The sequence below is a fragment of the Muntiacus reevesi genome, chromosome 9 (assembly GCF_963930625.1).
Source record: "Muntiacus reevesi chromosome 9, mMunRee1.1, whole genome shotgun sequence".
Lineage (NCBI taxonomy): Eukaryota > Metazoa > Chordata > Mammalia > Artiodactyla > Cervidae > Muntiacus > Muntiacus reevesi.
In genome coordinates, this window is record NC_089257.1 from 5,297,020 (window position 1) to 5,441,198 (window position 144,179).

Here is a 144,179-nt window from a genome sequence, read left to right on the forward strand (position 1 = left end):
AGAGAGTCGGACATGACTGAGCGACTGAACTGAACTGAAATATAAAAAAAAAAAAAGAAAAAAACTAAGCCAATGGCATCCAGCCCCATTACTGCAAGGTGAATAGAAGGGGAAAATGTGGAAGCAGTGACAGATTTCCTCTTCTTGGGCTCCGAATCACTGTGGATGGTGACTGCAGCCACGATAGCAGAAGACAACTGCATCCTGGCAGGAAAGCATTGACAGACCTGGACAGTGTGTTGGAAAGCAGAGACATTACTCTGCCAACAAAGTCCATAGAGTCAAGGATATGATCTTCCCAGTGGTCACATATGGTTGTGGGAGCTGGACTGTAAAGAAGGCAGAGTGACAAAGAATTGAAACCCTGGAACTGTGGCGCTGGAGAAGGCTCCTGAAGGTCCCTTGGACAGCAAGGATACCAAACCTGTCAATCTTAAGTGAGATCAACTCCGAATATTCACTATAGAAGGACTGATGCTGAAGCTGAAGCTCCAATATTTTGGCCATCTGATGCGAACAGATGACTCACTGGAAAAGTCCCTGATGTTGGAGAAAATTGAGAGCAGAAAGAAAAGAGGGCATCAGAGGATGAGATGGCTGGATGGCATCACGGATGCCATGAATGTGAACTTGTGCAAACTCTGGGAGATGGTGAGGGACAGGGAGGCCTAGTGTGCTATACACCATGGTCTGCAAAGAGTTGGACACGACTGAGCGACTGAACAACAATAATGACAGCACGATGATGCACGATACTAATGTCCTTTCCTTTGGTCTTTATAACGATACTAATGTCCTGTCCATTGATCCTTATAGCCTTCTTTCCTTCCTTTTATCGAAGCTTTATTCAGTTAAAATTGACAAATAGTACATATAAGGTATTGAAAATGAAGCTCTGATTTATTGTGAAATGGTCACCACGGTATGGTTAATAAATGATTCATTAATTTATACAGTTAACATTTTGAGTGTGTGTATAATGAGGACCATTAAGATCTACTCTCCTGGCAAATTTCAAGTTTATAACACAGAATTAGTACCTAGAGTTGTCATATACATTGGATCTCCAGAACTTATTCACTGAATAATAGTAAGTTTGGTCATTATTACTGATTTTGCCCACCTTTGAGACCCTGGAAAAAGCGATCAATCTACTCTCTAATTCTATGAGTTTGAACTTTTAAGATTCAACATATATGTGAAACTCTACAGTATTTACCTTTATCTGTCTGCCTATTTTAGTCAGCATAATGCATTTATGGTTCTTCCATATGTGGTAAACAAAGCTTCTTGAATTCTAAAAGACACAGTCTTGTCCCTCTCAAGACCCATCTAACTGTCAGATCCTCTGCCCACTATCATTTTATCTCTCAAATAGAATAATTATTAGATCTAAGACTGAATATATTGATCAAAAGATATACTAGTTTTAGATTTCATCTTGAATTTAAAATCCTCATTTTTTTCTTTCATAATGATTTTGAGATTTCTTCTAAGTTATATAGCTATTTAATCAATTAATGATTTTTATTAGCATTAGCTTATAATCATTAGTATAGAAAGTACAGTGTATGCCATAGAACATAAAGAGACTCGAAGATTTCTGAGGAAATACAATAATTCTTAAAGGAGCTGAAATATTATTCAAACAAAAACATAACTCAGAAAAATTTGAAAAAAGTAGAAAATTCTGGAAAGTTTTCATCAAAGGGAAAGAGCCATATGCAAATTCTTGATACATGAAGTATGCAGTATTTCAGAACTAAAATATTTCTAAAACTTAGACTTAATAACAACAAATTCTCATCTGAATTATTTAAGACAACTTTGTTTCTCTTGCATCACGCAGTATAAGTTTATAAAAACAAAAACCACAATATGTGTGTACTTGTGACTATAAGAGTGTGTGAAATATAAACCTTTAAAATCATATTTAAAGTTTCAGTTTTTCCAGGGCCTGTTTCACATCCTTGTTCCTTAGGCTGTAAATCAGAGGGTTTAACGTGGGAATCACGAGGGTGTAAAACAACGAGGACATTTTGTCTTCATCTAGAGAGTAGGATGAACTCGGCCTGAAATACATGAAAAATACAGTTCCCTGGAAAATTGCCACAGCAGTTAGGTGGGAGGCGCAGGTGGAGAAAGCTTTGAACCTCCCTTCAGCAGAGTGGATCTTCAAGACTGATAGGATGATATAACAATAAGAGACAAGGACTCCTGAAATGGAGGTCAGTTCAACACAGCCAAAAAAAATGAATAATGCCAATTCATTGACCCGTGTATCAGAGCAGGAAAGGGAGAGAAGTGGAGGTAAGTCACAAAAAAAGTGGTTAATCACATTTGACCCACAGAAACATAAGCGGAATGCTAATGTCGTGTGTATCAAAGTGTCTGTCATTCCCAGCAGGTAAACCCCCGCCATGAGCAGGGAGCACAGCCTGCTGGACATGCTGACCGCGTAGAGCAAGGGGCTGCTGACGGCCTCGTACCGGTCATAGGCCATCACCGCCAGCAGGAGACACTCAGAGTCTATAAAGCTAGAGAAGACCAAAAATTGCAGAGCACAGCCATGGAAGGAGATTGATCTCTTTTTGGCTAAAAGGTCCACCAGCATCTTGGGGCCGATGGCTGTGGAGTAGCAGAGGTCACAGAAGGAGAGGTGGCTGAGGAAGAAGTACATGGGTGTGTGAAGCTGGGGATCCATCCTAATTAAAATAATCATTCCGAGATTTGCCAAAAGGTTAATGAGATAGATAATAAAAAGCATGATAAATAAGATCATCTTAACTTCAGGCTTATCCGTAATTCCCCACAATATGAACTCAGTTAAGGATGAGCAATTTCCTCTTTTCATTCTTCTGTCTTCTTGTCTAAACTTTTGAGGAAATGAACAAGAAAATGATACACGTAAGGGAACCACTTCAGGGCATTCACAAAATATCTGCAGGGAAGAACACAATTTATTTGTGCAATGGTCTTTTCAAAATATGTTCAGCCTGGTGTTTCTAACATCAGTGTTTTTTGCACACTATTTTGAAGATGTGATGAGATATCAGTTCATCCAAATATCCTTCTTGATACAAGGAAGGTAGCGCTCAGAGAACCTGAAGAGCTCATGACAGCAACCAGTCAATCCTAGAGGAAATCGGCCCTGCTTATTCATTGGAAGGACCGACTGATGCTGAAGCTGAAGCTCCAATACTTTGGCCACCTGTTGCAAAGAACCAACTCATTAGAAAAGATCCTATTGCTGGGAAAGACTGAAGGCAAAAGAAGAGGCAGCAGAAGATGCGATGGTTCGATAGCATCACCAACTCAGCTGACGTAGATTTGAACAAACTCTAAGAGGCAGTGAAGGACAAGGAAGCCTAGAGTGCGGCAGTCCACGGGGTCACAAAGAGTCAGAATGACTTAGTGACGGCACAACGACAACATGGACAGTAACATACCTCAGAAATTACGTCTGGATTTACACAGAAGTTTCTCAACTGCCTAGCTCGGATATTTTTATTATTATCAGATTGGTAGCAATACCTCTTTAAAGGATGCCCGTTGATCAAGTCATTTTCTGAGTGTGTGCCCGCATGCGTTCCCTGACGCTAAACTCTGTTTGACTCGTTGCGTCCTCATGGACTGCAGCCCTCCAGGCTCCCCGTCCACGGGATTTTCCAGGCAAGATTCTTATCCCATGGAGAAGAAGCCTGGTGAGCTGCAGTTCGTGAGACTGTAACGAGTGAGACAGGACTTAGCGACAGAGCATACACTCAGAAGATGGCTAAGTCAGTGGGCATTCTTTAAGGAGGTATTGCTATCTACTTGATAATAATAAAAAATATCCGAGATAGATAGCTGAAAAACTTCTATTTCTAGATGTTGTTCCTAACTTAACTACTGCCATAAGCTCTTTAATTTCTCTGAGCACTGTATCTTTGTATTGAGAAGGATATTTAGATGAATTGACATCTCGTTACATTGCCAAGGCGGTGTGGAAAAAACACTGATGCTAGAGACAGCAGGCTGAAAGCATATGGATCACCACTTACTATGCTGGAAAAGTTCCTTGGATACAAACATTTATTTTCATCATCATATGGCACATAAAACATAATTTAAAATATTAATTGTTAGTTTTACAATCTCTTAGTACACCATACACTGATAACAATGAAAATAATTGTTATTGATCCTAGTCTTTAGTGTTTACTGAGACATGAAATAAGTAACATTGAAACCTTTCCCTAAAAATCCATCACTGCTTTGCCACACGACTTATTATCTATTTATAGAGTTTCTGCTGCCAAAAGAGGAGTCCCTTGAACAAAGAAAAATGCTAAAATGCAGTGTAAACCACAGAACCTAACACCTACTATTGCATCTCTTTGGATTTTAATGGACTTTTGTATTATAAGAGTGGAAATAGGTTTAGGGACAATAAATTCCTCTGTGATACAAAGGTTTCTCTGTCTAGTATGTATGCATTATACATTTGCATGCAGATTATATGTCTCCGATGTATATGAGAACAGTGCGTGCATAAGGAATCCTTTCTTTTGACCTTAGTAGCTATGGGGCTTCACATGAAGATGAATGTGCACATTTTAATTTTTAAATTCACTCGTACATTATATTTTAAATAAAAGAGAACAAACCCACCAAGCGCCCTTTAAATTCACCTATATGCTACTCTGATTATAAAAGGAGTAATATCTTTCCTATAAACCACAATCAAAATAAATTAATTTAATAGTTATATTATGGATTTTAACAAGCACAGAATCTGCCAGCTCTGAGAAGAAAATATTGTTCCTGAACATTAAATTACAGAATGTATTCAACTGAGTAAACAGATATAAAATGTTTTATTTATAAATTGATTTTCCTCCAAATGGGAATGTTTCTGTCCTATGTTCTTTTAATCAGGACCTCAAAACTTACCTGAGATGAGCTGGCTTTAGGTAGCTGAGCAGTAAGCAGATAGCATTTTATTTTACCAGGTACTTTGGGACTTAAATCCCTGGGCCACTGCCTCTGGGTATTGTCACTGTACAACCGTCATTAATTATGTTTCTGCTTCTGCATGTTGCCTCATGAATTCAGGGACAAATTTAACACAGGATGACCTTGTATACATCAATATTGTTACTAAATTAATCTAGCAAAAGGGGGGCTTCCTTCATAGCTCAGTTTGGTAAAGAATCTGCCAGGAGACCCGGGTTTGATTCCTGGGCTGGGAAGATCCCTGGAGAAGGAAATGGCAACCCACTCCAGTACTCTTGTCTGGAAAATCCCATGGACAGAGGAGCCTGGCAAAATACAGTCCATGGGGTCCCAAGGGTTGTAAACGACTTAGTGACTAAACCACCACCACCAAGGATGAAGCAGTGTGAGCTAATATAAAGAGAAATGTTTCCATAATATATGAAGAAAATATTTAAAATATTTAGAAACCTTGTACATATGACAAAGAACTTGTATCCAAATATATGAACTTTAATCAATAGTAAGAAATAAAAAACAAACAAAAAAAGTGAGCAAAAAAAAAAATTGAACAAATACTCAACAAGATAACAAATAAGCAAGAGGTTAATGCTTAAGAATTTCATTCTTATGTGAATCAGTGGGTATTAAGGCAATGGCAGTGAAGCCACAATAAGATAAGATGACCTAAATGTTAATGGGCTGAAATTAAATACTGATCATAACTAATTTTCTGTTTCACCTGAATTCTCATTTGCGAAATACACAGGATTTCTTATCAGTTTGGGTGTTTTCTCAGTTCTTTTCAATTTTTTTGTTTGTTTGTTTTTCTACTTTTTTCCTTATAAATCTGAGAAATTATTTATCCTAAAATTCATAAATGTAGTACCTGTATAATTTTGTAAAAGTGATTCTTAATGTCAATTTTTAAAAATGCCTTTGTATATGTTATTGTCATTCTTGCCTATGAGGAGATCAACTTTAAAATGCCACCTGCAACCTGTGGAGGTATCATTGAGGCAAATCTCAAACCACAATATAATTGCTAATAATTTTCCACTAAAATTAAGAAGGGTTCCCAGGTGGCTCAGTGGTAAAGAATCCAACTACCAATGCAGGAGACTCAGGAGACATATGTTTGATCCCTGGGTCAGGAAAACCCCCAGAGGAGGAGATGGCACCCCACTCCAGTATTCTTGCCTGGAAAATTCCATGGACAGAGGAGCCTGGCAGGCTAAAATCTAGGGGTTGCAAAGAGTTGGACATGACTGAACATGCACACACACACACATACACACAGACAGAATCAAGAACTGATTATGTTTCAAAAGCATTTTTCTATCTTTATTTACTTTTCTGTTACAGATATGGTATATGTGCAATTGTCCTCAATTCCCTAATTCTACTCCTATCCAAATTAATTTTTCCCTCAGGTACATCCCAATCTTCAGGGAAGCAAAAATCCCTTGGGTTACATTTTGTTAGCCAGAAGCAAGTGTTAATTTTTTAACAGGTCTGCTTCTCAAAAACACGTGGACTAACATCCTTTCTATCTTCCCCCATATAACAGTTTAAACCCAAGTTTGGGTAGCTACATTATTAATTGCAAGGTGGGTAACCTAAAATATCTCCCAATGGGATTGGTGTTTCATTAAAAATGGAGATTTTAAGTAATAAAAGAACATCTTAAGGAGAAAATGTATGCTTCAGATACAAATGAGGGGGGGAAAGGTCATTATTTGGGTTTTTCCTGGTGCCTCTGCTGACATGAAAACAATTTTATGTCAGCAAACACTACCCAAAGATGACCTTTTTCAGAATATAATGGTCAGTTTCCCCAACCTTGAGTAGAATGACAGAGAGCTCACTGCATGGTCCAGGTCAAAGTCCAGGAGCACCCCCCGCTGCTGAGAGGGTGACCGGGAGGGCCAGGGGGTGGACGGATGCAGTACTGTCCTACAAGCAAGGCAGCGCTTTCAGTGATACGGAGACCGAGGATGTCCTGTATTTCACCGTTGTAGCCGCGCGTTCCGGGAAATAAACTCACTCAGAAGGACAATGCAGATCGTGGAGTGCAGTTTATTACACCAGCGGGCCAAGGCAGAGTCTGCTCTTAGCCAAGGGCCCCGACCAGCATTTGTGAAAATCTTTTCTGCCCCATGTGTATGTGTCCGAACCCACCAGCCCAAATTCCTTGAGACTTACATAAACTAAGGAAGGGTAAATAAAATCCCAATAACCCCATGTGCCATGTGCTCAGACAGGTAAACAATTAGCCAATAATCAATAAGTCCGAGGTTACACTCTGATAGGTACAGAAAAATGTATGGCCTGTCTGGAGGAAGGGGTGATTAGTGTATGTGTTCTCTTAGGCGAGGAGTAACCTGGATACGATCTTCAAGATTCCCCTGTCTGGGGCGGGGGTGTGGGGGTCTTATCCTTCTGTTGTCATTTCCATAGACATTAAACTCAGAGTTCAGAGTCCATTGGAGAGGTGGCCGAGCCTGATCAGCATGGACAGGCCTACGATGGAGTCCAGGCCCTAAGAATTCCTTCTTCATCATAAATCTATATGAACAATCATTTTATATAAGAACATTTTAGACTTAAAAATAAATATTATTATTTTTTATAATCTCATAGAGAAAAAAAATAAAGAGGGTGATTTTAAAGTATAATATAAATACAGAAAAAAATTTCTATCTAAAAATGCAGGCTGCAAAAAATCTTTCAAAAATAGAAAGATTCCTGCACTCAGAACCAAAAAAAAAAAAAAAATTACTAGATTCTCAGAAACTGTCCCTACATCCATCAGAAATTGATTTTCCATATGATATGTGAGTTTGTTTATTTTTAAGGTACATAGTTTAGATCATACAGATTTTGCACTTTTATGTCTGACATTTTTCACTGAAGATTATGTTTGTGAAGTTTTCCCCTGCTCTTGTATGAAGCTATTCTTTCTCATTGCTGTGTACTTTTCCAGCATACAAACTTATCATAAACTCATTTGTCTAATCTAAAGCAGGAGTCAGTAAACTTGACCTGTTAAGTTTTATTGGAGCTGTGACACACCATTTATTCATGTGTTATGGATGGCTACTATTGTGATAGAGGACAAAACAGTTTAGATATACCAAGATTTTATGGTCTACAAACTCTAAAATATACACTATTAAATACTTTCAGAAAAGTATGTCAAGTCTTGATCTAATGTGTTAAAAGAAATGAGTTGCTTTTGGTGTTACACTACTGTAAATAATACAATGGTGAACATGTCTATACATGCCTTTTGGGTGCATATTCACTCTGTACTCTTGGACACACTTCTAGGAATAACGTTTTTGGTCCTAGGACATTTATGTGTCCAGCTATAGGAGACTCAGACATAGAATTTTACCAAGTGCAGTGTCAAATCTCAATCTACTGTCAAGGCATAAAAACCGGTTGTTTAACATCCTCAACAGTAGTAGATACTTGTTTACTATTTGGTATGTAAACAAGTACTTTTTGCCGTTTGGTAAATGTCAACACAACTGTTAACATTTTATTTCACTTCCGTTTACTTCAGCACTAATAAAGTTGGATATCTATCCACTTCTATAAGTGAAAGTTTGCAGTCTCGAGCCATGAGCTACTCCAGGATTCGTGACCTCCAGAGGAGAGGATTTTGATCTGGAGTCAGAGAGGAGGCTTGATCACTTGAAGTTTTTGTGTCATAAAGTTTTATTAATGTATAAGGGATGGAGGAAGCTCTGACATAGTCTTCAGAAGGGGGCAGAAAGAGTGCCCCACTTGCTAGCTTTTAGCAAGCAGTTATATATCTGTTGAAGAATCACCTCAAAACTGAGAGAGTTGCATCAGCCCTCTCTCCCACAACATGCATTTTGAGACAGCACAGAATGCAAGGTGACTCATCCCCAGCCATAAAACAATTGACATGAACCCTAAAGAAAGGCAGATTTCCAAACAAATACATAGCTTCATTAACATAGCTTAAGAGAACATTTCCATGAGTAAGACATACGGATTTGTTGAGTCATTATCAGTTCAAGGTTTGAGAAAAGTTAAACCCAGGCTGAACCAGGGGTCTTCCTGACAACACAGAATTTAAAACAAACCTTCTTTTAATTTTGTATAGAGAAGGAACAAACAAAACAAACAAACAAAAAGCATCTGCCACTTGCAGTTTATTTCCTCTGCTTGGGGATCCCTAGCCTTCCTGCCTGTTACCCTCTCATTAGGAGTCCTTGAGATATTGAACTTGGATAACAGGGCATGTAAAACAGCTGTTTTTAAAAGATTTTGGCCTACTAAAACTCACAGTGTCTTCATGGCTTCATGTAACTGACAATGCAGGTTGAGCGAGTGAGTGAAACTCACCCAGTCGTGTCCAACCCTTTGCGACCCCATGTACCGTACAGTCCATGGGATTCTCCGGGCAGAATACTGGAGTGGGTAGCCATTCCCTTCTGCAGGGGATCTTCTCAACCCAGGGATCAAACCCGCTTCTCACGCATTGCAGGCGGGTTCTTTACCAGCTGAGACACAAGGGAAGCCCTAGAATACTGGAGTGGGTAGCCTATCTCTTCTCCAGGGGATCTTCCCGACCCGGGAATTGAACTGGGGCCTCCTGAACTGCAAGCAGATTCTTTACCAATTGAGATACTCGGCCTATATGCTCAGATCAATTCTTTGACTGAATGTGAAGTGACTCTTTTTTCTTTTTTCCATATTCTTTCCACTGATATAGATGGATTTACGCTACAGTAAAGCCATAGCTTATAGAGGCAGATCATATCGCCTGAAAAGAGCCTTAGAGGTAATATAGCTTAAATCCCTCTTCTACACAGGGTGATCTGAGGGATAGAAAGCAAGAATGAGGTATTTAGAGTGGTGTTCCTGCCTGGTCCATAGCATGGTTCTAACAAAAGAGAAAGACATCCAGGGTGGTTAAAGATTTTTGCCTCTAGCTTTAACCCAGATCCTCCTGCTTACCGGTGTGTTGAATGTTACTGCTTTTCTACCTGTAACGAGTATACCTGTGCAGCCAGTAACAAGTATGAGTCTGTCTGTCCTCTGCATTAGACCTTTACCAAACCTAACATTTCTTTGCCATGTTTCCGTTCAGTTCAGTCTCTCAGTCGTGTCTGACTCTTTGCGACCCAATGGACTGCAGCACGCCGACTTCCCTGTCCATCCTCAACTCCCAGAATTTGCTCAAACTCATGCCATTGTGTTGGTGATTTCCATGTTTATGCTAAAGAATTTCAGTGGCAAGGATGAAGAAAGAGGTCAAGATACAGGAATTTGACTGTAATATTAAAACATTACATATGTCATTGATAAATTGCATTTGCACAATGATATTTTCCATAAGTCACTGGTGCATGTATAAGGATAATGTGATGTGAAGATATTAAAATGGTAAAGAATGAAGAATACTGAAATTGACAGGCTAGAATAAAGTTTTTGATAAACTGTTCCCATTTTTTCACAGATTACTGGCAAGGAAGAAGAAACATTTTGCCCAAATTCCTATCTGAGTTAGAAATTATCTAAAAAAAGAAAATTTCCATAATTTCTCATTAATTTCTTCAATATGAGGAGAGGAAGCCTACAACTAACTGAATCAATCAGTTCTATTTTTGGAATTCCATTTAATGGGCCTAAAATTTTCTTCTATTTACATATTCCTCACTAGATACAATGAAATGGGCTAGTATTCATGTTGAGTTAGTCTTTAGATGCTGACATAAAACTGATCATATATATGAAGATGGATTAATTAGATCCATGTTTATTAATCTCTGAATTAATGATAGTCCACTGACACCCTATTTTAACTATATTTCTGCCTATATTTGCTGCCATTTTGCTGCTCATAAGCAACAAGTCAAAAGAAGTCTGAGTGAATTGATAAAGTATGCCAGAAGCACACATATTTAAGTCTTTTATGTTATGCAAGAATTATCCTAATTTTTTCACTATGATAATTTTTCTTAACATGGCATAGTGCTTTACAAATACCACCCTGAACAACAGAGGAATTATGTAGGCTTTATTTTTCCATTCTGAAGTATTGTCACATAAGAACATTTTACAATGGCAGCAAGAAAATTGAAGACCATCAGAGGCTTTTAATTTTGTAATTGCAATGGATAATATGTCTCTTTCAGTACATTATGGTATATTAAATACATGGCCACATCCTAGCTTTCTTAGCAAACTAATTTAGTGCTTTAGCCTTCAGGAAACCAGATCAAAAGCAGATGAAATAGTCAACTAGCAAGAACTTAGAGCTTATTCTTTCTAGTGAAATTAATAGGCATGTCTTATCACTCATGGGAAATAGATGGGGAAACAGTGAAACTGTGTCAGATTTTATTTGCGGGGGCTCCAAAATCACTGCAGATGGTGATTGCATCCATGAAATTAAAAGATGTTTACTCCTTGGAAGGAAAATTATGACCAACCTAGATAGCTTATTAAAAAGCAGAGACATTTCTTTGCCAGCAAAGGTCCATCTAGTCAAGGCTATGGTTTTTCCAGTGGTCATGTATGGATGTGAGAGTTGGACTATGAAGAAAGCTGAGCACTGAAAAATTGATGCTTTTGAACTGTGGCATTGGAGAAGACTCTTGAGAGTCTCTTGGACTGCAAGGAATTCCAACCAGTCCATCCTAAAGGAAATCAGTCCTGAATATTCTTTGGAAGGACTGATGTTGAAGCTGAAACTCCAATACTTTGGCCAACTCATGTGAAGAGTTAACTCATTGGAAAAGAACCTGATGCTGGGAGGGATTGGGGGCAGAAAAAAAGGGGCGACAGAGGATGAGATGGCTGGATTGCATCACCAACTCAATGGACGTGAGTTTGAGTAAACTTGGGTAGTTGGTGATGGACAGGGAGGCGTGGCATGCTGATTCATGGGTTTGCAAAGAGTTGGACACGACTGAGCGACTGAACTGAACTGAATTTATAGTCTATTATCTTAATGTCCAAAGCCATTTTATGGACCTTGCAAACAAACATGTGTATATGTGTTCAATATGTTAACTATATTCTGATATACATTTGTAAGCTACTTATCAAACCCTTGTTTAATTTTGCACTACTGACATACAATTAGCAGTGAAAAAAGTTGTCTTCTGTTTTTAGTTTATTATATATTTGTTTATTTGATCTTCCAGACAACACGTAATGCTTTGTTTATATAATGCAATGCTCAAAAGCAAAGAACTCTGATAAACACGGTGATATAAAGTAATCTTTTAAATAGGTGGTTTTTTGTGAACAACAAAGAGACAAAGAGGTGTATTTAACCAGAGCTAAGAGTAAGGAAAATGGGAAGGAAATTGGTGTGCAGAGAGTCACAGAAGAATCTACAGCTGATAATGAAGCACAATTATGTACTTTACTATGATTCTGTCCACTGTCCCTTAACTTCTTTTACTCCTTTTTTTAAACTGCATTCAGATAAAATTGACAACATGCTTGTGATATAGGGCATGAAGATTTAATATATGTGTACATTGTGAAATAATTACTACAATAAAGCTAGTTAGCACATTCATCAATTTACATAGCTATCATTTTGAGTGTGCATACCATGAAAAGCTTTAAGAACTACTCTCTCAGCAAATGTCAGTCTTACAATACACAATTTTAACTAGAGTCACAGTGCACATTAGACCCCAGAACTTATTCATTGAGCAACAGAAAGTTTGTAAACTTTGATCAGCATCACCCATTGCTCCCACCGTTCAGCCCGCAGCAATATCCAATCTAGTCTCTGGCTCTGTGTGGTTGACCAGTTGGATTCTACGTGTTTGTGAGACCCGTACAGTGCTTGTCTCCCTCTGTATGAATTATTTCACCTAGCATATGCTCCTCATGGTTCTTCCATGTCGTAGCCAGTATGACTTCTAACAGGCATGGACTCGTACACTTCAAGATCCGAGTAACTGTCAGATCCTCTGCCTGCTATTTTTTCATCTCCCAAATTGAATCTTTTTCTGATTTGACTGAACATCCAAAGATGCCTCTTCTTTAGACTGGTTTTAGATATTTTTGCTTTTGAATAATAGATCACTATGCATTATCTCATGATGAATTTCAGGCTTATTATGAATTACTTGACTATTTAGTTAATACATTATTAATACTAGCTTATATTTAATTGTATTTAAACTACAAGATGCATTGTAGTACATGAAGAACTGAAAAGCTCAAAGACCAATGAACAAAATGCACTCTATATCTTAGTGTAATTTAAATAGTGCTTGACTAAAAACCGAACAAAATTAATGTATTGAAAAAGTCAGAAAACCCTTTCCCAGAAACTGATGCCGTATACAAATTCGGAAAATATAAAGAAGCATGTCAGGTGGGGGAAATAGCAATATACTTCAAATAGAAATTATGTTTCTCATGTAACCTACCATTTAATTTTAATAAATCAACAATCACCATATATGTATGGATGTGTATGTGTGCACATACTCAAAATATAAAATTTTAAAACCACTTATTATTCAATTTTTTCAGGGTTTGTTTCACATCCTTATTTCTTAGGCTGTAAATCAGAGGGTTTAACATGGGAATCACAAGGGTGTAAAACAAAGAGGTCATTTTGTCTTCATCTAGAGAGTAGGAAGAACTTGACCTGAAATACATGAAGAGCATTGTTCCCTGGAAAATTGCCACAGAGGTTAGGTGAGAGATGCAGGTAGAGAAAGCTTTGATCCCCCCTTTGGCAGAGTGGATCTGCAAGACTGATAGGATAATATAACAATAAGAGACAAGGACTCCTGAAATTGTACTCAGTTCAATGAAGCCAAAAGCAGTAAATATCACTAACTCATTGACCTGCGTATCTGAGCAAGATAGCAATAGAAGAGGAGCAACATCACAGAAAAAGTGATTAATCTCATTTGACCCACAGAAACATAAGCGGAAGGCTAATGTCAAGTGTATCAACGTCTCTGCGATACTCACCAGGTAAACCCCCGCCATGAGCAGGGAGCACCGCCTGCTGGACATGCTGACCGCGTAGAGCAAGGGGCTGCTGACGGCCTTGTACCGGTCATAGGCCATCACTGCCAGCAGGAGACACTCACAATCTATAAAGGTATAGAGCACCAGTAATTGCAGGGCGCAGCCATAGAAGGGAATTGATCTGTTCTTAGCAAATATGTCCACCAGCATCTTGGGGCCAACTGCTGTGGAAATGCTGAGGTCACAGAAGGAGAGGTGGCTGAGGAAGAAGTACATGGGTGTGTGCAGCTGGGGATCCATCCGAATCAGGGTTATCATTCCGAGATTTGCCAGAAGAGTAATGAGATAAACAAGGAGAAATATTGTAAATAGGATCACTTTGTTCTCAGTGTTATCCGTAATTCCCAAGAAAATGAATTCAGTTAAGGAGGAACAATTCTCTCTTTCCATTCTTCTTTGTTCTTGTGTAAACTTTTGGAGAAAATGATCAAGAAAATGATACTTGCCTGTGTAACACTTTTCGGCATCTACAAAATGTCAAAAGATAGAATATCTTCTCTGTAAGTGTCTTTTTATACTTAGAAAATTATTCACTCATGCACCCACTCTTTAAAGAGGCATGACTCTCTATTTTGCAATAATAAAAAAGTACCTGAGAAAGACCTTTGAGAAATTGGATGTAAATCTAGATGTCATTCATGAGGTTTTTTACTTTCTGTAAGCTCTTCTGTGAGTGTTAGTTTCTTCATCCAGGGAGTAGATTTAGAGAAATTTAACTCGTTACCTCTTGAGAAAAACCTAGAAGAGACACCAGTGTTAGAGAGACCAAACTGTAAGACATAGGACTGAGCATCTATGATGGCTGAAAATAGTCACTTAGATACAAAAACAATAACAATTTTTATGTTTCTCAAAAAAGAATAATTGGTTTCGGAGAATTTGAATTAGTTTGAGAAACAGTGAGTATATCAATGACTAGTAATAAAAATAATTATATTCCTGATTTTAGTTTATGTTATGTTCAGTATTTGCTTAGATATGAATTAAGTATTATTGAGCTGATTTTATAGAAATGTATTCTTGCTTCCCTACAATGTTAATTACCTCTTTGAGAGTGGCAGTTGTCAAAAGATGAATCTCTTAACAAGTGGAAAAAAGAGCTAAAAGGAAGTGAAAACAACAGAATTTATTGTATGATTTGCCTCATTTTAGATTTTTAATGGCCTGTTAGTTACTAAAGTGGAAATAAGATGAGGGACAATAATGTTTCTAAAATGCATATACTTTCCTCTTTGCTATATGTGTGTATGTGTATACATTTTAATGTTTATAAGCATAGAATGGAAGCAATGAAACTTTTTTCCCTTCAGACCTAAGTAAACATGGCATGTGGTTCACATAGAGATGGATTTGTACATTTTTTATTTTTATTGTGATGCCTACTCTATTTTAATAAAGCAAAAGATACTTTAAATTCATGCATACATTTTTCCAATGATAAAAAGAGTAAATATTTCCTATGACGAAATAAAATAAATAAACAGTTTATTATGTTATTATGGATATTAAACAAACAGTTTATTTTGGATAAACAGTTATTATGGATATTAACCAGTTCAGGTTCTTGTGATTCTGAGATCGAAATATGTCTGGCCATTGATTTCAGATTTTAATGAAGAGGCAGACACAATACGGTTCATTTACAATTTTTTTTTCCTCAAAATGTTAAGTATTTTCTTCTATATTCTTTAAGTTAGCTGGAAACCCACCTGAGATGACCAGGTCTTAGCTAGCTGAACAAAAGGCAGATGGCCTCTTATATTACCAGGTGCATCGGGACTTAAATCTCTATGCCACTTCCCCCTGCTTTGATCTGATGCAAACATTTCATTAATTATGTTTCTGCTTCTGTATTTGCTCCTGAGAATTCAGAAGCCACTTAGCACAGGCTGAATTTTCATGCTTCACTAATGTCATCAAATTGATCTTTGGTAAAAAGAAAACTGCAATTTTTTTTTTTGTTTTGTATGATGTGCTTCACAGTTACCCTGAAATGGTTTCATCCTTCTTTAGGTAAACAGTAAACCTACTGAAACTCAAAAAGACCCTCCCTCCAATATTTCCATTTTGTTAGATTTGATCATAGTGTTTTAGAGTCTCTTCACATTTCATTCAAGGATATTACCACACTTGGTTCATGTTTTCTTTTTTACTGAAATGCAATGTGTACATCACAGAATTCAGCCTTCTAATGTATACAGTTCTTTGTTTTTGCTATATTTTTAAGGTTCTTAGGTTATCACCAGTCTTTACTGCCACATTCTCATCATTACAATAAGAAATCCATATTTATTAGCTGCCACTTTCCCTTCCTTGCTCCCTGAGCTCTGGCAACTACTAATTCACTTTCTGATTCTTTGCTCTCAGTTCTTGGCCTCCTTTTAAACAGAATTATGCAGCATGCTACTTTGTTTGTTTGTTTACTTGCTTGTTTTAATTTTCTTTTTCTTTTTTTGTTATTCTTTTCATTAGCCTTCTTGTCTTCATTGAAATATTTTCAAGGTTCATCTATATTGCACATTTATATTTCTTTGAATTTTTGCCATACTTTGTCTGTTTTGACAAACAACATTACCAGAAATATTGTAAGTCACTCTGGGTCTTGTCTTGAAGAAGACAATATGTGCAAGCCATGAATTACTATTACAACTAGCCATCTGATTAAACAGTGTGGCACATTCTGAGATTACATGAACTGAAAGGGGAGAATTTGGTTTCATCTTTCTAGACATTCTCATCAAGTGTCAATAATTAAAGAACTTGAAACCTAGCCAATCTTTCCACTGAATATTTCATGCAACCTCAGTAAACACTAGAAAGAACAAAATAAGGAGTCAGTGGTCATTCTCTTAAGCGATTTAGTTTTGAAATACAGTTTAGGTAGGAAGAGATAACTAGAACAGTGTGCAAAAATAAATCAGAGAAACAAGCTTTTGAAGATATATAAATGCATGTATATTCAAGGGTTTCCCAGGTGGCTCAGTAGAAAAGAATCTGACTGCCTAACAGAAGATGTGAGTTTGATCCCTGGGTCTGGAAGAGCCCCTGGAGTAGAAAATGGCAACCCATTCCAGTATTCTTGCCTGGGAAATTTGGGCAGAGGAGCCTGGCAGGCTGCCATCCATGGGGTCACAAAGAGTCCGACATGACTGAGTACACATGGTCAGTGGTCATTCTCAAGTTATCTAGTTTTGAAATGCAGTTTATGTAGCAAGAGACAAGTGGAACAGTGTGCAAAAATAAATCAGAGAAGCAAGCTTTTGAGTATATATATAAATACATGCATATTCAAAGACTGAGGAAAAATGTTTGAAAACTATACATATATCTGACAAAGAACATGTAGCCAAAGTATATGAAGAGTCCACACAGACAGTAAGAAAATAAACAATCTAATAAAAATTGAACAAAGAATTTCAACAAATTAAGTCTCATCAAGAAGATATACACAAAGAAACCCACTTCAGACCTAGAGAAACATATAGACTGAAAATGAGGGGATGTAAGAAGATATTCCATGCAAATGAAAATCAAAGGAAAGCTGGAAAAGCAATACTCATATTAGACAAGATAGACTTTAAAATAAAGAATGTTAAGAGACAAGGAAAGACACTATACAATGACCACGGGGTCAATCCATGAAGAAGACATAACAATTATAACTATATATGCACCCAACACAGGAACACTTCAATATATAAGGCAAATACTAATATCTATAAAAGGGGAAATTAGCAGCAACACAATAATAGTTGGGAACTTTAGCACTCAAATTACACCAGTGGACGGGTCACCCAGGCAGAAAATTAATAAGTAAACCTATTCTTAAATGACACAATAGACCAGATAGATTTGATATTTGTAGGACATTCCATCTGAAAGAAGCAGAATACACATTCATCTCAAGTAAACATGGAACATTTTCCACAATAGATCATATCATGGATCACAAACCAAGACTTGGTAAATTTTTAAAAATTGAAATAATAACCAGCATCTGTTTCCAATGACAATATGAGAAATCCATTACAAGATAAAGCTGTAAAAAACACAAACATATGGAAGCTAAACTATATGTGACTAAACAACCAACATCACTGAAGAAAACAAAGAGGAAATAAAAAAATACCTAGAGACAAATGACAACAAAAACACGGCAATCCAAAACCTAAGGTGCTCAGTAAAAGCAGTTCTAAGAAGGAAGCTTATGACAGTACAGTCTTACCCCAGGAAACAGGAAAAATCACAAATCAACAACCTTACATTACACCTAAAGCAACTAGAGAAAGAATAAACAAAACCCAAAGTTAATAGAAGGAAACACAACATAAAGATCAGAGCATAAATAAATGAAAAATATAAAAAAATAATAGCAAAGGTCAGTGAAACTAAAAGCCGGCTCTTTGAGAATATGAAGTTGATGAACATTCAGCCAGACTCACCAAGAACAGCAAAGAGAAGACTCAAGTCAATAAAATTAGAAATGAAAGATGAGAAGTAACAACTGACATTACAGATATTTTCCATCAGTCATCAGTGATGTGTAAGAGGGATGTGCTATGGAAAGAAGGAAAGTTAGTGATGAAATTAAAAGACACTTGCTCCTTGGAAGAAAAGTTATGACCAACCTAGACAGCATATTAAAAAGCAGATACACTACTTTGCTGACAAAGCTCTGTCGAGTCAAAGCTATGGTTTTTCCAGTGGTCATGTATGGATATCAGAATTTGACCATAAAGAAAGCTGAGTGCTGAAGAATTGATGTTTTTGAACTGTGGTGTTGGAGAAGACTTGAGAGTCCTTTGGACTGCAAGGAGATTGAACCAGTCCATTCTGAAGGAGATCAGTCCTGAATATTCACTGGAAGGACTGATGTTGAAGCTGAAACTCCAATACTTTGGTCACCTGATGCAAAGTACTGACTCATTGGAGAGGACCCTGATGCTGGGAAAGATTGAAGACAGGAGGAGAAGGGCACAATAGAAGATGAGATGGTTGGATGGCATCACAGACTCGATGGACATGAGTTTGGGTAAACTCTGGGAGTAGGTGATGGACAGGGAGGCCTGGCATGCTGCAGGCCAATGGACTAAATGTTAACACCATTATTATATATTAAGTTCTTGCAAAGTACTAATGAGATGTGTCTGTAGTCACAGCTGATTATATTCACATGGGGTCTCAAAGAGTCAGACATGACTGAGCGACTTAACTGAACTGAAGTGAATCATAAGCTGTGGAAATAGTTTTCCCTACTCTGATTTTACTATTATTTCAAATAATGATGACATGGTCATATTCTTTGCAAGCCAAATTCCAAATAAAATCTGCAAATTCTGCATGTTCAACAATGCTTTTTAATGTGAAAATCATATAGAAGTAGCAACAAACTGGATGACAAAATAAAAGATGTTTTAAAATAGTAGATATTTGTGCAAAAAAATGCTCTTAATGATGAAATCCACACCTACAGAAGCATGCAATTCTTTTCTTTAAAATAAGACCTCTTTTAGTACTCTCCCTTTAACACCATTATTATATATTAAGTTCTTGCAAAGTACTAATGAGATGTGTCTGTAGTCACAGCTGATTATATTCACAGAGGTTCATACATCAGATGAAGGTGTGTTGAATACATACATAGCAGAGGAAAGCACTCTTTAAACATCGAAGTGCTCAATCATAACACACAAATTAAAATATTAAAACTTGTACTTCTGAACAACACTTCCTACCACAAAAGAGCTTCTGCACCAGCTGAAAAGTCACTGAAGAGGTACAATCTACCACCACCAAACACTGTGAAACATGAATGTGTATTTTCTCCTTTAGAATTGTATTCAAGCCTGTGCAGTAAAACACAGTTTTTTGGTTTTTTTTTTTAATTTCACACAGCGATACTTCTGGTGGGATGGTGTAGCTAGCCATGTGCTTTTATTTATTTATTTATTTATTTTTTGCCATGTGCTTTTAAATAAGCTTCATGTTCATTTTAATTTTGTTCTTTAAAAGAATGAAAGGAAAAAATAATAGCTAAATAACTTGCTTTACATCTGGTAGAGAAGATTGAAAACCAGTGATCGAACTTCTGGGACAGCAGTATTCCACGATTTTGTAAAACCTTCTTTAGTAAGTAATACATATATATGTAATCTAAAAAAAAATGATACTGATGAACCTTTGCAGGAAAGGAATGGAGACACATGTGTAGGGAATGGACTTACACAGTGGCGGCGGGAGAGAGTGAGATGAGTGGAACAGTAGCATCAACATATTTGCACAATCAGGAGTGAGATGGTGGGAAGTTTCAGTCTCAGGTGATGACCTGGGGGGATGGTGTGTGTGTGGGGGGATGTAGGAATAATCACGGCTGATCTGTGTGGTGCTGGAGAAGACTCTTGAGAGTCCCTTGGACTGCAAGGAAATCCAACCAGTCCTTCCTAAAGGAAATCAGTCCTGAATATTCATTGGAAGGACTGATGCTGAAGCTGAAACTCCAATACATTGGCCACCTGATGCGAAGAACTGACTCATCGGACAAGACCCTGATGCTAGGGGAGATTGAAGACAGGAGAAGGGGACGACAGAGGATGAGATGGTTGGATGGCACCACGGACTCAATGGACATGAGTTTGAGTAAACTCTGGGAGTTAGTGATGGACAGGGAGGCCTGGCGTGCTGCGGTCCATGGGGTCGCAAAGAGTTGGACACAACTGCGTGACTGAACTGAACTGAATTGAAAAATATAGTATAAAAAGAAATGGTTAACTTCTAAACTGGGAAATGTAGAGATTTTTAAAAAATTTTCTCTGATAACCCTGTGGCCAGTATTTAAAGCATTTTAAAATAAACTCATCACACTACTTTCTTCAGTAATAATTTTCTCAATGCTGCAACCACATCCTTGTTCCGAAGGCTGTATATCATGGGATTGAACATAGGAGTCACTATGGTGTAGAAGAGAGAGAGCAGTCTGTCTGTTCCTGCAGAGTGTCTGGATTTGGGCCTTAAGTAGGCAATGGTAGCAGATCCAAAGAATAAAAGCACAACCAACAGGTGAGACGAACAGGTGGAGAAGGCTTTGGCTCGCCCTCTGGCTGTTGGCAGCCTCAGAATGGTGCAGATGATTTTGATATAAGAGGCAAGGATCAACATAAAAGGTACGCCAACAAACAACAGAGCTACTGCATAGACTGCCAGCTCTTGCACAGAAGTGTCCCCGCAGGCCAGCTTCAGAATGGGGGGCACGTCACAGAAGAAGTGGTTAATCTGGATCGAGTGGCAGAAACGCAGAGTGAAGATCCAGCACGTTTGCCCTGTCTGCACTGGGATTCCACTGGCCCAGGAGCCCACAGCCAGCTGGAGGCACGTCTTTGGGGTCATGAGCAGGGGACAGTGCAGGGGGTCGCAGACGGCCACACAGCGGTCACAGGCCATCACCGCCAGGAGGAAGCACTCAGCAGCTGCCAGTACCAGGAAGAAGCCCATTTGGGCAGCACAGGCCAGCAGAGAAATGCTCCCGTCCTGGGTCCAGAGGTTCATCAGGACCCTAGGGAGAGTGACGGACACGTAACAGATTTCCAAGGAGGAAAAATTTGCCAGGAAAAAATACATGGGTTTCTGCAGAGCTGGGTCAAGCCAAGTTATTATTATTAAGAGGCCATTTCCAATTAAAATAATGATGTAAGTGATGGTGAACACCCCAAATAATAACCCTTGTAGGTCTGGAAGATCAGAAAACCCCAGTAGTGCAAACTGGATGACTGTGGAGATGTTGTCGTTTGCTTCCATCTCTTCATATTTCATCTGTGGGAATGATTCAATCAGAGGCACTGTCATTTCATTTTTATTGACTCTTCCTTTTTGTGTATAAACTAGACTATATGTGTTCTTATTTTTCATTTCCCTATAAAAACCAAACTTATAATGCCAGGTGCTCTAAAAGTACAGAGAAGTATACCTTTTTTTGTTTTTCATTTATTTTTATTAGTTGGAGGCTAATTACTTAACAATATTGTAGTGGTTTTTGCCATACATTGACATTAATCAGCCATGGATTTACATGTGTTCCCCATCCCGATCCCCCCTCACGCCTCCCTACATTTATTTATCATTAAATCTATCTGAAAGAAAAAACTTCAGTCTCTGTTTTCTCTACCATATATTATTTATTGCTTAGATTCTGAAGATGTGTGATTGCAATTTTGCTATTCATCTGAACATTTAGAAATTCAAATTGAAAATTATGTTCAGTTGTAACAATGATTTCATGTTTTCAACTGACATGCTATTTTCACCTCCCTATTCTGTTTTCCATTATCATCAACTCAAAATTAATATTATTGTTCCTGTAAATATTTTGTAAGCCACTTAAAATTGTTTTGGGGATAAAGGTAGTTAATTTTTAAAATGATGATCTTCCATTGGTATTTCAAAATCTTGTTTGTCTTTGACATTACACATATTTAGCTCTTTTAACATAAAACCAAATTAATGAGCTGACTGTTGAGTATTATGGGATATGATTTATCTTTTAAAAGAGTGTACTTCAATGTAACATCTATGAAAGCAACAGTCATAGATTTTTTTTTAGTATCTAATTTCTCTTTTTATTCATGTATTTATTTTAGTTTGGCCATATGGCATGTAGGATCCTAGTTCCCAGACTAGGGATCAGATCTGGACCCTTGCAGTGGAATCAGGGAGCCTTAACCACTGGACCACCAGGGAAGTTCCAGTAGTCATAATTTTTAATTCAGATTTTCCAACTTGAAGAAAGAATCATTAAGCTGATCTTTCTGTCCAGGAACACCCAAGAGAGAAGAAGTAGGTACATCTGGCACTTATGTTCCAGCTAGGGGTTCTAACTAGAATGCTCAACTCTCACACACTTACTGCATGAAAGAAACATCAGCCATAGTTCATCTCTGAGATCTTCCTAAATTATTCACATCCTTGATAATTGCTGTTGTTCTGCTGGCCCCATTTAATTCATTAATTCTTGTGGGTTTTTTTTTTTTTTTTTTTTTGTGTGTGTGTATATGTTTGTTTATGTGAATGTGAATATGTTGAGTTGAGATTGCCCATCTTTGTTAAGCACTTGTCCTTTGCTATAGCTAGATCTTAAGCTTCTTGTGATATTCATACATCTTTCTATGGAGTATATAGTATATTTTCTCAAAAGTAATTCCTTAATTTATTGAATAAATTAAAACGAATCAACTTGATTGTTTCTTTACAACAGTCCCAAGATGTAAGTGAGGATTTCTATGCAAAATTCAGAACAAGCTCCTGTACCCTCCTGTTTTATTTACTTTTTTAATTCAGTGTAGACTGTAGTACTTGTATACTGATTAAAATTGCTTGTTGAAAGAATCACCAATCTTTTTAGACCAGTACAGTTCAAGCGTACCTTTTATAGAGTGTGTGTGTATCTAGAAATTTTACTCTTTTCACCCACTCTTGTAGAAGTTACAAATTACATCATTGTTTTCAGTATATCATGCATAACTTTCATGGTATGTCTTAACTAATTTGAAAGTTCACAAAGACAAAGCCACTGCAAAGAAGAGACAAACCTATATCCGTATTCTAACAGTTTTAAGTGAGGACGAGGGTCAACATTTCAGCTACAGAAGTGTAGACACACATGTGGGGCAGAAGGAGCAGTCCATCCAGAACTTGAGCATCCCAAGGAATTCCTTCTCCCTTGGGACGGGGAGCCTGGTGGGCTGTGTCTTTGGGGTCGCACAGAGTCAGACATGACTGACACGACTTAGCAGCTGCAGCAGCAGCAGCAGGAGAAGAAAAGCTAAATAGGACTCTGTTTTATCATCTGCAATATTTCAGACTACTTATATGTATTTATATTTTACATATAATATATATTAAGGATCAAAAGCTACTTAAACTTAACTCATTATTATAGAATTTTCTCAATGAAAATGTGATTTTAAGAAACATGAAAATGCTTTAGCTGAGTCTTTAAAATGATCAGAAAAGGGGGTCTGACGGGTGACATTATTAAGATATGACTTTATGTGTATAAGACTGTGAAACAGTGCCTATTTTTTTCACTACCTTATCCTGACACCTTTATCCACGTTTATTCACCCGTTTAATTCAATGTAGAGTGTAATACCTGGATACTGATTAAAACTGCTTGTTGAATGAGCTCTCAGTCTTTTCAGTCCAGTATGCACCATGCCCTACATTGATGAGTTAACCTCTGCCTTCAGAAACTACTGTCAGTCATTTTTGTTTGTTTGTTTGTTAATTTTATTGTATCTTCTTTTGATAAAAGGTCTTCTCTCATTTTTTGGACTTCTATCTAAATTATTCCTTTCTGTTCAAGTAGGATAGTACATTCGAATATCCCTAGGTCAAGAAGATTTCCTGGAGAAGGGAATGGCTACCCACCCCAGTATTCATGCCTGGAGAATTCCATAAACAGAGTAGCCTGGTGGGTTACGGTCTATGGGGTCGCAAAGAATCGGACATAACTGAGTGACTAACACTTTCACTTTTTCACACAGGGTAGAACATTTGAAAATCATACTGAAACTCAGGTTCAAAAAACAGCCAAAGAAGTCAAAAAACAGAACTCGCAATCAAAAATACAGTGTTCTTAATTTACTGAAATCTTTTTTACTCTTAACTTTGCTTTTCTGTGTCAAATAGAGCAAGATTTTATGAATCTTAAGTGGAATTATCAATGTAAAATCATATTTAAATTAAGAAATATTAAAGTTATTCAAATCCTACCCAAGTTACACTTAGTTTTATAAACTCAATCTCATCAACATTTTTCTTCGCAAACCTCACAATGTTGGTTTCCAACTTCCAGGAACCTTTAGAGAGTACTACTGCCACACTCAGAAAGAAGAGTCGCTAAATTATTCAGCTTGTGTAGTTACTTTTGCTTTTATCCAAATAACTCATGTTTGCTTTTCTGGTCTTCCCACTGTGTGAGGATTATAATAAGCAAGTACATCATCTATCATTAAAATGTACGTGGTGCTATTGAAAGCAGGTTTGTAAAATCAAATTGAAGATAGGAAGTAAAAGTCTAAAATTGGTGACTCCAGAAGTCTAATTCCTTTCGTGCTGCAGTTCATGGGTTCACAAAGAGTCAGTCACAATGAGCAACTGAACTGAACTGAACTGAATTCCTTATTTGAAGTTTCTAAAGATTAAAATGAAAACATACCAAAATCTCTTTCGCATTGTCAGATTCAGTTACCATAAAAGTTATTTTTAACAAACAGTATTTTATGTTAATAGGATGCAAAATCCTTTTAATAAAGTTCATTTACTATCTTATTCCTTAGTTATATACAATTAATTTTAATGAGATATCCCCAGGTTTGATACATGCAAACTTCTTAAATACATACATAACACATAGCAATCACTTAATAATGGTTAGCATTTAAATGATTATGATAGTGATGCAGAGGTTGGTAAACTTTGGTATAGTGGCCCACTATATTATAAAGTACTTTTGTAATTTTTTATTTGATAATATAATAATGTGCATCAGAAAATTAAAAAGGCTATCTGAATCAGGGTTTTGAAATTAAACAAGAATAGCAACAAAAGTTTCCTTGCTAAATTTTCTGAAGTGAGGGTTTTTTGCCTGATGTTACATATAAATAGGTACATTTAAAACTAAATTCGACATTGGACAGAAATGAATCATGCTTACCTGTTTAGATTGAAGTTAAATACAATGCTTACCTTTATTAATTGAGCTATTGAGTTAAAAGCTGATAGAAACTGAATGTTTTGTGGTTTTCTTTTTTTTGGTAGTTAGGTAATTTTTGACATCATGTATTTGATACCAGGCTTAACCACCCTCTAAAATATCTGCTATCTTCATAACTAATAGTGCTCTTTAAATAGGAATTATTCTTACTCTTGGGATCAGTTTCTTCCCCAAGTTACTTTCTAATTGAACTAAACCTTTCTGCATGCCACTCAAGAAGTTTGGTACAACAACAAAACCATACCTGTCTATACCACGCATTCTCTAAATTCTCTGTCTCTCTTCCTGTATTTTACAATTACTAAGAAATATAAGCATTGTAAAGCAATGATTTATGATGATTGATATACTACTTTTATAAAATAAAGAAGGTCTAAAAAGATGTAAATATACACTGCCTTACAGGGAATTTTGCTTTTCTCTAAGTGTTCTGCAGTAAGAAATCCAGGACCGTCGGGGCAGTTGTGTCGTCTTCAATACGGACCTTCCATCTCTAGGTCCACATGAGTCAGGTAGTCCTCAGTGCCTCCCGGACGACAGGTGGATACAAAGGAATGCTCACTCACTCCTTTTTAGGTGTGCAAACTGGAAACAAAATCCTGAATTTCCAGGCATGATCCCTCATATCAGCATTAGTCACAATTTCACACTGAACTGGGAGAGAGGATGCAAATATTTCTAGCTGTGCTGCCATCTGTCCAGCCCAGACTCCCATTTCTATCAGCTGCCCTCACTTGTCACAAACTATAACTCCAAGAAGTTACTATATTGTCTCCCCAGCCAAGGATGCCCTCAAGTTAATTGTGGCAACTCTCAGTACAGAGACCATCAGGTAATAGAACAGTATTTTCTGTACTACGCCCTACAAACAAACTCACAGACACAAACTCACAAAATACAATGGAGAAAGATATTAGCTTTAACTATAGGAAGTGGGAATAGATTTATACTCTTATGAAGATTAATAAGACATAGTTTAGAAATTTGATGCTCATTCATTGAAAACTATTCAAGTGTTATATATGTACACACCAATTTTGAATTATATTATTTTGTAATTTGTTTTATTTTAATTCTAACAATTGAAATACATGCACAGCATAATCTCAGTTTTATTTTTATTTGCATTTTGATAATGACTAATGGCAGTGACTATCCTTTATGTGAGTATTGGGCTTCTGCTGTCCACTTTAGTAAAATATCTATTTAAGAGTTTTGTACATTTAGTGAACATTTAGATTACTTCCATGTCCTGGCTATTGTAAATAATGCTGCAATGAGCATTGGGGTGCATGTGTCTTTTTGAATTATGGTTTTCTCAGGGTATATGCCCAGTAGCGGGATTCTTGGGTCAATGGCAGTTCTATATTAGTTTCTTAAGGAACCTCCATACTGGTCTGCACAGTGGCTGTGTCAATTTAATTTCCCACCAACAGTGCAAGAGGGTTCCTTTTTCTTTATACCCTCTCTAGCATTTCTTGTTTGTAGATTGTTTGATGATGGCCAGAGAGCTAGTGGGAACCTGCTTTAAACCACAGGGAGCTCAACTCATTGCTCTGCGGTGACCTAGATGATGGGATGTCAGGGGTCAGAAGGAGGGGACATATGTATACATATAGCTAATCCACTTTATTATACTGTAGAAACTAGCACAATATTGAATACCAATGATATACCAATGAAGAAAAAAAACTCATACATCTGATGTTAGATTGCTTCTTTTCTTCCTGTTGGCTTTGAGAGTTATTTGCATAATCTTTCTATATATTTCCTATTTGATATATGCAACTTTCAAATGTTTTCCCTTTTAGCTTGTATTTTCTATTTGGGCTTCCCTAATAGTTCAGTTGGTAAAGATTCCGCCTGCAATGCAGGAGACCTCAGTTTCCTTCCTGGGTCAGGAAGACTCCTGGAGAAGGGATAGGCTACCCACTTCAATATTCTTTGACTACCTTTGTGGCTCAGCTGGTTAAGAATCTCCCTGGAGTGTGGGAGACCTGAGTTCAATCCCTGGGTTGGGAAGATTCCCTGGAGAAGGGAAACACTACCCACTCCAATATTCTGGCCTGGAGAATTCCATGGACTGTATAGTCCACGGGGTCACAAAGAGTAGGAAACAACGGAGGGACTTTGACCTTCACTTTATATTTTTGAAGGCAATTGGGACAACTTACTCTTCCTTTAGAGAGCTTTTATAAACATTTTGCTGACTTTATCTTGAAAAAAATTTAGATGTAGGAGCTTATTAGGACTGTATGAATATTCACAAAAAAAATACATTGAAAATAAGCACAGATCAGTACAGATACAGGTACTGTATCTCTTGAAATCATTTTTATCTTTGGGCTACTATTTCAAGTAATGATGAAGGAGTCATAGTTTTGTGAACCAAATTATAAGAAAATATGTAAAGTTTGCAGGTTTAACAATGCTTTTACATGTTAGAATTATACAACAACAACAAAATAGATTACAAAATGAAATACTACTTAAAATGTAAGATATTTGTCGAACAACTGCTTTCAGATCATCAAATATCTAGCTGTGGAATATCATAATTATGAAAGTCACACTTACAGACACATACAATACTTTTCTTTGAAATATCAGTAGGTCATTCCAGGGCCTTTCTTACTACTCTTCCCATTGACTTGTGAATATATTAAATTCTTGCAAGATGCTTATGAAATGTGTCTATATTCACATGTGTCTATATCCACAGAAGTTCAGACATGATATGAAGTTGGGTTAAATGCATTCACAGAAAAGAAAAGCACACTTCCCTTGGAACATCCAAAATGTCAATCATAACACACACATTAATGGTACTAAAACCTGATATTCAGTTCAGTTCAGCCACTCGGTTGTGTCTGACTCTTTGTGACTCTATGAACCGCAGCATGCCAGGCCTCCCTGTCCATCATCAACTCCTGGAGTCTACCCAAACTCGCGTCCATTGAGTTGGTGATGCCAATCAGTCATCTCATCCTCTGTTGTCCCTTCCCCTGCCTTCAATCTTTCCCAGCCTCAGGGTCTTTTCAAAAGAGTCAGCTCTTTGCATAACGTGGCCAAAGTATTGAAGATCAGCTTCAGCATCAGTCCTTCCAGTGAACAATCAGGACTGATCTTCTTTAGGATGGACTGGTTGGATTTCCTTGCAGTCCAAGGGACTCTCAAGAGTCTTCTCCAACACCACATTTCAAAAGCAAGAGTTCTTTGGTGCTCAGCTTTCTTTAGAGTCCAACTTTCACATGTATACATGACCACTGGAAAAACCGTAGCCTTGGATCTTTGTTGGCAAAGTATTGTCTCTGCTTTTTAATGTGCATTTTAATTTTTCATAACTTTTTCTACCAAGGAGTAAGTGTCTTTTAATTTCATGGCTACAATCACCATCTGCAGTGATTTTGGAGCCCCCCAAAATAATGTCAGCTACTGTTTCCACTGTTTCTCCATCTATTTACCATGAAGTGATGGGACTGGATGCCATGGTCTTAGTTTTCTGAATGTTGAGCTTTAAGCCAAATTTTTCACTCTCCTCTCTCACTTTCATCAAGAGGCTCTTTAGTTCTTCTTCACTTTCTACCATCAGGGTGGTGTCATCTGCATATCTGGAGTTATTGATATTTCTCCTGGCCATCTTGATTCCAGCTTGTGCTTCCTTCAGCCTAGCGTTTCTCATGATGTACTCTGCATATAAGTTAAATAAGCAGGGTGACAATATACAGCCTTGATGTACTGCTTTTCCTATTTGGAACCAGTCTGTTGTTCCATGGCCAGTTCTAACTGTGCTTCCTGACCTGTATACAGATTCTCAAGAGGCAGATCAGGTGGTCTGATATTCCCATCTCTTTCAGAATTTTCCCCAGTTTATTATTCAGCTGTTCAAAAGAGTAAAATGATTCCATTTGCAACAACATGGATGGTTCTAGAGACTATCATACTGAGTGTGGTCAGACATAGAAAGAGAAATATCATATTATATCATTTAATTGCATAATCTAAAAAAAAAAAAAAAGTGACATGTACACACTGCTGTATTTAAAATGGATGTCCACCAATGACCTGCCTATTGCATGGGGAGTGCTGCTCAATGTTATGTAACAATGTAAATGGGGAATTGTTTGAAGCAGAGAAGATACATAATGTGAACTTAGGGGACAGCACTATTTCTATGGTGTTGTGATTCTTGCTTTCCTAAATTTCAGAAACAAAACTAATATTGTTTTCTCCATCTAGATCGTCATCTTTGTCATCTTTATTATAATCATCATCCTAGATTACATTACAGACTATATATGAAAGTATATAAGCATATGAAACATTTAATTAGAAGGTATATATACATATAGATACTATGAATAAAATGCATAAGTAACTAAACCTGGTACACCATATTTACTCCCTAGATGGTAAAGCAAGCAAATGGACTGAGAAGAGAAACATAACTAGCTTCAAAACAGGAGCTAACATTGCCTTATACACATGTGCACAATTAAAACTAAAACAACAAAAGAGCATAATTGTCAAAAGAACTCCAGTGGACGTATTCTCCAAACGAGTTGCTGATTGTGCTTGTGTGTGTGTGTGTGTGTGTGCTCAGTCGTATCTGACTCTATGTCCGCCTAGACTGCAGCCCACCAGGCTCCTCTGTTCATGGAATTTTACAAGCAAGAAGACTGGAGTGAGTTGCTCTTTCCTATTGCAGGGGAACTTCCTAACCCAGGGATCTAACTCTTGTCTCTTGCATCTCCTGCATTGGCAGGCAGATTCTTTATCACCATGCCATCTGAATGTAATTGGGAGGATACCTGTTAATGATTCTATTGACAGATGCTCATTTTCCTGGTGAATATCAGTTCAAAGATTTAAATATTATTTCACTAAGAGAAGGTTAAAAATATAGAGGATTAGGCAAGGCACACCAATGTAAATGCAATTGTGGAAGCTTTGTGTAATTCTGAAAATAGCTTCTAACATTTTCTTCACATTTAAAGCATATATATTTTATTTTTAAAATATGAAATAGCATAGGGGTAGCTTGGAAGACAGTCATGAAAAGATGAAATAATTCAAAGCAGATTATTTTGGGGCCAAAGTTGCTACATAGAACACAGAAATATGTACAAAGTAAAGTGTTGAGACAAACGGGGAGATTCTTCTATAATGTGCAGTTAGGAAAAGTACTCAGTGTATGAAAAATTTTCTTTTGGTATGATGATTGAAATAATTCCTCATGAGGGTATAGTGGGCTAAATAAACATACTCCTAGTGACTATTGATTCTTTGAAGTCTCTAGATTTTGCCAGGCCTCTGACATAGGGCATGGTAACATGCAATCACTCATTCACTTGTTCAATTCCTCCTTCAAACAGTCATTATTTAACTGCTACTGGTCAGTTTCCATGCAATTGAATCAAAAGTGCCAAAAATGAAAGTGGAAAACTATAAGGAATCTTTCAGATTTTAAGGTATACTTAAGCCAAAAGTCTTAACAACTTGAATTCTCTTTTGTTTTCATAAAGTATGCAGCAAACATTACTCTTTATTCACAATAGAGGATTATTTAGGTATGAACTATTGAAGACCCCTTCACTAATTAACCTGCCAGGCTCCTCCATCTGTGGGGACTCTTCAGGCAAGAATACTGGAGTGGGTAGCCATTCCCTCCTCCCTGGATCTTCCCAACCCAGGGATCGAACCCAGGTCTCCTGCATTGCAGGCGAATGTTTTTACCGTCTGAGCCACCAGGGAAGCCAAAAAATATTTAAGCACAGTCAATGGTGGATTACTTTAAACTATCTAAAGTATCTTATTGTTATGCCCGATGTCCGAATCCCCGAGCGGGAAGAGAGAAGGCTTCCAAGACAATGCAACTCGCAAAAAGGGAAGTTTATTACTGACTCGAGCCAGGGCCCTCTGCCGCAACCAACCCAGTGGTGCGGGACAGAGAAGCCAGAGCCCAAGCTGTTATACAAATTTATAGGGTGAGCACACACCGTTGGTTGTTGGTTTAAGCGGATTGGTTACAAGTTTGCAAAGCAATTTCATTGGTCAAAACTTTTGCGCGGGTGGGACTTTTCTGGGGGTTTCTGCCCCGTTCCTAATTTCCTAATTGGCAAACAGCGGTCAGTATCAAGTGAAAGCTAATTGGTCCTAATTGGCAAACAGTGGTCAGTGTTAAGCGGAAGCTAATTGGTTGTATCCAGGTGGCCTGATAATCTTACCAGGTAGGAAGGCCTACTCCTAATCTAAGCTGCGTTACTTCTGCTCGCCTCACATTCCCCCCATCTGTTGTTCAAGTAGAGGAATCTTCCTCTTTTCCATCTTGGGCCACTGACACTATAAGTGGACCCAGGAGGGTGGAAATTAAGGTAGTCAGCCAGGGGGAGTGTTGAAACCAAGACTCAAACCATCTGCTGGGCTTCCCATTCTCTCTTTTGTTGCGCCAGTCCCTTTCTCACTTTTATCATAGATTCTCTTACCACTCTTGTATGGTCTACAAAGAAACCTCGCAGACCCTACCATGTTGGACAAAAATCAACTCTAACCCTCTCTCATTCTGCAAGACCACCTCAGACAAGGAAGTCAAAGACTTCTCTAAGTGACTGATTGCATCTACAGCGGCTCGTAGGGAGGAAAGCCCTTGGCCTTGCAGAGATAGTGAAGCTTGGTTAAATTGCCCCCGTATCTGAGGTACTTGGCCCTGGGGATTGCGCCACACTCGGGGCTACCAAATCTCTGTTTCCTATGTCCCATTCCCAGGGCCCATTACAAGAGGTTACACAGCTCCAGCTCATGCAATAATAGCTTTCCATGCCACCACAGATTTTCCAGTTATTTCTTACATTGCCCGGGTACGCGAAGAACCCCTCTTGGCTGAGTTTTCTCCCAGTCCCCACGGCTCCCCATGGCCCGAATTGTGGGTATTTCCCTCAGGGTCCTTCCCCGGGGAAGATTCCCCTTAGGTCAAAGTAAAGGTCTGGCCACCAGGTGTTCGAAGGGTGGATTCCTGAGGTCTCGTTGAGCAGCTCATGAGTCTACCCGTCGCTGATCAGCAGGAGAATTAGGAGACCTCCCAGCTGACGAGTTTCAGTTTCAAAGTATTTGACGGGTGAGGACTCGCCTTCCATTCCGCTCGCGCTTTTTCCTGTTCTTCCGGTGTGGCTTGCCGCACGTGATTGCAGTGAACCCAGGGTCCAATCCCGTTGACCTTGACAGCAGTAGGAGTGGTAAGAACAACATAAGGGCCTTTCCCTCTAGGTTCTAATACACACAGGAGGGGGTCTTCCATACAGAATCTCAAAAGGGGTAAGATTCAGCTTATAAGGGGTGTTACGTACCTGAAAGAGCGCGAAGGGAAGGAGGGTCACCCAGTCCGCGCCAGTCTCTATTGCCAACTTTGTCAAAGTTTCTTTTAGGGTCCGATTCATTCTCTCAACCTGTCCTGAGCTCTGGGGATTATATTCACAATGTCATTTCATCCCCAGAGCTTGGGCCAGCCCTTGTACAATCTGACTCACAAAGGCAGGTCCGTTATCAGAGCCCATAGTCACCGGCAGCCCATACCTAGGCACTATCTCCTCTAAGATCTTTTTAGCAACCACTGTTGCTGTCTCTCCCTTAACGGGGAAGGCTTTTACCCATCCCGAGAAGGTATCTACCAGAACCAACAGATAGCGATACCCGTACTTGCCAGGCCATCCGTCAGTGAAATCTATCTCCCAGTGTTGCCCTGGCTCTTCCCCTTGGTACCTCATTCCCGTGTGCTGCTTTTTCCCTGTCCTCATCAGCTGGCATGCTTTGCAAGCCTGGATTATCTCTTGTCCAGTTGCATTTTCCTCAAACACTGATCAACACGCAGATTCAGTCCATATTTGCTTTCATTTATCTACTGAGTGTACCCAAGCTGCTTCTTCAGAGACTCTGGCATCTCAGGGGGAGGAGGGCGAGGGAGCCTGAAGTAGACCTTCACAGAATCATAGATAAACCACTGCAGTGCAGTCAGAGTGCCAATCATGATGATGCGGGCAAAGAGTCCCTTCCATACACCTCTAAATCCAAGTCTCTTGAGGACCTGAGAGGCACTGACACCCTTCTCTTTATTCAACACAGACACCACGGAATCGGCAGGGTGGGAAACAATGGCACAGAAGACTCCAGCTATGTAACCTGCCACAAATATGACAACCAGCTGCTCTGGTTTTGAACATTCACTTCAGGCTTAGGAACCACAAACCTGTACAATGCTTCAACAGTACGTTCAAAGCAGGCAAACTTCATCATGGTGTATGGTATCTGTCTCATCCAAAGAGGAGCAACCCCCTTGTAGAACACCTTTAAGCCTTCTTCCTTATATATTTTGGGAGCTGCATCCCTCAGAGTGTTAGCATAACCTGGTTGGGTTTGAATTCGAACCTTAGCAGCTTCCATAGGAGCCAGAGCAATGTCAGCAAAGAATTTAGCACTGGCAGAGGCAGGCAAATACAGTGATGTGTGCCACAGATAGGCATTCTCCTCACCAAGCATGTTGCTGTACAAAACCTTGAAGACTTCATAAAAGCCAAACTTGCAGAGCCCCTGCAGGGAGTGGCCAATGAAGGTCGGGGCCCATCCTTTGGCCAAACCACGGAAACCACCCTTTTGAGTGTAACTGAAAATCCATTAAAATGCCCTTGAAATGCATATGGCATTTCACTAAATCCAGAGGAACAACAGCAGTGTGTGTCAGACCACAACTAAAGACCCCACCAAAGCCACACAGTGCATAAAACTTCACGGAGCCATATTCACAACTGTACTCTTCTACTGTGGCAGCTCCAGCTTTCCTTTGCCCATCTTTTACATAGCTGCTCCCATCAGTGAACCATACTAGCTCACTGTTGTCTAGGGGTACATCAGTTATGTCTTTTCATGCCTCCAGGGCCTCAGCCAGTATTAAGAGGTCCCCAGTGGCACGGCTGCATGCCTCCTTGGTGGTTCCAGCCAACATAAGGTCATCTACATATTGTAGCAGAATGACCTCTTGGTGGCAAGTCTGATATTCGTAGAGGTCCTCACTCAGAGCCTCATTAAACAAGGTAGGGGAGTTCTTGAACCCCTGTGGGAGGCAGGTCCAAGTTAATTGTATTACTGGCTGGCCTTCCCCCTCGGTCCACTCAAAGGCAAATATCTCCTGGCTCTGGGCCGCCAGGGGTAGGCTGAAAAAGGCATCTTTCAAGTCCAACACAGTGTACCAAGTGTACTCAGGCAGCAAACTGCTCAGGAGGGTATACGGGTTAGAGACAGTTGTGTGTATGTCATTCACCCATTTGTTGACTTCTCACAGGTAATCTGTCCCCCCTGGCTTCTTCACCAGCAGTAAGGGGGTGTTCCAAGGGGATTGACACCACTTGAGAATTCCGGCATCCATGAGACTTTGAATGTGGGGAGTGATCCTCTGCCGAGCTTCCTGGCTCATGGGGTACTGTCTCACCCTCACAGGAGTCGCCTAGGCCTTTAGCTTGATGATGACCAGATGTCTCTGTTTGGCAGGTCCCATCCTTGGCGTTTCAGCCCAGGCCAACGGGTATTTATTCATTCCTTAAGGCTAGGGATAAGACATGTATCGGCTGTCCAAGTCCATCCATGACTGTCATTCTCCCAGCTCTGTAGGCTTAACCGAAAAAAACCCAATGGCCTCTCCTTTCTTCCACAGAATCTTAGCATAATCAGTACTGCTATGACACAGGAATGGGATCTCATTTCTCTCCATTTCCTGCTTTAACCACTCTCTCCCCAAGAGTTCTCACCTGCCTCAGCCCCTCTCTAGAAGGGACAGATGTTTTCACAATATCATCAATAGCCCACCACTGATCAGCAAGGTAAAGTGCCACAGCTGTGAGTGAGTCCTCAGGTGCAAAAAGAGCAAGAACTTTCTGCGTCTGATCTCTACCATAGAGAGGTACAAAGCCTACATTTGACAGGCTAATAGGAAAACATTTCAGATTTTCATGGTCCCCACACCTCAGATCTAACATGTAATCTTCAGCAGAATTTTCCAGTTCCTCATGACTGCAATTATCCAACATATCCACAGGGAATGCCATCGGTCAAAATGAATCTGAGTATTAAATTTATTCAACAAGTCTCTTCCAAGTAGAGGGCCTGGGCATTCTGGTATCACCAAAAACGAATGGGACACCTGGTGGGTCCCCAGATCTACTTTTCGTTCTGTGGTCCAATAATATCTTTATGTTCCCGTGGCTCCTTGCACCAAGCTGGTTTTCTTAGACATTGGTCCCGGTTTTTTATTTAAAACAGAGTGTTGGGCACCAGTATCTACCATGAAGCCAACGGGTTTCCCCTCCACATGTATGGTTACCCAGGACTCGGGGAGGGGTGCCGAGTCTTGACTCCCCCAGTCATTGTCTTCCCCCGCATATAGAACTCGAGTTCTAGGGGAGATTCTCTATCTCTGGGTCGTTCCTCTCCTCGGATCCCTCTTAGGGCACTCGTTTTTCCAGTGCCCCTGTTCTTTGCAGTAGGCGCACTGATCTTTCTTTAGGGCCTGCCTTTCTGGTTTCTCTTTTTCTCTCGTCCAGGGGTCTCAATGTTCCCTCAACTCTGTTCTTGCCTTTATCCCACAAAAAAGAATCTGGGCTAGCTCCCTCTGGTTCTTCCAGTTTTCCCTTTCTCTGTGTTCTCTATCTTCCTTCCTTCCTGATCCTCTCAGCTAATTCCCTTTCCTCCCGTCAAATTTGTTCTTCCCTTCCTTCTGGGGTCTCCCTATTATTAAATACCTTTTCAGCTGCTTTCAGTAAATCTTGTATCATCTGTTCTCCCAATCCCTCTATCTTTTGTAATTTCCTCCTGATTTACAAACGCTAACAGGACTGCAGCGCGTGACTCCTCAGCCTGGGGGTCCATAGGTGTATGTTGCCTGAAAGCTTCCATCAGCCTCTCTTGGAAGGCTGCCGGGCTCTCAGTAGGCTCTTGCCTTACTAAATTTACCTTTGCCAAATTTGTCAGCTTTCTTGCTGCAGCCCGCAGGCCAGTCATCAGAGTCTAGCGGTACACTCGGAGATGCTCCCTACCGTCCACTCGCTCAAAATCCCAGTTAGGCCGCAACAGAGGAAACCCCTCGTCCATGAGATGAGGCTGGACGGTTGGCCTCCTGTCTGCCCCGGGACCCGTTTCCGCGCTTCAGCCAGAATTCACTCCTGTTCTTCTGTGGTGAAGAGCACCTGCAACAGCTGCTGACAATCGTAGTGAAAGGAGAGTTTCACCCGATCGGGCTCTAGTTACTGAGGCTCACTTATTGTACGGCCTTCAGAGTCCGCCAGAGTGTAGCCCTGGCCTGGACTCATCGATTGCCGACACAACCATTCACCTGTTCACTGAAACTCCTGAAAAGAGTAGGAACGAGACCAGAGACAATGCCGGCACACACACAAACACGGAGAGCCGAAGACAAACACACGGACAGACAAACGTCGGCCGACAACACAGCGCTGGGTTTTCAGGCCCCCTGAGTTTTCTCACCAGACTCAGGAGCAGGAGAGGAACTCTCCTTCCCACAGAGCCAGCTGCCTTCCAGCGCGCTCGCGGGCCTCGGTCTTACGCCGGCTGGAACATTTAATCCATTCCCCCCTTTATAGAAAGCTTTCTTCTGTGCCAGATACCTTCCTGCTTCACAGTAGGGCCTCAGATTTACACTGAACTTTCCTGTCCTGCCTGAGAAAATGCCGGCACACACACAAACACGGAGAGCCAAAGACAAACACACGGACAGACAAACGTCGGCTGACAACACAGCGCTGGGTTTTTGGGCCCCCTGAGTTTTCCTGAGCACCGGTGCTATTATCTATCCTTCCCCTCTGTCCTGGAAGTGTTCTCTTCCCCCGGTCAAGGGATCCCGGACGAGCCCCCAAATGTTATACCCGATGTCCGAATCCCCAAGCGGGAAGAGAGAAGGCTTCCAAAACAATGCAACTCGCAAAAAGGAAAGTTTATTACTGACTCGAGCCAGGGTCTCTGCCGCAACCAACGCATTGGTGCGGGTCAGAGAGCCCCAAGCCCAAGCTGTTACACAAATTTATAGGGTGAGCACATGCCGTTGGTTGTTGGTTTATGCGGATTGGTTACAAGTTGCAAAGCAATTTCATTGGTCAAAACTTTCGCGCGGGCAGGACTTTCCTGGGGGTTTCTGCCCCATTCCTAATTTCCTAATTGGCAAACAGCAGTCAGTATTAAGTGAAAGCTAATTGGTCCTAATTGGCAAACAGTGGTCAGTGTTAAGTGAAAGCTAATTGGTTGTATCCAGGTGGCCTGATAATCTTACCAAGTAGGAAGGCCTACTCTAATCTAAGCTGCGTTACTTCTGTTCGCCTCACACTTATAAGCTAGAAATGGTTAAGTTTTTAAGGGGAAAATATTCAAAACCATTCTCTGATAACTCTGTGGTAAACATTTAAAACATTTATAAGTATACTCACGACACTATACTTTTATTGTTTTCAGTCATTCAGTGAAGTCCAACTCTTTGTAACCCCATGGACTGCAGCATGCCAGGCTTCCCTGTCCTTCACTGTCTCCTAGAGTTTGCTCAAGCTGTTGTCCATTGAGTCAGTGATGCCATTGCACTATCTCCTCCTGCCTTCAATCTATATTTTAAGTGACAATTGTCTCAATGCTGCAATCACATCCTTTTTCTGAAGGCTGTATATCATGGGATTTAACACCGGAGTCACTATGGTGTCGAACAAGGAGAGCAGTCTGTCACTTCCTGCAGTGTGAATGGATTTGGGCCTTAAGTAGGTAATGGCAGCAGATACAAAGAATAAAAGCACAGCCAACAGGTGAGAAGAACACGTGGAGAAGGCTTTGTCTCTTCTGGCTGTTGGCAACCTCAGAATGGTGCAGATGATTTTACTGTAAGAGGCAAGTATTAACATAAAAGGCACTGCAGCAACCAGCAGAACTGCTACATAGACTGCCAGCTCTTGCACAGAAGTGTCCCCGCAGGCCAGCTTCAGAATGGGGGGCACGTCACAGAAGAAGTGGTTAATCTGGTTCGAATGACAGAAACAGAGTGAAGATCCAGCACGATTGCCCTATCCGCACTGGAATACCACTGGCCCAGGAGCCCACAGCCAGCTGGAGGCACGTCTTTGGGGTCATGACCAGGGGAGAGTGCAGGGGGTCACAGATGGCCACACAGCAGTCACAGGCCATCACCGCCAGGAGGAAGCACTCAGTGGTTCTGAGGATAAGGAAGAAGCACATTTGGGCAGCATGGGCCAGCACTGAAATGCCCCCATCCTGAGTCCAAAGTTTCACCAGGATCCCAGGGAGAGTGACGGATGTGTAACAGATTTCCAAGGAGGAAAAATTTGCCAGAGAAAAACACATGGGTTTTTGTAGTGCAGGGTCAAGGCAAGTTATTATTATTAAGAGGCTATTTCCACCTAAGATAATGATGTAAATGATGGAGAACATCCCAAATAGTAACCCTTGGAAGTTTGGAAGGTCCAGAAAACCCCAGGAGAACAAATTGTATAGCTGTGGATACGTTGTCTTCTGCTTCCATCTCTTCATATTTCCTCTGTGGGAATGACTCAATCAAAAGTAACATTATTTCACGTTTTGACTTTTGTTTCCTTATGTATAAACAGGATTCTATGTCCTCTTGTTTTTCCAATTCCCTAAAGAAACAAAACCTATTACTAATAAGACCTGTGAAAATGTAGTGAAATATATTTTTCATTAATGTTAAATATATTTTTAAGAAAATATATCTCTAATTGTCTTGAAGAGATCTCTAGTCTTTCCCATTCTGTTGTTTCCCTCTATTTCTTTGCATTGGTCTCTGAGGAAGGCTTTCTTATCTCTCCTTGCTATTCTTTGGAACTCTGCATTCAAATGAGTATATCTTTCCTTTTATCTTTTGCTTTTGGCTTCTCTTCTTTTCACAGCTATTTGTAAGGCCTCTTCAGACAGCCATTTTGCTTTTTTGCATTTCTTTTTCTTGGGGATGGTCTTGATCCCTGTCTCCTATATAATGCCATGAACCTCCGTCCGTAGTTCATCAGGCACTCTGTCTATCAGATCTAGTCTCTTAAACCTAATTCTTACTTCCACTGTAGAGTCATAAGGGATTTGATTTAGGTCATACCTGAATGGTCTAGTGGTTTTCCCTACTTTCTTTTATTTAAGTCTGAATTTGGCAATAAGGAGTTCATGATCTGAGCCACGGTCAGCTCCCGGTCTTGTTTTTGCTGACTATATAGAGCTTCTCCATCTTTGGCTGCAAAAAATATAATCAATCTGATTTCGGTGCCGACCATCTGATGATGTCCATGTGTAGAGTCTTCTCTTGTGTTGTTGAAAGAGGGTGTTTGCTATGACCAGTGCGCTCTCTTGGAAGAACTCTATAAGCCTTTGCCCTGCTTCATTCTGTACTTCAAGGCCAAATTTGCCTGTTACTCCAGGTGTTTCTTGACTTCCTACTTTTGCATTCCAGTCCCCTATAATGAAAAGAACATCTTTTTTTGGATGTTAGTTCTAGAAGGTTTTGTAGTTCTTCATAGAACCATTCAACTTCAGCGTCTTCAGCATTACTGGTTGGGGCATAGGCTTGAATTACCGTGATATTGAATTGTTTGCCTTGAAAATGAACAGAGATAATTATGTTGTTTTTGAGATTGCATCCAAGTACTTCATTTTGAGCTCTTTTGTTGACTATGATGGCTACTCCATTTCTTCTAGGTATTCAGTGGTTTGCTAATGTTTACATATACTTTCAGTATGGAAATCCAATATATGAGGCAGTTATTAATTGATTCTCTGTTTTGTCAAGTATGTTGGCTCTCACAGAATAATGACCCTCAAAGACACATTTTATAAAGAAGGCTGAGTGCCAAAGAATTGATGCTTTTAAACTGTGGTGTTGGAGAAGACTCTTGAGAGTACCATGGACTGCAAGAAGATCAAACCAGTCAATACTAAAGGAAATCAATCCTGAATATTCACTGGAGGGACTGATGCTGAAGCTAAACCTCCAATACTTTGACCGCTGATGCGAAGAGCCGACTCTTTAGAAAAGACCCTGATGCTGGGAAAGACTGAAGGCAGGAGGACAAGGGGACGACAGAGTTCAAGATGGTTGGGTAGCATCACCAATTCTATGGACATGAGCTTGAGCAAGCTCTGGGAGATGGTGAAGGACAGGGAGGCCTGGCGTGCTGTAGTCCGTGGTCTCACAAAGAGTCGGACAGGACTGAGCGACTGAATAGCAACAACAACATGCCTATATATGACAACCTTGTGTGTGCATGCTAAGTCACTTCAGCGGTGTCTGCTTGCACCACCCTATGGGCTGTCGATAGCCAGGCTCCTCTATCCAGGGGATTCTCCTGGCAGGAATCCTGGAGTGGGTTGCCATGCCCTTCTCCAAGCTATCGTGCCAATCCAGGGATCAAACCCACGTCTCCTGCAGCTCCTGCACTTCAGTCTGATTTTTTTTACCACTGAGACACTGAGGAAGGGCATATATGACAACTTTAATCATTCTAAACATAATTAGTTCAATGAATCCACCTAGAAAAGTTCACATCTGAGGTACTGCATGCACAGACACAAATTCTTTTTATCTATGTATCTATCATCTATCCAAATGCTTTAAACACGAAATATAAATGTACATATATAAATATGTATATCTTTTGTGTGTAAAGCTTATTATGGAAAAGCTCAATCATCTTCCTTTTTGAAATTTCAACATCATCTCTCTAAAATTTGTTTCATAATTTATATATTTTTTTCAACTTTTCCCTTAGACTATATGTTCACCTGCTCTTTATCTTCCAATTCTATTATTCTATTTCCATATATATTCTCTGTACTAATTATATGATAGTGAAATAAGCTTACATGCTTTCATGTCACAGCTAAAGAAATAGTTTATCAATTTAAAGGTTACATATAGCAAAACAGTATTCCAAGAAACAATTATACATATGATACCTATATAAATATAAATATACAGATACCTTTAAAAAAAGGAAAGAAAGAGATGTCTACCATTATTCCCTGAACTTTCTTTTCCAGCAAAGAATCCATAGCTATTAATACAATCCAGATGCACAATGAAGACATATTCACTTTTCACTTTCCCCGAAACAGGCTATTAATCTTGAAAAGATTTTGCACATATTATTGACCTTCCCATTCTTTGTTGTCAGTTGACTTCAGTCCACAAAAGCAATATTATCCTAAAGTACACTCACACACACAGACAAGCATATATACCTACATAAATGAATATCTGTTTTCGTGTTTCTAAATAATAAAATTGTGTTTGCTTAGTTTCTCAGGATTTTAAGTGACTTGTTTTAGGAATAGTACAATGCAAAGTGGTAACAAAAGATTATGTTGCTAATAAAGATATTTGTAATTTACAAAGCATTGGTAGTATTTGCACACATTCATTGTATTTTAAAACAAGTAATACAGATACAGATTTTTGTCAAGCTATTACCACTGAATGTGGTAACTAGTTTAAATATGGTTTATTAGTTGCCAAGCCAAAGTGAAAATAATTTCTGAAGCTGTCCACTGACATTTTTAGCTTGTGAAACGTCAGTATCTACCCAAAAATGTCGTAATGCTTTAAGATATCACTTTTATTTGCTATTCTCTATAAAAAGAGAGAGATCCAATCACATCTTATTGACATATCAGTATTTTTAAATGCTGCCCCCCCCCATTAGATATCTCTTTTCTCTAAAAAAAGTCTTTTTTTTTTTTTTAATTAGGCAGGAGGGACAGAAAAAAGAGAGGATTTCTTAATTTCCTTCTCAATCTTCTCAACATATAATAGTTTCAGGATTTATCCAACTTCTGCCTAGAAATGTTCCTGGAATTCTGGTGTTGCTGTTATTACAGTTCTCTTTCTTTCTTTCTTTCTTTATTATTTTTTTTTTTTTAGTTGGAGGCTAATTACTTCACAACATTTCAGTGGGTTTTGTCATACATTGCTATGAATCAGCCATAGAGTTACAAGTATTCCCCATCCCGATCCCCCCTCCCACCTCCCTCTCCACCCGATTCCTCTGGGTCTTCCCAGTGCACTAGGCCCGAGCCCTTGTCTCACGCATCCCACCTGGGCTGGTGATCTCTTTCACCATAGATAATATACATGCTGTTCTTTAGAAACATCCCACCCTCACCTTCTCCCACAGAGTTCGAAAGTCTGTTCTGTACTTCTGTGTCTCTTTTTCTGTTTTGCATATAGGGTTATCGTTACCATCTTTCTAAATTCCATATATATGTGCTAGTATGCTGTAATGTTCTTTATCTTTCTGGCTTACTTCACTCTATATAATGGGCTCCAGTTTCATCCATCTCATTAGAACTGATTCAAATGAATTCTTTTTAATGGCTGAGTAATATTCCATGGTGTATATGTACCACAGCTTCCTTATCCATTCGTCTGCTGATGGGCATCTAGGTTTCTTCCATGTCTTGGCTATTATAAACAGTGCTGTGATGAACATTGGGGTGCACGTGTCTCTTTCAGATCTGGTTTCCTCGGTGTGTATGCCTAGAAGTGGGATTGCTGGGTCATATGGCAGTTCTATTTCCAGTTTTTTAAGAAATCTCCACACTGTTTTCCATAGTGGCTGTACTAGCTTGCATTCCCAACAACAGTGTAAGAGGGTTCCCTTTTCTCCACACCCTCTCCAGCATTTATTGCTTGTAGACTTTTGGATAGCAGCCATCCTGACTGGTGTGTAATGGTACCTCATTGTGGTTTTGATTTGCATTTCTCTAATAATGAGTGATGTTGAACATCTTTTCATGTGTTTGTTAGCCATCTGTATGTCTTCTTTGGAGAAATGTCTGTTTAGTTCTTTGGCCCATTTTTTGATTGGGTCATTTATTTCTCTGAAATTGAGCTTCAGGAGTTGCTTGTATATTTTTGAGATTAATCCTTGTCTGTTTCTTCATTTGCTATTACTTTCTCCCAATCTGAGGGCTGTCTTTTCACCTTACTTATAGTTTCCTTTGTAGTGCAGAAGCTTTTAAGTTTCATTAGGTCTCATTTGTTTAGTTTTGCTTTTATTTCCAATATTCTGGGAGGTGGGTCATAGAGGATCTTGCTGTGATTTATGTCGGAGAGTGTTTTGCCTATGTTCTCCTATAGGAGTTTTATAATTTCTGGTCTTACATTTAGATCTTTAATCCATTTTGAGTTTATTTTTGTGTATGGTGTTAGAAAGTGTTCTAGTTTCATTCTTTTACAAGTGGCTGACCAGTTTTCCTAGCACCACTTGTTAAAGAGGTTGTCTATTTTCCATTGTATATCCTTGCCTCTTTTGTCAATGATAAGGTGTCCATAGGCTCATGACTGGGCTCTCTATTCTGTTCCATCGATCTATATTTCTGTCTTTGTGCAAGTACCATACTGTCTTGATAACTGTGGCTTTGTAGTAGAGCCTTAAGTCAGGCAGGTTGATTCCTCCAGTTCCATTCTTCTTTCTCGAGATTACTTTGGCTATTCGAGGTTTTTTGTAGTTCCATAGAAATTGTGAATTTATTTGTTGTAGTTCTGTGAAAAATACCGTTGGTAGCTTGATAGGGATTGCATTGAATCTATAGACTGCTTTGGGTAGAATAGCCATTTTGACAATATTGATTCTTCCAATCCATGAACACGGTATGTTTCTCCATCTGTTTGTGTCCTCTTTGATTTCTTTCATCAGTGTTTTATAGTTTTCTATGTATAGGCCGTTTGTTTCTTTAGGAAGATATACTCCTCAGTATTTTATTCTTTTTGTTGCAATGGTGAATGGTATTGTTTCCTTAATTTCTCTTTCTGTTTTCTCATTGTTAGCGTATAGGAATGCAAGGGATTTCTGTGTGTTAATTTTATACCCTCAACTTTACTATATTCATTGATTAGCTCTAGTAATTTTCAGGAAGATTCTTTAGCGTTTTCTGTGCAGAGGATCATGTCATCTGCAAACAGCAAGAGTTTCACTTCTTCTTTTCCTATCTGGATTCCTTTTACTTCTTTTTCGGCTCTGATTGCTGTGGCCAAAACTTCCAAGACTATGTTGAATAGTAGTGGTGAGAGTGGGCACCCTTGTCTTGTTCCTGATTTCAGGGGAAATGCTTTCAGATTTTCACCATTGAGGGTGATGCTTGCTGTGGGTTTGTCATATACAGCTTTTATTATGTTGAGGTATGTTCCTTCTATTCCTGCTTTCTGGAGAGTTTTAATCATAAACGAGTGTTGAATTTTGTCAAAGACTTTCTCTGCCTCTATTGAGATAATCATATGGTTTTTATCTTCCAATTTGTTAATGTTGTGTATTACATTGGTTGATTTGCAGATATTAAAGAATCCTTGCAGTTCTCCTTCTTTTACCCTCCCCTGTATTCAATCATTTCCATTAGATTTCAGTAGGTTATGATAGCCGTATTATCTGTGAATCGTGGTGATGTATTTTTTACTTGGTTCTCAATAAGAGTCGGTTTTTTCTTCTTCACTTTATTATCAGAATTGGTCACATGTCACCTGGCTGTTTTCTCCCAGGGAGAAAGTGTTACTGCACCTCCCTATCCTATCCATGTGGAAGTAGCCAGCGCCACATAAATGTGCACAGAACTGGCATATATTTTTATGGGAACAAACTTTAAAAGTAACGGTTCAAGCTTCATCATGCTTTTTAACTTTGAATAATGGTGACTGGTCATATTCTGCAATGATCTGTTGCCTGTCTATATGAAGGATTATTATATATATATACATGGAATTTTGAAAAATATGTAACTACAGAAATAGCACACATGACTAATAATTGTGATTTCCTTGTCCAGAATGAATACCAATTGTGTTATTTTGATTACCTGAATAGCACAAGTTTATTGTAATAAACTGTACAATTTCAATAAAACAAAGGGAAACATAGAATGATTTACTTTGATTTCCATAATTAACAATAATGATTATTTTTGTATTGACCATTTTTAATATGTGTATGTATGTAAGGTTTAAGGTGTATAATACTTGTGCTTTTATAGCAGATACTTACTTTTACAAAAATTGAAATCCTTTCCCTTTTACCCTAACTTTCCTATCCCTACTATCATCTCTAGGAAAATATATTATATGACTTGTGAATATTCCCATCACTTTCTCCAAGCTCATCTTATTGTACATAAAGATTTCAATAATAACTTTTGTTTTATCAACTCAACAAATCTTATTATGGATTTAATGATATACACATAAATGATGACTAATAATTGCTAATATCATTGTACAATATCATTTATTAAACTACATTCCCAATGAGAGGTACTTTTCACTCTAAGAAATTATTTCTCTGTATAATAATTGCTAGGCCAAACTATACATAACAGTTTAATTAATGTGCATTACTAACTTAGTTTTAAAAATTTCCATGACAACTCTATGGAACTGAATAATATGCTTTCCAATAAGTGATATAACTGAGTCTGTATTACAAATGGGCCTCTTATAGCAGTTCTTTTCTATAGCTCTTACTACAAAAGAACATTTCACAATAAGGTTATAGAATTCCCGAGCTATTTTTTGCTATTGCTGATCCATACACTACAGTATAACTGGAGACAGAAAGGTTTCTCAGTGTTACAAGTAATTTTTATTTTGGTAATAACTACCATTTTATAGACAGATAAATTGAGTTTAGATAAATATCTGTTGAAAATTTGTAACACACATATAAGAAATCAAGTTCTGAAATACAAGTCACTTTTTGCATGAACTAAGGTGTTTACCTGGCCATTTTCTCAGGGCCATCATGACATCCTTGTTCCTCAGACTGTATATCACGGGGTTAAACACAGGCATCACGATCGTGTAGAAGAGAGAAAGCACTCTGTCAGTTCCCGTTGAGCCCTGCGTCTTGGGTCTTAAATATGTGGCAATGGCTGATCCGAAAAACAATGCCACGACCACAAGATGAGATGAGCAGGTGGAAAAGGCTTTGCCCCGACTCGTGGCTGAGGGCAACTTAAGGACTGTGGAGATGATTCTGCCGTAGGAGACGAGTATCAGCAGAAATGGAACCAAAACAAACAGCGCTGCAACTGTGAAGACCAACAGTTCATTCAGAAAAGTGACCCCACAGGCCAGCTTGAGTATGGGAGGGATGTCACAGAAGAAGTGGTTGATGAGGTTAGAACCACAGAAGGGCAGAGAGAAAATCTGGCATGTCTGTCCTATTTGGATTGGGATTCCACTGACCCAGGAGCCAGCCACTAGCTGGACACACACCTTGGGGTTCATAACTATAGGGTAGCGCAGAGGGCTACAAATGGCCACATAGCGATCACAGGCCATCACGGCCAGAAGGAAGCACTCGGTGGCCCCAAGTGTAAGGACGAAGCACATTTGTGTGGCATAAGCAACCAGAGAAATCGTTCTTCTTTGTGTCCCAAGACTTGTGAGCATTCTGGGGAGTGTAACAGACACATAGCAAATCTCCAAAAGGGAAAAGTTGCCAAGGAAAAAATACATGGGGGTCTGGAGACCAGGGTCTAGTTTTGTTATCAGAAATATGATGCCATTGCCCATCAAGATAATTATATAGATGAGTAAGAACAGTCCAAATAAAAGCTTCTGGAGATGAGGAACATCAGCAAAGTCCAGGAGAACGAATTCCGTCAATTTAGTGAGATTACCTTCTGGTGCTTTTTCTTGATGTTCCATCTGTGAAAAAGGGTAAATGTATTATCTGCTTTTTATTTTTACCACCAGGGATCAGTGCCTGTTTTATAAATTGTATCAGGGTATCCAGGTTGATTTTCATGATCAATGCAACTGCTTCTAATTTAAGAATTTTATTATTTATGCATTTCCCCTTTCTCAGTTTATAATCCATGTGTTAGCACCATACACTCTCCCTTGAAATATCTTTTAGGGCATTCTTTCCGAATACAGTCCAAAGTCAAAAAAGTTAAGAGTGTTAGTCGTTCAGTCGTGTCTGACTCTCTGATCCCAAGGACTGTAGCCCGCCAGGCCCCTCTGTCCATAGGATTTCCTAGACCAGAATACTGGAGTGGGTTGTCATTCCCTTCTCCAGGGAATCTTACCGACCCAGGGATCACACCCAGGTCTCCTGCTTGCAGGCGGATTCTTTATCGCCCAAACCACCAAGGAAGCCCCGAATGCCCCGCTCAGCACAGACAATGGACAAACTGATAGTTATTGAAGACAGACCCACGGTGTTGTCATGTGATCTCAGTTTTAAATACTGACATTTTTTTGTGGCCATGTTTCACTGTTTGTGGGATCTTAGTAACCTAACCAGAGATTGAATCTCAGGCTCATGGCAGTGAAAGTACAGAGTCCCAATCATTGGACTGCTAGGGAATTCCCTCAAATATATACATTTTTTGACAAGTTTATTGTATTTCTCTATGACTTTACATACTTCAGTAGCACTATTAACAGAAATTATCTCCCTTATATATTTTCAGCTACATATTTCAACTCTTCATTTCCCTCCCATCACTTGATGACCTTTTACGTGTCTTATATACAATTCACATTATTAGGCAGTTTATAAGAAACATGAGAGAATATTTTATTTTATTGTACATAGGGGAATAAAATACATATATTTCAGTAAGATGCTATGTGGGGGCTATCAGAGGGTTTTATTCTGGAAAAGTTGTGTGGGAATAGATAAAGAGAGAAACAATTCAGAGGGTCACTGTGGGAAAAGAGGGGTCACCTGGAATTTGTTCACTAGCTGTGTAAGATACTTCCTGTCACGCTTTCCCCCATGTTCTGTGTGCATCTCTGATGTCTTTGTTGTTCCTCAAATAATAATAATAATAATAATAATAATTCAGATAACAGTTTCTAAACTCACTTTTCTTGAGCTAGGATATTGAGATTTAGCAATGATGGATACATTGCTCATTTGCACATTGGTTTTATGATTGCAAATCAGTGCCTATTTTTAAAATCATACTTAAGTTTGAATCCTAACTGTTATTTATCATTGGTTGTATTAAGTAATTGCTTAAACTTACTATTTACTTTCTTATTTGAGATAATTAAATATGATATTATTGATAAAATTACCTATCACTTTTAATATGTTTAAGTCATAGTCCTATAATTATAATTACTAACATGGCATAATGTTCTTAAATCTTTAGTTGCCAGGGTTGTAACACACTCCCTGGAAAAATTGTTTTTGGTAGAGGTATTGAGTTATTCATTGATGATTACTTTTTTCCATTTTTTCCTTTAATCAGGGCCAGGAGTAGGATACAGTCTTACCTAAATAAGGGATGAGACTCCTCTAGTACAGAATCTAAGAGCACACACTCAGTTTCATGGCTGATTCTGCATTGCACCATTGTTAAAGTGACTGCCTCCTTAAATATTCCACTCCAGGCATCATTGACTCAACATGAGTCCAGCCCTGCTTCTCAGTCCCCCACCCTTTATGTTTCAAGTTTTCCACCAAGCACAGTCTAAACATAGTGTCATGGACAAGAAATACAATCCTGACAAGATGGCCTGCGATTGAACCATGGCTTCACTTACCAGCGGTGTGACAATGCCAAGCGCGTAATCTCCCTCCCATGGTTCACCTGGCTGCAAAACCGACAACGGTTGTACCAGCAGTTAGCACTGCTACATGAATTAGTTCATTTGATACAATAAAGCAACGTAAAGTGTTTTGGCATTCATAGAAAGTCTATTTGAAAGCTAGCTATGCTAGCTATTAGTGTTTTTATTAAAAGCTAAATTTTATTCTAAATTTCACTCTCGGCTTTAACAGTATGAAAAACTGCTCTCTAATTTACCTTGGCTTGGTATCACATGGTTAATGTGGGGAAGAAATAAGATATTAAACAATCATCACAGTGTTATAAAAATCCCATACTTTTAGATGTGAATTCTCCACTAAATTTCTGCCAATAATTTAATAATATTATCACCTCTACTCTAGAACTAATAGGGAGAGCGTACATGACTTTGTAGCACATAGTGTTGCAATTTGGCTAATTCCTTTCATATACCTTTTTTCTTTCCCATTGATATTACATGATCTGGATCTAAGGACTGAGATTAAGGAAAATAGTTATTGCATGGTCTAGGAAAATAGTCCTAGTCTTCCTGCTTGGAAGCAATATAGATCTTAGAAAACGCTTGTTTACTTAACATATTGTTCATTATTTGATTCTGAAATTGAGTAAAGCAACAGACACTTTTAATTTAAAATGTTCAATCTTAAAAGAGGAAAAATTAATATACAAAAGAATAGAATTGCAATCTTTATAATTTTTATGAATAAAAGCATTTAATATTTCACTGATTACCTGAATAAAATTATTTCCAGTACTATATAAAATATAATTTCTCATTGTACAGATATGACATTTTGGTGATGAAATCTTGTATAACATGAAATAGGTAAGATTTGAGTTTGAATTTTTCAAGAGTAAAACAAGGTATACTTCAAGTATGTTTGTATATTTGATAAAACATGATACCTCAATCCTTGAAAATAATTTAAAAACATTATTGAAACTAAAGTTATCTTTATTATTTTATAAATCCTGAATTCTATAACTTTTCAAGATAATTGTTCTTTGAATTCCAATGGTTAAAACTTTATGTATTACTTTCTTTTAAATCTCTTATTATAATATCAAACTGAATAGACATATGCAATCATTTTTTGTTATAATATGTGGGCTCAAGTGAAGTTTTCTTTAATACTATCTATACCTACACTTTAGCTATTACATTTTTTTGGCATTTCAAAGTGACTTAATACCATTATTTGTTATAATTATTTGATTGCAAATTTTATTTAATAGAATCAGAAATATATAGAAGTTGCTTTAATGAGCAAAAATATTTGCTACCATGTGTAAAATTAATAATTTACACATTAAAAATCTGTGTACATGATTAATTTTAAATTTAAAGTAAGAATTAAGCCTTACTATCATTTTCATATTTACCTTTCTTACTTGAAATGTTGCTGATTTTTCTTACTAGAGAGGCTTTGAATATTTACTGTAAGTGGAATTACTTGTTTCATCAAAGTAATTCAACTGGCCTTTAAATATTCTATTTTTTCTAAACATAAAGTGCTCTTAAATAAAAGTAGTTATCACTACACAAGGGATCTCTGCAACTTGGCACATTTAAATTTCTAATTAAAATCATCACTCTTTGAATTCTCTGATTTGTTGTATTTTTTTTTTTTTTTAATTTTTCCCAGAAAGCTCTCACTACTCAGAATATTTTTTTTCCTTCAGTCTCTCTAGGGAACAGAGGACACAGTGCATTTCTCAGATGTGAACAGGGTGCTAAGTAATATCATTTGTGGGCTCCCCAGGTGGTAGAGTTGGTAAACAATTGGCCTGCCAATGCAAGAGATGCAAGAGATACAGGTTTGATCCCTGGGTCATGAAATTCACGTGGAGTAAGAAATGACAACCCACTCCAGAATCCTTGCCTGGAGAATTCCATGGACAGAGGAGCCTCGTGGGCTCCAGAGTCAGACACGACTGAACACACACACACACACACACACACACACACACACACACACATATTATTTCGGTTGATCAAATAGACAAGGATTCAATTCTTACCTTAACTGTTAATCGTAGTAGGAGGTTAATTGTAGCAGGAGAAAACTCTTCCTCTCTTTTGCAGCCTACCACCAATTTTTCCCAATCTTATTTTACATCTTCAAGATGTGAATACTTTCAGCCTCTAGTTACAATAAAATGAGAATCTGGAATAAGTCCAGCTGAGATCAGGGGAAAGACGCTAAGCAAAAAGGTTGTGAGTTATATGTTTCAAATGTGGAGAAATTTCTCCAACATAAAGATTGTTTAAAAATCTTGGCTTAGAGCCAGTTTTTCATGACCCCAAAAATTGGATGTTGTTTCCTATTATTTAGTAAAGAGTGATTTCTTAAGGTTTATGATTATGAAGTGAAAATATTTACAAGAGAGGGAACACATAGTAATGTGACAGTGGGAGTGATCTGGAAGGTTAATTAAAAGTATCAGGAGCCTTGTGGCCCAGACCCTGAGTAGTGGGGGCGGGCCAGGCTTCTCACGGGGACCGGATGCGTAAAGGACAGGAAGGGAGTGAGGCCGGCCAGGCTGAATCCTGCAGGGGTCCCCAAGACACAGCTGGTGCTGGGAAGCAGCCACAAGGCCTCTGGATCAGCAGGTGCTCGTGGTGACCAGTCGGCCTCCCGCGGGAGCCGGGAGGGCTGTCGTCCCCGGGGCCGCAGAGTCTGGACCAGCGGAACGGCTGAGCGCAGCGCAGCATCATGCGTAAATAAAGACCCTCTGCTGGGATGGAACAGAAACTCCAGAAAAGGCTCAAATACACACGAAAATCTGTCATTGACTGAAATAGCCTACCAAATTGGTAAAGCGTGGACATTTAAAATAACTGTCTTTCGGACAACTGGGCAGACTTGGAAAAAAACAGTATATGTATTTTTGATAACTGTCCCACAGCAGAATAAACTCCAAATGATACACGATTTTGTATATTTTAGAGTGAAATGATGAAAGTATTCTAAGAAATTATAAAAAGAGGTTTTATAATTTGAAGTAAGGAAAGTTTAACTCATTAAAATTTAAAATGCAGGACACACACACACAAAAATAAATATTTTTTGTAATATATTTTTGTGTAAAAATAAATGATTCTAGATGCTAAAAAGTGGCAAACCTCATAAGTATCAAATATAATTAATATAACAGAAAAAATTATTACAACTGATTTGAAATAAAGGGATCCTGGTTCCTTCTTTAATACAGAGGAAAAGTCCAAAGTATAAATATAAAAATGGGTAAAACAGATGAATTAACAATTCACAGAAGAAAATTTTTCTTTCAATATACAGAAAACATCTTCATTTGTTAAAAAAAAAAAGTAAATTGTAATCTGAACAATGATACAGTATTAAAAAATCTGAGACATTTTCCTATGCGCTGTATATGTGTGGCGAAGAATATCCAATCAACCAATATCACAACTGTGCTCACCCTTTGAATTAATCAGTAAGCATGCGCACATACTAAGATATGCAATACCGTGATTTTGTAACAAATTTGTGGCTTGAAAAAGTATGAATATTCTATGACTGAATGAGCCTTGATTTTGATATTGTCATCTATTCTTTTTTCTCCCATAGTTATATACCTTTAAAATACATTCTATAATTTCTCAAAAATTTCTAGTGCTTGAAACTAGACTGGCTTGTTGTGACCCAGTGCCTCTTAACCACAAATGAAAGTTATTTTCTGTTGTTGTTTTAGAGGTTGGAAAATTAAACCTGGCTGTAAGTATGTCCTTTTATAAAGATGCTGATTTGTTTTTCAAAGCAATTCAGTGGCATCGCCAGTTTTGAATCATATTTTTGTTGCTTGATTACTACTTTTTTATAATAAAAGTTAATTCATTTTTCTGAATTAGTTTCAGGAAAAATAGAAGCATAGCCAAAAATAAGAAAGAGCATTATGCTTTTTTCCATGATAGAATTTGCTCATTAAATAAAATTTAAGAAATAGAAGAAATTATGTATATACATATGATAAATGGTGTTCTAAATACGGCTTTTTAGGTTAACAAAAAGGATATGTACAGTATGATTATGATTTGGTTTGTTTAAAAATATGCTTAATACATGCTGTACGTAATTGCATTTTATTCATTTCTATAACTCTTTGGTTTTCCTCTGTGTGAAGTTGCCACAATTACGTTCGATTCTAGTTTGATAAAGATTTGACATTATGAATGATTCAAAGTGAGCATTCTCGGATGCCTCCCTTGGCACACGTGTGCACACATTTCTCCTGGTGCGTGGCTAAGGGTAAGATTTTCACGATGAAGGCAGGCTGTGTGCTAATATGCCAGCATCAGGTGAGAGCTTTCATTACTCCTCACCCTTTACGTACGTGATGGGGTGAGTCTTTTTGTTTATTTCATCCTTGTAATGAATGTGTCATAGATATCATTTGGTTTTAATCTGGTTTTAATTTGCATTTACTGGTTGCTAGTGAGTTATTTTCTTCTTTTCTTCTGGGTATTTAGATTAGTCTCTTTAGAAATGCATCTTCAAGTCTATTGTCAATTTTTCTCCTGAATTTTTGATTCTTTTGATTTAGAGCACTCCTTTAACAACAGTGTATTTAAACCTTTTATGTTGAAAAATTTCACTCTGAATATCAGTATTTCTTAGTCCAGGAAGTTCAACTGATTAATGTTTACGTTATGACTCATAATTTTATCAAAAACACTTTTCTTGCACCAGCGTCATGAAGTTAATAAACATTATCTTGGAAAAGACTCGTTATGCGTTTTTACTTAAGTTTACAAATTATCTGAGACTCCATTTTAAAATAAATTTTGTGAAGTGAAGGTCAAGCTCTCTTTTTTTGTACCACTATATGTATTTAAGTTAATATAGTTTATTAAAAGATCATCTTTTCTACATTTTCTGCAGTATGAACTTTTGCTTATTCAAGTGTGCCCATGTTCTATAGTCATTCAACAAGTATTCTCTAAAGCTTTCCATATGCAGTAATCTTTGCCAGCTGAAATCTTTTACTTTTAAGTAAATTATAACAATGTGGAGGGAGACAAACTAGAATATACATTATGAATTTTGGATAAAAATATCAGGAGGCCAATTGCTAGATAAAATATATTATATTGTTTTAGCACTTTGGCCACCTGATGCAGAGAGCCAACTCAATGTAAAAGACCCTGATGTTAGTAAAGATAAAGGCAAAAAGGAGAAGGAGACAGCAGAGGATGAGATGGCTGGATATTAATAGTGTCGTTGACTCAATAGACATGAATTTGAGCAAATTCTGAGACATAGTGGAGGCCTGAGGGGCCTGGCATGCTACGGTCCATGAAGACACAGAGTCGGACATGAATTACCAACTGAACAACAATGAATCAAATAAGCAGTGAATTTTTGGTGACAGAGACTAGTCCCTTAAATATAAGATCAGCAAAAAAATTAATTTCTTATAAATAGAAACACTAGGGAGATAACCCTGATATCAGAAAGTCAAGCATAAAATGGCAAGATCATGAGGATAACCAATTTATATTAAGGCAGGAAGCAAAATTCCAAATAATGTCTGATTAAGACAATAGCAGAACTAAGTGGGGAAAAAGATCACTAGCTCAAAGCAGTGGATGAGACGTTAAATATTAAACGGTCATTTTCTCAAGGCTATCGTGACAGCCTTATTTCTCAGAGTATATATCATGGGATTATACATCGGGTAACACCGTATAGAAAGCAGAGAGAAAAAAATCTTCCCTGTAAAAATGTCTGGAATCATGTCATAAGTATGTAATGTTGCTGGGTCCACAAAATAAAGGCACAGCCATGGGGCTTCCCAGGTGGTGCTAATGGTGAAGAACTTAACTGCCAATGCAGGAGACATAAGAGACGCAGGCTCGATCCCTGGGTGGGAAGATCCCCTGGAGAGGGGCACAGTGGCCCATTCCAGTGTTCTTGCCTGGAGAACCCCATGGACAGAGGAGCCTGGTGGGCCACGGTCTACAAAGTTGCAGAGAGCCAGACACAACTGAAGCAATTTAGTTCACACGCGTGATATGAACTGAGCAGGTGGAGAAAACGTTGGCTCACTCCATTGCTGATGGCAAACATAGGAAGGAGAAGTAATTTTACTGTAGAAGCCAAGTATCAATTGAAAGGGGATCGTGACAAACGGTACACCAATGGTACCACTGTAGAGATTGACGTCTCATCTCATCTCTCTAAACATCATCGCCGCGGGTCAGCCTGCAGTTAGAGCCAAAAATGACAGAGAGAAAGTCTGGCATGTTTGCCTTATCCTACTGTGACACCACTGATTCAAGAGCCAAGAATCATTAGTTGAACACAGAGCTCCTGGTTTCTAACTAGAAGAGGTTACGGAAAGTTACAGTTGGCCACATGGCAGCCATGGGCCATAACTGCCAAGACCAAGTATTCTATGTTCCCAAGAACAGAAACAAAATAAATAAAATAAAATATACCTTTGTAGTGCAGGCAAATATATATATATATATATATATATATATATACATACATATATATATTCTTTCTGACTGGGAAAATTTATGAATATTCTAGAAAGAGTGATAGATACATAACAGATTTCCAGGAAGGAAAAGTTACTGAGGAAAAAATACATGGGAATTTGAGAGCCTGGTCAACTCATTATGAGAGTATCGATGTTGCTTCTCACCAGGATAATCACATATAAAAGAAAAATATTCCAGAAAGAAACACCCAGATTGGGAACACAGAAAAATCCCCAAATAACCAATGTCATCACTGAAGTGAGATGTGCTTCTGGGTTTTGTGTGTATGTGTGTGTGTCTGTGTGTGTCTTTTGTTCTCTCTGTGAACAGAGTGAAATCAGTCATTTTAATTTTTGTATAGCTGTATATAAATATATATTTGCTGTTGCTGTTCAGTCTTCCAGTCATGTCCAGCTCTTCATGACCCCATGGACTGCAGCACTCCAGGCCACCCTCTAGCTCACCATCTTCCGGAGTTTGCCCAAGTTCATGTCCATTGCATCCGTGATGCCATTCAGCCATCTCATCTTCTGATGCCCTCTCCTTCTACCTTCAGTCTTTCCCAACATCAGGGTCCTTTCTAACGTGTCAGCTGTTTATATCGGGTGGCCAAAGTATTGGAGCTTCAGGTTCAGCATCAGTCCTTCCAATGAATATTGAAATACATATGTTTATATTATATAAAGTATACATTATACATATGGAAGAGTGCCTAGGTACATATATATCCATTTCATAATCTTAAATTTATCTCTATTTGTAAATATTATTAAAGCTATCTTAGTCCTTTTTTTAAAAGAAATGATCAAATATTATATATTTTGATTTTGTTTAGTTCACAAAAAATGTTATTTATTTCAAATATCAAAGATTATTTGGCTGATATTAAAATTACCCTGTTAGCTACTAAATATTCTGTAAAATGTTGGGAGGCAATAAGAAAAGAAGATATGCAGTAATTTTCTTCCACATGTATTTTATTGTCTGAATAAAATTTATGATTTTTGTGATGTGCACATTATTCTCTTCATAATAAATCAATACTCCAGAAAGCATAAATAAATAAGTCAGACATTATCTGAACTCCCTTCACTGTAAAGAAGCTCATTCTCTCTTCTAATACACATCCAGATACCGCTGACATATATACACACCACCTACAGAGATGCACATGTGAAATGTTATATGAATATATGGATGCCATCTCCCTTTGTTTTACAAAAATAGAGTTATATTTTATCCATACATTTATGCACTTATTACAGGTCTCAAAAGCGTGGGATTTCTTCACTGCAGTGTCTCTAAAGCACTGTTTAGACAGACTGTGCAGCATCACATGGTAAACGGACGCCCGTGTCTAAATGCTCCAACTGAAAGCAGCTTCCCTTTGCGTTGCTGGTGTTGTCTTTTGCAGGATTAGAAAAGCTTTTAACAAACATATTGGACAAGCACAGGTAGCCCTCATTCTTGGGCAAACATTTTTATGAGGTTTCATTGATATAGTTTTTAAAGTTAAAAAAAAAAAAAAATCCTACTTTTTTTTTTTTAATCACTGTTCCTAAAAGATACAGAATTTATTCAGGATGATTAGCATAAAAGCACCTTAATAAAAAGACTGCTTACATAGTGTATGTGTACACTAGATCTTTTGTAGTTCTATTGTAACAAATTATCACAAATTGGGTGGTTTAAGCAACAGAAGTTGACTTTCTCACATCTTTAAAAGCCAGTGTCCAAATCACACTGCTGGCAAGGTTTCCCTCCACAGGCTCTGAAGGGAAAGCCACTCCTCGCTTCTTTCAGCTTTCGTGGTCCTTGACCTCCTTTGCTTCGTGGCTGTGTCACTCCCGGTTGCTGCCTCCATCTTCATGTGATATTCTTCTATGTGTCACTGCATCTCTAGCCTTCACTTCATCTCTCTTCCCCCCTGATAAGAACAGTGATCACAGGATATAGTGCCCTTCCCTTACATTAAGATAATCTTGTTTGAAAGTCCTTAACTGAATTACATCTGCAAGGGCTTTTATTTTCTTAATAAGTTCAGGTTTGCAGACTATAACCTGACATATATTTAGAGGGATCAACATTCAACCCAATGCCCTTTATACTTTAAATTCCCAATATTCCTAATCCTAAGGAGACACTACCAAAGCAAAACCTGAAGCTACAAGCCAGAGGAAATGGAGTCACTAGAGAAGAGTCAGCACTGAGGTAACAAAGGATCCTTTCAGGGTTTGTACTCTTGCAAAACAGAGAAAGAAGGAAAAAATGCTAGAACATTCTAAGATTCCGCTACGCCCACCAACTTGGACGTGGTTGTTCTTTTCTCATCGTCTAAATCCAATCCTCAGTACAGAAAAGGACAGTGACTATGTCTGAAGGAATGGGAAGTTTCAAGCAAATTTCTTACAAGACATGACCCTGATCATTAGTTTTATAGCAGTTAACTATCATTTTATTGCTCAGGAAATCTCTTAACTCACTCTTTCCCAGTGAAAGGAAAGATAGGTCTTCAGAATAGATCATTGTCATGGAGATAATGTGTGCTTTGATAACCCAGAAACTCTTAACTCTTTGAAATTACGGTCCTTTTACATAATGTGAGATGGCAGTGATGATATTAACTATCATTTCATAGGAACATAGACATAATACTAGATGATATTTTCTGATGCATTTCATGAGAAACATAGAAACAAATTGCTTCCGTAATTTCAAGCCTTCGAGTCAGGTTGACAATTTTCTTAGTAGTTTTCTCAGTGCCACGGTGATATCTTTGTTCCTCAGCGTATATATAATGGGATTCAACGTTGGGATCAAAACTGTGTAGAAAAGAGAGATCAGCTTCCCAGTTTCTTCAGATTGATTCGGCTTGGGTTGTAAATAGGTGGTAGAGGCTGTGCCGTAGAATAAGACCACCACGGTGAGGTGGGACGAGCAAGTGGAGAAGGCTTTAGCCCCCCCTCTGGCGGATTGCAATTTCAGAATGTTGGAGATGATTTTGCCATAGGAGACAACAATCAGCAGAAATGGAACCATGATGAACACCACTGCAACTACATAGACTGCTATCTGGTTCACAAATGTGTCCCCACAAGCAAGCTTGAACACTGGGGGGAGGTCACAGAAAAAATGATTGATTGTGGTCGACCCACAGAAGGGCAGAGAGAAAACCTGCCATGTTTGCCCAATTACAACAGGAACTCCACTGACCCAGGAGGCAGTGACCAGCTGGACGCAGACCTGGGGGCTCATGGTCAGACCATAGTGAAGAGGGTTACAGATGGCCAGGTAGCAGTCGTAGGCCATCACGGCCAGGAGGAGACACTCTAAACCTCCAAACAGAAGGACCAAACACATCTGTGTAGCACAGGCAATGAAAGAAATGCGGCCTTTCTGGCTCAGGAGGTCTGTGAGCATTCTTGGGATAGTGACAGTTACATAACAGATTTCTAAAATGGAAAAGTGGTTGAGGAAAAAGTACATGGGGGTCTGGAGAGTGGGGTCAATTCTTGTTACCAGCACAATGACACTATTGCACGTCAGGATGGTCAGATAGAGGACTAAAAATATCCCAAAAAGAATCCGTTGGAAATTGGGAATATCAGAAAATCCCAGGAGGATAAATTCCATCATTGCAGTGATGTTTGATTTTTCTGTTCTTAATTTGTACTCCATCTGTAGATATGGTGAATTCAAGACGGTTAATTCATTCATGCTTTTGAGCAGCATTTCCCTTCTGTTAACTGAATTAGATGCATGAACTTATTTACATAGTCCATGCAAGTACTGTTGCCTTTGCCTTGCTCAGCTTCTAAGAAACGAGATTTGAAACCTCAGCAATAAACTGACGTGCAGTTAAAATCAGTTAGAGAAATAAAATCTTCATTTTTACACTTGGATGTAGTGATACCAGAGGCTTCCCTGGTATCTCAGCAGTAAAAGAATTTGCCTGAAATGCAGGGGATACAGGAGATGTAGGTTTGATCCACGGGTAAGGAAGATTCCTTGGAGCAGGGGACGGCCACCCACTCCAGTATTCTTGCCTAGAGAATTCCATGGACACAGGAGCTTGACGGACTATGGTCCATGGGATCACAAAGAGTCAGACATGATGGAACTGACTGAGCAGCAGCAGTAATATACCAGAAACAATAAGATGCATGCATTTTTATTTAGAGCTTATTGTGCAGCAATAATATTAAATTATTTCACCCCCTTTCAGGGTGAAGTTATATATGACACAGGCTTCCTATTGTTTTTCTTTGAGTTCATCAGTTTCATTTTCTGTACCTATTGACTTATTATATCTCCTTTCAATTCAAAGATTTCACTTAAAATTTTTACCTAATTCTTATTCAAAACATTTTAAGCCCTCCCATTTCTACTTCAATGAGAACTGACTTTCTTAGACTTATTCCTTGTTACTGGGGGAACAGATACGTGTAATCATATTGTCCTTCTCTGTGTACCTCACCCATCAGTTTGCTACACATGAAAAGCATTAGTTACATCATGGGATCCAATAACGTTCCCTATTCATACCGTTGTACATTGCATTACAAATGCCAGTTAATCTTTAACTCAGTCCATAAATATGACCCATTCTTCATGATATTTGGGGTTCCCTGATAACTCAGTCGGTAAAGTATCTACCTGCAATGCAGGAGACCCCGGTTTGATTCCCAGGTCAGGAAGATCCACTGGAGAAGGGAAAGGCTACCCACTCCAGTATTCCCAGGCTTCTTTTGTGACCCAGCTGGTAAAGAACCTGCCTGCAAGGTGGGAGACCTGGGTTTGATCCTTGGTTTGGAAAGATCACCCGGAGAAGCGAAAGACTACCCACTCCAGTATTCTGGCCTGGAGAATTCTATGGACTGTATAGTCCATGGGGTCACAAAGAGTTAGACACAACTGAGTGATTTTCAGTTTCATGAGATTTTAATATAGTTTTTCTTAACATATGTGATTCTCTGATCCATTGTCATCTACTTCTCTTACAACCAAATAAAATATGTCCTATGTAATTCTGTTATAATTTTATCTAATAAATGTAACTTTATTTAAACCCTTTGATTATTTAGTTTAGAAATGCAAATGGCAAAAGCATATGAGTGGGATTAACACACACACACAAAGGCCTGTTATCTTGCTTCACTTCAAGTTCATGTAATCAGATATCAGGCGGTCAACACTTTGACAATTCTCATAGCAGTTTATTAATGTTTGTTCTTCTAATTGTGTTTTCATATTTCATTAAATCTACTATATCTGTTCCCATCTTCCAGCCTCACAAACTATTGTTTTTGCATTAATACTTTGATAAATAAAATTGAGCCAGCAAATATTCTCTCATATTTCTCTAGTTCCACTAGAATTAAGTTTCAAAATTACCCTAAGTGTAAGTTTTATTATAAATACTATTATTATTGTAATTTCACTTATATCTAATTTTATTTTATCATTAAGAAAGTTAAGAAACACATTAGTTAATTTAAGTTATTAACTAATTTTCAGGTAAAGATCTCAGAATTTCATATTTTTCTGTTTTATCCTTTGTATCTTAAACCTCAAATTCAGAACTATTTTTAAATAAAACCATCTAACATCTTACCTTCATGGATTTACATGAAGCTATCTATGGGAATATAGATGTTTTGACCCTGTAAAATTTTATAATTCTTTTGAGTCAGGAAGTCACTGTCATTCTGGAGTATTCTTCAAAAATCAGTTGCTCTTAAATAGGAAGTAGTCACGCTCACCCTGGGGGACATTTTCTCTTGAGTATCAGTTTAATTTCTAGAAGACTGCTTCTGTTTGCTGATTATCTGCGTTTAAGTTTTAAAACTACTTTTTCTGTAGATGACTTGTCCTCTGCAGCTCCGTCTTGGCATAAAGGTTCCCCTCTGTGGGGGTAGGAACTTAGTAGAGAAATGGCACTCTAGTATACAGTACTTTCTGGAAAAAAATAAAATAAAACTTTCAATTTATCGCATTTCAGGCCGTTAGTAATTGCTGTAAATTTGTCTTCCTTAATTTTAATCCCATAATTCATCCAGATCTCATCTTTCACATCTTTAGAAAAATGTATCCCTTACTAATACACGAATGTGGTATGTTTGTTCTTTCCAACCCATTTTAGGTAAGGTTAGATCCTTTTTCAGAAGTGGAACACTCTGTTCCTAGACTAACTTTTGTGGAAATTAAGGTATGTTTTATCTGCTGACAAAAATCTGGATATGCTTATTCATGTTAGGGTATCTAGTTGGTCATCAGCGTAGGTATCTAACAGATTCAAAATGAAATGCACCTTAAATGTCTAGAGCCTGTTATGCAGAGTGAAGTAAGTCAGAAAGAGAAAGACAGATATCATATGTTAACACACACACACACACACACACACATATATATATGCTCGAGACAAATGACACTGAAAAACCTATTTGCAAGGTAAGAATATAGACACAGACATAGTGAACAGACTTGTGGACCCAGCAAGGAAGTAGAGGGTGGGGTAAATTGGGAGACTAACGCTGAGACATACACACCACCACATGTAAAAGAGAGAGCTAGTGGGAAGCTGCTATGTGCATAAAACACAGGGAGCGCAACCTGATGCTCTCTGACAAACTAGAGGTGGGAATGGAGTGAGGTGTGGAAGAGAGGTTAAAGACAGAGGGGACATGTATACACTTATGACTGATTTACTTTGTTTTATGGCAGAACCAATACAACATTGTAAAGCAATTACCCTCCAATTAATATTTTTTAAAAGAATAAACATTTAAACCCAATTGTTTAAGAGAGAAAAAAAGAAAAAGCAAAAAACAAAATAAAACAAAAAAAAAAACCTCTCCTACAAAATGCTTTTTCTATTTCAGCTACTTCCAGGCAGGTATGTAGGTAAAATTGTCAGGAATGAAGTTACAAGACCAATATCAAATTCTGCTCATAAGCATATTTTTTTTTCTTTCTGTTTAGAGATTCTTTGACAATTTAAAACACTATGAGTGTTTCAAAAATTGCATTTCTTTTTTGTTTTTTAAATTTGCTTCTCTTTATTGCAGCACAGTCCTAGTAAATTGGACCTATGCATTCTTTTTTAGGATTGATGAGGTATCCACGTCATTTAGTGTCATGCTTATTTAGAAATAAGAATTGCACTCATTATTTGTTTCAGCTAAGTTTTACTTACAAGATGGAACAAATTGAATGTCCATCACCCATGTGAGTAAACTGATCTAATTCCTAATTCTATTGTTAGGATAGTGAATTGAATATTTCTCTGTTCAATTCAGTATCACCATCACTCGAAATCAAATCTACAATCTGAGACAGTACCTCAAACATATCAGTGTAACAAAATAAAGAAACATCTTACAATCAATTACAGCACAAGTTTGCAGTCAGTGATGAAGAATCTCTGCTTGCTTTCACCCAAGGGTCCCGTTATTCCTACTTTTTCTTTGTAGTTTCCTACTGGATCTTCAGCTTGCAGAAACCTGAGATGCCAGACAGACAAAACATAAGGAAACAAATACACTATTCAGAGACTCTATACATAATAAACACATCACTTCTACCCATATGTCATTGTAGAAACTAATCACCTGGTCCAATGTAGTTCTGAGAAGGTTTAGGGAATGATATTCATTGTATGTCAGTAAAACAGATGTATTTGAAAAGCATAAAGCCAGACTCTGCTGCAGTCCTCACTTTTGGTCACTAAAAAAAGGGTGTTAGAGCATGCTGCAACATGTATACCCTTAGACTGAAGACTTAAAGTGACACATAACGGAATAAGTGTTTATGGTACATATTTATGCATATTAATTAGTTTTGTAGATATATTTGAACCTAACAATACAATGTCATTATTATTTTCATTAGGCTTTGATGTTTAAATTAGCAATAGTATTGAGGCATAATTTGCATAACATAAAGCATGACCTTTAAAATTCAATCAGTGATTAGTTGAGATATACTTGACTTACAGCATTATATTAAATTCTGCTGTACAACATAAATATACTTTAAATGATCATCACAATGTCTTGTTAATATCCATCACCACCCAAAGTTATGCATTTTTTTCCTGTGATGTGAAGTTTTTAAAATTTCTATTCAGTTCAGTCCAGTCCCTCAGTCGTGTCCGACTCTGCGACCCTGTGAACCGCAGCGCGCCAGGCTTCCCTGTCCATCACCAACTCTCCATTTAGTCCATTTAGTTCCTTATCTTAAATTTCTCTCAAATTATTTTCTAGTTTACTAAATAAACTTCCTGCAGGGTTTTCATTTCCATTGCTTTTTAAATGTTCATATTTTTGTTCCTATTTAAATAGTATTTTCGATGTCTACTTATTTTGCTTTTCGATGTGGAAATAACGGCTTCCCAGGCGGCGCTAGTGGTAATGAACCTGCCTGCCAACGTAGGAGACAGAGAGATGCGGCTTCCATCCCTAGGTCAGGAGGGTCCCCTGGAGGGGGGCTTGGCAGCCCACTCCAGTGCTCTTGCCTGGAGAATTCCGTGGAAGGGGAGCCCATGTGGGAGAACCAGGCTTGATACCTGGCTTGGGAAGACCCCCTGGAGAGGGAAATGGCAGCCCACTCCAGTGCTCTTGCCTGGAGAATCCCATGGACAGAGGAACCTGTCAGGATACAGTCCACTGGGTTGCAGAGAGTCAGACATGACTGAGTGACTAACACTTTACAGTGTTCACATATGCATTTTATTCTTTCTCTTTCTCTCTCTCTCTTTTGTTTTTTTTCCCCCACTGTATAGGCTGGTATCTCTAGTAAAATGTTGAGGAAAAAAAAAAATACTGTAAGAGAAAAATCCCTTTCCTTGGTTCAAATTACAGAAAGACATGTTTCAACATTTTTTAATTTAATTGTTTTGTTAACCCTATTGCTGAGATTAAAAAAAAAAAAAACAAAAAAATAACTTTAGTGTCATCCTTTACTGAAAGCATTCTTTAACTTCTTATTTCCTAAACTTAAGTTAAACACCATTCTATTATTACAAGTTCAATGTGGATCATTTTACTGTATGATTTATTTTATGCTTTTATGCTAAGTTATTATTTATCTAGTAACAGTTTGTTCCCCTAGATTATGAAATTTAAGTGAAAACTGGATTTTTCTTCTCTGTAATACATCATTGTAACTACACAATATAATTATGTGAAGCTGTTTTAGACATGAAAACCAATCAGTCACCATATGAATTCTCTTTAGTGATGACAGTCAATGCTTATGGAGGAGGACAACCATGCAGCTGACCCCTGCCTCAATACTGGACAATGCATGTAATACAATCAAATGATATTATTCTAAACCATAAATTTTGGATATAATTTGCTGTGCAGCAACAGAATATTGAAACAAAGGACTTCAAAATGAAGCCTTGAAGCCATGTTTAATATTTTACTTCAGTCCTTTCAATGGGTAATTTGCAGTAGCCACGGTGTCATCTGTTACTGTCATCTGCACATTATCTCCTCTGAAATGATTGCTATAATTTTTGTGTGCTTTTTAGATGTCTTTTTTGATAACATGATTTTGCTCAAAGAAGAGAACTAGCTGGTAGATGAATTATGGTCTTATGAAAAATAATTTAAACACACAGTATAATAAGAGAAAGACAGATTTAAAAAGAATATAAAAGAAAAAACCTTCCTCAGATTGCATAATTTCCCAATCAGTTTGACTGAAAATGATCCAGTGTACTGTCTGTAGTTCAACTCTTTCCATCTGAACAAATACAAGATCTTTCTAATAGTAATTTTTTTTTAGTTTAATATAGTGATTCTGTCTTATCAAGTATCATCCTTTACAACCAGGAAAACTTGGGGAAATAATGTACTAAATATCCCAAGTATTTTTATTTTAATTTCAGTTATATACTTCACCAAAAGAATTTAAAAAAAAAAAGCAAGAGATCTTAGAGAATGGATAACACTATATGGGTGAGAAATGATTGAATCCCATACATCTTATATCTCTGAACAGCAAACATGCATTCATATTTTTTGCATTAGTAAAAATTAAGGTAACAAATTATCAAGACGCTAGTGGCATGATTTGGCTACATAAAAAAAGCATATCTACAAAGAAGAATTCAGATAGAAGCAGAGAGCAAAAATATATTGCCACACTACAAAATTTTAAGGGTCATTATGCAGAATTTTATTTTTAATCTTTACAGTTGGATCAAATCAAAGTTGCTGAAAGGTAAAATGTGTAAAGTCAAAAGCACATAGATATTTAACGATTGTTCTCCAAACTTTTACCATCTGTATTAACTAAAAATATTATGAAAAGGAAAAAAAAAGTGCATGATAGTTACATGAACAGGAAAGTACAAAAATATCTATGGTTTTAGGGGAAAAGGTAGGTAAGTAATACTATATTTTCTCATAAAATTGTAAATCACCAGTAAATTTGTCGACTGAATATAAGATTGCCTAAATATATAGTTTCTTAACAGCAAGGCACCCTAATATAATCCTGATATTAGAAAATCCAGCATAAAACAATAAGGCCAGGAATGAATAAATATAATAAATATATCAATCATATGGAAAAAGCAAACTATTTCTGATTATACACTGACAAAATTAAATAGAGAAACAGAAAATGAATTTAAATCAAGCAGCTAATGCTTTACATTAAGGGAGCAGTTTTCTCAAGGCTGTTAAGACATCCTTATTTCTCAGAGTGTATATCAGGGGGTTAAACATCGGGGCAATAACAGTATAGAAATGTGAGAGAAATTTGTCTGTTCTGGAAGAATTTTTGGATTTAGTTCGTAAATATGTAACAATCGCAGAGCCGAAGAATAAAGTCACCGCCAGGACATGAGATGAGCAGGTGGAGAACGCCTTTGCTCTTCTGTTGCCGATGGCAACTTCAGGATGCTGGAGGTGATTCTAACGTAGGAGGCAAGAATCAGCAGAAAAGGGGCCTCGGCAAAAAGCACAGCAACTGTGAAGACCTGCATCTCACTCAGAAACGTGTCCCCACAGGCCAGCTTCAGTACTGGGAGGATGTCACAGAAGTAGTGACTGATTTGGTTGGATCTACAAAAGGCCAGAGAGAAAACCTGGCACATCTGCCCCATCTCAGCTGGAACTCCAGCGACCCAGCAGGCAGCCCCCAGCTGGACACAGACCTGTGGCTCATGACCAGAGGATAGTGCAGGGGCTACAGATGGCCACGTATCGGTCAGAGGCCATCGCTGTAAGAAGCAGGCTCTCTACGTTTGCAAATATAAGGAGAAAACTCATCTGTGTTGCACAAGCAAGCAAAGAAATACGTCTTTTCTGAGTCCAAAGGTTTATGAGCATTCTAGGAAGAGTGGCAGACACATAACAGATTTCCGAGAAGGAAAAATTACCGAGGAAAAAGTACATGGGAGTCTGGAGAGTCTGGTCTGTCCTGGTTAGGAGAATAATGATGCCATTTCCCATCAGAGTTATCACATAGATAAACAGAAACATCACAAAAAGAAACATTTGGAGATTGGGAATGTCAGAAAATCCCAAAAGAACAAGTTCCATCATTGAAGTGAGATTCACATTCACTAGATATTTTTCAGGTTCCATCTGTGAAGATAGTACAGTTAGACATTTATCTTTTTTTGCTTTGTAATTTTATAAATTAAAGGGACTTAGGGGAATCATTAATATTACATAAGATTTATATTTTCTCTAGTATTTTATATCCTAGACTAAACATAACTGAAGCTTAATGGAGAATATGTATGCTAAATTCTAAATATAAAAGCATAAGTTGCAATTCAAGGTTTAACTTTAAATAAAAGTGATATGTTTAAGAATTATGCACTTTCATTTTGAATCTGTTTGTGTGCAGAGCAAAATCTATCCATTTTACTTTTATTAAGGAAGAAAAATTCTGAAGCAGAAATATTTGATTCCCACTTTCTCAGTGGTAGGGCACCACCAAATTCTGTAATGCATTTTTCAGGAATTTCCCAACTCTTCCATCAGAACTTTTTCAAGAATGAAGCATGCCTTTCCTTTCATATTCTTCAATGATAGCTCTTACTTCTTGTGTGTGCACTTTATTTAAGACCATTCTGACTGCCTTTATCTACTTAAATAAACAACATAGCCATCAGGAATTATAAAGCAGGAACATTTATTTTTCTTTTACAGGGATGCAGCTTATGTTTGACAGTGTCCTTGACTTATCAGTTATTTAATTAATAGTGACAAACTTGAAGGAATTACATTGATGATATAATTTCTGAAACTCTGCCTGGTAAATCTATTCTAAAATCTCTTATGATGTGCCAGAGGCCACTTTCATTTAAAAATTATCATGCTAATAATATATATATAAGATGCAGCACATGAAAATTAAACCTGAAAACTATAAATTGTTTAAAATATGGCTAATACACAGTTGTCAACAATATCAAAAGCAGAGAATATATATTTTAGCTAGTAGGTAGGTGAGCAAATAAAGTTTAATGAGTAACTAGTGAGACCTACAGATACTCAAAGTTCTCCTGTGTTGAGATATACTTAGAAAATATAAGAATTTTATAAGAAAGGTGATTAGTAAGCTGCAGCTTTAAATAATATCTAGGAAATTGGAAAACACAAATTCCGTTGTGCTACTCTTGTGTTAGCAAGCTACTTGCAATAGCAGATTATTGAATTGTGTTAACATCAGGTTATATTGATATTATAGATGAAGAAACTAGGGCTCTAAGGTTTACATGATTAAACTAAGAAAAAAAAAAAAAAAGGTATTCTCTTTGACTTCCAGGATTCATGAGCATGTGAGAAGGGTAACAGATCCATAGCTATTTCCAAAAGGAAAGAATTGCCAGAGAAAGAATACATAGAAATGTAGGGGTCAAGACCAAAGTAGGTTATTAGAATTATGGTTCTATTGCCCATCAAGATAATGATATACCTAACTAAAAGCAACCCAAATAGAAGCCACTGGAGATGCTGAACATCAGCAAAGAGCAAGAGAAGAAATTCCTTCAATTTAGTTAGACTTTACTCTAGTATATTTCTTCTTGTTTTTATTTTTTCATTGCTGTTCTTTTTTTGTTTTTTTTTTTCACTTTTTTGTGTTTTCTCTATAGAAAAAGAAGATTTAGCAATTGCTTTTACTCCTTCATCCCCAACATTTCTTGTTCTTCAGTGCTAAATAAATTATAATTTCTAATTGTACAAGTCCAGCATTGTGATAGTTAAATTTTCAGCATATACCATGAACAAGATTCATGGTAAGATGAAATTTTTGCATGTTATTCTCAACAGTGAGCAATTTAGAAAAAATAACTACTGTGTGCTGTCTCTAAATTATCTATACTATACCTCTTTCTTGTAAATGTTTAAGTGTTTATTATTAAGGGAAATAAATATTAATGCTTTACTACTGCCATCTTTGAACTCAAGTCTCCATTACTTCGAAAAATTCAAATTATTAAGAAGATGTATGATAATATTCCATATCAGTTTGTCATTGGTCATATCACCATCTCTAACCTATCTACTTCAGTTAGGTCTGTATATGTAATATTAATTTACAAGCTAAATCATGTAAGTAATTTAAAATCAGTGTAGAACTCAAAATTACTTCATTATTTTAATTTAAAAGCATTTTTTTTTCTTAAAATAGATGCTCCTTGAATTCCCCAGAACTTGCAATTGCATGAACTAGATTGTTTTATATTCGTTTCAGCTCAGTCGCTCAGTCGTGTCCAACTCTTTGGAACTCCATGGACTGCAGCACACCAGGCTTCCCTGTTCATCACCAACTCCCAGAGTTAACTCAAACTCATGTCGATTGAGTCGGTGATGCCATCCAACCCTCTCATCCTCTGTGCTCCCCTTCTCCTCCTGCCTTCAGTCTTTCCCAGCATCAGGGTCTTTTCTAATAAGTTGATTCTTCACATCGGTGACCAAAGTATTGGAGCTTCGGCTTCAGCATCAATCTTGGTTTTATATTAAATCTCTTCTTAAAATATCATCAGGGATCTAATTAACTTAAAAATGCCCATTAAAATATACTGGCTCAAAACCAAGTTTATCTCCCCACGTTATATAAAATATATCAGTTTTTCAAGTCTTTAGCATTTCAAATAATTTAATATTATTATTGAATATTTTAACTGTAAACTATATTTGACCTAGTCAGAAATACATGGAAGTTCCTTTAACATATTACTCTTGCTATTATATATTAGTATTAGATTTTAAAATAAAAGTTATAAACTATAGCTTACAAGAATATAAAATAGTTCATATTTACCATTCTTATATAAGATGATGCTGATTTTATCTCACTGTAGAAGATGTAAATAATTGTTAGTTTACGTGAAACCACAGTATAATCAAACATTCAACTTAGCTTTAAAATATTCCGTTCTTTCCAAAATAAAGGGCTCTTTAATAAAGTTTCTCTACCCCATGAAATCTCTTTGACCAGTCACGTCACATTTCCAATTAAAAGCACCATTTGGCACTCTACCACTTATTTTTCCCAGGTAGCTCTCACTCCATCCAGAATACTTTCTCTTCAGCCTCTCCATGGACTAGAGTGTGCAGCACACGTTTTATTTCTTAAAATTGAATAAGGTGCTGAGCAGCGTACCTGGACACCATCTAAACCTGACACACACCCAGTTCAAACGCTGCCAAGATCTCTCTACTGTGAGGCTCTTTCTATTAACACTGAGCCTTCAGCACAGTTTCCTGAACGTGTTTTTCTTATATCCTCCTATATTATATTCTTAATTGATATTTAGGGTCCTGCACGTGCAATTGCCCAGATGATAAATACTATTTTAATCTTATGTTATTGATTCTTCCCCAGGCACCGGGGAGACCTAAGAGATAGATGCTGTATTATTATTCCTAGAATAAAAAAAAAATTAGAACCACTGATAATAGAGGTTTTATGTTCTCAGTTTAAAATTTCTAGTGTGAATGCAGTTGTAAGAGAAAATACCAAAACTTTGTATGGGATAAAATAACATGAATTCTCCAACTGAGATAGTGTGGAAAGACACAGCCTGTGTCTTCTGGGCTTCAATTCTGGGGGAAAAAAAAATTATTCCCAACACCTAGATTGTTTCAAAAATGTTGATTTGTACCCAGTCATGTTACTTATTAGTAAACAGTGGCTTCTAAGGGTTTATGATTACAAACAGAAAATATTTCCCTGAGAGGGAGCTCTGATGAGAGTGTCATAACAGAGAGTGACTACGAAGGTAATCCCAGAGTATCGGGGATGATGTGGAAGACACCACGGAAGGCGAATGAAGAGTGGGTGATGTGAGAAGCCAGCCGGAACTGAGCTACTGCAGGTGCATAACCAAAAAGCAACAGTGCTGGAAGGAGTTCTAAAGTCTCATAATTAGCACAGTGTAGAATTATGCATGGACAGAGAAAATTTCTGATGCCATAGAAAATAAAATTCAGAAAAAACCCCACAAATTTATCATTCAATACCAAAATACCATAACACATTTGCAAATATAGACTTTTAAATTAATGTTATTGGAACAGCACGGTAGCTTTAAGATAAGAAAGCTTTAAATGATGCGTAGGTTTAAATAGTGTAGAAAGTAAGTGAAATAATGAAAACATTCTAAATTAAAATTTGTATAATCTTGAAGCAAGAAAACTTTAACTTTGGCTCAAAATTAAAATTCAGGACACAGAACCTGAAAAAAAATTAACTACGCAAATGTAGGTAATTCTACTTGATGGAAATGAGCATGCACCAAAAGTAAAGTTAAACTAGTGTGGGTAAAGTTTTGGAAAAAATATGTCATATCTCAGATAGATTTTTATTTTCCAATACAAAAAATATATATATATTTTTTAGTTATCAAGGAAAAGTCTAAAATGAAATTAGAAAATGATACAAATAGTTTAAGGAACACTTCACAGAAAACAGAGGGAAGCAATTGTTTAAAAATGGGAAGATACTCAACTTGTTAATGAACAAGGAATAACATTTAACTCTACAGAGATTTAGTTGTGAAAAATAATCTGATATTTTTCTATGTAGTTTTCTGGTAAAGCACATTAATACACTAATAATATTGAGAAAAACTCTGATAGAAATTAAAATTTATCCTATAATAAAAATAGCATACCAAATTGGCAAAATATGAGCATTAGAAAAAAAAAACTGCTGTTGGACTACTGAGAAAACTTTGAGAAAGAAATATGGATTTTTATTAATACATTAGAATAGAGTAGGAAAATCTTCTAAGGGTTTAACACATTTACATATTTTGAAAGTTAAATAGCGAAAGAGTTGTAAGTACATGTTTCTATACTGTTAAAGTGAAGAAAGTTTTTCTCAACTGACTCAGAATTAGAATGCAGAATGCAAAAACCTACAAAAAAAATCTACACAAAAATAAATGATTCTACTTGGTATAACCTTACACTAAAAGTAAAACTGAAATGTTTTGATAAAGATGACAAAATATAATTCCTCACCTAAAGTGCTTTTTGCTTTTATTAATAACCTCCACTTAAATATCAGGAAGTGAAAATAAAACAAAAGTAGAAAAATGAACCAAGTAGTTAAGTGACAGTTCACAGAAAAGGGAGGGAAATCATCATTTAAAAATAGGGACGAAATCTGAATGGCATTTAAGAAAAAGGAATGAAAAACGTATATTGTGTAGATTTAGTACATAAAGCAGTCTAAGATATTTCCCCAACCAATCTCTTGGGAAAATATACTTTTTACACTCCTGAGAATGCAAATGCCTAAACCTGTGGAGGAGAACTGGGCACCTTCAATTACCCTTTGAATCAATCAACATGCGTTAAGTACAATTTTATGCCATTTTGCATTTCTCAGCATTGTTTGTAAAAGATGATCAGTTACCCAATTGTGAATGAGCAGGTGGACTGTCTCTCTCTGACGTAATGAGCCTTCATTTTGATGTTGTCATTGACTTTTTACTTTTTCCATAGCTATCTGTTTCCTTCAAAATAGGAGTTTTGTAATGTTTTATCCAAATTTGTCTAGTGTTTTCAGTAGGAAGAATGTCTTGCTGTGACCCTCTATGTCACAATCAGAAATGAAAGTTACTTCTTCATTGTTTAAATGTTCCTAATTATGCAAGGAGATCCAACCAGCCCATCCTAAAGGAGATCAGTCCTGGGTGTTCATTGGAAAGAATGATGCTGAAGCTGAAATCCAATACTTGGGCCACCTCATGCGAAGAATTGACTCATTGGAAAAGACCCTGATGCTGGGAGGGATTGGGGGCAGGAGGAGAAGGGGACGACAGAGGATGAGGTGGCTGGATGGCATCAGCGACTCGATGGGCATGGGTTTGAGTAAACTCTGGGAGTTGGTGATGGACAGGGAGGCCTAGCATGCTGCGATTCATGGGGTCGCAAAGAGTTGGACGGATACAACTGAGCTACTGAACTGAACCGAATTATATTCAACTTGATTTTACTACATAAAATATTGTTTTTGTGTACTTTATAATCCCTCCTTCAATAATCTTATTCATTTACTAATATATCTCCTCTATATATTGCCAGTGAACTTTACCTTTTTACCTCTTTATCCCTTCATAGTGTAGCACTTTAAAATTTAAACATCTATAGTAATCTTTATTTAATGAGAATGAGTCTGTTATAGATATTTTCATATTATTTTGTTATCTAATCATTTACAAAATTTTGAGAGTAGAAGCAAGTTATATTCCCAAGTAGAGGAAATTGGATTTCAGAGTAATTAAATCATCAACCCAGTGGCATAGCTATTGAATATCAGAGCTTGTTCTGTGTCCTATATCATTAGATGTTTTTCCAATTCTGCACATATTTTTCTTCCACTGAGAGATCATTTTACACCAGAGGCCAGAGTGCATTCACATAATCATTTAACTTTGTTGTTCATTGCTCCTGAAATCAAGAATTTTTTTTCCATCAGTAAGAAGAGGGAAAAAAAAATCTTGTTACTTTTCTATCCCAGAAGAGAATTAGTGTTTTTTGTCCCGAGATATCCCTAAAGATTTCAAGAGCCAGAGATTCTGGTATAAGAGTTCAAATGCTTAATACTCATAGCATGTTTTAACTGGGCACTCAGTTCATTTTCACAGGTAATATGAAAGGATTTTCATTGATTACAAGATATTTTAGAAGCGATAACCTTAAATCTCATACTAGATTCTATGCCTTAATATTTAAGTCTTAGATAAATTTTTCTAGTTAATTCAGAACTGAATTAAGGATTGAGTGAGGAAATTTATTAGAACGTAGTAGGGGAAACAAAAAAGACTCCCTGAATTTTTAGCCCAATGTGGCTATAAATAAGAAAAAATTTTAATTTCCTAGATGGAAGACAGCAGTCAGAATAAGGTATAAATAAATGGCTATATTTAAACTTTAGGAAATTATTAAATGGAAAGAAAATTATTTATTAAACAGCCGTTGGGTATATGTCTTTTGAAGATCATTATTTTTTCTCATGGGGGATATAAATTAATTTTAAATTTATTTCACTAGTTGATTAATCTAGAAGCTACAGTAAGATTTTTGTTTCATTTTATTTTCATAGTCTACTTAAGCTTGATTTAAAAAAGATTCAGGCACATAAGAATGTTAATTTGTACTTCTAGGAGCATAGCAATTCCGGAATTGTGGCATGTTACAGTTAGCTTGTGATATGTTGCTGGTAATAGCATGGGGTCTGGCAACAGAGAAATTTGTACTTCAGCCTTGATGCCTCTAGTAATTCACTGTGTGAGCTTACTCAGTTCATAGGTCTAGCTGGTCCTTCAGTTTTCTAATCTATAAAAGAATTCCCATTTTTGTTGCAGGTTGCTATGTAGACTCTTTCTCTCAAAGTGAAATCAGCTAGATGCAAACACAATTAGTTCTAATTTCCTTAATTAGTGGCCAGAATCGCCTGTTTGATGGGCATCCTGGATGAAGTAAATGACCCCATACTTTTTGTCTGTGTGTGCTAAGTCATGTCTGACTCTTTGCCACCCCATGGTCTGGCCCACTAGGCTCCTCTGTCCATGGAATTTTCCAGGCAAAAGTACTGCATTAGATTGCCATTTCCCTCTCCAGGTTATCTTCATGATGCAGGGATCAAACCCACATCTCCTGCATTGGCAGCTCGATTCTTTACCACTAGCACCACCTGGGACACACTTTTTGTTTATCATTCCTCATTGTTCTACAATGAAATAGGTAATTGCTCTAATGAAGTATGATTAAGAATAATATATGCCTTCATTCATAATCCACCTTTGGTACCTATGGCTGATTCATGTTGAAGCTCAATAGAAAACAATAAAATCTGCATAGCAATTATCCTTCAATTAAAGAATAAATAAATTTTAAAAGAATGGAATCCAAAAAAGAAAATAGATCAGAGATATAAAGGTTTATGAGAAAGTTGTAAAGTACAAAATTATCAGAATATTTAAGTAAACATACTATTATTTTATTGATATGCCCCACATCAGAATGTAATGAAAGAGAATGTTTAAGATGATTGATAGGATTAAATACTGGAATTCAGTTACTTTAATTTCATGGGAATGATATTTTTAATTTATATTAAGTGTCGTGTAACACATAAGCTTAACTAAAAGAAGAGCTACTTAGATTTTGCTTTGGGGTCCATTTATTATCCAATGCTTTGACAAAAATTTGATTTCCTAGATCCCTATTTATTTATAACTGTCCCGTCAAGTTAAGAAAAAAATTTGATAACCCTATATGCAGGACAGATAAAGAGACACAGATGTACAGAACAGACTTTGGGACTCTGTGGGAGAAGGCGAGGGTGAGATGTTCTGAGAGAACAGCATTGAAACAAGTATACTATCAAGGGTGACACAGATCACCAGCCCAGCTTGGATGCATGAGACAAGTGCTCAGGGCTGGTGCACTGGGAAGACCCAGAGGGATGGGGTGGGGAGGGAGGTGGGAGGGGGGATCAGGATGGGGAACACATGTAAATCCATGGCTGACTCATGTCAATGTATGGCGAAAACCACTACAATATTGTAAAGTAATTAGCCTCCAACTAATTAAATGAAAAAAAAAAAAAAGAAAAAATTTGAAACAAATTATAGTCATATTTAACATGTATGCATCCTCACATATAATTGATACTTTAATAAAACATTTTAATGCATCTCATAAATAAGAAATCTGTTGTCACACCATGTTCATGTAGTCGAACAAAATATGCACCAAAATTTTGATCAATTTTATTCTTTCATTTGAAGGCTCGAGTTACTTTGGCTAAATCACATTAGGGGTAAATCTGCGATCAATATTAAGGTTCTAGAGTTAGATACAATATTTTTTGTCTTCCACAACTGTGCTGTCTCGAACACTCCAGTTAAATAAAAATTAGAATAAAATAAAGCTAAAGTTTCCCTCGTGAAGGTTAGTGACCATATATTAAGAATTCTTTATTAGACAATCTCGATGTAGTCTTCAAAATTTGTCTCATATTTTTATTATCTTTACTGTGTTTCTTATCTAATTCCTATTTTGAAACTGATTCTTGTCGGTCAATATTTTTGTGTGTAATATATGGATTCTTGAAGGAGAAAGACTGATAATAACGAATTAAAAATGACTATATTGTCAATACTCAAATAATACATTTAGTACGCTTAATACCTTTAATGTTAAAATAAACTTGATGGTTTCATAAGATACCTTATTAATATAACCATTCAAACTAAATTGGAATTTTTATAAAACATTTATAATACATTTGTGTGTGTATATGTGTTTTCAAGAGTAATATGTGAATTAAAAAAGATAAATATTTGATTTAATTATATATTATATTTGTACCATATATATTTCTCTAAGGATTAAGTAATGTTTTCCTTTTTGATTTGAAAACTCCATAGTTGAAAAATTATTTAAGAAAAATTTTCAAGTGAATGGTGGAGCTATCTGGGAAAATGAAGACATGAGGCTTTGTTTTCCTTCTAAAGGTGATTTCACGCTGATTTGCTCACTCTCTATTTGATGCATGCAAGTCTCACTATAACAGAGATATAGTGCATTCCATGTTAGTAATATAAGCTCTTAGTAGATCACTGAATTCAGCTCATTTCCACCCGCAGCAGATTTTTCATTCTTTCAAATAAATGTCGATCTATATAGTACACTGAAGAAAACCAAGAGTCGTGATACTGAAATCTTGGTCCTATACATGGTAAATGAAATATCTAATTGCTTCAATGCTGGAGACTTTAGGTACAGATACTGATGACCTTTTAACATTTTGCTTGTTTGTTATGCACTTTGCTTTCTTCATACTCCACTGAATAAGCAACAGTCTGACATCATAGGGAAATATGAGCCATAATAAAATACCACGTTGTGATTTACACAGTCATGTGCTTCTTTTAGCAATACCTTTTCTAAAGAGTTTTACTATTTGTCATCAGGAGATATTTACAGTTAGTCCTACTTATATCCAAGGGTTCTACTTCCCTGGATTCAAGCAACTGCAGATCCAAAGTATTGTGAAAATAAAAACTTGCAGAGTTCAAAAAGTAAAACAAATTTGCAGCACATCAACTATTTTAAAAGCATTTAATTGTATTCACAACCTTTTAGACAACATGCACATTATATTAGGTTTTGTAAGTAATCTATAGATGGGTTCAAGTATGTGAGAAGAGGTGTGCTGCTTATATTGTAAATGTCTCCCCATTTTATATAAAGAACTTGTGCCTCTTTCATTTAGGTATGGGGGAGGGGGGGTTCTGGAACTACATGCCTCCCACCTAGGGATGACTGTTTCTTATGTAATTATAAAATATTCAGGACCAGAATGCCCAAGTGGTTAAGGCGCTGGACTTAAGATCCAATGGATTTATATCCTTGTGGGTTCGAGCCTCACTTCTGGTACAAGTGGATCTGCTTGGGCTTCCCTGGTGACTCAGAGTATAAAGAATCTGCCTGCAATGCAGGAAATCCAGGTTCGGCCACTGGGCCAGGAAGATTCCCTGAAGGGAATGGCCACCACCCACTCCAGTCTTCCTGCCTAGACGGAGGAGCCTGGCGAGCTGCAGTCCATGGGGCTGCAAAGAGTTGGACATGACTAAGTGATATCACAGCAATAATAATAATCCCATTTCCTAGTAACCTGGGGGCATGATAATGTTAAGTAATTTTCACATTGGCTTTTAACATTTAAATTTAATACTATCTTCTGATGTCAATGTATTTGTTCACATTTTACAAACTGTAAACTTCATGCATGCTGTAGAAAATCTGGGATTAGCACTCAGATGTGTATTTTCTACTATAATAATTTTGGGATTAAAAACTCCTATATTCATTTGTCTTTGTGAATTTTTAGATGACATAATATGAAAGTGAGCAGTCATAAGTTTAACAGAAAATAGATTGGAAGTTAAAACATATAAACTGGAATTATTTTTAACATGAAAAATTATTAATTTTTAAAAATTATTTATTTTTAATTTATTTTTACAGAGTAAGCATCCACTTGGACTCAACTTTTAATCACTGGACTATTCCCTCACTGAAAAGGATTTCTAAGAAACAGACGTGAGGATATAATTGGTGGACTCTATTTTCCCCATATATTGCTTTTGGAACTTAAAAATGAAAACTGAGACGTCAGGGTCACCGTCAGATTTAGATTTATACAGGATTCAGATAAAAAATAGGACTGAGGTCACCATGTTCATACTGATGGGCTTTACAGATGATTTTGAGATGCAAATCTTTCTATTTTTACTATTTCTAGCAATCTATCTTTTTACAATGATAGGGAACTTGGGGTTGGTTTTCTTGGTCATTATGGATTCCCGGCTCCACAACCCCATGTACTATTTTCTGACAGCATTATCATTATTGGATGCCTGCTATTCTTCTGTTATCACACCCAAAATGCTGATCAATTTCCTATCAGAGAATAAAGCCATTTCCTTTCTTGGATGTGCCACGCAGATGTTTCTCTTTCTTACTTGTGGGACCACAGAATGCTTCATCTTGGCCGCAATGGCCTATGATCGCTATGTAGCCATCTACAACCCTCTCCTGTATTTAGTTAAAATGTCACGCAGGGTCTATGTGCCACTTATAATTTCCTGCTATGCTGTTGGCATCTTGCATGCTACTTTGCACACCGTGGCTACTTTCAGCCTCTCCTTCTGTGCCTCCAATGAAATCAGATATGTCTTCTGTGACATCCCTCCCCTCCTCGCTATTTCTTGCTCTGATACGCGCATGAACCAGCTTCTAGTTTTCTATTTTGCAGGCTCTATTGAGATATCCACCATATTGATTGTTGTGATCTCCTATGGTTTCATCCTGTTGGCCATTCTGAGGATGCATTCTGCTGAAGGGAGAAGGAAAGTCTTTTCTACATGTGGCTCTCACCTAACCGGAGTGTCCATTTTTCATGGCACGGTTCTCTTTATGTACGTGAGACCCACTTCCAGCTACGCCTTGGATCATGACATGATCGTGTCTGTATTTTACACCATCATAATTCCCATGTTGAATCCCATCATCTATAGTTTGAGGAACAAAGATGTCAAAGAGGCAATGAAGAAAGTGTCTGGGAAAAATTGGTTTACCAACAAAGTATATTTTTCACACTAAACATTAATCTGAAATAAATTAAGACTGATGTTTTTTGTTTTCAAATGAAAAATTATAATTAAAATATTTTATATTAGTTTATTTGTGTCTACCTGCTATTCTTCGATGTTTAAAATAAAGAATATAGTCAACCCACTACATGTGCAGTTTCTGCACATACAGGAAACTGTGGCATCTATGAACATCTATCTCCACATAACATGGGTATGTAATATGTATTTTATTATCATATTCATATGGACTTTATATATATGTACATATATATATCTACAGATAAACATAGCTGTATGTTTATCATATATATATATATATATATATATATACACATACATATCTACAGATAAACACATACATATGTATACACACATACACACATATGCATATATAGATACTGGTTGTTAATTTCTGGAACTCTCTTGCTTTTTCGATGATCCATCGGATGTTAGCAATTTGATCTCTGGTTCCTCTGCCTTTTCTAAAACCAGCTTGAACATCTGGAAGTTCATGGTTCACGTATTGCCGAAGCCTGGCTTGGAGAATTTTGAGCATTACTTTACTAGCGTGCGAGATGAGTACAATTGTGCAGTAGTTTGAGCATTCTTTGGCATTGCCTTTCTTTGGGATTGGGATGAAAACTGACGTTTTCCTGCCCTGTGGCCACTGCTGAGTTTTCCACATTTGCTGGCATATTGAGTGCAGCACTTTCACAGCATCATCTTTCAGGATTTGAAACAACTCAACTGGAATTCCATCATCTCCACTAGCTTTGTTCCTAATGAGCTTCCTAAGGCCCACTGGACTTCACATTCCAGGATGTCTGGCTCTAGTCGAGTGATCACACTATCGTGATTACCTGGGTTGTGAAGATCTTTTTTTGTACAGTTCCTCTGTGTATTCTTGCCCCCTCTTCTTAATATCTTTTGCTTCTGTTGGGTCCCTACAATTTCTGTCTTTTATCAAGCCCATCTTTGTGTGAAATATTCCCTTGCTATCTCTAATTTTCTTGAAGAGACCTCTAGTCTTTCCCATTTTTTTGTTTTCCTCTATTTCTTTGCACTGATCGCTGAGGAAGGCTTTCTTATCTCTCCTGGCTATTTGTTGGAACTCTGCATTCAAATGGGTATATTTTTCTTTTTCTGTTTTGCTTTTTGCTTCCCTTCTTTTCACAATAGAACATCTATTTCTGCTTCATTGACTATGCCAAAGCCTTTGACTGTGTGGATCACAATAAACTCTGGAAAATTCTGAAAGAGATGGGAATACCAAACCACCTGACCTGCCTCTTGAGAAACCTCTACGCAGGTCAGGAAGCAACAATTAGAACGGGACAGGAACAACAGACTGGTTCCAAATAGGAAAAAGAGTACATCAAAGCTGTGTATTTTCACCCTGCTTATTTAACTTATATGCAGAGTACATCATGAGAAACGCTGGGTTGGAGGAAGCACAGGTTGGAATCAAGATTGCCCAGAGAAATATCAATAACCTCTGATATGCAGATGGCACCACCCTTATGGCCGAAAGTGAAGAAGAACTCAAGAGCCTCTTGATGAAAGTGAAAGAGGAGAGTGAAAAAGTTGGCTTAAAGCTTAATATTCAGAAAACTAAGATCATGGCATCTGGTCCCATAACTTCATGGCAAATAGATGGGAAAACGGTGGAAACAGTGGCTGACTTTATTTTTCTGGGCTCCAAAATCACTGCAGATGGTGATTGCAGCCTTGAAATTAAGAAGACTCTTACTCCTTGAAGGAAAGTTATGACAACCTAGACAGCATATTGAGAAGCAGAGACATTACTTTGTCAATAATGGTCCATCTAGTCAAGGCTATGGTTTTTCCAGTGGTCATGTATGGATGTGAGAGTTGGATTATAAAGAAAACTGAGCGCTGAAGAATTGATGCTTTTGAACTGTGGTGTTGGAGAAGACTCTTGAGAGTCCCTTGGACTGCAAGGAGATCGAAACAGTCAATCCTAGAGGAGATCAGTCCTGGGTGTTCATTGGAAGGACTGATGATGAAGCTGAAACTCCAATACTTTGGCCACCTGATGCGAACAGCTGACTCATTGGAAAACACCCTGATGCTAGGAAAGATTGAGGGCAGGAGGAGAAGGGGACGACAGAGGATGAGATGGCTGGATGGCATCACCAACTCAATGGACATGGGTTTGGCTAGACTCTGGGAGTTGGTGATGGACAGGGATGCCTGGCCTGCTGTGATTCATGGGGTCGCAAGGAGTAAGACATGACAGAGCCACTGAACTGAACTGAACGGATAATAGATTCACCTTGCTATATAGCTGAAACTACCAGAACATTGTAAATCAACTATACTGCAATAAATTTTTTTTTTCATTTATTTTTATTAGTTGGAGGCTAATTACTTTACAATATTGTAGTGGATTTTGTCATACATTGACATGAATCAGCCATGGATTTACATGTATTCCCAATCCCGATCCCCCCTCCCACCTCCCTCTCCACTTGATTCCTCTGGGTCTTCCCAGTGCACCAGGCCCGAGCACTTGTCTCATGCATCCAACCTGGGCTGGTGATCTGTTTCACCATGGATAATACACATGTTTCAATGCTGTTCTCTCAAAACATCCCACCCTCGCCTGCTCCCATAGAGTCCAAAAGTCTGTTCTATACATCTGTGTCTCTTTTTCTGTTTTGCATATAGGGTTATCATTACCATCTTTCTAAATTCCATATATATGTGTTAATATACTGTATTGGCCTTTATATTTCTGGCTTACTTCACTCTGTATAGTGGGCTCCAGTTTCATCCATCTCATTAGAACTGATTCAAATGAATTCCTCTTAATGGCTGAGTAATATTCCATGGTGTGTATGTACCACAGCTTCCTTATCCATTCGTCTGATGATGGGCATCTAGGTTGCTTCCATGGCCTGGCTATTATAAACAGTGCTGCGATGAACATTGGGGTGCACGTGTCTCTTTCAGATCTGGTTTCCTCAGTGTGTATGCCCAGAAGTGGGATTGCTGGGTCATATGGCAGTTCTATTTCCAGTTTTTTAAGGAATCTCCACACTGTTTTTCATAGTGGCTGTACTAGTTTGCATTCCCACCAACAGTGTAAGAGGGTTCCCTTTTCTCCATACCCTTCCAGCATTTATTGCTTGTAGACTTTTGGATAGCAGCCATCCTGACTGGCATGTAATGGTACCTCATTGTGGTTTTGATTTGCATTTCTCTGATAATGAGTGATGTTGAGCATCTTTTCAAGTGTTCGTCAGCCATCTGTATGTCTTCTTTGGAGAAATGTCTGTTTAGTTCTTTGGCCCATTTTTTGATTGTGTCATTTATTTTTCTGGAATTGAGCTGCAGGAGCTGTTTGTATGTTTTTGAGATTAATCCTTTGTCTGTTTCTTCATTTGCTATGATTTTCTCCCAATCTGAGGGCTGTCTTTTCACCTTGCTTATAGTTTCATTTGTTGTGCAAAAGCTTTTAAGTTTCATTAGGTCCCATTTGTTTAGTCTTGCTTTTATTTCCAATATTCTTGGAGGTGGGTCATAGGGGACCCTGCTGTGATTTATGTCGGACAGTGTTTTTCCTATGTTCTCTTCTAGGAGTTTTATAGTTTCTGGTCTTACATTTAGATCTTTAATCCATTTTGAGTTTATTTTTGTGTATGGTGTTAGAAGGTGTTCTAGTTTCGTTCTTTCACAAGTGGTTGACCAGTTTTCACAGCACCACTTGTTAAAGAGGTTGTCTTTTTTCCGTTGTATATCCTCGCCTCCTTTGTCAAAGTTAAGGTGTCCATAGGTTCGTGGATTTATCTCTGGGCTCTCTATTCTGTTCCATTGATCTATATTTCTGTCTTTGTGCCAGTACCATACTGTCTTGATGACTGTGGCTTTTTAGTAGAGCCTGAATGTTTTGCTTTTAACTTTTATAATTCTATTAGTTTGTTTTGCTATTAATATCTAATGTCTTAATTTGAATATGAACTTTTCAATGAATACCATGTCAGTGCATCCCACATGATTTGGTAAAGCAGATCTTTGTATCAATACCAATATTTCTGTATTTTTTTTCTTTATTTGTCTTTGGATTAGAGTTTGCTTTTTGATTTATTTTTCAATGCTTAAATAGAACAGCTTCAGGAGTTGTTGTTTTAAAAATTGTCTTTTATTTCAAAACAGAATGCGGTATGCTCCTGTGTTGGCTGCCATGCATGCGAAGTCACTTCAGTCATGTCCAGCTCGTTGCAGCTCTATGGACTGTAGTCTACCAGGCCCTCCCCCCTCTCCCGCCTGTAGGATTTCCTAAGATGATTGCTGGGTCATACGGTAAGTGTATGTTTCATTTCATAAGATACTGTCTGATTATTATTTGAAGTGACTGCTCCACTTTGCTTCCTGTCAGCAATGGATGAGATCTCCAGTTACATAGCATCCTTGTGAGCACTTTGCATTGCCGTTTACTATTATATTCTAGTCATTCTAATATGTATATGGGATAACACAGTGATTTTATTTTACTTTCAACATGGTGATTTTAAATTATATTTCCCTAATTGCAAATGGTGTTGAGCATTTTTTTTAAATTTAAGTTTCCATCTGTGTATCTTCTGTGATAAAGTATCTGTACTCTATATCCATGCTGTACTGTTAATCACTTTATTTTCATATTATTAAGATTTAGTATTCTTTTAAGCTATTATCCACATTCAGCATCATTATTTTGAAAAAGGGTTATTCTTCTTGTATGTATTTTCCTTAACAGCTTTGTCAAAAATCAGTTGACTATACTGTATAAATTTATTTCTGAAAAGTCTATTTTGTTGCAGACTTACATGTCTATCCTCTCATTAGTGCCACAATATCTTGGTTATTTTAGGTTTGTGTTAAATCTCAAAATTATGTGAGGCCTCAAACATTTTCAAAAATGTTTTGAATTCTTTAGCTCCTTTACATTTTCATAAAAATTATATTTTATTACCTTGTCTTTTTTGTAATAATGGTTGTTTAGTTTTAAGTAGGGTTCCACTGAATATAAAGATCTTTTGGGGTTGCATTTAATTAGTAGAGCCTGTATTCACAGTTGGACTGTTTACAAAATTCCTCCCTTCTTTCTTCCCTCCTTTTCTCCTTTCTTCCCTCCTTTTTATTCCTTCCTGCTTCTTTTCATTCTTTTCTTTGCTTTTCTCTTCCTTTTTCTGTCTTTGGTTTAGTCCTCAGACTCTATCATCGGCACTACTTAATTACTGATTTAGAATCTCTGGATGTAGACTGGAAGCAAGTATGTATTGTTTCACAATTGTTTGAAAACAATTTAAATGCATTGCTAGGTACTAATTTATGGAATGGTATATGGCACACTCCAAAACACAAGTCTCCATGCAACTCAGAAAGCTTGGAATTTATCTGCCCATATCTCTAATTTAAAAGGTTCTACTACACAGAATATTAAAGTTATCTGTATACAGTCCCATGTCTCCTGTCAAACTACCTATTCATATATTTATATCTTACCTCTTCTATTAAACTATGCACTAAAATTTAATATATCTAAACTGTTTATTTAAACAATTTGTCTCTCATAATACTCAGAAATGTAGCACGTTTAAGTTTAAGTAACTATAATAATCATCACTAAATGATTATGAATTCTGTCATAGTTTATGTTTTCACAAAAATTCATTATGTGTATGTAAAGAATTTTGAGAGAAGCAACGCCATATACTTCTGGGAGATAAAGGTTATATTTCCTGGTACATAGATATTTAGTGTCAGAATGAGGACTATGTCCTATATCATTAGATTTAATTTCCAATTCTATGAATAGCTTTTTTCCACTGAGGGATCATTTTATTCAGAGGCCCACTGCACTTATTTAATTTTATCTATAATAAGAGTTCATTGCTACAGAACCAGCCACTCATTTACTATGGGGGGAAATAACCAAATCAGGTGGTTACTTTCAGTCTCAGAAGAGAATCAGTGTGTTTACTTCTTCGGGTTTCCCTGTGGATTTCAAGAAGAGCTTGGCAATCTGATGTAAGACTCCTAATGCCTAGTATTCATATATACCGTAACTGAGCAATTCATTTCCACAGATAAGAGGAAAGGTTTTTCATCACTTATAAAACATTTTAGAAGCTTTAAGAATTCCAGGGAACATTTTAGAGAAGTAGAACCCACTCTTACTATAATTAGGTATATAGAACTATAGATTAGAACATTAATTTCCTCAATGGAAGATAACAGAAGGAGGATGGTAGGAATAAAAAGTTGATTTAAACAAGACAAAATATTAAATGGAGAGATAGTTAACTATCGACTAGCAACTTGGTAAGTGCCATTTGGAGATTAAGATGTTTTTCTCATGGAGGGATAGAAATAAATTTGAAATCTATTTTGCTAGTCAGTTAATTGCTCTAAAAACTACTTCTAGTTTTTTTTTTGTTTTGCTTTAATGCCCTGATTCCTAAACTAAGGGGTCATTTGTATAAATGAATTCACATATGTGACGATATTACTTGGCACTATTTCTGGGGTATGTCATTCCCAGAACTATGGCATATCGCAAAGAGTATGCAATATGGTCAAGTGGGAATAGCTAACATGCGCAACAGAGACTCCTGAATCTGAATCCTGACTCTGCTAGTAGCTTATTATGTAAACTTGGCTAACCCATGGGTCTAGCTGGTCCTTAGGTTTCTCCTGTATAAGATGCTGGATTATTAACTGCAGGTTGCTATGCAGGTCACATAAGATGAAGTACACAAAAGTTCTAACACCTGAAAGCAAAAGTGAAGTCGCTCAGTTGTGTCTGACTCTTTGCAACCCCGTGAACTGCAGTCCACCAGGCGCTCCGTCCATGGGATCTTCCAGGCAAGAGTATTGGAGGGGGTGGCCATTTCCTTCTCGAGGGGATCTTCCCGACCCAGGGATCAAACCCAGGTCTCCCGCATTGTAGGCAGATGCTTTTATCATCTGAGCCAGCAACACCTAGTAGCTCCGGGGAGCGGCTTGAAAGAGCTGACTCTGGGAGCTGCCTTGATTATCAAGGGTTCCTTCAAGGACATAGCTCTCTGTCCCGCCACCCCTCTGAATTTACTATTCAAAGTTAAACAGAACACTAATAAGCCTTGAATGCACACAAGACACAGACAGATAGCCTTTTTACGATTACCCCTAAGATAAATCAGGATGCCATTCCTGTGCTCTGGCGCCTAGTGAGAGTTCTAATTATTGTTATCTTAAAGATGATGTACATGGGGAAGAATTTTCTTTGTGATGTCTCCTTCTTGGTTTAAGTATAAATGAAGCTTAGAGAAATAAAGGAGCATCGTTGACTGCAGCGATCCTCTCGACCCCATCTGTCCTGTGTCTTTATTTCTTAGCCTAAAGGAACGCGTCGTGTTGCTCGCTGAAATCTCCCGGCTGGTCCGGCAAGTACCACTTAATAACACGTGGTAACTGCTATCACATCTTTCCTTCAAGACTGGTGTTTGTAGTATTTTTTCACAGATGTTAAGTGCTACATGTTTTCTCAGTATATGAGAGTTGAGGAGATTATTTGATTTTAGTTTTCCAGAATGTGGCTATTTTGTTAAAAATTTGGAATCTATACTTTTGGTTTTCAGGCTCTACCTCTTAGAGTAGTATTTGCTGGATATAATCAGTTCTAATATTATCTATAGTGAAGCAGATCACCAGCCCAGGTGGGATGCATGAGACAAGTGCTCGGGCCTGGTGCACTGGGAAGACCCAGAGGAATCGGGTGGAGAGGGAGGTGGGAGGGGGATCGGGATGGGGAAGACATGTAACTCTATGGCTGATTCATGTCAATGTATGACAAAACCCACTGAAATGTTGTGAAGTAATTAGCCTCCAACTAATAAAATAAATAAATTAAAAAATATATTAGTTGATAGAAGTGCCTGTGCTGGAGCACCTTGGATGCAAGAGATAAACTCCATACATTTTATGGAATATGATATTACAGTCTTATTCATAATACAGTTACTGGGAACATCATTACCTTAAAAAAATACCTATAATGATAGGCCAATACACAGGTTTCTCCATTTAAATAAGAGAAGCATTCTGTAAGGTCAAGTAATTCCTCTAAAGTAAAATTGTAAAACAGTGAGTAAACTAATAGATTATTAATTTTATATTAATGCCTATGTAAGATAGACTGGTATTTATATGTGTTTTATGCATTCATGACATGCGTAAATAATCTTTAATTTTTTTCAATATTTTTAGGCTACATAGTTCTACACATTTTTTCAAATTGTTGCAAATCTCCAAATTTGGATCTACACAGTTCAACCCCTGTTGGTCAAGGGTTGATAGAGAACTATTGGTGCATTTTCATATTTTGCTTGCATAATTTTTTCTTCTTTTCACTGTGTTTTTTTTTTTTTTTTTTGCCTAATTCCTGTTTTGTATCTGGCACTCTCTAGTAAATACTTTTGTACAACTATACTTCCTTTCTTGAAAGAGAGAAAAGAGAGATGAGAGAGAGAGAGAGACAGAGAGAAATAGATGAGGGTAAAAGAAAACGAGAAAATTTTAAAAAATAAATATATTTTTGTGATACTCAAGCTATACATTAATATATTTCATCTTATTATTTTGGTTTTATGTTATTTTATTAATGTAGCTTTCAAACTAAACTAGTTCATTCTAATACTTTCATGCATTGTGCTATTATTGGGGCTTCCCAGGTGGCACAAGTGGTGAAAACCCCACCGACCAATACTGGAGACAAAAGAGCCGTGGGGTCCTGCAGTGGTCAGGATAGAGCAGCCTGGGTCAGGAAGATTCCCTGAAGGAGGGCTGGAGATACACTCCAGTATTCTTGCCTGGATAATCCACAGACAGAGGAGCCTGGTGGGCTAAGGTCCATAGGGTCGCAAATTTGGACAAGACTGAAATAACTTAGCACACGCATCATGCTATTATTATTATTATTACTGCTACTACTTGTTATGTGTGTTAGAAAAGTTATCCATGTGAATCTAGAAGGAAGTTTCTGGGAAAACGAAGACATATAACTTTTTTTTTTTTTTCCTGATAATCATTTGCTTCTCCTCTTGATATAGGAAAGTCTTAACAAAACAAAAATATAAAGTTTCATGTTAAGAATATAAATATTTGTAAGTCATTGAATTCAATGCAGTCCTCTGCATTACAGATTTTGCACACCCTAAGTGCATGTTGGTCTATGGAAAGCCGAGGAAGAACAAGAGTCAACAGGCTGAAATCTTGCCCTTACATCACAGATGCAATACGTAATTATGTTTCAAAGATAGAAGCTGTAGGTCCAGATCCTGGTGACTCATTAGCACTTTGATTATGTTTTATAGATTTTCCTTGTTTTCATATTCCTTTGAATAAGCAACACTGGCAGCATAGGGAAATATAACAGTGATAAAACACTCCATTGTGGTTTACCGGGATGTTATGCTTTTATCAATACATTATAGAAAGAATTTATTATATATCATTAGTGACATTTGTTTTATAGTATTTAAAGAAACCTCATATGCAGCTATAACATATGGAATGAATGTCCCATAGTTTATTTTTGCCAAGAATATGTCTCAAACACACATGCAAGGACTTTGCAGAGATAGAGTACGTGTATAGAAAAATTTTAGTTTGTAGTCAAGAAAACATTAGCAGTATAATAAATTGTGGGGGAGAAAATGAACAAACTGAATGTTATGTTTTTCAAAGAATGAAAGCTGAAATGCCAAACCACAAAGCAACAGCTTGTTGTTTTCGTTGGCATACTGCATTTACCCGTGGAATGATGTATTCTGTTCTGTTCACCACTGTTCTAGTAGTGCTAGTTAAACAGGGAAGTAGTCATAAAAGAGGACGGGGAATGACTTGGCTTGGAAAAGCTGCCTCGTACGCTAGTTGTAAAGTAAGTCTAATTTATCCCATTTACTAATCTGGGCATTCTTTGAAGCTTAATAATTTTCACATTGATTTTTTTCATTTAAATTCAACACAATCTTATGATGTGTGTTTGCTCCCATTTTATAAGTTGCAACATTAAGGAAAGGTATAATCACTGATGAAAATCTAAGATTAGCACTCAGATGTGTACTTTCCAATATTTGCCAATTTAAAACTTCCTATATTTATTCGCATTTGTGATTTTTAAAATGATGTGATGTTAAAATACTAGGCAATAAATTTAATAAAAATTAAACTAAATTATCCAAATTTTTAATGGGACAAATTTAACCAACAATAATTTATTTATTTATTTTTACAGGGTAATACATCCACTTGAACTCAATGTTTAACCCCTTCTCCTTCCCTCACTGCAAAGAATTTTAGGATTTCAATATACCCTTCTAAGAAACAAATAGGAGGGTATAATTGCATGGACTCTATATTCACCATATACAGCCTTTAGACAAAAAAATAAAAACTGAAATGTCAGGGTCACTGTCAGATTTAGATTTATACAGGGTTCAGGCAAAAAATGTTAATGAAATCACCATGTTTATATTGATGGGTGTTACAGATGATCCCGAGGCTCAAGTTCCTCTGTTTTCACTGTTTCTGGCAGTCTACCTTTGTACACTGATAGGGAATCTGGGGTTGGTCTTCTTGGTCTCTGTGGATTCCGGGCTCCACAATCCCATGTACTGTCTTCTGAGTGTGTCATCACTCTTGGATGCCTGCTGCTCCTCAGTTGTCACTCCAAAAATGATAGCCAATTTCTTGGCGGAAAATAAAACTATTCCATATCTTGCGTGTGTGACACAGACATTTCTGTTAGTTACTTCCGGGACCACAGAGCGCTTCCTCTTGGCTGCGATGGCGTATGACCGCTGCGTGGCCATCTACGACCCGCTCCGGTATTCAGCCAGCATGGGACCCAGGGTCTATGTGTCCCTCATCATTGCTTCCTGTGTTGGGGGCGTCTTGCATGCTTCTGTACACACCGTGGCTACTTTCAGCCTCTCCTTCTGTGCCTCCAATGAAATCAGACATGTCTTCTGTGACATCCCTCCCCTCCTGGCTATTTCTTGCTCTGACACTCACACAAACCAGCTTCTGTTCTTCTACTTCGTGGGCTCCATTGAGCCCACTGTCTTGATTGTCCTGATCTCCTATGGTTTAATTCTGTTGGCCATTCTGAGGATGTGTTCCGCAGAAGGGAGAAGGAAAGCCTTTTCAACATGTGGCTCTCATCTAACTGGAGTGTCCATTTACCACGGAACCATCCTCTTCATGTACCTGAGACCAAGTTCCAGCTATGCTTTAGACCATGACATGGTTGTGTCAATATTTTATAGCATTGTGATTCCCATGCTAAATCCTGTCATCTACAGTTTAAGGAACAAAGATGTCAAAGAGGCAATCAAAAGAGTTTTGCGAAAAAATTGGTTTGTTCATAAAGTACATTTTCACACTAAACAATGAGTTGAAGAAATTAAGACTTATGTTATTGTCTCCATATAGGAATGTCATGGTGCAAGATTTTTTTTTAATTTTTAATTTTATGCCTTTTATTTCTTTTGGATATTTCATAAATAAAGATTATGGTCAACAACCAACTGTGTAAGTTTTGCAGGTGTGGATAATGATCATCCATTGGTTTCTTAATGAGTTTATAAATATATGCACACCCAAATATAAACATATACACTAACATATACATATACCTGCTAATAACTGGCGATATATTTTTGCCAAGGCTGCTGTAACAAACTACATAACACTGTGTGACTGAACAACACAAATGTACTTTCTCACTGACCTGGATGCTTTGTGTTTGAAATCAAGGTGTATCCAGGGTTGTTTTCTTCTGAGGCCTCTCTCATCAAAATCCACAATCATCTTGAATTAGAGGCCCCACCCTATAGTTGCCCCTCAAGACCCTATTTCTAAATTCAGTGACAGACTGAGGTAAGTAGTTTAGGACTTCAACAGGCAAATAATGGATTTACTTATACCCACACATATACACACAGAAGCATGTATAAACCATTATTTTCTCACAAAATACAGAGTCTTGGTGTTCAGTTCAGTTCAGTCACTCAGTCATGTCCAACTCTTTGTGCCCCATTGAAGCACAGCACGCCAGGCCTCCCTGTCCATTACCAACTCCCAGAGTGCACCCAAACCCATGTCCATCGAGTCAGTGATGCCATCCAACCATCTCATCCTCTGTTGTCCCCTTCTCCTCCTGCCCTCAATCTTTCCCAGCATCAGGGTCTTTTCAAATGAGTCAGCTCTTCACAGCAGGTGGCCAAAGTATTGGAGTTTCAGTTTCAACATCAGTCCTTCCAATGAACACCCAGGACTGATCTCCTTTAGTCTTGGTGTTAGCATTTATCAATAATGTTCATGAACTAAAGAATAAAAAGAAAAATAAAAACAAGCACAATTCCAGAATAAGATTACAAGTATCTGCTAAATATTTACCTTACCCCACTAAGCCACAGAACATCTATATGGGTTTCTCTCCATTCCTGGTTCTGACTCAGCTTTGGCTCAGTTTCCCCTTGACACCCCTACCTTCTACTAATAAAGGATTCAAATTCCCAACTTGAGTGCTATATAAATGACTTCAAAATTTCTGTGCCTGACCTTATCTCCTATGCCTACAGAGATGAGTTTGCTAAAAACACAACTGATATCAGCTGACCTTGTATAGTACCTACTGTTAAAAGAGAGGGAATTGACTGGGGAAAATTTTTTAAAAAGGCACCTAAAAATTAAAAACAGTAAATCTATATGACCAAGAGAAGTGGTGTTACCGCTCTGATCTTCCCACTGGAGATGACCATGCAGACCATGCAGATAAGCCAGCATTGCCTGAGGGAAGTGTTATGGCCTCTTCTGAGGCTGCCATTGTCTGCTTCACTGCAGGTGCTCATCTGGACCACCCTAACTGCCTCTCTTTGCTTCTAGACCTGTATACATGGGTCCCAGAAGGCCCTGAAAGGTGAGACCCAGGTGGAGTGACCCACGAACTGTGACCCATGTGTGGGTATACCGTACTCTGTCAGTACTAACCGAGTCTCTGATTTTTTCAGGTAGTCCTATGGGGAGCATGTGTGGATATTCAGAGTGAGGATAATGGTGGAAGGAATGTAATATTAGATGAGGCCAAACACTGGTATAGACCAACTCAGCAGAGGTTCTTATTTTAGACCACAGTTTCAGGAGTTAAAAAGGACTGTAACAGGTTTGATAGGTGAGTTGGCTAAAACATGGAGAAAAAGGTGGCCAACTGTGAGATATATAGTAATGGTCAATCCGCTCTGTTTGATGTAGGGAAAGAGACTCACAGTCTTAAGGTGGGGTTGGAATATTTAAGTGGATTTGTCACTTAAGATCTATTAATTCACACTGGGACTGTGCAAAAGGCTTCCTTTTCACCAACAAAATGAGAAACATATTTGTGAAGGGAGCTTTAGCACTTGAAGATCTCCATATGTGGTCTTCTCTAAGACCAAATCTTACAAAGGGAACTACAGCCACTAAATTGAAAAAATGCAGTGATATTTATTGGATCCCAGGGTGGCAGGTGCCAACTGGCAAAAAGCAATCACCAAAGGTACAGTGGTCCTAGTTACTGTAACGGACAGCAGCATCAGAATAGTATGATTCATATAGACCTATGGCATTAGCTAGGTAATCATGGTTTCCTTAGAAGTAAAATAGATGCTTATTAAATGCTTACTTGATCTCTGTAAGCAGAAAAGATTTAATTCAAGGGAACCAAAATCTAACTAAAATTATTAAAATAGATAGTCATGGCTCCTCATTAATTCCCAGAATTGAGCCACTTTACAGCCCCAAGAACCATTCAATGAAGGGGAGTCTGGGTCCTCTAAAGAAGGACTTGCTGCATAGCCACAATTTTTATTTTTTATATTTATCCCACCCTCCCGGAAGGGACTGAAATATTTTGTGAAAGTAAATGCACTGGGGAAAAGGAAATAATCATAATTTTCTGTAACTACAGGACACTTTATTTTTTGGGCTCCAAAACCACTACAGATGGTGACTGCAGCCATAAAACTAAAAGACACTTGCTCCTTGGAAGAAAACCATGACAAACCTAGACAGCATGCTGAAAAGCAAAGACAGTACTTTGCCAACAAAGGTCCACCTAGTCAAAGATATGGTTTTTCCAGTAGTCATGTATGGACGTGAGAGTTGGACTGTGAAGAAAGCTGAGTGCTGAAGAATTGATGCTTTTGAACTGTGGTGTTGGAGAAGACTCTTAGAGTCCATTGGACAGCAAGGAGTTTCAACCAGTCCATCCTAGAGGAAATCAGCCCTGAATATTCATTGGAAGGACTGATACTGAAGCTGAAACTCCAATACTTTGGCCACCTGATGTGAAGAACTGACTTATTTTTAACGACCCTGTTGCTGGAAAAGATTGAAGGTGGGAGGAGAAGGGGACAGCAGAAGATGAGATGGTTGGATGGCATGACCGACTCAATGGGCATGAGCTTGAGTAAACTCCAGGAGTTGGTGACAGACAGGGAGGCCTGGTGTGTTGCAGTCCATGGGGCCACAAAGAGTCAGACACGACTGAAAGACTGAATTGAACTGAAGCTCTCCATCTCTCTGTCATAGTTTAGCTTGTAGAGCTCTTCATCATCTTTCTCTTCCAAAGAACATAACACTGGCCCTAATACTGATGGAATGATGCTGACTAGACCAAGGGAACAAGAAGCAGCAAATGCTCTGGCTTGTTGGTGAAGTACTTTCCTATCCCTGGGTAAGAAATGAACATGGTTAAATTTCAAGGGTCATCTGACTCAGTGAGATTTCTACAGGGCCAAGTGGAGCATGCTGAGATGGCTCTTCTCAGATGAATAGTCATTGCTGCATCTGTTGTCTCCTAGAGCAAAGAAAGTAGGATCAGATATACTGGGCCTTTTTAGATTTGGGAGGCAACATATTCCTTTTTCAAGTGTGTTCCTATGGCCCATTTCCCAAGTGACCCAGAAGCTGCTAGTTTTGACTGAAGCCTAGGACAACAGAAGGCTCTGCAACAGGTCCGAGCTATTATCTAAGCTGCTCTATCACTTGGTCCATATGTTTCAGTAGATCCAATGGTGTTTGAAGTGTCCATGGCAGATAGGGATGCTGCTGGAAGCCTTTGACAGGTCGTCCAAAAGGGAATTACAGCTCAAGCCTTTAGGAATTTTGAATAAGACTCTTTCATTCTCTTCAAAGTGCTCTTCTTTTTAATACTGAGCTTTTGACTTGCTACTGGACATTAGTAGAAACTGAACACTTGATCATTTCCTACCAAATTACCATAAGACTTATGATACTTTTCATGAAATAGTGTTATATAATTATAATATTAAAATGCTTGTTTTAAAGACATATATGTTTTGAAAATAAAATAGAAACATAATATGTGATGTTTATTTCTGTATTTACCATAATTTTTTTGTTTATTTCTGATATGAAATTACCAACAGTTTATGTTACTACAGGCTAAATATTTGTTTGACATTGTTGATAGATCAAGACTGATTGTAACAACTCTGCTTTGTTTTCTTTTACTGAAATTTTCTACTTTTAATTCAAATCTTTTTAAAATTTCTTTTTAACATTTTTGCTAATGTGTAAAGTGAAAGTCGCTCAGTCATGTCCAACTCTTTGGGACCCTATGAACCATAGAGTCCATGGAATTCTCCAGGCTGGAATCCTGGAGTGGGTATCTGTTCCCTTCTCCAGGGGATCTTCCTAACCCAGGGATCGAGCTCAGGTCTCCCAATTTCAGGGGGATTCTTCACCAGGTGGGCCACAAGGGAAGCCCAAGAATACTGAAGTGGGTAGCCTGTCCCTTTTCCAGTGGATCTTCCCTACCCAGAAATCGAACTGGCGTCTTCTGTATTGCAGGTGGATTTTTTACCAGCTGAGCTCCCAGGGAAGCTCTAATGCATGAAGTGTAATAAACAGTGAATGTTGAAAGCTTATAATTAGACATATTTTGCACATGTGTACACCAGTGAAACCACTGTTTCAACCAAGATAAAGAACATGTCTATCATATGTAGAAATTTTCTCATGCTCCCTCCCTTCACCATTCCCCACAACTCACAAAACATCATTTAAATGCAATGTCATTGTGTTACATATGAACATAATCTGACTTGTTTGTTTGGGTTTTGTTTATTTGTTTAGTTTTACATTTTGGGTATTTTTTGGTAATTTTTTTCCTTAAAAAGTAAAGATGCACATACCATTGTGTTGAGAACTGTAGACTTAAAAAAATTAGGTGGCAAATTTTTATCCTCACTCCCAGCATCTAACACTGTGTGTGCCTTACTCCTTTGTAGTAATACTGAAGGTCATTCAAATTATGATCTACAATACTCAGCAGAGAGACTTCATTTTTAATTCAGTTCAGTCACTCAGACTTGTCTGACTCTTTGCGACCCCATGAATCAAAGCACACCAGGCCTCCCTGTCCATCACCAACTCCCAGAGTTTAGTCAAACTCATGCCCATTGAGTTGGTGTTGCCATCCAGCCATCGCATCCTCTGTCGTCCCCTTCTCCTCCTACCCCCAATCCCTCCCAGCATCAGGGTCTTTTCCAATGAGTCAGCTCTTCGCATGAGGTGGCCAAAGTACTGGAGTTTCAGCTTCAGCATCAGTCCTTCCAATGAACACCCAGGACTGATCTCCTTTAGGATGCGCTGGTTGGATCTCCTTGCAGTCCAAGGGACTCTCAAGAGTCTTCTCCAACACCACAGTTCAAAACATCTATTCTTTGGCACTCAGCTTTCTTCACAGTCCAATTCTCACATCCATACATGACCACTGGAAAAACCAGAGCCTTGACTAGACGAACCTTTGTTGGCAAAGTAATGTCTCTGTTTTTTTAATATTTTATTTTAGACCAAAGGTATTAACTTTGTGAAGTACATTTTCAGACATGAAAGTACTTAGAAAATTTAGCATATATGAGTCTTCCAAAACAATAATTAAAATGCACATTTTAGTATAGAAAGAGATTGAGAAAATTTTAACATCAATGAATAATATACACTTTAAGGAACATGTAAAGAATTTTGTGTAGTTGATTCAAAAGCCCTTAAAGTAGCAGATCGCAAGTCTGTTGGGATTGATTCCATCTTTATGTCACTTATACACGAGCTGTAGCTTCCTTCTATGTGCTCTCTAATTGTCCAGGAGTCTTGACTGAGCTTTTTAACACAGTGATGAAAAGATTTCCACTGTTAGAGAGGACAAATTCTAATGTCAAGGTGCTATTCATATTTACTAAAGTTTCCTTGCCAAAGGTAATCACATAGCTAAACAAAGGGTTAGTCTAGGAAGAAATGACAAAAAAACATGGATATAAGAATAAATGATATATTGGTGGCCCTTACCATATAGACATAATGTGTTTTATTAATGACTCCATATTTTTCTATTATATTTATGCACAATATTTATTAAAACTGTTCTCAATATGAGCATTCATTTTCCCTTTTTTTCCTGCTTAGAAAAATACTGCTGCAATAAACATTACACTACACATTATTATTTTTATAAGTATTTCTCATACTTATACCTTTACATATTCAGGGTTTTTTTTTTTTTCCTATGAGGAAAGCACTTAGTAATGATTCTGTAGCATCTCAGGGTGTTTTATTTATTTAATAGAGTATATAAAAGTAGAGTATAGAAGGGCATAAAAAATGGGAAAATGGCATAATTTCAATTATAGCACATCTTGAATATCACACCTTCTGGTTTACTTAGACATCTCTACTTACTAGTTTACAGTAAGGAGAAAACTGATCTTTAAGAGTAAAACATTGCTAAGTAAATGAACACAATTGCCATAAACTTGAGGACATAACTCTTTACTAAAAGGAAATTACAGCATGAGCTGCATTTAACAATTTAAGACAATACAGAGCAGTAAATTTCAATTAAGTCTGTGAGCAAATTACATACATAAATGCAGCATAATTTCTGTATTATTTCAAATGTCTCATAATCCTGATAATTAGGTAAGAAATTTTCTCATTGCCTTTCTGACGTCTTTGTTCCGCAGACTATATATGATAGGATTGAACATTGGAGTAAAAATGGTGTAGAGAAGCGATAAAAGTTTGTCTAGTCCTTCATGCTCATTTGATTTAGGCTTTAAGTAGGTGACAGTGGCTGATCCATAGAATAAAAGTACAACGGTGATGTGGGAAGAGAAGTGGAGAAAGCTTTGGTCCGTCCTGTGTTTGCTGGCAGCTTTAGGACGGTGGAGATAATTCTGATATAGAATCCAAGTATCAGCAAAAAGGGAACAGTGACAAACAATATACCAAATATATAGACCACCATCTCATTCACAAAGATGTCTCCACAAGCCAGTTTTAACAATGGGGGAATGTCACAGAAGAAATGATTAATTGCGTTGGAGCCACAGAAAGGCAGAGAGAAAATCTGGCATGTTTGTCCTATCTGGACCGGAGCACTGCTGATCCAGGAGGCAGCCACCAGCCCGACGCAGACCTGGGGGCGCATGAGCAGGGGATAGTGCAGAGGGTCACAGATGGCCACACAGCGGTCATAGGCCATCACGGCCAGGAGGAAGCACTCGGTGGCTCCAAGGATAAGGAAGAAGCACATTTGCGTAGTGCAAGTGAAAAAAGAAATGGTTCCTCTCTGGGTCCAAAGGTCCATGAGCATCCTGGGAAGAGTGACGGATACATAGCAGATTTCTAGGAAGGAAAAATTGCCGAGGAAAAAAATACATGGGCGTCTGAAGAGTGGCATCTACTCTGGTTATTAGAATTATGATGCCATTCCCCAACAGGATAATCACATAGATGACTAAGAATATCCCAAAAAGAAACCACTGATATTGGGGAATATCAGTGAAACCCAAGAGGACAAATTCCATCATGATAGTGAGATTTGTTTCTGTAATTTTCACATGATCTTCTCTCTCTAAATTTACATTTCTTGACTGCATTTTCTTTTTGCACAATTGGACTAGGACATGGGCTTTAGTCTTAACCAGTTCTCAGTTACTTTCTGACACACTTGTGTTCTGTGATTTGGGGAGATTTGATTTGAAATCAGGAGGTATAAACTCATCTGCAGAAAAAAAATCTTAAATGATTTATAATGTTACATCTACATTCTAATAAAATCCATATGTCTCATCATTTTAACTTAAATTATGGCAAAATGGAGAATGGAAAAAGCAGATAATCTACTGCTTACAGTCAAACCATTAACTAACTATTAATTGTCTAACTTTCATGATTTTTATTCCCCAATCAACCTCATCTATCTGGTCTAAAACATCTAACACAATATTCTATTGACTATTTATGTATCCTTTTTACCCTTAACATTATACCTAATAACTCATTCTATAAAGATATGGCATAAGGCTCTACCCTAATTTATTGCTTCATAAATGCCTCTGAATTAACTTAAAAGTAGAAATCATTATTAGAAGTGGTTATTTTCTAAGGAGTGAGAAAGTTAAAACTCTAAGAATGTAAGAGACAAAGCTTTTTAAATCAAGATCATATGGTTCCACGGATTGGAATTACAAATTACTGAATTAAAATACATCTCATTGCTTAGAAACACAACTTTTTGACATTTAACTATTTTTAATCCTAGCAATTTTGCTGGAGAAGGAAATAGCAACCCACTCCACTATTCTTGCCTGGAGAATCTCAGGAACGGAGGAGCCTGGAGGGCTGCCTTGTATGGGGTCGCACGGAGTCGGACACGACTGAAGTAACTTAGCAACAGCAGCAGTAACATTGGACATTTAAATACTTTTCCGCCAAAATTAAATGTTCCTAGGGAAAAGAAATATCAATATATATAAAAGTTTCACAAATGTGGTCAGATATTGTGTCCAATTCCTTCCCTGTTTTCGGTCTGATTTGATTAACATGAACAATAATAAAAATCAACCAAAAAGGTTAAGTTAAATATTCTTTTTCAGGAAATTATAATTTGGCTGTGAAAAATGCTTCCTATACTCCTCTATAGAGGGAAGTGCTCAGACGTTCAGATGTGTCCAACTCTTTGCGACCCTGTAGCCTGCCGGGCTCCTCTGTTCATGGGATTCTCCAGGCAAGAATACTGGAGTGGGGTGCCATACCCTCATCCAAAGGCTCTTCCTGACCAGGGGTCGAACCCATGGCTCTTACGTCTCCTGCATGGCAGGCGGATTCTTCACCACCGGTGCCACTCAGGAAGCTCTACGGAAGGAAATCACTAATAAAACTTGATTTTTCTCATTAAAATTATTTTAGTTGTAATGGCAATGTTTACTTTATTGACAGTTTAGCAAAATATGTTTGATTAATGAATGCAATATAGCACTCTTTGATTACAGTTTTCTTAATAGATTATTTCTAGAAATGAATAATATTAACATTAGTATTATGTTAACAATAGACACATTAGAAACATATATTTCAAATGCTTCAAGCACATTATTTAACTTTTTAATGCAGGAAGCAAGAAATCTAACTTAAATAAGGCTATCTTAAAGAATAAATAGGTGTTCAACCCATATATACTCATGATTTTAGTTGTTTGACATGTGTGCTAGTCGTTCAGTCATGTCAGACTCTTTGTGACACAATGGAGAATAGCCTACCTACTCTGAAATTTTCGAGGGAAGAATGCTGGAGTGGGTAGTCATTTTCTTTTCCAGGGGATCTTCTCAATCCAGGGATCAAATCTGGGTCTCCTGCATTGCAGACAGATTCTTTACTTTATCTGAGCCACAAGGGAAAGCCCATATTTGTTTGATATTATTTATTAAATCTTGATCTTGAAATTTAGAAACAATGTTGAATTAAAATAGAATATTAGTACAGAATAGTTTATATTCACCTTTTTCAAATTTTTCTGGCTACTTTATTCCTGTTGATGAATTTTTAAATATATTTTAAAATGTTACATTGTTTAAGATCTATAAGATTTTTAAACAAGAACTTAACTTGCTTTTATAAAGCAAGGCTTTTTATAGAGGAAAGCCTCACTTCTTCCTCAAGGGAATATTTCTTTTCCCTCTATACATCTAAATTGCTAGTTAAATGCAAATTGCTAGTTAAATGCTCCTATTGGTAATTAAGTTGGTGTGTTTTTGCAAACAATTCTTCCCTGATAGACCAGAGTTTCCTTCAGGTCTCCCACAGAATATAATGTCATGCCTTCTCCATTTCCTAAATGCAGTCAGAGGACAAAGATGTCCTAGAAGAAGAAACACTTTGAATGGTCCAACAGTACCTGCAGGAAAATGTTCAAATTCTTTATCAACTGGTTTCTTATCTGTGTTATTTTATTCTCTATAATTCCTCTGAATAGGCTTTTTTCGAAAACCAAGCGTTATTATCATCGGAACACACTCAATTACTCTCTCACCTTTAAGCGAAACTAAGATTATTTTATTCAAAGTATGATTATCTCTCAAGCACCCTGGGAATCCCTGAATAGACACATACAGCTCATTAATGACATCTATAAACAAAGATTAAGAACAACTATATCATTTGAAGTTTTTTTTTTTAATGTGCATCATTTTTAAAGTCTTTATTAAATGTGTTTCAAAATTGCTTCTGTTTCATGTTTTTTGGTTTTTTGACCAGGAATTGAACCCATGTCCCCTGCACTTGAAGGTGAAGTCTTAATCACTGGACTGCCAGGGAAGTCCCAAGAACAACCATTACTTATAACATTTTCTTAATTAAAAACTCCTCTTTCTTATTGAAACATTTAGTAGTTTACATTTCTCTTTGTCAACCCACATGCATGTATTTTGTGGAGAGAAGCACTTTAAGCATGAATCTAATATTTACAGACTAAGTTTTGCTATTGTTCCTGTAACAGAGCCATTTTCCAGGCCCGAGGTTCTGCTCATCTATACTGTATTAGGAGACTACTTCTTCAAATTTTGAGCCTCAGCGATTTTCCTTAGTCTGGAGGTTTGACTCCCTTGCAGTTATTTTACCACACTTCTGTTAGGGGAAGTTGGGTAATTTCAAATAGTCCCTAACACTGGCCTCTACCGGCTGGATCCCACTTTCACTGCCAAAAATGTAGGATTAGACTCTAAAGGAATGTAAGAGTTGACACGGCTGAGCGACTTCACTCTCACTTTTCACTTTCGTGCATGGGAGAAGGAAAGGGCAGCCCCCTCCAGCGTTCTTGCCTGGAGAATCCCAGGGACGGGGGAGCCGGGTGGGCTGCCGTCTATGGGGTCGCACAGGGTTGGACAGACTAAGGCGACTCAGCAGCAGCAGCAAAAGAATAGAGACTGTTTTCTGACTCTAAATCATGTGCCCTACCATCCCCACAGGCCTTAGGGCGGGCGCTTACCACGCAGCGTGTGCCAGCGGGAACCTCACGACTGTGTCACTCACAGAATTTGGACCAGGAACCCTGGGACTCAAACCGCGTTATTCCTGGGAAAGGATCCCTAAACGCCCGGTGTGCACGCAGTGAGAACTGAAGGTCCTGACCAGGCTCTGACACGAGCTCCCTGTAGCCAGAAAAGAAGACGCGTCTTCTATCCCGCCCCTCGCCCCGCGTACACACACACACCACTCATCGCTGGGGGGAATTCTTACCAAAATCCCCTTGCTGAAGCTGGAAAATTTCTTATTACCAACAAAAGCTGTATCTGTTTATGGAACTTTATGGGTGAAGCAGGGAAACGAGATAGACTACACATAGTACACGCAAATGTCTGATATATTGTTCCCATTTTACTGCTGCTTAAAAAACGCTTTCCTATTTCAAACCTGTTCTTTGAGAGCTGTCTTTGCTTCCGATTTTGACAGATTTGCTTTATACTCAGAACATACTCTCTGGTAGCTCAGACGGTAAAGCGTCTGCCTGCAATGCGGGTTTGATCCCTGGGTCGGGAAGATCCCCTGGAGAAGGAAATGTCAACCCACTCCAGTACTCGTGCCTGGAAAATTCCATGGACAGAGGAGCCTTGTAGGGTTCAGTCCATGGGGTCACAGAGTCAGATACGACTGAGTGACTTCACTTCAGAACATACTCTAAGTGGCGCTGGTGCTAAAGATGCCACCTGCCAGTGCAGGAGACATAAGAGACACAGGGTTCAATCCCTGGGTTGGGAAGATCCCCTGGAGGAGGGCATGGAAACCCACTCCAGCTTTCTTGCCTGGGAAATCTCTGATGTAAGAGCCTGGCCAACTATAACCCACAGGGTCGCAAAGAATCCAATGCTACTGAAACAATTCAGGCCCCCTACACACATCCCCATGCTGAACATACTTGCATGATGACCTCTTTAATATCTAACATATATACATTTTTCTTATACCTCGCTTCCCTGGTGATTCAGATGGTAAAACATCTGCCTACAATGTGGGGGAACTGGGTTCGATCCCTGGGTCTGGAAGATCCCCAGGAGGAGGAAATGGCAACCCACTCCAGTACTCTTGCCTGGAAAATCCCATGTACTGAGGAGTCTGGTGGGCTACATTCCTGTCATTGCTGAGAACTAAAATCTGCATTCTTTGTTAATATGCATTTTTGTTGCTGATTCACATACATGGCATTCTCATTGCTTCTGTTGGGGAAACACACTGACTGAAACTCCCCACCCTGGCTAGAAATCTTAGTACATATTCACATGAATTACTTTACCACAGGAAGTCCTGGTAAGGAGCTAACAAGACACCATCAGCAATCTGGGAAAAGTCAGATTTTCCACAGTCTGAGAAAAGTCAAATGGAGACTCCATGTGTTCTACCACGTTCCAGAAGCCTTCTCGTTGACATCCACCTTTGCTGAGCAATGCGTGCACCACCAGGAAGGATCCTGAGTCAGAATGACCAGCCAAGCACAACCTGGAAATCAATTCCATCAACATAAATCCCTAGACTGTGAGTCACGAGGCAGAGCAGTCCTCCTGGGTTCCCTCACCATCCTGGCCTCTGCCTGGACGTTCCTTCCCAATAAAGCCTCTTACTTTGTCAGCAAGTGTGTCTCCTCGGACAATTCATTTCTGAGTGTTAGACGAGAGTCCCCTTTTGAGCTCTGGAAGGGGTTCCCCTTCCTGCAACTTTCCTGCTCCTTCCTCCTGACTTGACCACAGAAGCACAAGGCCATAAAGCCAGCAAAGCGAGAATTATCAGAGGAGGAGCATTTGGACCAGGACCAGGGGACCAAAATAAACGGCTGAAGAAAATGGCGTGGAAACAACTGGCCTCGAGAAAACGATCAACCATACGTGACAATCATTGTTCAGACACAGTCATGTCTGACTCTTTGCGACCCCAGGGACTGCAGCACATCAGGCGTCCCTGCCCTTCACTGTTGCCCCGAGTTTACTCATGACAACTGATGATGCCGTCCATCCCATCCTCTGTCACCCCTCCTCTTCCTGCCCTCGGTCTTTCCCAGCATCAAGGTCTTTTACAATGAGTCAGCTCTTCACATCAGGCTGAGTATCAGAGCTTCAGCTTCAGCATCAGTCCTTCCAGTGACTATTCAGGGTCAGCTGCTTTCTGAATAAAGTCATTTTCCTTGCCTCAACACCTATCTCTCAGATTCATTCATTGGCCTGTCGTGTGGAGAGCAGAGCGAACTTGGGCTCGGTAACAAGAGGACATCTCCTAGAATTCCACTTCTCCCTATTTTGGCTGCAAATCACGAAATGACGCCAGAAGCCAAGGAAGTCACCAGTGGGAAATATCAAACCCATCTGCCCCTGACTGACTGATTACAGTGAAGCTTCCCCTGAATTGGGATGGGTATGTGTTTGTCACTCAGCAGCATCCAACTCTTTGCAAGTATTCTGCTGTAGAGCACTCAGATCTTAGAAATGCAGGGGTTTCCTACTTTATCAGAGTTTAACCAGGTTAGCACAGATGCACTGCTTTTCTCCTGCTCTCCCTCCGCACAAGTTATCTAAGAACAGTCTTCACACTCATCTCCCACATTCCACATAGCCATTGCACTAACATGTGAATGCACTCACCTGGCCACAGGTGATTGAGTCCACAGTGCCTGTTATACAAAGATGGTTCAACCAGACTATTTATTGCAGCTGTTCAAATAAGAACCAAGAGAAAATATTTATCTCTCTTTGTCTGTAGTTGTATTTTTTTTTAGACTGGGAATTGTTTTCCATATCTTCCTCAGTATTGACTGGAGAAAGTTTAAAGTCCGACATCAGGGAGATAGAGGACAATCAAACAGATGTATAAAAAGTATGTATGCATTTTTCATCTTTGTTTTCCTTCACCCATGAGTTAATGACTGACACACACAAAAGCAACCATGACTAATAAATTATATTTTTTATCTTATTTGTTTTATAACAAAGGGAAACATAATAATACAATTTCAGGAGATTTAATGCTTTGAGCCCAATTCGCAAATTTAGAGTTTTTGACATAGCAGTGTGTCTACAGAAGGGTTAGTATCACAAAGTTTAAACAGAACGCTAATATAAGTACACATCAATTTCCAGTCCAAGGCAGTAAATTATATCTCAGTTTAGCAAAAAATGACCACATTTCTGTTTTCTGGTGTCGCACTTTCCATTTGACATACATCCCATATAGTTTCATAAAACTATTTGTTTCAGAATTATTTCTATAAGGCTACAGATTGGTAATAGAGCTATCTAATTGCAATAAGTTATATATTTGCAACCTATTCCAGTATTCTTGCCTGAAGAATCCTTCGGATAGCGGAGCCTGGTGGGCTAGAGTGTGGGGTGTCAAGGAATTGGATGCAACTAAGCCCCTAACCTCACCAATCCTACTACGTATTTGCAGTAAGTTATGTGCACGTTAACCAATACAGCTTACATGTTTTCACATCAAATCAGCTACTTTATATTGGCATCTTTATTCTTCTACACTTAGCCCTTTGCATTTTACCTTCTTGACATTTTACTGTTTATGTTCCTTTGAAACGTGATTAGCTGAGTATGTGTGCATGTGTCTTTGTGTTTCTGTAGTAATAGCATCTGGAACAGAGTAAGTGAGAGGAGGCTAGGGAACTTGTGAGAAGAAAACAAAGAATAGAAGAAAAGCTACCATAAATGTGTGCATTCAGATCAGACAGCAGTTTTGTAAACAGCACTCTTTTATACCAATTCATATTTTTTTCTTTACCAGATATGTGCGTTTTTCCAGGGATAAAGGAAATGACAGTTGCCATGTTTACTGTTGCTATTAAAACGATATTCCTGAATTTAGACTTACGCACCTCTGCAGGAAATAATTCCATAAATAAAACGGGAATCTATTTTAAAGTTTAAAAAGTTTGATATATATTGTATATAACACTCATTACAAACTATAAATCGTGAAAAAATATGCATCAGGAAAAAATAAATTGACAACTGCAAATACTCTACATGGCTAGTTTCATGTGATATTGTCACTTCTGACTCTAAACACTGAATTGCTTATTTTCATAACCCAAATTTCTTTACAAGTTTTCCCTATTTCTGAGAACCCAAAGGAAATATAAAATGATTAGATGACACTTCCATAGTTTTATATATAACTTCAGCAACTTTGCTTATATCTAATTGGATACATGTATGTGAATATGAATGTACTTAATTAATTAGACAATATTCTAATGAGACACTAACTTACATCAAGCTTATCAAATTTCAGTGTACTCTATTTAATGCAGAAAATTTACCAAACAACCCCAGAAATGAAGGGACCCTTTTCCTAGTAATCATATTCCATAAAGCCTTCTTTACTTCCTTATTCCGGAGGCTGTAGATCAGAGGATTCAACATGGGGATCACCACTGTGTAAAACAGAGAAGCCACTTTCTCCTGAGTCAAAGAGTAGCTGGACGTAGGTCTCAGATAAGTGTAGATGGAGGTGGAATAGAAGAGGATGACGGCTGTCAGGTGAGACGCACACGTGGAGAACGCTTTGCGCCTCCCCGCCCCTGCATGCACACGGAAGATGGAGAAGAGAATGTAGGAGTAGGAGGTGAGGATCACCAGCAGAGCCCCAACCATATTCACACCAGCAAAAGTGGACAAGATGCTTTCTTGCAGCCGTGTGTCAGAACAGGAGAGCTTAAAAAGTGGGGGAGTGTCACAGAAGAAGTGATGGATGACATTGGAACTGCAGAATGGCAAGCTGCTCACATAACCTGTGTGAACCATGGAGTTCACCAGGCCCGCTGCAAAAGCCCCTGTGGCCATTTTCAGGCAGACCGTCCTGGACATGATCAAGGAGTAAAGGAGAGGATTGCATATGGCCACATAGCGGTCACAGGCCATTAACCCAAAAAGGATGCATTCGGTTGTGGCCAAGGCTATAAAGAAATACATCTGCATGAAGCAGCCAACAAAGGAGATGGACTTCTTCTCTGATAATAGATCTACCAGCATCTTTGGAGTGATGGTGGATGAATAACAAACATCCACAAAGGACAGGTTAGCCAGGAAGAAATACATGGGTGTGTGAAGTCGGGAGTCAGCTCTGATTAAGAGGATCATCCCAACATTTCCCACAACTGTCACTGTGTAAATCACATAAAAAAAGAAAAAGAGGACGACCTGTTGCTCCTGTGTGTCTGCTAATCCCAAGAGGATGAACTCAGTCAGCAGAGTATAATTTTTTCTGGCCATTTGTCACAGGTATAGTATGCTTAAATTTACATTAGGCCCAAAGTTTACAGGAAATAGTACAAATACAAATGAGTTTCAGTGGTTGGCATGTAGAAAACCTAACCCCTAGGATCATAGAGCCTAGTGAATACTGAAATTAACATAATAGTTAAGTTAGTAGAAAAAATGAATGCCCGTTGGAATTTATTAAGCAATTGTATCACATTCGGGTTGAGGGATTAAAAAGTGACTGGTCAAGATCCAGATAATTCATTTCAGATTAATTTTTTTTTTTTTGCAAATCCAGTATCTATGTTGTATTCTTTCTCTTCTAGCCCACATACAAAATATAGATTAAAGATATGTCCTTGCTGAAGTCTCTCCCATATCTTCTGAACAGACACTGAACTTTGACTCAAATACATTTTTTTTCGTCTCCTCAAGATCGCTCTGTATGTTCTTCAACCCATTGATTCATGCATCACCACCTGGAAATTGCTTTTGTGTTCTCCAAGCAGCAAAAGAAGCCCATTTCAAATAACCAAAATTTGGGCATATGTTGTATTATTAAGAGGAGGAGGGCAAGGCAACCCGCTCCAGTATGCTTGCCTGGAGGATTCCATGGACAGAGGAGCCTGGTGGGCTACAGTCCATGGAGTCTCAAAGAGTCAGACACGACTGGGTGACTAAGCACAGCACAGCATATTGTTAAGGATGATTTTGTGGTAAAGCAACAACCATTCTCATCACAAACCACACTGTCAAATGAATGACATATCGTAACGACACTGTACCTGTCCATGGCAGTGAATGACAGCACCAAGTTCTTAGTGCATTCTTCCCAGTACTAACTTACTTAGTCAAGTATTTTCTTTTTTGTCAAAATCTCTAATAAATCAGTTCAGGCACAAAAATTAAAAGAAGACAGTTTTCATGTTTTAAATGAAATGAAAATCAGTGAAAATTTGAATTAGCTCTTTGTAAAAATTTGAGACAACTTCTAAGTATATACACATTGCTGCCTCTTTATTTTGTTTTTCATAAAAAGGGTTGGGTACACCTGGGGACTGGCTTATAGATTTTGATTGTGAAATCAATCCTCTAAAGGCAGAAACTACAGTCTCAAAAGTAATTAAAATGTGATCACACCCAGAGTGATGAAATCAAACACTAGTGCGATCTTCATTATAATATGGTTCCTGATTTCTGATTGTTTTAAGTTTTTGCTTTATTTAAAAAATGGTTATTTAACTACTTCTTTCTTTGTAGTGTTAGCAGTTTAGTCCAAATGGGTATATAATCTACATCCACACTACTGGCCTTCCCTGTGTGAAGTTTGTGTGTATCCCTCCCCTTAGAAAAGTAATTTTAACTTTTATTCCACATTTGTTCTTGAGTTAAATTAATCAGAAGGAGAAAATAAGTACTAACCTCAGGCCTACATGAATATCTATCGACCGAGATGAACAACATGGACCACAGCTGGTTGAGGCCCATGACAACTTTATGAGAGAGAATGTAGGAGTAGGAGGTGAGGGTCACCAGCAGAGTTCCGACCATATTCACACCAGGAAACGTGGAAAAGATGCTTTCATGCAGGCCTGTGTCAGAAAGGAGAGCTTAAAAAGTGGGGGGCTGTCACAGAAGAAGTGATGGATGGCGTTGGAACTGCAGAATGGCAAGCTGCTTACATAGCTGGTGTTTACCATGGAGTTCACCAGGCCCGCTGCAAAAGCCCCTGCGGCCATTTCTATGCAGACCGTCCTGGACATGATCAAGGAGTAAAGGAGAGGGTTGCATATGGCCACATAGCAGTCATAGGCCATTAACCCAAAAAGGATGCATTCGGTGTGGCAAAGGCTATAAAGAAGGACATCTGCAAAAAGCAGCCAACAAAAGAGATTGTCTTCTTCCCAGATAATAAATCTACCAGCATCTTTGGAGTGATGGTGGAGGAATAACAAACATCTTCAGAGGACAGGTTAGCCAGGAAGAAATGCATGGGTGTGTGAAGTTTGGAATCAGTCCTGATTAAGAGGATCATCCCAACATTTCCTACAACTGTAAGCATGTAAATCACCAGGAAAAGGCAAAAGCGGATAACCTGTAGCTCCAATGTATCTGCTAATCCCAACAGGATGAACTCTGTGAATGAAGTGCAACTTTTTCTGCCCATTGATTACAGATACAGTATGCTTAAACTTAAACTGGGCATGCATATTTCCAGTTGCACAATTTACAGAAATAGAAATAATGATAAAGTAAAATATATATGGAAAATAAACTTAGGACAACAGAGAATGGTAAACAGAGTCAGAGGAGAATTAGTAAACGGATTCGCATTGGATTTTATTAAGTAGTTGGCTCTATTAATTCTGGACTGAGGGATTCACAAATGACTCCTCTAAAAACACATCCATCACCTAAGGTTCTTTTTCGAATGCAGCATCTATGATCTATTTTTTCCCCTCTAGTCCATATCCAAATGCAAAGAACAGAACCATTCTTGTTGAAGTTTTTTCCCATTCTTTGAGCAGGTATTTGAATTTAACTGAACTTATTATTTTTTTTCTCCTCAAGTCTGCTCTCTATATTCTTCAAATCCAAAATTTATGCATGGTCACTTGGAAACCACTTGTGTGTTCTCCGGGCAGCAAGAATAATAGCCCAGTTTGATAACTGATATTTTGACATCTATCATATTCTTAATGATGAACTGCAGTGTATTAAGGTACACAAATAACTGTTCACCTCTCAAAGCACACTATCAAATTAATGCCGTGTGGAAGCACACACTCTACCTCTTTATGGCGGGGGATGACAGAGACTGCACCAAGTACTTGACAGCATTTTTCTCAGTACTAACTTGTCTAGTCTATTATTTCTGTTTTTACTAGAACCCTTAATAACATAGATGAGGCACACAAAAAAAATAAAGAATGCAATTTTCATGTTTTAAGTGAAATGTAAAGCAGTGAAATTTTGGATTAACACTTTGTAAAAATTTGAGACACATTCTGAGTATATGCATATTGGTATCCTTTTATTTTGCTTTACTTAAAGAGGGTTGGGTAACCATGGGGACTGGATTATAGGTTTTGATTGTGTCATGAACCCTCTATAGGCAACAACCGCAGTCTCAGAAGTATTTAAATATGATCACGTGCAAGTAGATGTGATTAAACACTATATGGAACTCTGATTGCTCTGTTATTTCAAAGCTATTTGCCAAATTAAAAAAAGATCTATTTAAGTTTCTCTTTCTTTGAAGTTTTAGCTGATTCCAATGGTTACATAATCCTCTACCAAATTATGATCCTTCCCTTTTTGTGTGTGTGCGTACCCCTACACTTGTCTGGCTGGAGTTAACCTTCAGTCTAGCTCTGTTCTTGAAAGTGAGTGTGTTAGTCACTCAATTGTGTCTGACTCTTTGGGACTTCTTGGCCTGTAGCCTGCTGAACTCCTTTGTCCATGGAATTCTCCAGGCAAGAACACTGAAATAGGTTGCCATTTCCTTCTCCAGGGATCTTCCCAACCCAGGGATCGAACCCAGGTCTCCTGCATTTCAGGAAAATTCTTTACCAACTGAGCCAAATGGAGGCTCTGTTTTTAAGTGAAATAATTAGAAGGAGACACTAACTTCTAACTACATGCCTACATGAATATTCATCAGACCCAGCTGGAATATGTGAACAGCAGAGGGCACTGGATGGTGTGACAGGTCATGAGATCTGCTTTGTTATATCCCAGACGACTTGAATATTGCAGCTTCTATCAGGAGCAATTTCAGCAGCAAGGACAAGGAAAGAGCCACGGGGAATATACCTCCAAAAGCTCTCAGTGTGGTTAGCATCTTAGCAAGCCCTGAATCCCACTCAATTTCCCCTAGAATTCTACTATGCCACTCCATTCCACCTATATATTATTGCTTACCTTTAATATAATATACGGATTAACTTTAATGGATGTAATTGATGACTGGGAGAACACTTCCATTATCAGGACATCCATGAGACTCTTTTAAAGGATATGGGTCTGTTTTATCTTTCAAAGATCGATCTACCTACTTTGAACTATACGTTGATTAAACTCTGCTATAGCTGACTGCGTGTGCATGTGGCTTTGTGTATAATATGTGGATCAGTCTGGAAGAGAAAATGTGAGAGAACAGAAAATTTTTGAGAAGAAAAGATGGGAAGAGAAGAAAAGCTGTTGCAATTGGTGCCTTCTAACCAGACAGCAGTTTTCTAAACAAAATACATTTAAACAAATTCCTATATATTCTTTAATGAATAAGTATATGTTTTGGGGGATAAAGGAAATGAAAGTCCACAAGTTTACTATAGCAGTTAAAGGATATTACTAATTAAAAATTTAAGCATTATAGCCCTAATTCAATAAAGTGGAAATCTACATTGAAAGCAGTTTTGCACATGTGATATATACAACCCTTTACAAATCATAAATGTTGAAAAAATACAGTAAAAAAGCTGACAATTACAAATATAATACACAACTAGATTCATGTGACATTGCAAAAGTTATCTCCATATACTTTACCCTTTATTTCTATAACAAAGACAGCTCTATGAATAAATCACATTTTAGAAACCTATAGGAAAGCATACATTGATTAGAAAAAAAGTTTCATGATCTTACCTAAATTGATAAGTTATATCTAACAGGACTCGTGTCCATGAACATTACCAGAACATGGTTATACAGATTAGGTTGTAATGAAGATAAGCTTGATCCAGTTTCTGAAAGTTAAACTATATACTCCAATTAGTTCAGAAAATTAATCAATCACAGCAATGAAGGAATCCTCTTCCTAGTAATTACATCCCATAAAGCCTTCTTCACTTCGCTGTTCCGGAGACTGTAGATCAGAGGATTCAACATGGGGATCACCACAGTGTAGAACACGGAAGCTAGTTTGTCCTGAGTCAGGGAGTAGCTGGAAGTAGGTCTCAGATAAGTGTAGATGGAGGTGGAATAGAAGAGGATGACGGCTGTCAGGTGAGACGCACACGTGGAGAACGCTTTGCGCCTCCCCGCCCCTGCATGCACACGGAAGATGGAGAAGAGAATGCAGCAGTAGGAGGTGAGGGTCACCAGCAGACTTCCAACGATACTCACACCAGCGAATATGGACAAGATACTTTCATACAGGCGTGTGTCAGAACATGAGAGCTTAAAAAGTGGGGGGCTGTCACAGAAGAAGTGATGAATGACGTTGGAACTGCAGAAAGGAAAGTTGCTTATACAACTTGTGAGAACCATGGAGTTCACCAGGCCCGCTGCAAAAGCCCCTGCGGCCATTTTCAGGCAGACAGTCCTGGACATGATCAAGGAGTAAAGGAGAGGGTTGCATATGGCCACATAGCGGTCATAGGCCAATAACCCAAAAAGGATGCATTCGGTTGTGGCCAAGGCTATAAAGAAATACATCTGCAGAAAGCAGCCAGCAAAGGAGATGGTCTTCTTCTCTGATAAAAAATCTACTAGCATCTTTGGGGTGATGGTGGATGAATAGCAAACATCCACAAAGGACAAGTTAGCCAGGAAGAAGTACATGGGTGTATGAAGTCGGGAATCAGCTCTGATTAAGAGAATCATTCCAACATTCCCCACAACTGTAAGTGTATAAATCACAGAAAAAAGGCAAAATAGGGTAATCTGTAAATCCAATGAATCTGCCAAACCCAACAGGATGAACTCAGTGAGCAAAGTATAATTTTTTCTGGCCATTTATTACAGAAATTTTATGCTTAAACTTGAATTCACTCTAAATATTTTCCTCTCAAAAAGTTACAGGTAGTAGTAGGCCTAATAAAATTAGTCACACATGAAAAAAAAAATCTAGGATAACAGAGCATAATATATAGAAAAAGTGAAGCAAGAAGAAAATTAGTGAAAAAGTGAATAAGCATTGTTCTTAGTCGCTCAGTCATGTCTGACTCTTTGTGATCCCTTGAACTGCAGCCCAACAGGCTCCTCTGTCCATGGTGTTTTCGCAAGCAAGAATACTGGAGTGGGTTGCCATTTTCTTCTCTAAGAACAAGCATTGGAATTTATTAAACAATTCTCCATGTTAAAATACACCTGGGTTGAAGGATTCTCAAATTATTGCACTAAGTACACATATTTCACTTCAGTTTCTGCAAATGCAATATATATATTCTATACTTTCTCTTCTAGCCTACAACCAAAATGCAAAGTACCAAACTATTCTAGCTGAAGTCTCTCCCATGGTCTGAACAGGTATGTGAGTTTAAATCAATGCAATTTTTTCTCCTCAGGACCACTCTATATATTCTGCAACTCTAAAATCTATGAAAGTAATTAGCCTCCAATTAAAATGAATAAATTTAAAAAAATTTGTGCAACAACACTTGAAAATCACTTCTCTATTCCCCAAGCAGTAAAATAAGTCCATTTCAAATAATCACCATTTTGACATTTACCATACTCATAAACATGATTTTGTCATGTTTTAAATTAAGCCAAAGTCTTTCATTACAAAGCACACTATCAAATTAATGCCATGGGTTACTATTAGCACACACTGTACCTGTCCCCATCAGTCAGTGGCAGTGCCAAGTGCTTAGCAGTATCCTTCCCGTTACTCACTTGTCTAGTTTATTGTTTTCTTTTTTTATTAGAAAGCCAAATAACTCAGTTGAGGCACAAAAGTGAAATGAAGATTTTCATTTTCTAAATGAAATGAAAAGCAGAGAAATTCGGAATTACCTCTTCGTAAAAATCTGAGACACTCAGCATATACACATTGCTGCCTTCTATTTTGTCTTCCGTGAAGAGGACTGGGTAACCATGAGGATGGGATTACAGGTCTTGATTGTGGCATCAGTCCTCTAAAGGCATAAACTCTAATCTCAGAGGTAGTTAAAATAAGATCACATGCAGTTAGATGCAGTCAAACGGGATGTGGATCCTGCATCCTCATGTGATTATTGATCTCTTTGTTACCTTAATGTTTCCCCAATGTTTATAAGATATTAACTTTAATTGGCTGTTTAATTGCTTCCTTGTAGCTTTAGCATATTCCAAAAGGGTGCAGAGCCCACTGCCAAGTTATTATTTTTCCTTTTCTGTTTGAGTTTATGTGTGTTCATGTGTGTGTTCACCCCTCCCCTTGTCTCAGTGAGTTTAGCCTTTATTCCAACTCAGTAATTGAGTGAAATAAATAAGAAAACGACACTCACTTCAACCCTTTTTAAAAACTCTTTTAAATACTCTGATTAAATAAGACAATATATTAAAAAAAACATACTTTAAAAATTCTGTAATTACATTTGTTTTTTGAAATTGTCTGTGATTCTGATCTTACAAAGAATTTAAACTACAAATATTCCATACAAAACACACAAATCACAAAGAGAAATGAATCACACTAGGTGTCCATATGAAGACAGTCTGTTTGCAGAGAGAAATAAATAAATCATGGCAACATATTCTTAGTTCAAACTCCAAGGTAGTAGAAATAAAAATTGAGATAAATAAATAGGATCTAGTGAAACATATAAGCCTTTGCCAGCATACGGAACCATAAGCAAAATGCAAAGAAAACTTAGGACTGTGTAAAAACTTTTGCAAACCATGCAAATGACAAGGGCTTAATTTCCAAAATATACGAACAGCCCATGTAACTCAATAACAACAACACAGCAAAATAGAAAACAGTCCAAGAAAAAATTGACAGGACCTGATTAGACATTTCTACAAAGAAAACATACAGATGACCAACAGGCACGTGAAAAGATGCTCAACAGCAAGAGTTGTTAGTGAAAGGTAAATCAAAACTACAATGAGGTGTCACCTCACACCAGCCAAAATACCCACCATTAAAAAACAAACAAACAAATCTACAAATAATAGATGCTAAAGAGCTGATGGAGAATAGGGAATCCTAGTACATTGTTGGTAGGAATGCAAACTGGTGCACCCACTTTGGAAATCTTATTGAAGTTCCTTAAAAATAAAAAATAGAATTACCAAATGATCAAGCGATCACAATCCTGGGTATCTATCTGAATAAAACTATAATTCGAAAAGATATATGCTCCCTTATGTTCATAAATGAAGCAAGTCAGAAAGAGAAAGGCAAATATCCAAATATGGTATGATATCATTTATATGTGGAATCTAAAAAATGATACAAATGAACTTATTTACAAAACAAAGAGACTCACAAACATAGAAAACAAATTTATAGTTACCAAAGGAAAAAAAGGGTAGGGGGGACAAGTTTGGAGTTTGGGATTAGCAGATACAAACTGTTATTTACAAAATAGATGACCAGCAAGGTCATAGTGTGTGTGTGAGTGTGTGCCCGCACGTGCATGCGTATATATACACACAAGGAGCTCTATTTAATATCCTATGCTGCTGTTCAGTCACTCAGCTGTGTCTGACTCTGTGGCTCATGAACTGCAGCATGCCGGGCTTCCCCATCCTTTACCATATCCCAGAGTTTGTTTAAACTCAAGTCTGTTGAGTCCGTGATGCCACCCAACCATCTCATCCTCTCTTGCCCCCTTCTCCTCCTAAACTCAATCACTCGCATCATCAGCGTCTTTTCCAATGAGTTGTCTCTTCCCATCAGGTGGCCAAAGTATTGTGGCTTCAGCTTCATCATCAGTTCTTTCAATGAATATTCAACATTCACTTCCTTTAGAATTAACTGGTTTGCTCTCTTTGCATGCCAAAGGACTGCCAAGAGTCTTCTTGAGTACCCCAATTAAAAGGCATCAGTTCTTCAGCACCTAGCCTTCTTTATGGTCCAACTCTCCCATCCATACATGATTACTGGAAAAACCATAACTTTGACTATGTGGACCTTTATCAGCAGAGTGATGTCTTTGCTTTTTAATACTTTGTCTAGGATTACCATAGCTTTCTTTCCAAGGAGCAAGCATCTTTTAATTTCATGGCTTCAATCACCATCTCAGTGAGGAAAATAAGGATGTCTCAAAGCAAATAGTAATAGACAGAATGTTAAAAGGCATATTCAGAGCAAATCACCCAGTTAAAAATAAGATTTTTGAGCCTGAATAAGTGTTCAAAACCAGAGAATTAAATTTGGGAAGGCTTTCTTTGCATGCTATGTTGAAGGAAATCTCTGCAGGAGTGATCTTGTATCCAGGAAGTTGGCGAGTCAGTCATGGCTGGAAAATCTCTCTTTGCCACCCTTTATCAATCAGAATAATGGTTCTTCTAAAAACTGTATTCTTCTCATGCAGGTAGTATGTTCTGACATGAAAACTAAGTCCAGAAACCAGTATCTGAAGATGCCCTACCAACATATATGGAAAATTTGGAAAGCCTTTCTCAAATTAAATGCAACAAATGATCTCTGCTTCTTCCCATTGTTCTCTACAGTCAGCAGAGGTACAACTGCCAATGAGTTAACATTTTGTGTCTTGAATATGATGCCTCAAATATAATTTTTTCTCAAACACTCATCTTTTAGTGGAACTATCAATACCAGGCCTGCTACATCATGCTTTTAGTCTTTTCATCTGATAAAGCTAATTTGATGCCTATTAGTTTTCAGGCTATACATTGGGACTAGAGAAAGAAAGTTGAATAATCTCATTGGAAAGAGAAAACATAGGCAATATTCTGCAAAATTAAAAAGCAACAACAGTTCACAAGACCCATTAATGAATGCTATGTGTTATATCAAACATTGCAATACCCTGAATAGAGGTTGAGATTATTTTTTTTTTATTTAAAATGACTTCAGAGTTTATGTGATATAAAAATAACAGATCATTTACCTATAATATGAAGTCACAGCTAATGGGAAAATAACAGAAATTGAGTGGAGACTATAATGAATAAGAAACAAATTTTATGAATTAATATTTTTAAATCACAGTCCAATTTTAGTAGGAATTTTCTCAAAGCCACCGTACAATCTTTGTTTCTCAGACAATATACTGTAGGGTTAAACATTGGTGTGGCAGTGGTGTAAAAAAGAGAGAGAAATTTGTCCCTTCCTATCAAATGACTGGACTTTCGTCTTAAACATGTAATGAGTCCTGATCCAAAGAATAAAGCCACAACCACGAGATGGGAAGAGCAGGTGGAGAATGCCTTGGCTTGCCCAGTGCTGAAGGCAGCTTCAAGATGGTCTCAACTATTCTCATATAAAATCCAAGAATCAACATAAAAGGAATAGTGACAACTAGAACAGCAATCACATAAACTAATATCTCAATCATAAAAATGTCCCCACAGGCAAGGTTAAACACTGGATATACATCACAGAAGAAGTGATTCAACTGGTTAGAGTCACAGAGGGTTAGAGAGATCTGGTAAGTAAATCCTATGCATGCAGTAATTCCACTGACCCAACTGCCAGCAGCCAGCTGGACACACAGCCTACTGTTCATGAGGAGAGAATGCAGCAGTCGGTTGCAAATGACGACATACCTGTCACAAGTCATGGAAGTCAGAAGAAGGCACTCAGTGACCCCAAACACCAGAAAGAAATACATTTGAGAAGCACAGGATAGAAAGGATATATTTCTAGATTCTCTACTGAGATCTGTTAATAACCTGGGGACAGTGACTGATACATAACATATTTCTAAGGAAGAAAAATTCCCTAGGAAAAAATACATGGGAGTCTGGAGGGAAGGATCCATCTTGGTTATTATAATAATGAGACTATTTCCCATCAGAATAATCCTATACATGATTAAAAGCATCCCAAAAAGAAATCCTTGAAGGTCAGAAAGATCAGAGAAGCCAAGCAAGATGAACTCCACCAATGTAGTCTGCTTCCACTCTGGTGGATTTTATCCTCTGGATTCCATCTGTGAATAAAAGACCCAATCAAAAATTGGGCCAAAGAACTTAACAGACATTTCTCCAAAGAAGACATACGGATGACTAATAAACACATGAAAAGATGCTCAACATCACTCATTATCAGAGAAATCCAAATCAAAACCACAATGAGGTACCATTTCATGCCAGTCAGAATGGCTGCTATCCAAAAGCCTATAAGCAATAAATGCTGGAGAGGGTGTGGAGAAAAGGGAACCCTCTTACACTGTTGGTGGGAATGCAAACCAATACAGCCACTATGGAGAGCAGTGTGGAGATTCCTTAAAAACTGGAAATAGAACTGCCATATGACCCAGCAATCCCACTGCTGGGCATACACACCGAGGAAACCAGATCTGAAAGAGACACGTGCACCCCAATGTTCATCGCAGCACTGTTTATAATAGCCAGGACACGGAAGCAACCTAGATGCCCATCAGCAGACGAGTGGATAAGAAAGCTGTGGTACATATACACAATGGAATATTACTCAGCCATTAAAGAATTCATTTGAATCAGTTCTAATGAGGTGAATGAAACTGGAGCCCATTATACGGAGTGAAGTAAGCCAGAAAGTGAAACACCAATACAGTATACTCATGCATATATGTGGAATTTATAAAAATGGTAATGATAACCCTGTATGCAAGACAGCAAGAGAGACACAGATGTATTGAACAGTCTTTTGGACTCTGTGGGAGAGGGCGAGGGCGGGATGATATGGGAGAATGGCATTGAAACATGTAAATTATCATACGTGAAAAGAATCGCCAGTCGAGGTTTGATGAATGGTACAGGGTGCTCGGGGCTGGTGCACTGGGATGACCCAGAGGGATGGGATGGGGAGGGCGGTGGGAGGGGGGTTCCGGATGGGGAACACGTGTACACCCATGGAGGATTCAAGTCAATGTATGGCAAAACCAATACAATGTTGTACAGTAAAATAAATAAATTTTTAAAGTCACTCAGATGCACCCTGTTCAGCAGCAAAACCAGACAAAATAATTCAATGATTTCAAATCAATTCACATGATAGCTACCCATTTTTTTTGTTGTATTTTTGTTAATACATCAAATCCAGCATCCTAAAATACCACAATGTAAAAATAAAAAATAATCTTAGACTCTTTCTTTTGGCTCACATAAGGATTATGGGTTTGTGAGTAACAGTAAAACAGACAACAACAAATAATATGTTGTGTAGCCTGTTTTCAGGATAAGAATTGCTCTAGGTAACGGAGGGCCCTTTCTTCTGAAAAATGCTTCTCTTTCCTGATCAGCTTGGTTTCTATTAGCTTTTGATTTGTATGTTTCTGCCTTGAGCTTCTTAATTTTCAATTTTTGTATGTGTTTGTTTTCATGTTTTCTTTGCTGTTTCTCTTGTGAGCTGCGTCTCAGATCACGAAAGGGCAGTGTGATCAGTAAGGCTCCACCGCCGGGACCAGCTCAGCAACACCTCCCCCCCACCACCATTCTCCAGACCACTCTGCAGGAGACGCTTAAACCTCCATCAGAAAAATAATACGTTCTTGTCATCATCATGCAAATTCCATGTGACATACCACAGAAGTTTATAGTACAAATAAAACATCATAGCAAGTCGTATGTTCACATGAAGTTTAGAATATGAAATAAATAAGAATTTGATGTAATGTGTCCTCAACCTCATTATGGACCTTAACAATCTTAACAACTCTACTTATATTTTACATGTTAGACCTTGAAAGGTAATTAGATAATTCTGAGGTCTTCAGCAGTAATTAAACAAGAAAAAGGGAAAAAATGGGTAAAGAAATTTGATCATAACAGCCACAGATCTGACAACAGACAAATGCAAAGTCAGCTTTTGCATATGTTTCTACCTCCAGATATATATGTGTATATATACACACATATATATGTATATGAGCATGCATGTATATTTATGAAACTACATAGATATTGTGAATATGCAAAATGCATTATAGACATGTGAAGGTCATGTAGTATCTATTTAAAATACCTATGTCTGGGTAATTACCAGAAGGCAGGTGCGAAATGCAGCATCACACTCACAGTCATAAAAACGAGAGTCTGATTTCTTGTGGTTACAGACTGCATATTTCAAGTTCAGGAGGTTTATCTCATTAATGAATTTGACTGAAAGGAAGTTTTTTATTCTTTTTTTTCATTCTTTAATTATAAAGAATACACTGCTATAAAATAAGCTGGTGAAAATACTTGCTGCTTACCTTTCTTTTTAATGTTGTGAAGAAGTCACTATGCCTTTCTCTTTTATAATGAATATTGCCTTATATAATATACATGTCTGGTTTGAATTATTCAAGTAACTAATTCAATCTTTACTATTTTCCCTTGAAGCTCATACCTTAAATCAATTAGTGCACTTAAATAGAAATGGTCTGTTTTTACCATGGAGACATCTCTTCATGACAAACTCCAATTTTAACCTCAATAAGGTGTTTATTGAGACAACTTAAGAAATAAACACAGCCTCCTCCAAGTCAATTAGTGCTGCAACAGTTTCTCTCTCTATGGAATATGGTCTGGGGAGCACTAGCTACATATCCACGCCCCCTTATGTGTCTCCAAGTACTCTGTGGCTTTGGAGAGCAGGGTAATTGTCCTCCTAGGTAAAGCTGTTTAAGATATTCACAGTCTTAACTTGGGCAGTATCTATTTATGCAATCAGTGCATACAAAATTTAAAAGTTTTAAAATACCATTCTTTAACCACACAGAATGGAATTTGGAAATTATCTAGAATTCACCCATCATCTAGTCTGTTATGAGTTAAGGTCCTCTCTTCACACCATATATAGAATTTATCTTTAGTTGAAAGTTACATACATATGAGAGATTGTAGTGTTACATTTTTGCACTATGAATCTTTGCTAAACTATGTAAAATAATTCATGCATTCAGCCTTTATTTATTGAATCATTCAGTAAAACCTAATCATCTCAGTTAGATTAACTGTAACTCAATGATGGACCATAGCCTTGTTTAACTCAATGAAGCTATGAGCTATGTGTTGTACGGCCATCCAAGATGGACAGATCATGGTGGAGAGTTCTGACAAAGTGTGGTCCACTGGGGAAGGGAATGGCAAACCACTTTAGTATTCTTATCTGGAGAACCCAATGAACACTGAAAGATGAACTCCCCAGAATGGTAGGTGCTCAATATGTTACTGGAGATTAGTGGAGAAACGACTCCAGAAAGAATGAAGAGACAGAGCCAGAGCAAACACAACACCCAGCTGTGGGTGTGATTGGTGATAGAAGCAAGGTTCAATGCTATAAAGAGCCATATGGCATAGGAACCTGGAATGTTAAGTTCATGAATCAAGGCAGATTGGAGGTGGTCAAACAGGAGATGACATTAGGAATCAGCGAAATAAAATGGATTGAATGGGTGAATTTAACTGAGATGACCATTATATCTACTACTGTGGGCAAGAATCCCTTAGAAGATGGAGTAGCCATCATAGTCAGCAAAAGAGTCTGAAATGCAGTACTTGGATGCAGTCTCAAAAATGACAGAAAGATCTCTGTTCGTTTCCAAGCAAACCATTTAATATCACAGTTATCCAAGTCTATGCCCCGACCAGTAATTCTGAAGAAGCTTTAGTTGAACAGTTCTATGAAGAACTACAAGATCTTCTAGAACTAATACCAAAAAAGATACCATTTTCATTATAAGGGACTGGAATGCAAAAGTAGGAAGTCAAGAAACACCTGGAGTAATAGGCAAATTACTGAATGAAGCAGGGCAAAGTTTAATACAGTTTTGTCAAGAGAATGCACTGGTCATAGCAAGCATCCTCTTCCAACAATACAAGAGAAGACTCTACACATGGACGTCACCAGATGGTCAACACCAAAATCAGATTAATTTTATTCTTTGCAGCCAAAGATTGAGAAGCTCCATACAGTCAGCAAAAACAAGACCAGGAGGTGACTGTGACTCAGATCATGAACTCCTTATTGCCAAATTCAGACTTAAATTGAAGATAGTGGAGAAAACCACTAGACCATGCAGGTAGGACCTAAATCAAATCCCTTATGATTATACAGTGGAACTGAGAAATAGACTTAAGGGACTAGATCTGGTAGACAGAGTATTGGAGGAACTATGGACAGAGGCTCGTGACATTGTACAGGAGACAGGGATCAAGACCAACCCCAGGAAAAATAAATGCAAAAAAGCAAAGTGGCTGTCAGAGGAGGCCTTACAAATAGCTGTGAAAAGAAGAGAAACCAAAAGCAAAATAGAAAAGGAAAGATATACCCATTTGAATGCAGAGGTCCAAAGAATAGCAAGGAGAGATAAGAAAGCCTTCCTCAGAGATCAATGCAAAGAAATAGAGGAAAACAATATAATGGGAAAGACTAGAGATCTCTTCAAGAAAATTAGAGATACCAAGGGAACATTTCATGCAAAGATGGACTCACTATAGGACAGAAATGGTATGGACCTAACAGAAGCAGAAGACATTTAGAAGAGGTGACAAGAATACACAGAAGAACTATACAAAAAAGATCTTCACGGCCCAGATAATCACAATGGTGTGATCACTCACCTAGAGCCAGACATCCTGGAATGTGAAGTCAAGTGGGCCTTAGGAAGTATCACTACAAACAAAGCTAGTGGAGGTGATGGAATTCCAGTTGAGATCTTTCAAATCCTGAAAGATGATGCTGTGAAAGTGCTGCACTCAATATGTCAGCAAATTTGGAAAACTCAGCAGTGGACACAGGACTGGAAAAGGTCAGTTTTCATTTCAATCCCAAAGAAAGGTAACGCCAAAGAACGCTCAAACTACCGCACAATTGCACACATTTCACACGCTAGTAAAGTAATGCTCAAAACTCTCCAAGTAAGGCTTCAACAATACGTGATCCATGTACTTCCAGATGTTCAAGCTGGATTTCGAAAAGGCAGAGGAACCAGAGATCAAATTGCCAACATCTGCTGGATCATCAAAAAAGCAAGAGAGTTCCAGAAAAACATCTATTTCTGCTTTATTGACTATGCCAAAACCTTTGACTGTGTGGGTCACAATAAAGTCTGAAAAATTCTGATAGAGATGCGAATACCAGAACACCTGATCTGCCTCTTGAGAAATCTGTATGCAGGTCAGGAGGCAACAGTTAGAACTGGATATGAAACAAGAGACTAGTTCCAAATTGGAAAAGGAGTGCATCAAGGCTGTAAATAGTCACCCTGCTTATTTAACTTATATGCAGAGTACATCATAGGAAACGCTCGGCTGGATGAAGCACAAGCTAGAATCAAGATTGCCGGAGGGAGAAATATCAATAACCTCAGATATGCAGATGACACCATCATTATGGCAGAAAGTGAAGAACTAAAGAGCCTCTTGAACAGCATGTATATTATCTATGGTGAAACAGACCACTAGCCCAGGTGAGATGCATGAGACGAGTGCTCAGGCCTGGTGTACTGGGAGGACCCAGAGGAGTCGGGTGGAGAGGGAGGTAGGAGGGGGGATCGGGACGGGGAATACGTGTAACTCTATGGCTGATTCGTGTCAATGTATGACAAAACCCACTGAAATTTTGTGAAGTAATTGGCTTCCAACTAATAAAATAAAATTAAAAAAAAAAATAAAGTGAAAGAGAAGAGTGAAATAGTTGGCTTAAAGCTCAACATTCAGAAAACTAAGATCATGACATCTGGTCACATCACTCATGACAAATAGATTGGCAAATAGGAGAAACAGTCGCTGACTTTATTTTTCTGGGCTCGAAAATCACTGCAGATGGTGATTGCAACCATGAAATTAAAAGAGGTTTACTCCTTGGAAGGAAAGTTATGACCAACCTAGACAGCATATTAAAAAGCAGAGACATTACTTTGTCAACAAAGTTATCTAGTCAAGGCTATGGTTTTTTCCAGTGGTTATGTATGGATGTGAGAGTTGGACTATAAAGAAAGCTGAGCTCAGAAGAATTGATGCTTTTGAACTGTGGTGTTGAAGACTCTTGAGAGTCCCTTGGACTGCAGGGAGATCCCACCAGTCCATTCTAAAGGATATCAGTCCTGGGTGTTCTTTGGAAGGACTGATATTGAAGCTGAAGCTCCATTATTTTGGCCACCTGATGGGAAGAGCTGACTCATTTGAAAAGACCCTGATGCTGGGAAAGATTGAGGCCAGGAGGAGAAGGGGACAACAGAGGATGAGATGGTTGGATGGCATCACCGACTTAATGGACATGAGTTTGGGTAAACTCCGGCAGTTGGTGATGGACAGGGAGGCATGGCATGCTGCATTCTATGGGGTCACAAGGAGTCAGACATGACTAAGTGACTGAACTGAACTAAATCATATATAATGTGTACTCTTCCATTGTTAGTAGTGAGGAAAATGTCTGAGAGATTTTATGACAGAGCAACACAATACACTTTAGTGCACCAAAGTTGGAAGCAGACAGTTGTGGTTGCAATAACCCATGTGGGAAGCTAGGGTTGATATGGTACATATATTGTGAGAAATGGTCACAGCATCTACATACAGTTTCTTTCCAAACTTGTTTCTTTGTTTTCATTCTCAATTTTATCATACATAAAATCAACCACCAGAGAAAATATGATGTATTTATATTTCTTCATCTGTTTAACCTACATTAGTCAGTCATCAAATTATGCTTACTGTTTCTTCTAAAGATTAATTAATTTCACTCATTTCCTTCTATTTTTATGGGAATTTAAAAAATTTATATTTTTGTATATTTTTTATATTGAAATATGCTTTATACAACTTTATTTTTCATACTTAACTTTCATCAATCTCTTCTCTTTCAAAGACAGTATTTTTTCTATGAGGTAGATAAGATCATGCCATTTTTCTCCTTGATTCCCTTCACTATCTCTCCTTGGTTCTCATGATTGTATCATACACCATGAAAGAGAGTGAAACACCACTAACAATGCAGTTCTCCTTCATTTATCTTTTTCCACAGAAACCCAAATGCTTTTCCAATTTCTCGTTCCACTTGCTTGACTCAGTTCTTGGCAATGAAATAGGAAAGAACACATTCAGAATGATCCCAGAAGCTATGGAACTGACCAGTATCAGAGCCACCTGACCCTGAATGATTGTTAAGAGTGGAGCTGTACACTGGAGAAGACACGAGTCTGAGGAAACCCCGGGAGAGAGTGAAGGACAGGGAGGCGAGGTGTGCTGCGGGCCATGGGCTCACAAAGACTTGGACACGAGTGAGCGACTGAACGACAGCGTCACAGGGAGCTTCCCCTAAACCTGGGATGTTGTCTTGGAATCCCTTCTTTAGAGCCCTCAGGTCTTAGAACTGTAGGAGTTTCCTATCTTTGTCATAGTTCAACTAATTAGTGCAGAGGCACTGTTTCTGTTCTCCTCTCCCTCTGCATAAATTATCCAAGAACATCCTTCACCCTTGCCCCCTCCTTCCACATGGTCATAATATACCACATAACTGCACTCACCTGGCTCCAAGTCGCTTGTTCCACAGTGCCTGTTAAACCAAACAGCTCAACTAGGCCATTTCCTGCAACTGTGTGAATAAGAACCTAGAGGAAATCTTTCTGTCTCTGCCTCTGTAGTTGTAATTCTTTTACACTTGGGAATTTTATTCCATTTCCCCTCCATACTGAATGGACACAACTTGAGCTCTGATATCAGGGGCATGAAGTAGAATCATGCATAAGTGTAACAGATCTATGTATTTTAATCTCTCCTGTTTTCCTTTACCAGTGAGTTAATGATTGACACACACAACACAACCACAGTTAATAAATTATATTTAAACATTTTATTTTTTACAATGCAAGGTTTAAGTGATGAGACAATTTCAGGAGATTGAATGTTTTGAACCCAATTTATTAGTTCAGAATTTTGGCTATGCTCATCATCAGGTTGATCTCTTGTTTGCAAAACTTTGAAATCCCATGGCCAATAATTACTACCTTTTTTTAAAGTAACAAATCTGAGGAGAATAATATTTATTCTATAACTAAAATATCCCAGGGACTATTTTGAGACTTAAGGGTGGTGTCTGGGTACATGCAATGTTTCCATTTTAGGACTAATATTACAGCATTTAAAGAGAATTTCAGCATTTTCCCACCAAAGATATAAATTGTATCCCGCATTAGCAAAAAATGACCAAATTTCTGTTTTCTGGTTCTGGTTCTGGCCACAGTTCTATTTATCATATATTCCATATAGTTTTAATAAAATTATTTGCCTTAAGATTGTTGCTATAAAGTTATATAATGTCCAATAAAGCTATATCTTTGCAATAAAACTACATATTTTCATTATTACTATGTGTACATTAATCTCTAGATTGAATATTCTCACATCAATTCAATTAATTCTTATTAGAATATTCTCTGTACACCTAACTACTTACATTTTACCTTTTTGACATCATATGTTTTCATCTCTGCCCATTGAAATGTGATTATGAATTAATACACTGTGTTTAATCTAACTTGAGCAGTATGAAGTGAAATAATATTATTTCTTCACTTAATCTCAGTACTAACTTTTACCTAATTATTGCTTATGAAATGTATAATTTTCAGCTTTCAGTAGACCCATGAAAATTCTGTTATGAAATTTCTGTTTAACAAACTAAATTTAAAAAATCATCATTATATATTAATATCAAACACTTTCTGCACTTTTTTTTGGCCTAAATTCAGGGCTCTGCTTCTTAGTAATATCCCCCTTTTTAGTTATTTATTTGGATCCATGTGGTTACTCAATACAGATTATGTCATTCCTTCCAACTTGTTTACTTACTTTTTTCCATCTTTTCCAAACTGTGACATTCGCAGGTATTATAAGCCTGATTTATCTGACCTAAACACTAATGTAGACCAAAACAAAGCCAAAGGTGTAGGTTTCAAACTTCACTACTTTCAGTGAATAAATTACTCATAAACAGTTGAATAGGGCAAAACATGTATTGATAACTGTATATTTGGAAAAGGTGGTAACATTAAACATTCAAATGAGATAAAGGACTTGGAAAATCAGACAAACAGGAAGTAGTGTGGAGTAGAGCAAACAGGCTCACACAGGCATAAAGGCAGTGGTGGCGGTTTAGTCACTCAGTCGTGTCCGGCTCTTGTGACCCCGTGGACTGTAGCCCCCCAGGCTCCTCTGTCCATGGGGTTCTCCAGGCAAAAACACTGGGGTAGGTTGCCTTTCCCTTCTCCAGCGGATCTGCCAGACCCAGGGACTGAACCCAGGTCTCCTGCATTGCAGGCAGATTCTTTACCAACTGAGCTATGAGGGAAGCCCTAATAAGAAAGAATATACAATAATTTTAAAAACACATTTTATAAAATTTGCAGGTTAAAAATTAGTCTAAATGTATATAAGGAGCTGCTGCTGCTGCTAAGTCACATCAGTCGTGTCTGACTCTGTGCGACCCCATAGACAGTAGCCCACCAGGCTCCCCCGTCCCTGGGGTTCTCCAGGCAAGAACACTGGAGTGGGTTGCCATTTCCTTCTCCAATGCATGCATTCATGCTAGGTTGCTTCAGTCGTGTCCGACTCTGACCCTGTGGACAGCATCCCAGCAGACTCCTCTGTCCATGGAATTCTCTAGGCAAGAATACTGGAGTGGGTTGCCATTTCCTTCTCCAGGTATAAGGAGCACACTCATTAATTAAAAAAAAAAAAAAAAAAAACCTCCCAAAGTTTTAAATATTTGCAAGCTTAATTAAACAAGATTAATTAAATGTAGAAGGCTGAGTTAGAGAACAGTGACATGGTCTAAAGGCAATATGTCAAAACACCCAAATCTCAGAATAACTATATTTCATCCTGAACACAATGTTTCTATTTCTAAGTTTCACTAGAAAGTAAAACATTTAGTGGAAGGAGAAGAATATTAGTATTTATCAGTGAACTATCTTGATCCCAGAAATACCTACGACAGAGAAAGTAGAAAGAGACCAACCAAAGAGCAGCTGGCTGGTGCAGCGGAATGCAGGTGAGTCAGTTAGTGAAGGAGTGAATCTTTGCTGAGACCAGCCTGATGAGCTTGTTGCAGGGCTTCCAGGAACAGAGAAAAAATATGGACCGAGAGCACAGCCCAGGGGTGCAGAGACAAGACGAGTTACCCCATGGATGTTCTTCAGACCACAGAGGGCCATGGGCGCTTGACCTGAATGACCTTCTGTGACAGATCATGGTCTGTTCTGCCACACCCCAGATGACTTGAGCATCGCAGCCTCTATCAGACACAACTTTGGCAGAAAGAGCAAAGGAAGGCCATGGAGAATTTCCTTCAAAAATTATATGTGAGTTGATCTTTTTAGCAAACCCTGAACCCCACTAACTTTACTCCAGAGTTCTAATAAGCCAATTCCCATTCTACCTTCATATTATTGCTTAGCTTTAGTATTATGATTAATTTTGATTACTTATTGTTAATTGATAGATTTCCATAATATGTATGTTACATCCATTCAATGTCAACATCTATCAGTAGAGCTAATTAAATTCTGGAGTAGCTAAATGTGTGTGAGGTAGCTTTGAGTGTATAAATCACATGGAAGACAGAAAGTGAGAAAAGAATAGGAAATTTTTGAGAAGGGAAGAGGGCAGTAGAAGAAAAACTATTGTAAGTGGTGCACTCTAATCAGACAACAGTTTTCTAAATTGCATTCTTTTATATAAATTCATAACTTCTTTATAATGAATATGTTTGTAGAAATAACAGAAATAAAAGTTGATGTGTTTACTATTAAAATGATATTCCTGAATTTTGATTTAAGCATATCCCCAGGAAATTATTCCATGAAATAAAATGGGAATCTATTCAAAACTAAAAATATGCCATATGTGCTATTTAAGAATCTATCACAAAACATAAATGGTGAAAACGTATGCACTGGAAAAAATAATCTGAAAATTCTAAGTTCTTTACTTGGCTAGTTTCATGTGATACTGTCATTTTTGTCTTTAAATACTTAATAACTTCACTTCTCTAACCATGATTACTTTATGAATAAGCACAGATTTTGATAATGCAACGGAAATATAAAATAATCAGGTGAAAGTTTATAGTTTTGTAACAGTCTGATACACATTTTATATCAGTTAGTTTATACCCAATTGGATACAAGTACATGAGTAATAATAAAACACTATTAATTAGAAAATATTCTAATGAAAAACAGTAAATTTGATCCACACTTTAAAACATCAAAACATGCTCTGTTTAGTCAAGAAAATTAAGGCAACAATCCTAGAAATAGAGGAACCATTTTCCTAGTAATCACATTCCATAAAGCCTTCTTTACTTCCTTATTCCGGAGGCTGTAGATCAGAGGATTCAACATGGGGATCACCACTGTGTAGAACACAGAAGCCACCTTGTCCTGATTCAGAGAGTAGCTGGAAGTAGGTCTCAGATAAGTGTAGATGGAGGTGGAATAGAAGAGGATGACGGCTGTCAGGTGAGACGCACACGTGGAGAACGCTTTGCGCCTCCCCGTCCCTGCATGCACACGGAAGATGGAGAAGAGAATGTAGGAGTAGGAGGTGAGAATCACCAGCAGAGCCCCAACCATATTCACACCAGCGAATGTGGAAAAGATGCTTTCTTGCAGCCGTGTGTCAGAACAGGAGAGCTTAAAAAGTGGGGGGCTGTCACAGAAGAAGTGATGGATGACATTGGAACTGCAGAATGGCAAGCTGCTTACATAGCTGGTGTTTACCATGGAGTTCACCAGGCCCGCTGCAAAAGCCCCTGTGGCCATTTTCAGGCAGACCGTCCTGGACATGATCAAGGAGTAAAGGAGAGGGTTGCATATGGCCACATAGCGGTCATAGGCCATTAATCCAAAAAGGATGCATTCGGTTGTGGCCAAGGCTATAAAGAAATACATCTGCAGGAAGCAGCCAGCAAAGGAGATGGACTTCTTCTCTGATAATAGATCTACCAGCATCTTTGGAGTGATGGTGGATGAATAACAAACATCCACAAAGGACAGGTTAGCCAGGAAGAAATACATGGGTGTGTGAAGTCGGAAATCCATTCTGATTAAGAAGATCATCCCAACATTCCCCACAAATGTAAGTGTATAAATCATAGAGAAAAGGCAAAAGAGGATAACCTGTAGCTCCAATGTGTCTGTTAATCCCAACAGAATGAACTCTGTCAGTGAAGTATAATTTTTTCTGGCCATTTATTACAGATATATCATGCTTCAACTTGCATTAGATGGAAACATTTCACTGTTCAATGTTTACATGAAGTAATAGGAATGTTAATGAAGTTAGTGATACATGCGGGGGGTGGGGAAAGGCTTTGGATAAAAGAGTATAGTAAATAGAGCAACTGAAATAATGTAGAAATTCGTGAAAAAATGAATAAATGTTAAAGTTTATTAAGCGATTCTCTGTATTAAATGTAGGTTGAGGCATCCACAAATCCTTGGTCTAAGTTCACATGTTTCTCTTCAGTTTTGTGCAAATGCAACATTCATGTTCCATTCTTTCTCCTATTGCCCATATCCAAAATATGAGAACTAACCTTGCTGAAGTCTTTCCCATTCTCTGGGGAGGTATTTGGTTAACTCAAATGCATTTTTTTCTCACAAAGATGACTCTGTATTCCCTCATCTTCAAAATTTATGACTTGCCATCCGTACATCACTTTTATCTCCTCCAAGCAGCAAACATAGCCTGTTTCAAATAACCAGTATTTTGACACCTATTATATTCTTGAGAATGATTATGCAGCGTTTTAAAAGTTAACCGCACAACTCTTCTCATTTACAAAACGCGTGACCAGATCAGTGGCCCATGCTAGCAGTCCCTGCACCGGTCCTCAGCAGGGAGCAACAGAGACAGCAGCATGTACCCAATAGCATCCTTCCCAGTGCGAATTCATCTGGTCTGCTATTTTCTTCCTTATCAGAATCTTCTCTAATAACTCAGTTGAGGCATAAAAATTATAAAGAGACAATTTTCATGTTTGAAGTGAAATGAAATCAGAGACAGTATAGATTCTTTCTGTGTAAAAATTTGAGACACGTCTTGAATATATGCACAAGCTGGATTTTTTTTTTCCTGAAATAGGGTTGGGTGACAATGGGGACTAGACTATAGCTTTTAGTTATGAGTCAATACTCTAATGGCAGAAACTCCATTCTCAAAAGTAATTAAAATATGATCACATACAGGTAAATGGAATCATACACTGTACGGATTTTCATCATAACTTGATTATATATCTCTGTGTTACTTTAAAGTTGCTTTCCAAAGATAAACAATTTTTTAATTGGCTATTTACTTGCCTATTTTTTGATAATTTTAGCTTATTCCAAAAGGGTACATAACCCACTACAAAATTATAATCCCCCCCCCATATGCATATGTGTGATTGTGTGTCTGGGTGTAAATGTGTGTATGTAACTCACCACATTTCTCGGTAAGTTTAACCTGAAATCCAACACTGTTTGAGTGAAATAAATCGGAAAAGATGCTGACTACTAAACTCATGAATATTCTTCCGACCAGTATGAATTATGTGGGCCGCAAAGGGACCTAGATGTCTGAGCTGGATGACAGCTTTATGACAGGTCATGAGGTCAGCTTCACCGCATCCCAGTTGACTGGAACATCACAGCTTCTATCAGGTGCCACTTTAGCAGCAAGCTCAAGGCAAGGGCCATGGGGAATTTCTCTCCAAAAACTATATAATAAAGTTACCATCTTAACAAGAGCTGACCCCCTCTCAATTTCCTCCTGAGTTCTATTAAGTCACTCCCATTCCACTTTCATATTAAGACTTGCTTTCAACATTCAGGATAACTTTAAAGGATTTTGTTGATAGTCGACAGAAGATTACCATAAGCAGGAAATCCATGAGTCTATTATACAGAATATGTCAGTTTCACCCATTAAACACTGATATACCTGTTTTGGAACTATGCCCTAATTAAACAAAACTGAGTGTGTGTTCATGTGGCTTTGTGTATATGTATCACTCTGGAGAAGAGACTCATAGAAGAATAGGATATGTTGGAGAAAAAAAGAAAAGAATAGAAAAAACTGGTCTAATTGTGCTTTTTAACTAAACAGCTCTTTTCTATATAGAACACTGCACACAGTTCATATTTATATATTAGTGAATATGTATGCATTTGTGGAAACAAAGGAAATAAAAGCTGAAGAGTTTACTATTACATTCAAAATAACATTCTTGAATTTTATTTAAGCTTATGCCCAGGAAATGATTCAGCAAAATAAAATGGAAATATATTATGAATTTAAAATATTTTGCCACCAGTAATATATATCGCTTACAAATCATAAATGGTGAAAACAAAACATCAAAAAAGGGAAAATTCATTAAATGGTTCATTTCATGTGACCTTGTTGCTTTTGTCTCTATATACTTAGTCCTTTATTTCCCTAATCTAAATTTCTTTATAATCTCTATTTTAGGGATCTAGTGTAATATACAATGATTAGAAGAAAGTTCTATGCTCTTACCTAATGGGGATAAATTATATTTATCAAATAAATGCTGTATAATATTAACTTATATGCAGAGTATATAATGAGAAATGATGGACTGGATGAAGCACAAGCTGGAATCAAGATTGCAGGGAGAAGTATCAACAATCTCATATATGCAGATGACACCACCCTTATGGCAGAAAGTGAAGAACTAAAGAGCCTCTTGATGAAAGTGGAAGAGGAGAGTGAAAAAGTTGGCTTAAAACTCAACATTCAGAAAACTAAGATCATGGCATCTGTTCCCATCACTCCAAGGCAAATAAATGGGGAAACAGTAACAAACTATTTGGGGGGGCTCCAAAATCACTGCAGATGCTGACTGTAGCCATAAAATTAAAAGATGCTTACTCCTTGGAAGAAAAGTTATGAGCAACCTAGACAGCCTATTAAAAAGCAGAGACGTTACATTTCCAACAAAGGACCGTCTAGTCAAAGCTATGGTTTTTCCAGTAGTCATACATGGATGTGAGCGTTGAACTATAAAGAAAGCTGAATGTCAAAGAATTGATGCTTTTGAACTGTGGTGTTGGAGAAAAGTTTTGAAAGTTCCTTGGACTGCAAGAAGATCCAACCAGTCCATCCTAAAGGAAATCAGTCCTGAATATCCATTGGGAGGAATGATGCTGAAGCAGAAACTCCAATCCTTTGGCCTCCTGATGTGAAGAACTGACTCATTTGAAAAGACCCTGATGCTGGGAAAGATTGAATGTGGAAGGAGAAGGTGATGACAGAGGATGAGATGGTTGGATGGCATCACTAACTCAATGGACATGAGTTTGAGTTTACTCTGGGAGTTGGTGTTGAACAGGGAAGCCTGGCATGCTGCAGTCCATAGGGTCCCAAAGAGTCGGACACGACTGGTCAACTGAACTGAACTGAGTATTAACAGAACATGATTACATAGACAATGCTCTAATGAAAATAAGCTTGACCAGTATTTCAAATTTCAAGACATAGTCCGTTTAGTCCTGAAAATGAACCACTCACAAAATAAAGGAACCCTTTTCCTAGTAATTACATTTCATAAACCCTTTTTTTCATCCTTATTTCTGAGGCTGTAGATAAGAGGATTCAACATGGGGATCACCACCATGTAAAACACAGAAGCCAATTAATCCTGACTCAGGGAGTAGCTGGAAGTAGGTCTCAGATAAGTGTAGATGGAGATGGAATAAATCAGAATGATATCAGTCAGGTGAGGGGCACATGTGAAGGATTCTTTGCACTTTTCCTTCCCTGAATGCATACAAAAGGTGGAGAGGAGAATGTAGGAGTAGGAAGTGAGGATCACCAGTGAACTTCTGACTGTATTCACAACAGCTCCTATACATGAGATGATTTCATACAGATATGTGTCTGAACTTGAAAGCTTAATAATTGAAGCAAAGTCACAGAAGTGATGGATAACATTAGAACTGCAGAATGCGAAGCTGCTTCTTCAACTAATTTGAAACATGGAGGTCAGCAGTCCTACAGTGAAAGCCCCTGCGGTCATTTTCAGGCAGGCTGTCCTGGACATGGTCAAGGAGTAAAGGAGAGGGTTGCATGTGGCCACATAGTGGTCATAGGCCATTAACCCAAAAAGGATGCATTCACTTGTGGCCAAGGCCGAAGAGAAGTACATCTGCAGAAAGCAGCCAGCAAAGGAGATGGTCTTCTTCTCTGATCATAAACCTACCAGCATCTTTGTAGTCATGATGGATGAATAACAAACACCCACAAAGGGACAGCTTAGCCAGGAAAAAGTACATGGGTGTGTGAAGTCAGTAATCAGTCCTGATTAAGAGGACCATCCTAACATTCCCAACTGTAAGTGTGTAAATCACAGAAAAGAGCAAAAAGCAGATAACCTGCTGCTCCAGTGTGTCTGCCAATCCTGAAAAGATGAAATCAGTCAGTGAAAGATAATTTTTCTCTGGCCATTGATTATAAATAAATTAGTGTGTGTGCTTTCCGTCGCTAAGTTGTGTCTGACTCTTTGCGACCCCATCTGCACTGTAGCACTCCAGGCTTCCCTGTCCTTCACAATCTCCAGGAGTTTGCTTAAATTCATGTCTATTGAGTCAGTGATACTATCTAACCATCTCATCCTCCACCACCCTCTGCCTTTTGTCTTTAATCTTTCCCAGCATCAGCTTGTTGTTGTTGGTTTTTTTAATTCTCTTCCCAGTGAATTGACCTTTTGCATCAGGTGGCCAAAGTATTGCAGCTTCAGCATCAATCCCCCTAGTGAATATTCAGGGTTGATTTCCTTTGGAATTGACTGGTTTGATCTCCTTAGAATTGCCTAGTTTGAGCTCCTTGCAGTCTAAAGGACTCTCAAGAGTCTTCTCCAGCACCTCTCAGTCGTGTCCGACTCTTTGCGACCCCATGAATTACGGCACGCCAGGTCTTCCTGTCCATCACCAACTCCCGGAGTTTACTCAAACTCATGTCCATCGAGTCGGTGGTGCCAGCCAACCGTCTCATCCTCTGTCATCCCCTTCTCTTCCTGCCCCCAGTCCTTCCCAGAATTGTTACTTTTCCAATAAGCCAACTCTTCACTTGAGGTGGCCAAAGTATTGGAGTTTCAGCTTCAACATTAGTCCTTCCGATGAACACCCAGGACTGATCTCCTTTACGATGAACTGGTTGGATCTCCTTGCAGTCCAAGGGACTCTCAAGAGTCTCCTCCAACACCACAGTTCAAAAGCATCTAGTCTACAGCATTCAGCCTTCTTTATGGTCCAGCTCTTACATCCCCATAGATTATTACTGGATAAACCATAGCTTGGACTATACAGATCTTTGTCTGCTAAATGATGTCTTTGCTCTGATACACTGTTTAGGTTTATCATAGCTTTCCTGCCAATGAATAACATCTTTTAATTTCGACTTAAACTTACATTAGGTGTAAATATTTCCCTTTAAAAAGTTTGCTGGATATAGTAGAAATAGTAATAAATAATATTAATAAATTATTGATAAATATTAACAAAGTACGTCAAACATGAATAAAAACTAAGGACAACAGAGCATACCAAATAAAGTAACCAAAGCAAGAGGAAAATTAGTGTACAAATGAGTAAGCATTGAAATTTATTAAGCAATTCACTGTGTTGTATCTCGGTTGCATGACTCTTAAATAATTGATTTAAATCCACGTTTCACTTCTGTTTTTTGCAAATGCAACATCTATGTTTTATTCTTTCTCTCTTAGGCCACATGCAAAGTACAGAACTATCTTTGCTGAAATGTTAGCAGGTATTTGAATTAACTCAAATGGATTTTTTTTTCTCATAAGGACAGCTCTCTAAATTCTTCAACCCCAAATTCATGTATCACCACTCTGAAATCACTTTTGTATTCTCCAAATAGCAAAAATAATCCATTCCAAATAACCACTATTTTGACATCTTTCATGTTCGTAAGAATATTTCTGTAGTGTTTTAAAGTAAATCAAACAACTGTTCTCATTATACACCTCACTACAGAATTAATGCCATACACCTGTCATACACCTGTCCACAGCAGTAAGTGACCGAGACAGCACCACATACTTAATAGCATCTGTCTTAGTACTAACTTGTCTAGTCTACTGTTTCCTGTTGTATTATAATCCCTAATAACTCAGCTGAGGCACAAAAATAGGAAAATTGTCATTTAAAATTAAATGATAAGCAGAGAAAATTTGAATTATATCTTTGTAAAAATTTGAGACACCTTTTGAATATATGTTGATTGCTGCCCTTTTATACTGTTTTTTTTCTTAAAGAGGGTGGGGTAACCATAGGGATTAGATTATAGGATTTAATTATGAAATCAACCCCCTAAAGGCAGAAACTCCATTATCAACAGTAATTACATGTGATCACATGCAGGCAGATGCAATGAAACACCATATGGACCTTGACTCATGAGGTAGTCACTGTTCTCTTTGCTACTTGAGTGTTTCTTGCCAAAGTTTAAAAACTATTAATTTTGATTGGTTATTTAATATACCTTTTCTCTGTAGTCTTAACTTATTCCAAAATGGTACACATCCCCAATCAAGTTACTATAGTTTCCTTAGTACAAGGAACTTATCCCATTCCTGTGTTAATCCAGCTCATTTCTTGAGTGAAATAAATGAGAAGGGAACACTAACTACACCCACTGTTTGAAGATATACTCCACCTGAGCAAGTAAGGCAATAATGTGAAAACACACATTTTTATGGTTTCAGAATTGAATTTTTTTTCCTTTTTTCCTTCTTTTTTTAAATTTATTGATTTTTTTTAATTGAAGGATAATTGCTTTACAGAATTGTGTTGGTTTCTGCCTGATGTCAATATCAATCAGTCACAGGTTTACCTGGAAGCTTATATTAGCACATGTAAAATAGATAGCCACTGGGAATTACTATACGCCTCAGAGCACATATGCATTTGTCTTTTTTTGAGGTTGTGATTCTTAACTTACATAGAGATTAACTACAGATTTTCCTCATCAAATACACAAGTCACAGCATGAAATAAACTACATTGGGTGCCCATATGAAAGGAGGGAATATTTACATAAATAAATAAACTATAGGAACAATTTCTTTGGTCACTCTTTCACGGCAATAAAAATAAAATAAAAAATAAACCAGTGGGACCAAATGAAACGTAAAAGCTTTTGCACAGGAAAGGAAAGTATAAACAAGGTGAAAAGGCAACGTTTCAACTGGGTCAAAATTTTTGCAAACAATGCAACTAACAAGAACTTAATTTCCAAAATATACAAACAGCTCAATAACACCACCACCAACAAACAGCCAATCCAAAAATGGACAGATGGCCTAACTAGACATTTCTACAAGGAAGACATATAGATGGCTAACAGGCACATGGAAACTTCTCAACTTTCTTAATTAGTAGAGAAATGCAAATCAGAACTACAATGAGGTGGCACCTCACTTATCAGAACAGCCATCATTAAAAAGTCTAAGTAAGTGAGAGTCACTCAGTGGTGTCTGACTCTTTGCGACCCCATGGACTATATAATCTATGGAATTCTCCAGGCCAGAATACTGAAGTGGGTGGCTGTTCCCCTTCTCCAGGTGATCTTCCCAACCCAGGGATCGAACCCAGGTCTCCAACATTGCAGGCTGATTCTTTACCAGCTGAGCCACAAGGGAAGCCCATTAAAAAGACTACAAATAGTAAATGCTGGAGGTGTGTAGAAAAGGGAACCCTCCTATATTGTAGGTGGGAATGCAAATTGATATAGCTACTATAGCAAAGAGTATGCAGGTTCCTCTTAAAACTGAAAACAAAGTTGTCATATGGTCCAGCAATTTACTTCTGGGCATATATCCAAACAAAACTATAATTGAAAAAGATATATGCACCCCTATGTTCATAGCGGTACTTCACGTCTAAACAATCTGCCCTATAATTTATCTACTAATTAAAAGCTCTGAATTCCTTTGTTAACTATTGGTCTGTGTAATACATTTTGTCCTCATTTTAAAGAAATTTAATTCTAATAATATTCATAATATTTTTCATGTAAGTTTATTCTTACAAAGCATCATTGAAATTTTCCCTCTAAAATCAGAGGAGAACAGACCTCTTCACTTGCCAATGTTGACCTGGGTATTTGAGGGAGGCTAAGGATGTCCCAGGGGCTTCCCCAGTGACTCAGGTGGTAAAGAGACTGCTGCAATGCAGGAGACACCGGTCAGATCCCTGGGTTGGAAAGGCCCCCTGAAGCAGAAAATGGCTATACCCGTTTCAGTCTTCTTGCGTGGAGAATTCCTCTGACAGATGAGCCGGGTGGGATACAGTTCATGGGACTGCAGAACCAGACATGACTGACTAACACCAGGAAGTATGTTCCAAAGCAAACGATAATACATAGAGAGCTAAAAGGCATATTCAGAGAGAAATGCCCAGTTTAGAATAAGATTTAAGTGGTCAAAACCAAGGAACCAGCTGGGAAGGTTTTCTATGCGTGTGACTCAGATGATAAAGAATCTGCCTTCAAGGTGGGAAACCTGGGTTTGATCCCTGGGTTGGGAAGATCCCCTGGAGAAAGGAATGGCTACCCACTCCAGTATTCCTGTCCAGAGAATTCTATGGAGAGAAGAGCCAGGCGGGCTACAGTCCATGGGGTCACAAAGATTGGACACGACTGAGCGACTTTGACTCAGTGGGACTCAGTGGACTCTATGCATGTTATGTTGAAGAAGTGATCTTGTACCCAGGAGATCAATGAACTGGCCATTGTGGAAAATCTCTCTTTGGCACTGACACTGACCAAAAAAATGGTTCTTTTCCTGTAAAATAAGACAGTCTCTTCATACCCTCAAGCAGGTAGTGTGTTCTGAGATGAATACTATATTCAGAAGCCAGTATCTGAGGATGCCCTACCAGTGTATCTGGAGGCATCCCCAGATTCTTCCCTCTCTAATTCTTGTAGAAACAGGGGTATGTGTAGGAACATCTACATTGATTCTCGTTCTTGTAAGACTCACAGCTATCTATCCACACTTAGAGTGATGGATGAATATACAGGTACCACCCTTTTTCATCACGGTGGTCACATCTATACTGGCAACTTTAGGGGCTATCTCCCAGCAACGTCTAGTTTCCTCACTCTAGAAACTGGTTTCCAGTGTCGTCTTCACGAGAGGTGTTTGGTGGTGAAAAAAAAAAAACACCAGACTTCTTGACCTGCCTTGCCACATTTCGCAAGGAAAATCTGGAAAGACTTTCTGAACTCAAATTCAACAGGCTATAATTTCCTCTTCCCATCATTTTGTGAAGTCAGCAGAGGTATATTTGCCCCAAGTTAACATTTTATGTCTTGAAAAATGATGTCATATTTTCAGTTCAAGTGCTCATCTAGATTCAACTGGGGCCAAAAGTACTAGACCTGATATACTTTGCTACAAGTCATTATTTTAGTCTAATACAGTAGATTTGATGCCTATTCTTTTTCAGACAATATGTTGGCACTGGAGATATAAGCTTGAATACTCTCATTTAATCAGAATATGTATACAGTGGGACTTCCCAGGTGGGTCAGTGGTGAAGAATCTGCCTGCCAATGCAGGAGACATGGGTTGGATCCCTGGGTCAGGAAAATCCCATGGAGGAGGAAATGGCAACCCACTCCAGTATTCTTGCCTGGGAAATCCCATGGACAGAGGAGCATGGGGGCTGCAGTCCATGGGGCTGCAAAGGATCAGACAGGACTGAGCAATGGAGCATACATGCATGCATGTAGGCAATATTCTTGAATGTTATAAAGCACCAACACTAACAACAACAATTAATAACTGCTATGAGAGCAGTTATTATTCCCTCGTAGCTCAATTGGTAGAGAATCTGCCTGCAATGCAGCAGACCCCGGTTCAATACCTGGGATGGGAAGATCACCTGGAGAAGGAAATGGCAACCCAGTCCACTATTCTTGCCTGGAGAATCCCATGGACAAAGCAGCCTGGCCACAAGAGGCGGACAAGACTTAGCAACTAAACCAACACCACCATGTCTTATTTCCAAGATTTCAATACCTCGAACTGAGTTTGGGATGAATTTGTTATTTAAAAATAGCAGGAGGCTTTATTTAATCTAGACATATGATATCACTTATTTATAATAATTAAGATTCATAGAAAAATTGTAAAAGAACAGAGATTAGTGCATGAAGACTATAATAAATAAGAAACAAATTTTATGAAGTGATGCTTTTGAGTCATATTACAATTCATTTCAGTAAAAATTTTCCCATTGCCACCATAACATCTTTATTTCTCAGACAGTATATCATGGGGTTAAACATTGGTGTGACAATGGTATAAAAAAGAGAGAGAAATTTGTCCATTCCTATCAAATGACTGGACTTTGGTCTTAAGTATGTAATGAGTCCTGATCCAAAGAATAAAGCCACAACCATGAGATGGGAAGAGCAAGTGGAGAAGGCCTTGGCTTGCCCAGTGGCTGAAGGCAGCTTCAAGATGGTCTCAATTATTCTCACATAAGATCCAAGAATCAACATAAAAGGAATAGTGACAACTAGAACAGCGACCACATAAACTAACATCTCAATTATAAGGGTGTCCCCGCAGGCAAGCTTGAGCACTGGAGGTATGTCACAGAAGAAGTGATTCAACCGGTTAGAGCCACAGAAGGGTAGAGAGAAGATCTGGTAGGTCAACACAACATGCACTGGAATTCCACTGACCCAACAGCCAGCGGCCAGCTGGACACACAGCCTGCTGTTCATGAGGAGAGGATACAGCAGCGGGTTGCAAATGGCGACATACCTGTCACAAGCCATCGCGGTCAGGAGAAAGCACTCGGTGGCTCCAAACACCAGAAAGAAATACATTTGAGCAGCACAAGCCGGAAGGGATATAGTTCTGTTTTGACTACAGAGATCTACTAATAACCTGGGGACAGTGACTGATACATAGCATATTTCCAAGGAAGAAAAATTCCCTAGGAAAAAATACATGGGAGTCTGGAGGGAAGGCTCCATCTTGGTTATTATGATAATGAGACTATTTCCCATCAGAATAATCATATACATGATCAAAAACACCCCAAAAAGAAATCCTTGAAGGTCAGGAATATCAGAGAAGCCAAGCAAGATGAACTCCATCAATGCAGTCTGGTTCCACTGTGGGGGATTTTCTCCTCTGGATCCCATCTGCGAACAAAAGGTTTAGAAGCCACTTCAATTCACTGGACCCAGCAGTGAAATGGGTTAAAATGAACTGATGATGTTAACTTCACTGACAGAATATAGAGAACCTGTCTGCCAATCCAGGAGATGTAAGAGCACAAGTCCAATCCCTGGGTTGGGAAGATCCCCTGGAAATGGGCATGGTAACCCACTCCAGTATTCTCATCTAGAGAATCACATGGCTGGAGGAGGGTGGGGATTCATGGGGTCGCAAAGAGTCAGACATGACTGAAGGGAATTAATGCATGCTCACACACAGAATAATATATATATATACCCATTTAAAATTGTATTTGTTTTGTGTTTAAGATATATGAAATCCAATATCCTCAAATTCCACAATGTAAAAACGAAACAAAAAAATCTTGAGTTCTATCCTTTTGACTCATGTGAAGGATTTTGAATATATGAATAACACAGAAAGACAGACGACAGTAAAATCAGAGCAAACATGAAAAGCAGCCTCTTCTCAGGACAAGAACAGCTCTTGGTAACTTGAGACATTCTCTGAAGAAATACCTTCCCCTTCCTGCTGTTGGCTTTTTAGCTGAATTGTTTCTGCCTGGCACCTTCTAATTTGCAATTAGTTCATAAGAGTCTTTCACATCTGGTTTGAAGTGAGCTCCATCTCAGATAACCATCTCAGATAACCAAAGGGCATGGTGATCATAACACTCAACTGCAAGATGGAGCTCAGGTCAGCCTGGGTCACTCACTCACTGGGAAAGAGGCTGAGATCCCAGACAGAAAAAAATTAGAACTCTTTTCTTGCCTCCATCATAGAGGACAATATTCCACTTAATATATCATAGAAATTAATATTAGAAATAAAACATCATAGCAGGTCACACGTTCACTTGAACTGTAGAACATGACATAAAGTCAATAAAAACTGTTGGAGTATGTCCTCACCCCTACCATGGCCCCTCAAAAATCTTAATGACCAATAAACCTGTTTACCAAATTTTAGACCTTTAGAAGTTCTTAAGTAAGATTATGGGGGTTTCCAGGCGGCTCAGTGGTAATGAATCTGCCTGCAATGTGGGGGAGATACAGTGAACATGGGTTTCATCCCTGGGTCAGGAAGATACCCTGGAGAAAGAAATGGCCACATGCTCCAGTATTCTTGCCTGGGAAACCCAACGGATAGAAGAGCCTGGTGGGCTACAGGGCATACTGTCTAAAAGAGTCAGACCCGACTTAGTGACTAAACAACAAAAACTAAAAGATTATAGCCTTTACAGGGCAACTAAATAAGAAAAAGGGAAAATAAAATGTCTAAGAGAATTTAATCTCAGAGTTCATGCCAGACAAAACGTAAGATGTCCATTTGTATGTTTTCTTATCTTTAAATATGAGTTTCTTAATATATGCATTATATGTGTGTATAATGCATTTTGAATGAGTAATATATATTCTAAATATCTGAATCTGAATAACTATCAAATACACAGTGGTAAATGCAGTGTAGCATTTCTCTAATCAACTCATTTTAATACTTAAGCATTTTCATCAAACAAATTTAATCTCCCCATCACCAGACTGCTTCCTAGAAATCATTTTTTTGTGATTTCCAGCCCACCTTCATTAATGCTAAACTGTGACCTTTTTCACAGACTGCTGCAGTTTCCTAGATCCACACTGTCATGCGTTCTTTTTAGCTTTTACCTTCATTTCCCTAATTTGCCTTTGCTTCCTTTAGAGCACAACTCCCCTCTCTTCTTTTAAGGAGCTCTCCAGTTTCCCACTGTTGACACAAAAGCCAGACAACTCAAATATTTACCATTTCTACTTTAATTTCTTAGCTCTCATTAATTTCAAGTTTTCCCCTTCTTATTGTAGTGAATTATCCTTAAGCCAGTGATTAATTTTTCAGAGTGAATTCTAAAGGCAGAAGTTCCCACCTGTTTCATCTCTGTCTACAGCTCAAAAAAGTGTCAAGACAAAGGAGAAGTTCTGAGAAGTTCTAGTTCAAATATTAAGGATATGTCGCTCAAACTCAGCCTTGGGGCACGTCTCTGAATCCTCTCTTGCCATCTCTATCTTTACGTTTTCTGATCTCTTTGCCCTTTATTTCCTCTTTTCACTTTTAGGTAGCTACTTTTTCATGTTATCTCAACTCACACTTTCAAGATTGTATACCTCTGTGTATGTATATATGTTTTATTTTTCTTCAGAAATGATAGCATTTGAAAACCAGCTGAGGAAAGGGGGGATTAAATTTTCAGCGACACAGATGTTTGTGCGAATGTGTGTGTGCGTGTCTTCATTTGCTGAGTCGTGTCTGACTCTTTGTGACCCCATGGACTGTAACCCACGAGGTTCCTCTGTCCATGGGATTTTCCAGGCAAGAATACTGGATGGGTTTTCATTTCCACCTCCAGGGAACCTTCCCGACCCAGGGATCAAACCCGACAGTAAATCAATATATATTTTGTCATATATATATTTTATCATATATATTGTAGTTTATTGGGGAAAGCTGTTAATACTAAGCATGTGCTAAATAAAAAGTGTATTATATACTATGGACACTAAGCATAAATAATGAGTTTAGTTTCTGTCATTACAAACTCAGAAACTAGTGTGGCTTCAGGCAGATGAGTCAGGCAGAAACCTGGGATGTGTAGTCTATGCAGTGAGAATTAAAAGGTGTTGTGGGAGGTCCAGAAAATAACTTGAGGAAGACTGTCATATCTTAGGGTATCACAGAATTCTTCTTTTATTTTTACTTTTAAGAAAACACAGTAAAATATTTTCCAGGAAAAAAAAAATGCACTCGTTTACTTACTCAGTTTCATA

At 38.0% G+C, this 144,179-nt stretch overlaps 9 protein-coding genes and 8 pseudogenes across 9 annotated transcripts; 2 read left to right on the top strand and 15 right to left on the bottom strand.

Annotated features, from left to right (window-relative positions):
- Positions 1-1,933: 1,933 nt before the first annotated feature.
- On the bottom strand, positions 1,934-5,603 carry LOC136174834 (olfactory receptor 5W2-like). Its single transcript, XM_065945083.1, has 2 exons — positions 5,591-5,603; positions 1,934-2,865 (listed from the first exon to the last, which is right to left on the bottom strand). Exons 1-2 carry the CDS (start codon positions 5,601-5,603, stop codon positions 1,934-1,936), a joined length of 945 nt encoding a protein of 314 aa, XP_065801155.1.
- A 7,894-nt stretch (positions 5,604-13,497) lies between these two features.
- LOC136175040 (olfactory receptor 5W2-like) lies at positions 13,498-14,433 on the bottom strand. The gene has a single exon (XM_065945333.1). The coding sequence runs from the start codon at positions 14,425-14,427 to the stop codon at positions 13,498-13,500; it is 930 nt and encodes a 309-aa protein (XP_065801405.1). The 5' UTR covers positions 14,428-14,433.
- Positions 14,434-20,892: 6,459 nt separating this feature from the next.
- Positions 20,893-21,852, bottom strand: LOC136175370 (olfactory receptor 10AG1-like). Its single transcript, XM_065945694.1, has one exon. The coding sequence runs from the start codon at positions 21,841-21,843 to the stop codon at positions 20,893-20,895; it is 951 nt and encodes a 316-aa protein (XP_065801766.1). The 5' UTR covers positions 21,844-21,852.
- Positions 21,853-33,642: 11,790 nt separating this feature from the next.
- Positions 33,643-34,333, bottom strand: LOC136175371 (solute carrier family 25 member 3 pseudogene; annotated as a pseudogene).
- Positions 34,334-38,448: 4,115 nt separating this feature from the next.
- On the bottom strand, positions 38,449-39,419 carry LOC136175372 (olfactory receptor 10AG1-like; annotated as a pseudogene).
- A 7,167-nt stretch (positions 39,420-46,586) lies between these two features.
- Positions 46,587-47,549, bottom strand: LOC136175373 (olfactory receptor 10AG1-like). Its single transcript, XM_065945695.1, has one exon. It carries the CDS (start codon positions 47,547-47,549, stop codon positions 46,587-46,589), a length of 963 nt encoding a protein of 320 aa, XP_065801767.1.
- Positions 47,550-58,688: 11,139 nt separating this feature from the next.
- Positions 58,689-59,657, bottom strand: LOC136175288 (olfactory receptor 10AG1-like). Its single transcript, XM_065945607.1, has one exon. The coding sequence runs from the start codon at positions 59,637-59,639 to the stop codon at positions 58,689-58,691; it is 951 nt and encodes a 316-aa protein (XP_065801679.1). The 5' UTR covers positions 59,640-59,657.
- A 6,974-nt stretch (positions 59,658-66,631) lies between these two features.
- On the bottom strand, positions 66,632-67,522 carry LOC136175375 (olfactory receptor 10AG1-like; annotated as a pseudogene).
- Positions 67,523-78,577: 11,055 nt separating this feature from the next.
- On the top strand, positions 78,578-79,627 carry LOC136175376 (olfactory receptor 5T1-like; the record flags this gene model as incomplete). The annotated part of the gene is made up of 1 exon (XM_065945696.1): positions 78,578-79,627. A coding segment is annotated over one exon (1,050 nt), but the record flags the coding sequence as incomplete, so codon positions are not given.
- A 10,389-nt stretch (positions 79,628-90,016) lies between these two features.
- LOC136175156 (olfactory receptor 5T1-like) lies at positions 90,017-91,065 on the top strand (annotated as a pseudogene).
- Positions 91,066-97,649: 6,584 nt separating this feature from the next.
- Positions 97,650-98,615, bottom strand: LOC136174992 (olfactory receptor 10AG1-like; annotated as a pseudogene).
- A 7,820-nt stretch (positions 98,616-106,435) lies between these two features.
- On the bottom strand, positions 106,436-107,279 carry LOC136175294 (olfactory receptor 5F1-like; annotated as a pseudogene).
- Positions 107,280-108,626: 1,347 nt separating this feature from the next.
- LOC136175377 (olfactory receptor 5F1-like) lies at positions 108,627-109,434 on the bottom strand (annotated as a pseudogene).
- A 2,630-nt stretch (positions 109,435-112,064) lies between these two features.
- LOC136175148 (olfactory receptor 5F1-like) lies at positions 112,065-113,009 on the bottom strand. The gene has a single exon (XM_065945464.1). The coding sequence runs from the start codon at positions 113,007-113,009 to the stop codon at positions 112,065-112,067; it is 945 nt and encodes a 314-aa protein (XP_065801536.1).
- Positions 113,010-117,053: 4,044 nt separating this feature from the next.
- LOC136175378 (olfactory receptor 10AG1-like) lies at positions 117,054-128,296 on the bottom strand (annotated as a pseudogene).
- A 1,083-nt stretch (positions 128,297-129,379) lies between these two features.
- On the bottom strand, positions 129,380-130,336 carry LOC136175379 (olfactory receptor 5F1-like). Its single transcript, XM_065945698.1, has one exon. The coding sequence runs from the start codon at positions 130,334-130,336 to the stop codon at positions 129,380-129,382; it is 957 nt and encodes a 318-aa protein (XP_065801770.1).
- A 10,060-nt stretch (positions 130,337-140,396) lies between these two features.
- LOC136174990 (olfactory receptor 10AG1-like) lies at positions 140,397-141,314 on the bottom strand. The gene has a single exon (XM_065945283.1). The coding sequence runs from the start codon at positions 141,291-141,293 to the stop codon at positions 140,397-140,399; it is 897 nt and encodes a 298-aa protein (XP_065801355.1). The 5' UTR covers positions 141,294-141,314.
- Between the last annotated feature and the right edge of the window lie 2,865 nt (positions 141,315-144,179).

What these genes read in the sequence shown, in the direction of transcription:
- LOC136175148 (XM_065945464.1), bottom strand. Translation starts at nt 113,009, where the DNA reads ATGGCCAGAAAAAATTATACTTTGCTCACTGAGTTCATCCTGTTGGGT.
- LOC136175040 (XM_065945333.1), bottom strand. Translation starts at nt 14,427, where the DNA reads ATGGAAAGAGAGAATTGTTCCTCCTTAACTGAATTCATTTTCTTGGGA.
- LOC136175288 (XM_065945607.1), bottom strand. Translation starts at nt 59,639, where the DNA reads ATGGAGTACAAATTAAGAACAGAAAAATCAAACATCACTGCAATGATG.
- LOC136175370 (XM_065945694.1), bottom strand. Translation starts at nt 21,843, where the DNA reads ATGAAATATGAAGAGATGGAAGCAAACGACAACATCTCCACAGTCATC.
- LOC136175373 (XM_065945695.1), bottom strand. Translation starts at nt 47,549, where the DNA reads ATGGAACATCAAGAAAAAGCACCAGAAGGTAATCTCACTAAATTGACG.
- LOC136175379 (XM_065945698.1), bottom strand. Translation starts at nt 130,336, where the DNA reads ATGGCCAGAAAAAATTATACTTCACTGACAGAGTTCATTCTGTTGGGA.
- LOC136174990 (XM_065945283.1), bottom strand. Translation starts at nt 141,293, where the DNA reads ATGGAGTTCATCTTGCTTGGCTTCTCTGATATTCCTGACCTTCAAGGA.